We start from the raw sequence: 144,179 nt of genomic DNA, 5'->3' as shown, positions 1-144,179 counted from the left end.
AGGTAACTTCTGCATGCTTCCCTGCTTTCCACCTTGTGTCATCTTTTTTGATTATTTAAATCCCCTGAAATGCATGGCCAGTCTGAAGAAAATTATTTCTTTGTATTTTTCTGAAGATTTAAAACAAAACCCAAGAAGGCTAGAGAAAATGGGAGGGGGAAGGAAGTCCAAACAACTACTGCCTACTATTGCTAACACCAGCCATTTTAATTATTTCTTCCCAGCAGCTGTTAGATAAGCAATGATTTCAAGAGTTTGATGAAAAGAAAAACTCAGAAGAGGTAACAGGGAACAGGAGGGAAGAGGAGTGTTTTGGGGTTTAGATGCATCTATCATACTTGGAGCGTTTACACACCTTTGGTATAAAACCTGACTGGTAACATAAGCAGGAAGGAAGATTTATCAGGAACTGATTACAGTTTTCAGCCACTACTGTCCATCACTTTCCTCCCAGAAGCTTGGTCCGGAGTCCCAGTCCTAAGCCTAAAATGCTGGGGGAGGGAGGATAGATAGGTAGAGGGAGGGGAAAGATTTCATCCCACTCATAATGAAGCCAACTGGTGTCTTGAGTGCTGATGACAGGGTAAGTAACTTCATACATACTTAGGCATATAAGTATCATACATTAACATCACAAGGAACCGGATGCCGTGAATTCCATAGAGTCCATCCCTACTAAGCACTGAATTTATCTGTAAGCACGTAAGGGAAAATTCCAGGACCCATGCTCTTCTAAGTTACAAGAAAAAGCACCCAAAAGGTCGGAGAAAAACCGTAGGCCTATTGCACAAACAGTAAGCAGGCACAGACATATTAGACTGTCAAAAGCACCAGATAAAATAAAATGCGGCATCATTGTTTAGGAAGGTCATTTTCCCAGAAATACCATAATGACAGGAAATGAGTATCCTATCTCATATTAATTTCCACTGTAATCTACTGCAATAAAAAAAATTATAACTCAAGCTTAAGTGTAAAGGAGGCAAGGGAAGAACTTGGTAGTATTTTGGTTGCAAAATTATTCATCTTGGCTTTTCAATTACTCTGGAAATACTCAGCGGCTTAATAAGCAAACTACTGACATTATCCCTTAATAGCAGAAACAGAATTGGTAAGCCAGGCTGAAACCTGGCTGGGTGGATCGATTTTTTATTAATACATTCCACTTTGCAACATATGAACACTGTTGGCCTTGTAAACTTTCCTTCCACCCTCTTCTGACACTTCAGACAGATCCAGCTAAGATTCATGCACCTATCAAAGGATTCCTTGAAATTATAATCATAGCCTTCACCAACAGGGTTGTCTTTGAGCCTGTTTCTTTCCTCTGTCCGCATTTACTTCCCCTTAAGTTTTTGAACAAATTTTGACATTCTCAGACTGCACAGCATTATTATATTAGTCAGAAGATGAATAATTCCTAATTCTTGTATTCTTAGTCCTCTGCCTCAGTGAGGGGGAAGAGACCAAGGCTGAGGGACATCCTTAGCAACAAATGTTGCTTCCCATTTTCATTCTCACACCAATCTTACTACACATGCATTCCTAAGGCATGAAAAACACTTACGATCCTTTTCCCCAAATAACAAAGATACACTCTCCAATTGTGTTTTGATGAAGGTATACACAGTGCTAGCTACTTTACAAAAACATAACTAATTCAGCGCACTCAGTACTAAAATCTTCTAACTGTTAAGGCCAACTGGAAAAAGACAACAGGGCCTTTCAACTCTAGCCCAACAGCTCAAATTTAACTCAAGTATCTGGCAGGAGCTAAAGGATTAAAAACCACAATGATACATGGATTTAGACAACCCTTGTTTCATTCACAGGACTGCTGTTTAATCAGTATATGACAAAGATCAAGACACTCTGACTGAATGGTTTTATCCGAAAGTCTTAACTATCAGTGAACAAATGGACAGACACCTGCATTAAAAGGTATCTCTGATTTGAAGCGCAGGCATCGGTGGGTCATAGAAGGGTGTTAGCACTGCTAATCTGATTCTTCTTCTGGATCAAGTGACTCTCAATTCGGGTAAGGCTAACTCCCAGTGCAAGGCATGTACGCAGCACTAAGTGGCACGATAACGGAGCAAACGGGGCCGGACTCCTCGGAAGCGCTACTGCAGTTAAGGGACAGCCCGCGACAGGGTGTGCCGGTCGGCCAAAGCCACAGCCTGCCTACGGCACCAATCTCCTACAGCAATTCAAGTAGAGCACTGGTACGAAGCAGCAGCTGTCAAGCTCCTTACATCTGCACTGTGATTAGGACAGAGGATTTAGATATTTGGATTTAGACATTTTAGATATTTATGGATTTAGGTATTTGCAAGAAATGCTCCAACTCAAAAGGCTACTGGAGACATATTTAGTACTTGTTACTTTTTTTTTAAAGAAAATTACTAACTGCATTTAGGTTTTAATGAGTAAGAAAGAGTCCTACAGATAAACCAATCATGTAAGCACAGAATGTTAGTTAATGAAAACACCTACCTTGGACATTAAGCTAGGTGGTCGCTAATTAAAAAACTCCAGCAACTTCCTACAGAAAAAACATGTCAAAAACTGAGTAATTTTTTAAACATGTATCAAGTGGGGCAGGGGGAGGAAAGAATTAAGAACCAATGAAAAGTAAATAATACAACAGTTAAAGACATTTTGTTTGGAAGGGGCCTCTGGAGGGCCAACATCCTGCTCAAAGCAGGCCTAACTTCAGCATTAGGCAAGGTTCCCCACAGCCTTATTCAGCCAAATTTTGACCCTCTTCCAGGATCCCACAACTTCTCCAGGCAACGTGTTCCCCCGGTCCCTACGAACTCTCATCACGAAGAACTCATCGTCCCGCCTTCCTGCCCAGCGCTCCCCCGGGCGCCCTCCCGACCGCCGGCTCTCGCCCCGTCACCGCGCGGCCCCACGAGCAGCCTGGCTCCTGCCAGGGACACGCGAGAGGCCTGCGACCCGCCGCGGCTGCCGAGGGCTGAGCTCAGCCCTTCCGTCCGTCCGTCCGTCCGTCCTCGCAAGGTCGCCTCTTCCCCCGCCTCCGCTCAGCGGCACGCCAACCGCAGCACTCGGAGAGAAACGCCTCGTGCGGGAGAGCTTCAGAACCAGTTGGTATTGACTTCACGCTGCTCCCACTACTAAGCTCACACCAAATGCTTATAAAAATTCCAGCCTACCAGCCCGCTAGCTGAAAATACTATTAATAATTAAACAGATCAAAAAATATTCTTTTTTTTTTTCTAATTCCTATATTGCAGGCCCCATCTGTTGTCTTATTAACCCTTAGCTCTTCTTGTTCTGTGATTCCTGGCAGGCTGGCTATTTATAGTCCATCTGAATGATTTTTCTTTCATTTTTTAATGGGAGTGAAAGCAGGTCTGTAAAGTATTTTTATTTGTTCATAACACACTGTGTTGTTAAAATGTCTTTTCTGAGAAAAAGGTCACAATCCTGTGCGTGTCACAGAATTCTTGCACAGATTTTGCCTAATAATAATTACACGCAAGTGTGTACGTAAGTACAAAAAGTACAAATACAACTCATTTCACATGGTGAGATATCTGTTCTCTCCTCCCAGATGATACTTTCAGACTGTTAATCTTTTTCTCCAAAAACACAAAAGATGACAGAAGTAAAATGAATAATGTAAATCAAACTATGTAAAATGGAAACTTATACTTCAGAAGGGCTGACTAATCTGTAGTCAAATCCTGTTAAAATCTCTCAGCTTGTCTCCTGCGGAAGCAGAAGAAGCAGTACCGCAATTAGATCCTTTTTTTCAGCAGCCAGTAACACCGCGCTGATATTAGACACTTGTGTTGACAGAGCAGACTGGCTGGGGACCAGCTCTGTGAAGGGTCCTGCTGCACCCCAAGTGAATCCTCCAGGCCCATCCAATTGGAATTATTTCCTGACTCCACCGCTGAAGCCTAGAGCATATACTAAGAGCAGCTTTTCCTTAGTGACCGAGAGTTATTGTAACATTAAAAGTGTACTGGTCAAAATGTGATTATTTTTAATAAAATTATTAGCTAACATTTTTAAGGTTAAGAAAATACTGAAATAATACTTGAAAACAGCAAAAAAAAAAAGTTATATGTTAAAAACAGTACTTAGTAATAGTACAGTAACTGGGACGATCAGTAGAAGTCCTGAAAAACTTATTTCAGTGCGTCTACGACAAACTAGTGTATAGTAAAAGTGTACACTGCATACTAAGAGCTGTTGTATATGCACTGTATAACAAAGAATAGAATTTTTTTCTTTGCAGTAAAATGAACACACACCCAGCAGTAAGACCCAACTACCATTCCAAGTTGCACAAATAGAGCTCTTTACTTGCTGCCCCAATGAAAGGCGTGCAGTGCTATCCCTGCTCTGCCGCTCCCCTACGCTCCCTGAGGAGACGGGGGGACCTGTCCCAGGCACAGAGCCGTCACACCCAGCTTTTTTTTCTTTAGACTGCAGGATTTCCAACTGCAGGACTTGGTGACAGCGCTGCCACATCATCTCTGAATTTTTAAAAGGCTACTGAATTCCAGCATAAAGGAACATTAAGATAATAAACAATCCTAAAATTCTGATCCTAGCAGATTTGGAACTATACTGACACACGGCTAGAAATTATCATCAACCTCAATGAGAAAAATCACTATTGACTTGTAAAAATATTTTTTAAAAAATTCACTAGAGCAGAGTATGACAGAACATTTTGCATAATAAACAACTGACAGTGAATAAGAACACTAAATTCAAAACCTTCTACCTCATCTCCTCAAAGCACCTTCCTGTATTTTTTCCAAATAAAAAAACTCAGATGTTAGAAGAAAAAAAAAATTGTTTTCAAGAAGCTAATTATCATCATCTTTGTTGTTGTAAAGGCAACACCTTTTACGTGTTTTGTATTTCACATACTTTGGATGAGTGGATGTAGCCCTGTATGCAGGGACATGAGGATAACAGGGCCAGGAAAACTTTACAGGCACAAACACAGCACATGAAACATGAATTTAGCTAGCATTAACAGGGATGTCTTGTTCACAGCACTGGTGACTTTCACAAGGTCAACCAACTTCAAATCCCCAAAGTGACTGACTACCCTCAGTAGGAACCAATTAATAGTTGCACGTATGCAATTCACAAATAGAATAAATAATATCTGCACTAAAGAAAATGCAGTGTTTATGGGAAATGTAGCGCACTGTGCAGGCTTTTCACACACCAAATGCCTTACCAGCCAGCAAAGAGCTTTTTTTCCCCCCTCATATTTAGATGAGCATTTTGTTACCAGTGTAGTGAAGCTCTGGGACTTTCACGAGTTCTGGAGGAGGAAGGGGCTAAATACTCCCTTCTAATTAAATTAATTATTAAAACCTGGAGAAGGGGAGAGGGCAAAATGTTAGTCTCTGTAGAAACCTAAGCAAGGTTTAGGCATAAGAAAAACACCTGTATGCAAAACAACATCCTCTTCCAGGATAGCAAATCAGATAAAAACCTGAGCCCTGGCTATAAGGTTATGGGGCTATTAATTCATCTGCTGGGCAACGGCAGGAGAAAGAATCTTCTTCTTGGAGGAGGCACAGTTCTATTTCTGTCTACCCTTCCACAATGTCTGCAACTCTTATTTGCATTTGGACTTGGAAAATACTATCTTTACTTTGTATTTCTGTTAATACTTCTGTGTTTTTAGCAGATTTCAACATAATTGATCCAAAAAATGGTAATCCACTGCTACAAATGCAACAGTCCTTGAAAGCAGTATACTTAATAATCAACATTGATTAGAAGCTCTAAATGATCCTGCTGGGATTTAGACATGTAGCAGAACGCTTCTCTACAAAGTCACACTGGCTGATGAAGAAGTCGGAACAAGATGGTCTGTGCAAAGGGGATGCTTCTTTGACTTTCAGCAGAAGAGGAGTTCCCTTTCACATCTTATACCCCTTCTCTCCCAAACTGAAATGTATTCAAACAATTTCTTTGCTCCATTTCTCACCATCAATCTGGCAAGTTGAGTAGTAAACCCCACAGTACCATATGGTAGAAGACAGCTGAGATATAAATGTGTTGTGTAATGTCAATCCTAATGAGCGATAGAAATAAAACTCAAAGAGCTAAATATCTGGCTTAAGCACCAAAAAGCATCAAAAATTCACAGTTAAGGATAAAAGCCTATTGTGTAGCCAATGCCAAATATTTCCAAACTGTAATACTGTACCTTACAGACGTGTGGTACCACTTTTGTTCCCTGCAGCAGCCTGACTAAAAATACACATTCTCCAAAACTCTCAATGAAGAGCTTGGCAATGCTATCAGCTATGCCCAATTGCTCAGTGCTGCTGGAAGAGAAAAGGAATGTAAACACGTGCCTTTATCTTTCTCCATTTGAGTACAGAGATGAATGGGAGAGGAGAACTAGAAGTTATTTTCAGACTCTCTTCAGTACAGTTTATCACATATGTAAAAATTCAGCTTGAAAAAGCAGATAAGAAGAAACAGAGAAACACTCAGCATTTGAGGAAGTGTAGGTTTTAAGACCCATCTCAAACGTTTTAGTTATAGTTTAGTTCAACATCGAATATACTACTGACAATACCGGACAGAGTTTCAGTACTAGAAGCACAGCAAGTAAATTCCTGCTCCCTCCTACCCCCTCTGCCCCCTTTTAAAAATATTCCTATAAATTTGCCACTATTATTTGCCACTAACATCAAAAGACAATCAGATATGGTAATGCCTGCAAAGCTCTGGGTGTTTTGGTTTTTTTTTTTTAACCTCCATCTTCTTTTAGAATACACTTTAAAACTGGAGTAAATTCAGTCTCCACCAAGAGTGGCAGTTATCAAAACCCATCTGCATGGGCCTAGAGTTATAGAAGTATCACAAACTGACACAGTATTGGGCAGAAAAGATGTCCAGAATATTCTACAGAAAAGAATTCCTCTTACAATGTGTAAGACAGATGTATAAGACAGAAGTACCGAGGGAGGAGCCTAAGCCTCCTAAACAGTCCTCATGCTAGGCTGGTGTATTACACGCGTTCCCCAAAGAAAGCAGCCTTGGTCATTGTGTGCATCTCCGTTTAGCTGGCAACAGCAACGAAGCTGTTCGAAGCTTTCGAGCTCAGTTTCCTGGCATTGCCTCCTCCTGTACTCTGCCCTGCAATAGCCTTACAGCGTACCAACTGCACTGCTTTTACATGAAGCTAAGCCCACTCCAACCACTCACGGGCACTCAGTCCGCAGCACGAAGCCAGACCCAGCTGCAGCCCTGCAGAGCCAAAAGGCACACACTGCACGCTCCGCACCTCACGCTCTGACCCGCTGCCCCCGAGGACCCACCCTCCATGCTAACGTAGGCATGGCCATCAAGACCCCTATACCAACACCATCCACTTCTCTGTAAACCGAGTGTTTGGATCTGACTTCTTAAGAAACACTACTGTTTAAGACTGGATTAAATTAGACTTTACTCTCTCAATTATAGACTGATATTTTATGCAAGTTTTCACAACTAGTAACACTTTTAATCTGAAATGTGTTTCTTTTTAGAACAAAGTCATAAAGTTTATGTTCAGCGAACCCGTCTGCCCCGTCTGTGTATTTGTCCTCTTGACATACACATTACCTGTTACTACAGTCTGTTAATTTTTTTTCATTACTGTATATGCAAAATGAAGACTAAAGAATCCTTATCTGCCTTGCTTCCAATATTTGGTTCCACACCTGCAAGCATTTGAATTTCCAGAAAACTGTATAGTGCGATGTTTACCTTTTCAAGGTTTCCAACTTTACTGCAAGTCTGCTGGTCTATTTAGGCTTGTATCACCCAGCAAAGAAAGCAGCCAACAGCAGTGAGCTCACAAACACAGAAGAGTTTACTGGTCTAAGCTCATGCTTCATTTTCTGTCCGTCAAGTACCAAAAAGTTTCCTACACATTTTACTCCACAAAACTGTTAAAGGCAACTCTTACATTACTTCTTAATGGAAATTGAAACACGGCAAATTTCAATTACCATTTAATCTAGTAAAAGACATTAATGGAAAGGATTTACTATAAAATGTAACTGAGATGTAAAAGGCACATTTGCTAAGACACCAAATGCAGGCCTAGAGAGAGGGATGATGTTAGAAACAGGCCCTTGCACAGAAACCCTAATGCCATGTTCTGATACTCAGAAGCTAATTATTTAATTATAAATGTTACCCCAACACAAATATGCATGTTTTTAAATCACTTCAGTTTTGCTGCTAGGTAAAAAGTAGAAACAAGTTTTGAGGCTCCTGTACCACTCAGAGAAGAGTTTTATACTATCCCTGGAAGTGTTCAAAAAACGGGTAGACGTGGCACTTTGGGACATGGTTTAGTGGACATGGTGGTGTTGGGTTGATGATTAGAATGATGATCTTAGAGGTCCTTTCCAATCTTAATGATTCCTAGTTTTTACTTTCATTATAAATGATTCAGCCACCAAGCCAGGAGGCATAGGGTTGCTACACTACCCTTAACTGATTTAGTGGTGGACTTGGTAGTGTAGGTTAATGGTCGGACTGGATGATCTTAAAGGTCTTTTCCAACCTAAACGATTCTATGATTCTATGACTTGTCCCTAAGCTCCAAAGAATGTATCAAGCATAAATGCTGAGTGAAGAGGCAAAAAGAGAGGGTAAAGGGGTTAGAAGAAACAGCTTCTCCCCATGTTCACTTGACACACCCCTTATACATAGCTTAACAGTGCTCCAAACAGCATTAGCTTTTCCTTAGAGCCATTACTTGCTTCAAAAGATTTTGCAGACTTCTATTCTAGTAGGCACTGCACAGATACAAAACATAAGTGATCTGAGTCAAACAGTTTACAAATCAAGAATGAGACAGGAGAGAACAGATGAATACAGCAAACAGATGGGAAAAGAAAAAGGGAACAAATAATGAGACAATACTGGTTAGAAGGCAGTCTCAGAGCACAATCTGAAGTGACTGGTGTTAAACATTCCATAGATATCATGAATGCAGAGTTCTACACAGGCATTTGAGGAGGATGAACTAACTTGGCAGACATTTATGGGTAACCTCTTTGTTGAATAAAAGGGACAGAGGTGATTTTCTAAACACTTTACTAGATAGAGATGAAGCTTGGCATGGGCTGATTTGGGCATGCTCTTCTAGGCTACAACAAGAGAAGCTAGGCCACAGAGATCCAAAAAGAGAAAAGTTAATCAGTTTATATTTGATGAGGCAGAGAAAGCGAGTTGGAAGAGATGTTGAAATGACAAGCCAGAAATCCAGTTTTTACAGAACAGTTTTCAGTGGTTATAAAGGGAATGTGTTTAGGGAAGACTAGAGGCAATAGCCACAGTAGTCAAGAATGACAGAACAAGATTAAGAGATTTAACTTTTCTGTCAGAGGAGTGATTTTATCTTGGAATGTAACTACAACAAGCAGACTCCGCATGTTTGGGTCAACCACAAGTCATAGAAATGGGCCTGCTGCAGCGCTGAGCCTGAGCTATCAAACCCTGCCAGGTTCTTTCGGAAAGAATCCAGCAGCAGATAGGGGGAAAAAAAAAACCCAAACAAAAAAACCCCCAAAAACCAAACTGCTGAACTCTTACTGTCAAGACTGCCCAGAAAAAAAGTTGTACAAAGAGAAGTGGGCAAGACAGCAATGACAGAAATTTAGGGAAGACAGTGAAAAACTCAGCTGTAAAGGTAAGAAGAGGGACGAAGATAAAGAAAGGATTAGAGACAAGCAGATGATCCAGGAGAGGTCTGAGTCATGAAAGTCCAAGGAGGAAAGGATTTCAGGAACGGAATATGGCATGAAATGTTAAAAGCATGCAATGGCTTTCAGAGGATAAATGGCTTTTGTTCTGACCTTTTCTTTGGTATTATTCCCTAAGCAAAATAAAAGTCATTCAGCAAATCCCCCCCAAATACTGTCATAGGACGCCTACCAAACTACCAGAGTGCTCGGTCACCCAGAGTTATCTTTAACCACCCCTTAAGTCATGAAAAATCACTGAAGTCTTCACAATGAGGCTTCTGCCAATAATTCCCTACTTCTGAGAAAATGTTTTTAATTATTAGACTTCAGAAAAACAAGCTCAAGAACATTTTTTATTGATTATTTACTACAAGCCACAAATATCCTTCTGCTCATATGAGCAGTAAAATGAAAACTCGGCAGCTGACAGGATATAAAGGCTCTCATCCCATTCAGCTTCCAATGACCCCAACCACTACAGAATATGGACTCCACTGGCCCTCGGCAATGGAGGAATTCAGCAGAAATTTCACACAGCAATGACAACTATATCATTTAACCTTTATAGGTTATTTATACTCAAGGAGGAATAAAATAAGTGAAGGCCAATAATATTACTACATAAAATCTGAGGAGCAGTATCTTCCTGCACGTTAAGAGATCTGTCGCTTTTTTTTTTTTTATTTTTTTTCCTTTTCTCCTTTTTTTTTTTTCCTTCCCCATGTGTGTCCTGAACACCGGAAGACAGACTTTCAGACTTTTGATTAAGGCAGTGGAAAGCAAGTCACAAACTATGAGATTACTTTGTTGCTTGGACTGATTTTTCTCAGAGAATTACATGCAAGTAGATGAAGTTAAGTTTCTTTTCACTTTTTTTCTGAAAAGAAAAAAATATAGTTATTATTTAAAAAATAGGTATATTTTTCATCCAGTTACTCTTTTCTAGGGTAGGAGTGCAGTGAAAATAAAGAACGCCTAATGCAATACTGACTTAAAAAACCTAATTGTCCAACCAATTTGTCAGAAGCGACTTGACTTTTAAAGGCAAGAAGATGCTGAACCTTATCCAAGTTTGTTAATTAATAGCCTCCCTAGATAAATTCCTTCTTACTGTTGTACTTGATTACTAAATCTCTCTGCTTCAAGGCAACAGATGGCTTAAGTTCTTCCAAAATTAAAAAGTCCAGAACTCTCCATACTACAACAGTCTAAATTTAGTCAGATGCTTAAGTATTAGTATTATTTTTTAATTGAGTAATGGAACAGCCATGGATAGATGGAAAATTCACTCTTGCAATTTTCTGGACAGTTACAAGTTCAGAAAATTATTTATACATTCCCCTTGTTTAGTAAATTGTTGATCAGCTCTAGGAATATAAACAAAAGCACCAAATCCTTGACACCAAATCTGAAACAGTTATGACAAGAATGAGTCAATCATACCCTTCTGTCAAAATTGGTAGTCGAACATTCTCCATCATAAGAAATTAAAAGCACACTACACACTCTCAAGTTTTCAGTCCAGTATCTTCAATTGTTCCTTCCACTTTCAACTCCTTCCCAACAGAAGGGGACAGCCTTTCTGAACTGACCTAGATTAACTGTATAATTTAAACGAAGGCCAGAGCAACCATTTTCTTTTGGTGACTACACACTGGAAGGCTCTCAACACAAACACCACTTATTTTCTCCTATTTCTATGGCATCCTGACCTAAGGGCCACCAAAGGCGGCAGAAACCTTTTAATTGATTTGAAAATGCATCCTCTGACCCTGATGTTGCAAAGATCCACACAGACAGATCCTTGCTTCAATGCCTGCATGTTTCTTTTTTAGGGCTACTAAAATAGAGCCGCTGATTCCTTGTAGCTCTTTTGGATTTTACTGCATTCCAAGTTGTCCAAAATGCTGCAGGGTTTCTTTATCAAACTACACTAACCCATAAAAGGAAAAAAATCTAACTTTTGGCATCATATGAAAGTGTGTATCAGAATCCAAGTGCAAAACAAACAGGTCAGTTGTCAGAACTCCTGGCACAAAATGAACATCAAGCCTGCTCACATTAGCACTTCCGAATAGATCATGTCTATTCACTTATTAATGCTTTTATAATAATGTCTTCAAACTATATTCTTAAAATAGCTATTTTAAGTTTCACCTCAACAACGTTCTTTTTCCTCCTCTGGAGTTCACTCTATCTCATGTTTAGTATCTCACTCTTTGAAACGTTTTCAAAACATTTAGCTTGAGAACTTTAAGATAATTTAATTTTTCAGTACACTGTTGCTTCTGAGTGCACTCTGCTTTCTCCCAAATTAAGTCACAGAGAAGAATTCATCAACATTTCTATTACACTAACTTTTTTTTAAAAAAACTTAAAATTTCAATCCATTCATAAGTGGCTGTTCTGTTAGACTTTAAAAGAAAGAACGTCAAACCTCTGGGAGCTGAAATTCAATTATACGTATGTATCTGCTGGTGCTGGGGGACAAGCTGATCTATATGTGGAAACCACAACACAGAATTCTCCATTGGTTTATGTAAGAAAAACAGCTTTTGTCTGCTAAAATGGTCAGTATGAGACTATAACACTTCTAATCTGAATTTTAATTAGAAATAGGGCAAGAGAATGCACTTCCCTCCCTCAAATTTTCATAGCATGCATCTCATTATCCTGAAAAGCGTGGTATAAAACATACCTTAAAATGAAAGTATTAATGTATGTTTAGCACTGCTACCAAGAATAGTGACAGTTTTCTGTCAGTTTTACAAAATACATGCACACACACACAAGAAATTTGGGAAACGTTGATTAAACTGAACAGTTACTCAGGATTACCTGTTTGACTACTAAAAAAAAAATTTGCATAAAATATTACCAAATTCTTCATATGTAGTTATTTCCTTCCCAGAAGCTCTTAGAAGGTACAATGGTAGAGATGTCCTAGATACAAAGGCTATCCCATCAGCCACGCATAAATGCAAGACATACATACTACCGTCTCACAGGCACCCTGGATTTCACTGCATTGCTACAAGTACGGACAGCAATGATATACTTGACTTTCAAGAAAAGCCCAAGTACTGCAATAAGCGATCCTGGTGCAATAATATACTCCTGCCTGCCTTAAACTGAGCTGTCTACTGAAAGCGAGTCTAATATTAAAGGTACTCTGGCACACTGTAGAAGAGTTAAGAAGTTACATGTCTTGAAGGAAAAAAATCATCCCAATAGCAGGAAGGAAAAGTGCCCAGTCCTGCAGTTACTTATGAGCAGCTCCCCTGAAATCTGCGAAATCACAGGAGACAAAAATACAGGCTCCATCTCACAGTTATGATCAGAGACTAATCTGTCAATTCATGTGCATAGTTACTTACACAAGTGCATTTAATTTTGTACTTCATTTGGAGGACTATCGGAACCTTTTGGTACACAAGGTTTACTACCGACAACTGTATTTTGATTCAGAAGCCAGTAAAATAAGCCAAAAAAAATATTTGATAACAATTCAGCTGTATATTGGACTAATAGCAGCTCTAGATAGGTTGCTATAAAATAGATGCTCAAAAGCAACAACATGATTTATTTCAATATAAATTCTTAAGCACCTACATATAACAAAGTTTGTAATTCAGAGGAAAACTAGATATATTCAGTGACATTATTTCTCACTTCAGTTCACTTTCTTCTGTCCACATACGTAAAACATACTAAAACTTAAATTTTTAACTTTATGCCTGTATGCTTAGTTTTCAGAGGTAATTACTGCATACAAAACTAGTTTAAGTAAAGTAACAATAGAATATCATAGTTAACTTGCCATTTATTTGGAAATACATTATTCCAGGAAGACGACTCCTGTGTCACATTTAATTGCCTTTGAAGATCCTGCCGTGTGAATCTGTCTTCTGGAACATGCATTTCATCATTATTTTTTAGCCTTGTTACATCAATCACCACAACTGCTACAGAAGATTTCTGGGCTGTGAAGTGATAATTTGTTCCAGCGATATTAATGAGGCAAGCAGTGGTCTTGAGGGAGGCGACAGCCCATTGCTTTACAGACAGCAGCAGATTAAGGTGTTGTACTATACATAGTTTGAAACGTATCACTGGAGCCTTCAAAATATTATACGCTACGTCTTAAAGTATTTTTGCCACCCATACTACCAATTACCCATGGAGTAACGCTACGTCCCTTGCCATAGTGCGCCGTCATTCAAAGCAGCAACACCAATGGTAGGTGGTTCAGACCTTCTGGGAATGACACTATAGAAGCAGGGAGGAAAAAAAAAAAAAAAATTTGTTGATGCTGTGATGGTGTTCCCAGTATACTGCTGCAGGAAGCAGTACATCTGCAAACAACAGATGGTCTGCGTTTAAATGGGAGTGAATAGGGTATTTTAATACCCACACATCTCTAATTCAGTTCTACAAGTTTGGTTTCTATGTTTTCTCAGATTATGGGGTGTTACAGGATCTGTATGACAGGCTTTATCCATATTACTGATACTATCAACATTGCCAGCTAAAACCCTAATGTTGTACTATCTTTATCTGCGAACTCTGACTTAGCCATATGTGCACTTTCAGAAAAGCAGACTTGGTCTTTAAAACAAAGCTGAAACCAGGAATTTATATGAAATAAAATACTATTCATTACAGGCCAGATGCTCTACCACCCTGAATCATTCATGATCACCTATTTAGCCTTTTGCACTTACTTTATGATATATTTTGTACAGGTACACATGGTTCTACAGAATAATTTTAACTAAAAGGAAAAAAAAAGGAAAAGAAAGAAAAAAAAAAGACGACAGAGAACACACTCAGGAATCTTTTACATATATCCTTTCTGCATATATGCCTCAAGCTCTTAACTGATTTATACGTAAGAGCTACTTACAGGCATTCTAAAGAATAATCTTAACTATGCATGATTTACATTTACACATTTTAACTCAAAGGAGGAGAGGAAAGACAATATGGCCATCTGCGTAGTTTCAAAGCCTTCTGTGGATCACAGCTAGTGCTACCAGCTCTCCCAGTTATTAATGCCAGATTGAACCATTGGTAACTGGTGCATAGAAAATGGTTGGGTAAGAGCTGGAAGATAAGCTTCTAGAAAAAAGACCACATACACTTTTTAAGCAAAAAACTACAATTATCTTCCTGATGATTAATCTCCAGCAGAAATATAACATGGTAAAGACAAATGAGGTGCAAATCTTCTAAGAACATTTGGCTTTATCTTCTTTTCAATAGCATGCATTCAAGGTGTTGGAATTTTGAGCCTGACACATCCTAAGACAAATTTAAAAGGTATGTTATACTGATCTAACAAAATATATATACCCTTGGAAATGTAGAAAACAGTTTCTTATAGATGGCCAAAATTGGAAATTTGTTCAAGCATAATTAGCCCTTATGCCTTGGTAATATAGAGGTCAGCATCTGTTTAAAGTAGGATTTGACATCAGCTGAAGCATATGGATAGGAATCCAAACTCTTTTTCTCATTAAAAATACACCATTTAATTTGGCTCAGTTCAGGACGATTAGCAATATGTGCTCAAAGAGAAGCTTAGAAGTGGAACAAGGAGAGTTGGCTTGGGCAGAAGACCACGCACAGAAGAGAATCCAGAAGCTTGTAAAGATGGCCTGTACACACTATGCCAGACTCTTGTTAATGCTATTAGCTCTTCATTTTCATAAGCACTCAGATATATTAAGTAAAAACATTCAGCCAACAAGAAACATATAATAACAATTACATGTAAATAAATCAAACATATTACCTCCCTAAAACAATCAGAGATGTATCTTCCAAGCTATCTACAAATAACAGATTTCCAAAACCAAAACACACCCTGAGGTTATTTACACCTAAACATTACTAAAAACAATTAGACAAAATATACATTTAAAGAAGAAAAACATAATGCTCTGGTTCATGGTTTAGAAGAATATGCAGTCGAATACATTGCCAAAGCTAAGGCTTACACAGTTACTGAACTGTAAGGTTTGAAGAATGTTGCAATGCAAGAAGTATGTTAGAGAAGAGATTTTAAAGTAACTCCTAGCACTTTCCAGTATTTGTCCTAACAGAATTAAAAACAAAAAAACAAAAAAAACCCAGAAAAAAAACCCCAAAATAAAACCCCAAAACCCCACACTCTGTCATCTTAACATTCTCCTCTCTAGAACTTCTGTGTACGCACAGAAGTTACTGTGCAGAATGAAAACCCATCATTTTGTACTGACATACAGAAGGTGCTGGTTCCAACATTTTAAAAATAATTAGCTGTCTAATACAGTTGAAGCGTTTTCAAAGTTATTCCGAAACCTACTACTGAAACCTCATCTGGTAGCAAACGTAGCAAACTAGTACCAAGCAGTAAAGCTGATTTAGCATACATTCATCTAAATATCCTTCCCCCCCCAACCCCTAGAGTTACAGGAAAAATATGAAAGGAACCAAATACAGCATATTTTTTCCACGGAAATATACAATTTAAAAATAGCAGGAAACTCACTCATGTAACTTTAAATTTCACTTCCTATAATTTAACTGAAGTTATTTGGAACACCAGAATTCAGTGGCTTGAACTTTAAGACTTCAAGACTGGATTTAGCACAAACCTTTAAAAAGAAAGCAAAAAAATAATTTCACCTAACTTCCTTGCATTTCCTCATTTTCTGTAATTAATATTTTACATATAATCTTGCTATAAAATACACAAGCAAACCAACAAAGAGGGTAGATCTGGGCCTCCTCCTACCATACAAGTTATCTTCTGCTCATTCACTGCTTATGAATTGGATGATCTGATAACATGAGACAGCCAAACATTTTTGGAAGCAGTATTACTCTGTCCTGATATAATGATGGCATATTTGCTCACAGCTTTCCCTGCTTTTATAGAAAGTGACTGAGAAATCACTTTTCCATGCACCAGTATTTCTAGCAATGATGCTGGTACAATAGAGCCTACAGAATCTCTCCCCATGGTCACAGGAGTACAAGGTCACTTGTGCTTCATTTTTAGGTTTGATTTAGCAGGACCTCTATCAAAAACCTTGCCTTGGGGCTCTTGATAAAAACCTTTTCATGTTTCCAGGGCACAGTGTTACGACATAAAAATGCAAACACCGTCAATTCCACACAGCCTTCCTCTTTCTCTTGCTAAGAAACTGGTAGAAACAAGGGGGACTTCGGTGCATCTTCTCATTTACTATTAACACATTCATATAACCTCTCACATAAAATTTACCTTTATTATAAAATATGCTTTTTGTTAAGAGGCTTATTAGATTGTGTTTAATTACTGACTCTTCTTTGCCGATTGGAATAATGAATCAAATTTTGGAAAAAATGCTTTGCACTACCCACTTGTTTCTGGGTAATTTAAAACCCCATAATACTCTATTCTTTGACTGTCAGTCTGAAAAGTATAATAAGCTAACCAGATCTCTATTCCTTCTTAATAGGACTGACTGTTCTCATCAAATATATGGAAGAAGAAAGGAAAACAGGCACTTATTTTTCCCCCTTTGGATTTCTCAGCTGGGGATAATACACTTACCAAACAGTTTCAAGAGTATCAAAGTAAAACCTAAATCTTCAGCTGCATAATATAGTCATTTTCAAAGGGTATTCTTTCTTGGTGTGCTGAAAATAACAATATTAAAATGTACTTAGAGTGGCACTGCAATTTACCACTGGTTTGAAGGCACAGTAAAGCTACAGGCACGGCCATACAACATGGAACTTTAATCTGCCTAATTCTAAGAATTTGCCAGCTTCTAAGCAATTGTTGATTTTAAAAAAATAAAAGCCCAAAACAACAACCATCACCACAAACAGCCCCAAAACAAAACACTCCCCCCCACACATCAGGCCTATTATTCTACAAGACACCTTCATATCATAACGATTGCTTCCAAAATTCAATGTATGCAAACTTTTGATATATGGAAATTCATAAGGATTCAAGTGACTTAATATGACGTAAAAAGAAATACACATACTTTGTGAAGAACTGCTGTTATTACAGAGACACAAACAATAATCAGAATCTATTGCATTAGCAGGCATCCCACACGTATTCACTATGTAGTGTCCTGGGATAGACCCCCGTAAAACATGTAAGGGACATTTAAAGATTCCAGTAATGATAACTACAACTCTCCCATTGTTTTTCAATATGGCATATTTGTAAAACTGTCTAGAAGTAGTAGTATACTAGGTGGAGTAAGTGTTACAGTATCTAACTTTTCAATCTCTCATAAAGCCCAAGCAGAACACTAATTTAACCAGTACATGGTCACTGAAACCAGGATTGTGTCAACTGCTAGATCTGTACAAAAGAATTAAAAAAAAAAAATTGAAAATATTCAATATGGTCACAACAAAAAAAAATTTTGAAAAATCAGAAACACATTCCCAGAAGAAGAAAATCATGAATATTCAAACTGGAGTCTTCCAGTATTTTCTTTGTCCAGCCCGGAAAACAATTCTAATCACAAGTGAAGAAGGTTAGTAGTAACATTTGAATAGGCTAATTAAATCTTCTCAAAGCAGTGATTTTCTATGAATTATTTCACATTAGAGTTAAATACTCCAAGAAAAAAAGTTTTTATTTTTATTGCTGTGCTGTAATATGCTACTGTATCTTAGCACTAAAAGTGTGGTGTTACATATATGAGGACTTTTGAAACGTCCAGAGGAATACCGAAATGGTGAAAGTAAATGGTTTAAAGAAACTTGTTTTCAGAAGACTTACAATTTTCAAAACAGTCCTCAACGTATGTGCACAATTATGACCACTGTTCATGCTCAACAAAGACCAAATGCTAAAGCACAACTAACAAATCACAGCCCCATTCCTTAATTCATTCTAAAGAAGCTACTTACTGATTACTGTTAAGGTAAGTAGAGACTCACGTGTTCGTCTCCTCTTTGCTGTATTCAAGATTTCTTTAGTCTAAGAGAAAACTGATATGTTTTCACAATACACAACTTCCTAATGCGTATTCATGTTTTAACTCCCCTAAATACTCTGTAATATTAGCTTATAATGCATTGCACAAGCTCATACTTACCCAATACTTTTTAATTATATGCAATATTAATACACAAGTCATCCTTTTTATCTTTACTAACAAGACTGATAAACTGAAATAATGGTATCTTTTTTTATATCTGAATGCAGAAAGAAATTGAAATTTGCTGTGCATTTTATTGCAAGAGAGGAAAATTCATTCCCTCCTTCCCACGGGCAGGTAGGTGCTCAGCCATCCCCAGGAGAGCAGGGCTCCATCCCGCATCACGGTGCCTTGGGCAGCCAAACGCCATCGCTCCCAACGTCCCCCCCTTCCTCCTCCTTCCCCCAGCTCCGTGTGCTGAGCATGGCCCATAGGGTGTGGGCTCTGCCTTGGGCAGCTGGGCTCAGCTGTCCCGGCCGGGTCCCCTCCCAGCTCCTTGTGCCCCCCGGGCTGCTCGGGGCTGGGGTGGGGTGAGAGGCAGCCACGGCCTTGGCTGGGTGTCAGCGCTGCTCAGCAGGAACCAAACATCCCTGGGTTACCAGCACTGCTTCCAGCACACAGCCAAACCATGGCCCCATGCTAGCTACTGTGGGGAACATTAACTCTACCCCCACCAAAAAACAGTACAACAAATCACATTTTTAATAGGAAGAGTCAATGATAAAGTTAGTTTCAATTGAAGGGTTCAGGCATAATGCCATTTTAACTTTGATAGTTTGGATACTTTTTGATTAACTGAAAAGGTCAGAAAAACTTGGGTTTGTATCTCCAAATTTCCAACAAACAAAATGCCTGGTAGGGCACAGAACAAAGCATTGTCGGGGAACAACGTCTAGAAGCGCTGTCGCTGCTGGGATGCTGGCTCCTCTCCTCGCAGGGAGCGGCTACCAGGCGGCAGCAGCTGCCCGCAGAGCTCCCGCAGTCCTGACTCTTGGTACCTCTTGCAAGAACAAGGCCTGCTTTTCATGTCCTGACACCGCACAAAGATTTCTCCCTATGTTTCAGCCAATACTTGAAGAGTACAAGAATACAGAAAAATAATTTTGCTTTGAACAATTCCCTTTCTTTCTGTATAATCACTGCTATATAAAGACAATAAAGATTTCACACATCCTCTTAAGAGTCGCTACAAGAAGGTTAACATGAATGTTGTTGTCCTGAAGACAAATAATTCACCTACTGAAGCTTGTTTAGAACATGGTTTCAGGCAATATCGTTCATGAGAAACCATAGTTTGAAATATGTGAATGAAGAACACAGTGCTAATTATTTTATACCGGAGTAAATACATATGAAACCTTTACATACCATATTCTTTTAAAGCCAACACAGATTTAGATCATACCCTCTCATTACAGAGTAGGAGATTCTGGTAAAATATGACATCTACAAGACTGGAGAAAAATTACTGCTGTACATTGCCTTCAAAACCTAACCTGATAACACTTTTTGAAGACAAAAACACTAAAGCGCAGCACACACACATGAAGGAGTCAACCCCAACTCCTATCTTCATTTGCAGCCATTTCCTATATCACTAATAAAACTCGTGAGGTTCCTGTGGGAAGTTAAGATGAACAAATAAGACATGTAACAAACGACGAGTTGTTCTTCTGCATGCCATACTAATAGTCATCTGCTTGGCTATATAGTAAAGCTACATATAGACAGTAAAGCTTCACCTGTAAGAAAACTGCAACATTTTTCAGTCCTTGAAGATGAAACTAATAGAGATGCATTTCCACTTTTCATTTGCCACTTTAGACCAGAATTAAACCAGACAAATCCAGTAACAAATGAAACAGAGAGGTAAGTCAGAAGGAATTATGGATTCTTTTATTGGGCCTCTCCCAACTGGCATGTTAATTGAAAGCTGACAACTACGAGTCAATCAAAAAACTAACCTGAAAGAAATAAACACTTTTTTACTAGAAAATTTTTCAGTTCTTATGTTTACTGTATTAATAAAAAAATATTAAAATAAATAAATAATTCTACTTCCAGATATGACAGACCTACCACAAAAGAATGGAAGATTATTACGATGTCACTCTCAGCTTTTTCTTAGCTTAGTTTCTTAGCTAGCGTATGTGCAACAAGTATAAAGAGTTTTACGGGCAGATTCCTTCTCAAATCTCAATGAGATCACTATTTCTGAAAAACTACTTTAATTAATTTCATCCTCTGTATGAAATCTACAAGGTACTACTCTTTATTAATAAACATCTTAATCATGGACTAGTACAACGATAAGAAACAAGAAGAACATTGCCACCTAGCTGTTTCAGCAGTGCCCATAGAAGATGGCATATTCAGCTTAATTCTCTCAAATATGCCAGAGAAAAATTGATCGAAATCAAATACGTAGGAAGGGCTACCTAAAAACATGGAGCAAGAGTTTCTGTCATTTTTAACTTACCAACCCTGGAAGCAGCTGGTCACAAAATAGGTGCAATGAAAGCCTTTTCAAAAAAAATTATTCAGTACAATCATGAGTCTGTGTCTGACACCATCTTTCTTTCATCAGTTCTCAGCAGAAAGTCAAGCAGACTAATATACAGATATATACATTGACATTTGTAAATTAAACAGCACTGTGAAATTCCTGCAAAATCTAGAACATCCTTAGATAAGATATCCATGTATATGTAAATAAATGAATACCTCTGTGTAAATAAGCGAATACCTCTGATGGACATATGCGTTTCTTCAAAATATATTTCCTGGCTTTTTGTTTTAAATATATTTCATAAAGGTTACATTTGAAAAGTAGTCCCTGTACAATTTACAAATGGCAACTGGCTATACACAATGCAGTACAATGACTTCCCAGAAAATTCAGGACAAAGCAAACGAGCTGAAGCCTGACATTGCAGATGCTCAGACTGGTATTTTCTGAGCAAGTAATTGTAAGAAATGCCACAGTAAGGGCATCCTGCCCCATCCCACATTCCAGTGAGAACAAAGGCAAGCATAACAGAACCGGCACATCATCTGCTCAGCAGCTGTGTATTCCCGTTCTGCAGCTCTGCAGCCGGGAGCTCATGCATTTCAAAAGCATTTGGTAGTTTCTCTGAAGCTCTTCAACCTAATACACTAAATTTAGGGAGCTGTAGCACTAAGTAAACAATCAGAAAAGGGGATAAAGTTTCTGTATAGCTGCAAGGCTTCAGACAGTGATTTGATCCCCCTTCCTAGGGAAATTTTTATCATCTTTAATCTAGAATAATGCCATTCTCTGAGGAATGGAACTAAGCTATGTCTTGTTAGGAAATGAGGTGTAACAACACAAAATGTCAAATTTTATAAAGTCTTCCATTAAAACCTGAACCTTTACCAGTTAGCTGCTACTTACTCCCTAGCACTGCAGCTCTCTGGTTGTGTCAGTCTGTGAATCTCACGTGGCAGATGGATCCTCCACGCAACCCAGCCTTGAGAAAAGCAAGCTACGGAGTTCATGGTGCACTCCTCTCCAGGCTGGGCCTCCCCTCCTCACAGTGCAGGGAAGACGGGAGCACAGCGGGGTCCCAAGTGCCTCCAGCCTCCAAAGGAAACAGTCAACTTTGTGACACTGCTGGAGCATGTTCATTTATGAGGTCTTCCCTCCCCAACGCCACCATGGCACAGCCAAGTAGGACTGCAATATGCTCATGTTTAATACCAGTATTTTCATTATAATCTAGGAGTAAATAACAATTTGACAAGGGGCGGGGGGGGAAATATTTATTTTAGTATTTTACACTTCATTAGAAACACAATGAAATAGAAGATTGACTGGGACTACATAAGTTTATTACAGGCCCAGCTAATTGCCAACTCTTCCTAAATTAGAGCACTACAGACCTCTCACTTCAACTTCTTCACTGACCTGGAACTGCAGTAGAATTCCGAGTCAGTAAGAGCATCCATGTGTCTATACTACATTCAAACATACATAGAAACTTGGCAAAACCTGACTATTACATAAAAGCAGAAGGAATAATTATGCAAGATAAAGGTCACGTTTCCACAATGAGGATGAAAACAGTCAATTCACCTGGAATTAGTAAGAATTAACTCATCTGCTGTAGATATGCCAAATAACTAGTTACATACATTAACTGATAATTATCCAGAGACACTCACAGAGATAAAAAAACAGAAGTTATATAGAAATTCATTTAAGATTCTTAGTGTATATATATTTTTACCATGTTTTCAACAAGTGGAGCAATATTACACCAAATAAAGTGAAGTAAAAATAAATAAAAAAAACCCCAAACCACCAACCAACAGTGAACTGATTTTTTTTCCTAAACAGAAAAAGGAGGTACCCACAAAAAGGCCTAGGCAGACAAAGCCAAAAGCTTTGCTTTAAGCCGCCCAAAGGATAGCACTAGTTAGTAAAAAAAGCACACACCAGTGTGTCACTGGTGTCACACTAGTGTCTTTTGAAGATGGAACATGTACAAAGAACTTGAAAACCTAAACCAGTAAATGTTAAGACACTCAGAAAAACTGATTACTTTATCACACATGCACACTGCTTAGAAGGAAAGCCGTGCTTTTTTCTCCTCGTTACTTGACTAATTAGATTTTATACCTTCATCAATGGAAAGTAGACATATTGCTATTAGTACTTAGTAGAATTAACTGCAATTGTTATTTTTTGATGATGATTCAACCTCTGCAGAGCTTAGCCTGCAATAAAGAAAGAAAATGCCCGCAGCACCACCCCACCCCCCTGCCCACATGTTAGTTAATCTTTTCCCATGAGCATTCACATTTTGTATTTAGAGGTTTGTCATTCATATTAGCCATCAGATATTCCTCCTGTGCTTATCAGACATTAAACCAGGGTAATAATTTACCCAAATAAATGAGACTTGCACGAGTGCATTAGTCCATCACTCCCAGTCCTCTCTTGTCTCTGTCCCATGATTATCAAGATTATTGAGTTAAATTTGGTTAAAATTATTCAAAGGTTTGAATCTGAAATTATTCATTCAGATGCCCAAAACTGGATGTCAGACAAATCTAATCAGTGTTCTCACTGGGAGAAAGCAGTAGAGTATTTCACACCTACCTCTTCTCTTTGGCTCCCTTGTCAAGCCCATACATTCAGACTAGCCACAAAAACTGCTGTCACACCTGGCAAGTCAGGGCCAAGACAGGTAAAGGACAAAAGAGCAAGGATACCCTGGAGACTACAGGAAGAAACTCAGACTGCTCCAGGGTATTTTCATGATGAAAAAAAGATCATAGGGAGAAGATCTGACATATCAGCCATAACAGTGGATAAAACACAGTCTTCAAGAAATCATAGAATCACAGAATCACAGAATGCTTTGGGTTGGAAGGGACCTTTAGAGATCGTCCAGCCCAACCCCTGCAGTGAGCAGGGACAGCTTTAACCAGACCAGGCTGCTCAGAGCCCTGTCCAACCTGACCTGGAATGTTTCTAGGGATAGGGCCTCCACTACCTCTCTTGGCAACCTTCATTTCTTTTGTCTTTAGAGAAAATAAATTTTAAAACCTGGTTAACCTGTATTTAGCTCTTCTGCTTCTAGACCTGAACCTACAAAAAGCTAAGCAAGAGTTACCCTTAGCACAGTACACAGCCTTTACCCTCAAAAGGAGTACCTACCCATTTCAGAAGGATACTGGAAAAAAAAATATACATAGCAAAGTTCGCATGCGCAATATATTTTCAAACAAACACACATATGCATACATATGTACATACATATACACACACGTAAAAACCCAGGTTATCATCAGCTAAAACAATGTAATGAAGTCATGGTTTAAACTTATTTCCTTCATGTTGAAGGGAATCATAGGAAAAAGATGGTCCCTAAACAAAATTTGACAGTCTACCACATAATTGCCATTGAATTACCAATTGTTCACATCTTTAAGACCGTCCATGCAGTACAGGACCCTGATTCTTAGTTTCTCTTGGCCACATGCCCTTGTTTCTTACTCTAACAACCATGTTGAGTTGAATGAGTCTAAAGGAAAGGAAAAAATTTCAGAGCCTTTAATAAAAGCAACAAAACATACTTTTGTTCTTCAGTCAGTTGCCATCAGTATCTATGTGGTATCTACTCTTCCTGATTTGAACATCAAAAATAATAGTCTATGTTCGCAGGAGCATCATGTATCACAATACAGAAAAAAATACATAGATCAGTGGCATCGTTCAAGCCTTTTTAGGATAGCGTCCAAGAGAAATAAAATAGAAATTTTCTTGTCAACATTTTTTTTTTTTTGCTGGAAACAGTGAATCTATAATAAATCCTTTACTCCAGCAGATCTGATAGTTACATACTCACAAATTAGCTTATGTGGATACTAGTTCTATAAGGTTCCTCACACTCATCTGCTGTATAGTTACTTACACCTCAGTGTATTTTATACTTGCTGTGATGGTCTTGCTCAAACACCTATTCTTCCAGGTTGTTGACTCACATTTTCAAACATTGTGAAAAGTTTGTCTAGTTTGCATAGTCCAGCTGTAGCTGACAGGTAGAAGGAAAATTCTGCATTGGATAAGAAAACAGGACTCTCTTATACTCGAGAATGGGTTTCACAGATGCATTTCAGTGATTTCATATTAAACCCAGCAAGATTTCATTAAAATTACACTCTTTCAACAAAAGCAACTACTGCTTCTTCACCAGACTTTGGCCACCTGCAGATCTAAGAGATGTCAGAGCTTCAGGCCAGAAATCATGGCTTACTTTATCCTACAAGCCACATTATGATCCATTACATGAAATGATGGAGAAAGAAAGTCCATTTTCATTACAATATGTTCTGTTTTTCATAGACACTGTGTGCAACCCTAGTTTTCCACATGGCTGCAAGCAAGAAGTCATGCAGTTGCCGAAGAAACAACTTGGCAATGTCCCCATCTGTGATACAAATGTAATGATGGTCCTACAGAAGAACACAGGCAAAAAAAAAAAGGAAAACATCCCAAGACATACTCTGTCAGAACAGAGACAAATTATTTGATGTATGTCACAAATTCTCCGAAGGCATGTGGGTTTCAAACATGCTCTCTATTGTCCACACTGTGCTCCTGATAATCACCAGCGAAGAAAAGACACCTTCTTCACTCCTGACCCCGGGTCTTGCACTCAAACCAGATCATTCATGAATTGGGTGGGTAGTTTATGATTACACAGATTTAATTTTAATGATTGAATTACAAAAGAGAAGGCTAGAATATTGGCATTGTATGGAAACGTGAACACTTCATGATTACGTTTTTCACTGAAAGGGTGAAGAAAATTGTTTCTTCAAAATTTGAGACTTCTGGAATTCATTTTCCTTTCATTCCATCTTTCTGGATAGTGCTCAAGACTTACCACTTGTCTTTCCATACAAAGTCAAATTACAAACTTCAATGCAAAAAACCTCAACGAACAAAGCAGATTTCTCAGGCTCAATGGAAGAACGAACTCAAACTCTCTATGTGGGAAGATATCTACAAAATGAAGCAATTACCAGGTCTTCACACCAATTACCAAGGGGTAATACAGGTTTCATGAGTCTCTTCTCTGCATAAACATGGGCTGGGATACTGCTTTTCAAGACAGAGTTAGAAAAAAGAAACCAAGAGACAGACTAAAACAAAAGCTGAAAACTAACACAGAGGAACCAGAGACAGAGCTTTTAGCACACAGTCCTGAAATACTGAGCATTTTATGGCAAGTAAAGCACATTTTTTGCTTTTTCTGTTAATGAGATATTCCCCCCCAAAGACAGAAGAGGAATTCACCAGAGACAAATGATCATCAGTTGCTCTGTTTATCACTTTAAGGAAAGCTGCAAATATTGACAAAGGACAAGGTATTTAAATGGTGCATGTTTTGCCAGGTGGAAGTTGGGGGATGAGGGGTGGAAAGTGAATTGGAGTTCTCTTAAAATTGTAATTTTAATACAATTAATTTGATACACAAACACTTCAAAGGCTTGAAGGCACCACATGTATACATGTCTGCATACACAGAGCCTGTCTCCTCTTAGAAAAAGAAAACTATTAAATTTAGAATTCCCAAATAATTACAGGAAAACCTAAAGAGTCCTGAGCTTGGGCAATATTTGATTTACATCTTTACAGCTTCAAAGAGCTATCTCAGCTTCCTCTGAACTAATTTCCAACTGCTGTTTTAGGGCATCCCTTGGGTTTTTTTTCCTCTAACTCTGCCTTTAAAAAGTTTTAAGCATATAAAACATGTTTAAGCACAGCTGTCACAATATTTTCCTCTCAAAAAGCAAACAATTCTAAATCTCTCTCTAAAACTGCTAGAGTATTAGTGTCTTATGCAGCACCATATTTACAACTTTTAAATAAGCTCAGTGTTAAAGACAAAATGAAATACAATATAACTTAACTCAGCCATTCAAGAATGAATTTGCATATTAAGGTATTTCACTTAACCAGAGCTCTAAGACAGAGCTGAAAGTGTACCTAAGGGACAGTCACAATACTACTGCCAGATCTGCAGTCCTTCTCAAAAGTTCTACACAAATGGTAAGAAACAGCACTGGGATTTCATTTAGCCATTTATGGATATTTTCTTCGTACTGTGGGATTATGATAGTTATGGAATAGGGTTTGTTGGGTTTGGGTTTTTCAAAAAGTATTGTTCCACCATGTTTTTTCATCAGCTTTGACATAGAATAGTTAAATGCAGATAGCTGTTAAAAAAAAAAATCATAGAAACGTAGAACGGTTTGGGTTGGAAGGGACCTTTAAAGGACATCTAGTCCAACCCCCCTGCAAGAGGCAGGGACATCTTCAACCAGATTAGGTAGCTCAGAACCCTGTCCAACCTGACGCGTCCATACGGGCACACTACTGGTGTGCGTGTGCAGGTATGTTTGTGAATGAGCATGCATGTGTATTTATTCATGCATAAGAACTCTCTCCATATGGGTAATCAAAGCAAAAACTTCTGAAAATAGGTATAGAACAAAAGCATCTGCTTGCAATATCTAAGGAAGACACATTTTGGAGAATTTGCTTTTCATCAGACCCAAGTACCCAAATACTTTCCCTGTAATTCAAACTATAATTGTCATTGAAATCTACTACAGCTATAGTAGTAGTAGACTAAGTAGTAAGTAAAAATCTTAGCAGCCATACATCTAACATATGTGCATAAAGAAAATAGGGATCACTGTATGAATCCTAATACTTCCATCCATGAAACACTGCATAAAACTCCTCTTAATTTTTTACAGTGTAGGTGGGAAAAAAAAAAAACGTTGGGAGAAAAAGGGAGGCTCACTAGAAAGTTAATCTTGCCTTTAACTGAATTTATGAAACCAAAAAGGAAACAAACACCAAGTGTAAAAGAAGTACTAGTAATCTTCTTGTAGAAAAAGGGTATTATTGCTTACAGAAAATGGAAAGGAATATGAGCTGAGAGATGCTTATAAGCAAACAGCAGAAGGCTAATGAGAACATGGGCCACTGTCACTTGCATAATATAAAATTAAAAGTTGATAAAGGCTAAGAATACCTTCTACAGTTCTGTAGCACTTTTGCTAATTAGAAGTCAGCCAGTGTCTCCCCCCAAAGTCTGCCAGAAAACAGAACCAAATACTTACCTCTTTAGTAATGTTTTAACAAATTTAGGAATTTCAGCACAGAACATGACAAATGCTTTGCATTTGTGTTCATACATTTCAGTTCTAACATGCAAGTGGTAACACAAGTTTAATAAGTAAATTCCCTCTCCTCTTTTAAACCACATTCAGCCTCATGTAAATGAATCCTTTCTCCACTTTAGGAAAAAGTAATACTACATTTAAGCTGTACATAAAACTTTATTTTCTTTTCAGCTTAAAAGAAGTCTGTTATGTTACATTCTTTTTCCACTAAAATCAGGAAACAGGAATGAAAGCCCATATGAAGAACACTGTTTTGCTAAAATTTAAGCCTTTAGAGTTGTAAAGAGAGGTTCAGAATGAACTAAGGACTAGATTATCTCTACAGAAAGAATCAGAAAAATTAATTTTGGGTGAGGGAACAGGAAAAGTAAAAACTCTTTCCTTCCATGTCACCCAAGTATCTATTCCCTAATTGCTGTAATTTATGCAGCAAAGACAGTAGGGGAACAGAAAGTCATAGGACACAGATATACCTTGTGGGAAAATGATAATTTCTAAATCCTCAGTTATGTGGTATGGAGAAGCGTATGCACTCTCTTATGAAATACCTTGTCCAAGGCAGTTGTCTTCTGTCCTGCCAGGCTAGCCAGGACAACTGCAGCTCCCTTGTTCTCTGCCTCCTAGCCTTGACAAACCTTGACTTTGTTTCCTAAATATGAAGTTGCTCTCTGCTTACAAGCTCAAGTCCAAGAGCTGACTTTCAAAGCAATGAGTATACTAGCTTCTCTGGAGTCTGCAGAAAGAGTTAAAGATGTCACTAAAAAACTGTCACTGTAGATTGAATGAAGAAATTGATGTCAGACTTCTGATGATCTGTGTTAGTCCTAAGTATCTTTTCTGCTAGTTTGCCTATGTCTCAGTTTAGAAGGATACCTGGCAAATACCTTGTGTAACATTTCAGAGAGTTACAGAACCCAAAAGTAATCTCTAGATTTCTTTTAATGTTAACTGATTTACAGCTAATGGTTCTTAGTGATACTATAACTCAATAAACCATAAAATACACTATTAGAAATCAGGCATCCAATATACTTCGGCATTAGTTATTCTTACACACTGTACCTAGTAACCACCAAACCATGCCGTTCAACACTCAACACAAAAGTTTGCCCAAATTAAAAGGCAAAGCATAAAGCAAGTAAAAGTTCATTTTTATGGTGGAGCTTAGAGCACAAGCAATACATAAAAATAACACCAAGATGATTCAAAAAGAGAGTACACATTACATTTATCATTGTTGGGTGGTACATTTATTTTAAAGTGGAATATTATGACAACTGAAAATAAAGTCTCTATCCATTTCCAAATGATGCTGAAAAATCACTTCAGCTGTTATGTTGTTATAAAAGCAACATATCAATCATTTCACAGTAATACTGCACTCAATTCAGTACCAATGCCATCTATATTACTCCTGTTAAGTATATCAAAGCACACACAGTTTCACTTTATGATCACTAATTTACACTACTTAATAGCAGTATATTCAGTGCCTATGGATATGCTGGTTGAAAGAAGTTTTACAGAACTCCCTAGTCTTCCACTAGGAAACCTTTCTATTTAATAGGAAGGTTAGCACGTGACCAAAAAGATATCAGTTATATTTGAAGCCTTTCCTAGACTTCTCTGAAATTCTTAAACAAGGCATTTAAAACCTGTTTATTTTAAAGGCACATAGGTGCCTAACTCCCATTAACCTCTTGGTGCCTTAGCCCTTTCATAAGTAACTTGCACATAACAACGTGACTGGCATTCAAATTCTGAGCACTCCAACAACTCATTAGCATTTATAAAGAACATTGAGCTTATCAAAGAAAAGTTGCCCCGGATGGAAACGCAAAATATTAGTGTTAATAAAGCAATACAGCTCTCTAATAAGTATCAATGAAAAAGGAACCCCATCTACAAGATTTGCAAATACTAACAAAAGAGCGCCAGAAGAGACAAGTCACAGATAATGGAGTATTTCTTGCAAACGGTAGGCAGAGGTAGCTGGGCAAATATCAGAACTGCAAATCCCAGCAATGCATAAACTAAAGCAATTAACAATTCATCCTTTTAAGATTAACTACCTGAAAAAAAAATCATAAACAGTCAAAATAACATGTAAGGAAACAGCAGCAAATTCTGGTGATGGCACAGGTAGGCAACCAGCACATCCTGCTGGATACTTCCTCTGCTGAAGAAGTAGTAGTAACATAAGCTTATGTTTTGGCACAGAAAGTATTTTCTGCACAGCGTGCAAGATATCAAGTGCTGAAGGAAAATAATGGGAGTTGTGTCAGCAGCCCTCAAAACACAAAGCAGACGTTCTCTTGCATATTTCTAAAAATAGTTAATTCAATGCCTTTTTTTTTTTTTAACTTACACAGATATGAGAACTGTGAGTTGCACCATGTTGCACATTGCATAATAAACAAATGTGGTACTAAGGTCTGCAAAAATTAACGGCTATTTGCTTAGTATACCTGCCAGACGAGTTACTATTCTGTGGCTGAAGGCTACAAATACTTATTTTTTCTCTTATCCAAACCTGAAAAATATATCGACGTTCTTATACATAAGAATAAAAGGCTGAAAGTCCATTGCCTCAAGAACTATGCAGATAAGAGTTACCTTCAAAATCCATTCAGAAAAGGGGCTTTAAATCCCAGTCACCTTATCATTACAAATTATGGCTTCAGTTCCATTAGGCAACTTGAAGGAAAGGTGAAATTGTTGTGCAGCAACCAAACTCCAAGTCTTTCTTTTAATTATTTTTAATATTCAGAACCACTCGTTGCTAAGTTCCTTTCATTCATTCTACAAACAGCTTAGAACCCTTTACTATGGAAACAATTTTTATCTGACATCCTTTGAAATTCTTTTGTCTATATGACTACAAAGGAGGAATGAACTGATTTTAATTAATATTTCAGTGAGATAAAATTCCAGGCAAGTCTACAGTATCCAGAATTCAGACTGACGATTGTCAATACCATTCATTAAAAAGCACTCAGCTCTAGGAGAATTATATTCTTTAGCTAATGATATCGATCCTTAGATTTATCATTTAAATAAATGCTCACTTATTTAGAGGTACATTCTCCAAATACATGTATTTGTACTCTATAAATATATGTTTGTTCAGATCAGAGGTGTATCAACAACAGGACTTGTATACTAAACTGAGCCCTCCTGGGTCTGCTACCTTCTCTACCATCAGCTGAAAAGCATCTAAGTCAAAACAACATTTCTTGTTTATGAGTTTCTGTCACCGCTGTTAGATAACTGCAGTCCAGAAGCACTACACTGAACTAGATCACCTATTTTTTTTGATCCGCTATGGAAAGTCCTACATCTGACCCTGGTACTACCCCTTACTCACGTAAAACTGGAACTGCCTGTAGCAAAGAACTTCATCTAATAGTTCAACGCTGTTCAGGAAATGTCAGGAGAAAGAATTAAAAGTGCTATCTTTAGTCTTTTAGTCATAACTAAAAAAAATTCAGAACTGGATGCCTACTTGGCAATGCAGATCTCCGGCTCTAAAAACGATTCCCCCTCTACCCACAATCTCCTTGGAAATGTTGACAGTTTGCCCCAAGAGCTTAAAACTTCTACAGAGCATTTATGTTTCTTTTGCTCTGTTTATAAGCAAAGTTTCCATGTAATAGAAAAATTCAGGACTGAGAATAGCTTTAAATAAGCTTTACTGCTTTGAAAATCTAGGATAAAAACCGAAGCAGCGCACAGTTGCCTACATACGAACGTGCAACAGGCACTCGATGACGGTTTACAGCCCAGCAACCTCAGAATCTGTTCCTGTTCTGCTAGAAAAATCTGCCTGATGACTCTCTATTTAGACCTATTTTATGCTGCCAATGCTAGCTATCCACTTAAGAGGGCCTAAGGGATCTTCCCAAACAGCACTGATTGGTATGTGAGGGGCGGGAGGAACTGGAGAGGAGAGGAGAAACAGGCACCCAAGAAGGAAGAACAGCCCTGCATGCTGGAGAGAGGGCAACGCGCCTTCAGAGGCGTGTGGAACACCTCTCTCAGACTTCTGAGATGAAGTAGCAGAGGCAGATAAAACAGTGCTGTTTTATTTCCCCCATTAACTACGGTTACCAGAAGGGTAAAAGTGAATTGGGATGTACTCTGGGAACGCTTAGAAATTGGACACAATAAATTGCACTTCAGGGAGTATCATCTACATATTCCCCAAAACAGATGAGTTATTTCAGCAAGCAGGAAACAACAAATCTTTATTTCTACTAATTCTGTTATCATTGTCCCTCAGGCCTATACAGCTCATCTGCTGTGCAACTTTAGCTGTATGCTTCCCCAGAAACATAATCTTTCTGAAACAGTGTCCTTTTCTGCCCTTCTTTAATACACAAATCTCATCCAGTGTAAGAAAAAGCATAAAAACATTTAAAAGGGCTAAAATAGTAATTCCTTTAAATGGTCATAGACTTTTTAATAAGTACTATTTAACAGAGCTCTATTGGAATCACTATGGTAGAGCCAGTTCTGTTTTCCAATCAGCAATGAACCACGCACCTTTACTCAAGTGTAACAGGATGTTCAGCTCCCAGGATAATGATTTGGAGAAGAGCTCCTGTTTTATTCTGCAGACAAAGTAGACACCATACTTAAGTTTTTATCCCTAGGAGCTGAAACCATAACAGAAGACAAGTTTTGTTAACAGTTTAAGGAAATAACCTTTTAAAAGTTTCCATACTATACAATTATGTCCTAAAGCAATTCTGATACAAGTTTCCTGTGATCATAATCATCTTCACGGTACATACAGTCATCTTCTCATCTATTAGCAGTCTTGTAATCCCACAGCCCTTTTGTGCTGGAACACTAAATCAGCTTTGGAGGGGAATTTTGCACAAATGCAAACAAACAACTTCTGTTAATAGGCACAATGCTATTGAAGTCTGCTAGTGCCTGCAGACTGCAGGCATCAAGAACACATTTCTGACCCCCAGGCAAGGCATCAGAGAAGAATCGAGAGAACAACTTTGAGGTTTATTTCTTAATTACAACGAGCTGTCTGCACATTCAGGGCATGATAGCCTTGAATTGATCTCACTCATCCTCAGGAATCCCATAGGAAATGAGTATTTAAGTTGTTTCTGGGTATCCGTTTATAGTAGATAAACAGATTTACTGGAGTGTGGCTCCATTTGAAAAAATCCCTCATCTCCACTTCTAATTTATTTCAAACTTTGTCACTCATAAGATTCCCATTAATACATTTTTTTTCTGAGGACTACCATCATTTAGTTATGAACTCATGTTCCAAATAATAATGCAGAAAGTTGGTAACAGATTTGCTGTCCTCCTTCAGCTCTTTCATGCTCTTCACATGAAATCTGTGGAGCAGGTCACAGTTCATTCAAAACAAACAAAAACTCTGCACACACCAAAACACAGGTTCCCCCTAGAAATCAGAGCAATCTCAGTGGTCAAGGTTAGGATGGATAAGGTGTCCAACATACCTTTATAGTTTTCACTCTAACAGGACACAACAGACTCAGGAAGTCTCAAGCTTTGTTCCACAGAAGACAAGGTGAACCACAGAGCTCAGAGGTGAGCCATCAGTGCCCTTTCTTTTCAGCCCAAGGAGATTGCCTTCCTTTCTGGTGGAAAACTGGAAATACTTTCCTAACTCCCAGATCTGAAGTTATTAGGAGGTTTTTTTTTAACAAAATACCTGCACGCACATATGTACATGTATGCTAATGATGTTCCAGTGAACAAAAGCAAAAAACAAACCCCCTACTTTCCCTTTTGTCCTCAAGTTTCCCAGCATTTCTCAGAAGAAAAAGTTTTTAAAAATACAAGAATTAGTGACACCTAAATGCAAGTGGAAAATCCAAGACAAACTGAAACCATCTAAAGAGAACAAAAGACAAGCAACTTCAAGCTGAAGCAATTCACAGTTGATTTATCAATGGATATCACAATTCAATGTTAGTTCTAGAAAAGTTGTCAAGTTTAGATTTTTGCTGACCCTGTTGCCATGAATCTTCCTGTGAGATTTCACATAAACAGAAAAAATACAAAAAGTTAATTATAGAGGACCACGCTGTAATCTAACACAAGCTCAGAGCTAGTAGAAGAGCATGTACATGTCACTACAAATATTTAAACAAGAAGTTCAGTGTTTGATTACATCAGGCAAGGCAAATTTGGAATTGTTCAGATCTGCCAAAAGCACTTTTCCATCAAGTGACATCAGGAAACAGACAGCATCTATCTGCCTGCTGCAGCCTATCTGGACACGGCAGGAAAACCCCCCGCCTTTTCTACTGCTCCAGTCACGCAGCTACGCTCTCCTGCTCCACCTCACCTCTCCTCTTCCTTCTGCACCGTTTTCAAATCACCTTGAGCATATTCAGTTTTGCACACACCTACAAATGCAGATGGTTTCCTTCCTTTCCAATTTATTTCTCACCTTCCCTTTCTCTTCCCTAAATGATGCACAACCTGAAGTCTTGAACCCTCAGCTTTTCTCTGGTATCATACTATCACATTAAAAGAAATAGGTAGTGGTACTGCAGACAGACCCCAAACTAACACTCTTCTAAGAGCATTTTCTCTTTGATTGCATTCCATGATTTTCACTCCTTCAGTCTCATCTGTTATTACCCTTGTTTTTTAGAACTAGTTTACAAACTCTTAGGAGAGAGGGCCACAGTTCATTTTTCATACTGTATTATAACATGCAAGAGAGGAGTGCTACTTGGTTGAGGTTTTTCCTTTTGATGATGCAGCCAGTATTGGTTAATTTTTAGAGGTAGATAATGTGTCCTAAGCATTCAGCCTTGATTTTAAACTGCTCTAGAAAGGTATCGCCTTCATTTTCACATGTGGAAAAGTACAGACATAGAATACAATTTAAAAAAAAAAAAACTAGACAATTTAATATTCAGTTTTATTTGGAAAGAAAGACAACTACTAAGGGTACCCTGGTACCATAACCATGCCCTTTCGTACAAAAGATTGGGCTCCAATAGCTTTCTTTAGGAGTACAAGCCAGATCCTTAATATTCTTTTAATGCAATATTTTTAACTGATATTGTGCTTATGCTTGCAGAATGTTTTGATGCATTTACATTGCATTTGTGATTTAATCTACAGCTCTACATTTATCCCTTAGGTGTGCGGTAATCCCCACTGTTAAAAAGGCAAAGCAAAACAAAAAAGCTGAACACACACTATTTAAGCAATCTATTTCAAACAGACGTCAGAGACATATTTTATTATTTCTAAATCGGGCCATTGATCAGCAAGATGATGAGCAAAGAAAAAGATCTGCTAACCTAAAATGCGTGACTCTTATTTACACTGCATTTCCAATCAATAAGGTAAAAACATTACTAAAATATGAAGAGTCATAGTTTTGATTTACTGCTGCTTCTCATGTTCTGGTGTGAAGTCCACCATCATATTGTACTAGAATTGGCCTCAAGCTGCGTCAGGGGAGGTTTAGATTGGATATTAGGAAAAGTTTCTTCATGTAAAGAGTAGTCAAGCATTGGAACAGGCTGCCCAGAGAGGTGGTGGAGTCACCATCCCTGGAAGTGTTCAAAAAACAGGTAGACGTGGCACTTGGGGACATGGTTTAGTAGGCATGGTGGTGTTGGGTTGATGGTTGGACTGATGACCTTAGAGGTCCTTTCCAACCTTAATGATTCCTAGTTTTTACTTTCATTAAAAAACAATCCAGCCACCAAGCCAGGAAACACGAAATTGTGACTCTACCCTTAACTGGTTTAGTGGTGGACTTGGTAGCGTTAGGTTAATGGTTGGATTGGATGATCTTAAAGGTCTTTTCCAACCTAAGCGATTCTATGATTCTATACTTCATAACACTATCATTTTGTCACTGGAACATGTTAATGCCACATTAGTTATGCAGAAATGGTTCAAAATTTTTAAGCTCTAATAAAGGTGCTAGACATCTCTGGCTGACCGACACAGCTGTATTCTTGGTCATTATCCTCACATATTAGCTCATACTGTAACTACCTTGCACATTGACAGCAGTTGCTATGATAAAATAGAAGCTTGCAAACACTTGCTTACAGCTTTTGTTTGTTTGTTTTTTAAGAATAGGTCCAAGCTAGAAAGATTTAATGGCCTTTACTTATCTACAAACAAAAGCATGTGTGGAGGAGGAGCAGGCAATACACATTTCTCTTGTATCATTCCTGTATTTGACCTTGAGTAATTTCCTTTAAACATGAGAACTTAACTTGTCTCCATCTGATAACAGAGACAGTACATTTAGCATCCAACATGATGATGTTTACTGAAATGTCAACAGTTACTCATTAAGAATGGGACTGGAATGACTAACACTTCAAGGGCCCTATTTGTATTGGCTTGATGATTTATGGCACAGTAGTAATAAGGAATGATAGAACACAGTACAATCACATGTCTGTGAAAAGCTCTGGACACTGAAAACTTAAGACAATTTTTTAAATCACAAACATAGGCATCTACGTTCTAGTATTCATCTCCTGAGAATTATGACATAAAATCACTTTTATTTAATTTCTTGGACCTGGATTATTTTTATTAATTAAACCATATGGTCTTAAGTTTAGTGTAACAGCATGTGCATATATACACAAGACAACTACCAGTATCACTCAATTTCCATACATCTGGCTTTTCTAGACACAGTTGTTAAGTCTGAAAGCACAAAGGGTTACGTGGCTAATATGTAATGGGTCTCCAGAAGCTGCTCCATTCAATACCAAATCGGTCGAACTCAAGAAATCCAACAGGTAAATAAGTTCCACATTCAGAACAGAGAATACGTAAGTCTTCTACATCTCAGTTCTCCAAAATAAATCCCATCCTCATTCCCAGCTGATGAATCTAACTACCACATTCATTTCTGACTTTCCTTTGGTTCAAGGGAAAACAGAAACAAATTCAAGTTCAATATAGAAGCTTTAAGATCAAGCCACATAACAGACACAGCTTTAGTGCTATCGATAAGTGAACTCTTTCTGGCAGGATGGAGGAAAATAGTTTCCTCTTTGTCAGTCTAACTGGAACTTTAACAGAGAAACTTTGAAAATACCAGTTATGTACTGACACACAATCACAATCCAGCTAGACTGGAAAGAACAGCACTCAACCAACGTGCCCATTCTGTGGGAAAGGGCAGGCATATTCAAACATCCTTGGCTCAAGAAAATAAGGAAAAGGAGTATCAAAACTTACTCCATGTAAGTAAATAAAGACTACTCAGCAACAGGAAGATGAGAAATGTCTTGTCTCCTTGCATGCGAGAATGCTCTTCACAAAGTCATCTGTCTTTTTTTCCCTTAGGGACTTTTTATGGAGATTAATTTCTATGCTTCATTTCATTATTATTCAAGAAAGTGCTTTAGATTTTCTGTTCAATTCTAACAACAACAGTTAAGTTATAAACAGCATTTTTAGGATGCATTTTCCCCAACATTTTAGGACTCATTTCAGCTTTTAAAACACCTTGAAATTACTCTCAACGTAGAAGTTACAAATAAAGGAGTTAGCATTTTCATCCTCTGGATGGTATTTTTTCCTGACATTCAATTAACCCTGTATCACCGATACTAATATTTCAATTTCCACTAAAATTACATTTCTGGTGCTTTTTTTGTTGCTCAAACAGGTTTTTAAATTTATTAAAGGTACATTAAGGCAAAACCAATGGCATTTATTATAGTGAATTAACAGAACAGGTAACACCTACAAGCTATTCAAAAAAGCAGAGAAGCATCTAAATTACATCTCCTGTCAAGAATAAATACTAGTGACATTACTGTGTTACATAATGCTAACTACAGCTATAATTTATACACAAAGATTTCCACATTATATTATACCAAATTTTAAGATGGATGAGAGCTTTCAAGCAAATACCTTTAAGCAAACAGAAACCACTTAAACATCAACAAATAAAAAAGATACAGCTTTTCTAAAGTTAGGTGGCGATGGCAGACATTAGCTTCATCCACACGAACTGATTTTTAAGCCTACCAGTAAAGATTTTTTTTCAAGGAATTAATATTTATGTAGTTTCAATCATAGGCAAAGACGAATGAGGATTGAAATCTGTTAATTTAAGCATACTCTCCTCACCATGAAATGCAATAGGAGATTCTCAAGAACGGACTTATCCAAAGTGCCAGGATAAGAAAATAACCAGTATCTCCTTTTTATTTAAGCAACATCAAAATCTTTCTTTCCTTCCAGTGAAGTACCATTTAACCTAATTTCTCTCCTATTTCATTCATGGAGACCAACTTACACTTTACACGTTTATGTGTCTGTCTTAGCTAATTATTTGACTCACGGAAAGCAGGACAATAGTAAGATGCGACACGTTGGACATTCATTTTGAAGAAGGCAGACACCACTGACGAGTCCATCATAGTTACTAAAACACGCTACAACTGAACAAGGGAATAATTCCATGCATATGTAAAAGCTCAACCAAATATTACTAGGCTGTACCCTTGGCCAGGAAACAATAAAAAGTAAGTTAGTAAGTTAGTATGTTGGTAAGTTGGGGGGGAGCAAGTCTACCTCTAACTGATTTTAATCATCTTTGAATAAGCCACTTACCAGTGCTTCAGCAAGATGCTCAACTTTTCAGAATAAGTATCAGAATAAGTAAAAGGAAGATGGAGCTCTTGGTGAGCATCACTGAAAAACGGTGAAGATGTAAAAGCAGTCGACAACATAGTGCTGGTCTGGAAGAATTATCAGAAAGGTTGATACGCTGGTAGCTGGTTGATCAGCCTGTCACCACAGATTCAAAGATTTGTATACTACCTAGACTGAAGCTAGCATCAGAGCCTTTTGTTCTCTAGAGGGATCTCCATTTAGTCATGCCAATTACAAACTAACATCATATTCACATAAACGTAGCGCTGGTAATGAACGACAGACTGGATAACCTGCTACAACTTTTCCATATCAATATGCTGTAAGACTAAATCAACCTCTGTAACAGAACAACAGCATCCCTTTAATACGTGTCCACCTAGGTTTCCACACAACTTTACATAATAAAATCAAAAATTTTTTTAAACATGGCATTTTATTTCTGAACCAAAGCCTCACAAGTCTTAGCTCCAACATGATTTCCCCAAGCACAGTAAACATTCTAATTTGTCAAATTTTTTTAATTTACTCATTACAGAGGACCGCAGTCAAACACTGAAATCAACAACAATGGATTAAATTCCCCTTACTATTTTTACACTGTGATATTTACTGGTAACTTCTGCATGGGTTTTACATACGCAAGTTGTAATAAAAAGAGAACCTCCTTAGGAGAGGAACACAAAAATCTCGGAAAATTTGAAGTTTGTACACTGGGATTATAATTGAACTTCAAAGGCGAGCAAATCAAAGGTACCAAAGCAAACACTGCATCTCCTTTTCTTAACCTGCATAAAAGCTGCAAAAGTATTACAGTACTTCATGCATTTATCACTTTAAAACGGTAAAGAAGCTAAACAGAGCCGTGACTACTGTATGTAAAATTGCTTACACCAGTCTTTGCTAAACTACAGTCTGACTATCATATTTTCACTAATTTCAAAGGCAGAAAATCCTGTAACTCAAATCGGTGGGATCAGGACTAGGCCTTTAGAGAGAAAGCAAAACTATATTAAAGTCTGTTTGGTCTCATGAAGACAAGCTGGTTTCACTTGTTCATTATTTCAAGGACAATATTTCCAAATAAAAAAGTAGACTTAAAAAAATGAAACAAAACTCGCTCTCAATGATTCAGCTGCACAGCAAAAATAACTGGTATCACATACAGAAGAACTGTTTTGTTTTTGTTTTTTTTTTTTTTTTTTTTTTTTACTATAACGATCAACAATTTCACAGCAATAACTAAGTCATTTTAAAATATTCTTAGGATTATAATATATCCACTTCCTAAGTCTTCTATGATTGGCTTCAGTTAGTTTGGTCCCGAAAAGCTTAGAAACGTTTACTTGAAGATAATTGTTGCGATGCTGATTTACAAGCTATAGCTTGCTGCAGTTCCATTAGATTACCACACATGGGTTACCACACATTAGATGTGGTAACAGCTCGTGTACATACATATAAAGGCAGTAAATACATTTTGTACTAAGAATAAGATACATATATTAATACCTAGGAGATTAATTTTAAAGCTGTATTGTGTGCTATCACAAAATAGGGCTGGAGGTCTGAGCTGGGCAATCTTTTAGCTGAATAGTTTCACCACTAAATAATTCTGTTTGGCACTGATAAAAAACATCTGTACATTTTGACAGAATTTGGCAATTTGTTTCATTCTTTGTTCATGTCAAAACAATGTCTCTTCTTTAGAAACTGGCTAAGAGTAATTTAAAAAATGCTTTAGAATTTTTCATTTTACATCACCCAATGTAGTGTTTCTCAGTCCTGCCTTCTTCTTAATTTGCTCGTGAAATAAACTTCAAGTAATTCCTGGTTTTGGTTCTATTCCCAATTCTAAAATAAAGAGATGGCATTGGACACAGGATGTCGAATCCACCTGTCTCTCTCCATAATGTCTTTACGACATCAGTGACAAAACATACCAAACAAAAACAAAAAGGAAAAAACGGGACATCTTTCCCTAGTTTCACCATATGGACTAACCAGTTATTTCTCTTATCTGGAGTTAAGTGTGTAAGTCTTACTTCATTTCTACCACTTATTTTTATTAAAAAAAAAAAAAGTCCATAAAACAAAACAAAACAAAAAAAACCCTGAAGCTTCCATGCTTACCATAGAAACAAGCAAACTGCCAAGCAAAAAGCCCAGTGTAACTCAACTGCTAATAGCACTGACCTTGTTGATATATTATCTAAATGAAGTCTCAAAATAGCAGTACAGTAATTTATGGTAATCTCTCATGTACATTACAGGTTTGCATTTGGGAATGGTAACATCAACATATAAAAACATTCCTCATGGTCTGTAGTTGCTACTCTAGAAAGCTTAGTATGAATTGCTCAGCGCAGTTCAATACAGCTCATATATGCTTTGTGATTCCAAAATTCAATTTTGTAACTCGTAATCAACTACAAAAATATTATGAACAGAATATGAGCAACATTAAAATGCAATTTCTTCTTACCATTGACTACTTATCAACTGACAACTTAGTGTGTTGAAATTAAAACAATTGGTATGTTTTATGGTGATTGCTAAAGCTGCTGACCATAAGTAAAATTATTGTGCTTTATAGACTTAAAAGTCTCTTAATCTAAGCAGCCAATTTAACCTAACATTTCTAAAGACAACGTAACTTTAAATAAAGTGCGTTAATGAAACACTAAAAGGTTGCGCAATTAAATCATAGTTGAATATGTTCACGTTAACTCTTCCCCCTCCACTGTGTCTGCAGAGATAAGAATCTGCTTTAGTTACACAATAAAATTGCACAGCATGTCATAGAAATGATGGCTATCCATCTACATTTACAAGAGTTCAGATGAAAGACATCTTATCCCTTCCCTCTCATTCCCTGCTCAAACAGTTAATTAGGCAATCAAGTCAGGATCAAATCCTCTGCTGAACCACTTGATATGACTTCACTGATGAAGTTAGTGGCGTATTTCCATGTAGGTGGAAATACGGCATATAGTGGCGTACGCCGCATCGGTGGAAATACACCTACCTACACCTACGAGAAACGGCCCGTTTCCTCTCAATTAAAGCTTTATTTAATAAGCATCACCAAAACATTAATTCTCAAAACAGTACTGCAAGGTTCAAACAACAGACAGTGGTAAAGTTCCCACACGCATCTTTACATGCTGCATCTTCTGATTTTTTGATAACCAAAATAGTTGCTTACTACTAAGACTTACTGTTGTACTCTTTAAAGACATTTACTCCATGGCAACTCTGATTTATTGACACGTATGGAATTTATGGAAATCCACAGCACAGCTAAGGGGTTTATAAACCTCCAAACGTTACAATGCTATTATTACATTGTAACAGAGGTTGGCTCTCATGTTCTAGCAAACATGCATGAAAATGCACCGCACAGATAAGGAACACCACCGTTTGTGGGCACCAAATCATTTGCACAAATGCAAGAGGCATCTTTCACAACAATACACAGAATAAGTTTTCCAGGTACGCTGTATCCAAGACAGTTCCCGTGTATTAACCTAAAAACTTCAACGACCAAAATTCTATTTTGTACAAAAAAAAGTGGACATCTTTGCTGATAAAAGCAGCTAGCCTACATGCTGTAAAATCCATCTTGTCCTCGGCTAGGAAAGATCCAGGTGCAAACTCTGACTATAGGGTTTTTCTTTTGTAACTAACTGCCTACCTATATTACAAGGAGAAGAAGAAAGAAGTAATAACAATACCAGTCACTACGCCTACAACCAGATCTTTGTCACTTAAAAGCAGTTAATAATACAAACTTAAACAACAAAAATATATTAAGATATGCATTTAAATGCTCTTTTACTAGTTGAGGGCACAGTGTGGGCTCTACAACAAAGAGAATGATTTGTATTTCATAGGGGTGGCATAGAATTTGCTTGCAGAAGCCAAAGTGCTAATAAAAATCAGAGGAAAAGGGAAATAAAGACTAAAGCTCGCAAAGCCATAGAGATCTCAATTCAATGCTGACCTGATGTTAGAGAACCTGGTATGTGGCACTTCCACAGTAAAAGATGCAATAAGGGTGGTATTTCCTTCCCATATTCAGATCTGGATAAAAGCAAGAAGGAAAGAGATGGTGGAGAAAGGCTTACCTCTGGGACAGACTGTAAGGGGAGGCTGCTGATGGGTAAGATCAAAGTTGTGAAAAAGCAGCTGAAAGCAGAACTGCGTGGATTTCAATTCACTGGACTTCACGAAACAGAAGGGCTCAATATGATGATACAGAGCTCTTCAGAAAAGCAGACAAAATTTCAGATGAATTGGGAGCTCTGAGGAAAGAGCTGGGGAAGAAACTGAGGGAAACGAAAAGAAATTAAAGCAGGTGCATCCATAACCTGGATGTATAGAAGGTGAGGACTGTTTAGTTGTTATGGTTTATAAAGCACATCAGGTGGTTTTGAGACCTGTAAGCATAGTTCTCAGATGCTGTGAACAGGAAGGGCTAAGAGCTGTGCAAAAGTGGGAGTAAGAGGAATCTGAAAAGAAACAGGAAAAACTGGTGAATCGGGCAGAGAATGAAGTCAGAAGAACAAAGCAGGAGTTCGGAGCGAGAAATGATTTGGTGATATAGAGGCACCGTAAGTGCCTGCCTACAGGAAAGCAGTATGGTCTCCAGAGGTGGGAAAGGCTCTACGGTCAGTGCTACACGTGTGGAAGACACAATTTGAACAAGGAAACTTGTATACGAGGAGTAATAAATATTCCTGCTGAGGAACAGGCAGGAAGGCTTTTATCCAGACCATGAGGAAGCCACAAGAAGCAATGCTGCTTCTGCATTCATTTCTCTCCCAGTGACACCTCCCTGGTCCGGTCATTGGCTAGTGTCTTGTGTAAGAAATGAACTCAGAAACAAAACGGGATGCCCAGCTAAATCAGAAAAGTCCTATCACACATCAGAGTAGCTGAAAAAGAAAGCGTCTTCTGGAACAAAAATGTGTTATGAGAAAAGTAGTTTACTTGGTTGCTTTTAAAAAAAGGTATCCGTGTTGTTTCAGATAAGCAATAACAACCTCCATGAATCTTGCTTACTCCACAAATATGGAGCAAGAAAGTCTCACTCCCCCAACTAGTACGTGAAAGCCCCATCAATACTCCCCACTCCGCTGTTGGCTGCTACCACCTTTCGGAACCAGTTTCCATAGGATCAGAGCACTGGCAAGAGGAAACACTGGCAAGAGGAAACACAGGAAACATTCAGGAAAACAGTCAACCATCTCCCAGGTCTGGATTCTCTATCAAGCCCAACAGCCCACCACCCATTACCACGGAAATGAGTGGAACTTGCAAGTTCCACTTCTTGACGTTCTTCTATTAGATAAACAAAAGCTTCAGTTTACAATAATTAACACCCTGATTTATCAGAAGAAAAACTAAAGTAATGATATTATTTAATTGCAGTACCCTTAAAAGGAGCAGTCAAGTTATTGATACGCTACTCAAAGCAAAGTCAATGCAGTCACATTCATATATGCCATCTAAGGATCTTTACCCCTAAATTACTCTGTTCTCACTACGCTTCTGTAGTTAATATGATGTAACACAAAATTCTTTGGTAGATGAGGCAAATACACTACACGCACACACACTGCAGCCAGTATTTCATTAATGACCACTTAAGTCCCAAGAGACCTCTCTTTCAGTAGCTGTTTCTTTAGAAGTCGCATTGCTACAAAACACGCTCCTCTGCAACCCCAACATCATGTAGCAGTCTACAAACATTCATATGAACAAAATTATGCATAAACCAATTATCCCTTAGAGTAGAAAATGATGCAAGAGCAACTGCATGAAAATGTCATCCAAAACAGCGTTCCACATCTACATACAGACCTGAAACAGAGTTACAGAAGGGACTATTTGCTTACAACCCTTTTCAGACCTAAACCCCAATATTTCAATAATGGAAATTTTAATTCCTTAACGTATGTAAAAATGTTGTCAGTTATTTAAGATTGAAGTCCATATAGACAGAAAGAGACGTACAGGTAAGACACACACACATGCTGTATAAAAGCAGAACTTTATACCTAAAACCCTAAATGTCTTGTTTGTTTTTTTTTTTTTAAAAAAAAAAAAAAAGTTTATGGACTCCCCATAACCCTTAGCAAACATCTGTCTGCATTCAGGAAAACAAACAAACCAAAACACCAAAAATGCCAACAGCCTACAGGCAAACCAGAAAAAATACATCTATAATTTGGAACAAGCAGTACTGTCTACTTAAAAGAGGCTCTGAACTGGAAGAGTGCAGTAATTGCTCATTAAGGCTACAGAAAATAAGCACTGCTGACTGAAGGCTTCCAAAGCAACAAGCCTGTGCTAAGCCCAATTCAATACAGTCATTTTAATTTCAATATATTTATAGACAACACATTTAACTAGAAGCAATCTTTTCCATCCAATCTTACACTACTTGTTTTCTAAAATTCAGAAATTAGAATTCTGTACTAGAAAGTAGAAAACAAGACAACAGCCTCACACGGCAGCTTCAAATATATCCAATATATATGATTTTTGTTCTTTTAAATAGAGAAATTCAAATAAAACAGTTCAGAGCAACAGAGTAAAAACAAAGAAGGAATGCTTATTTTCAATAACATACTCAGTATAATGAAGTTCAAATCTGTAGTAGAGAAACAGTACTAAAACCCCCCAAAATTAGCTGAAGTATCTTTTAATCAGCTTTCACAAATATTCTGTTAAAACAGTAAATACAGCAGGAAAGAAACTGACTTGTTTTAGATTAGCTGGATATTTAGTAAGGTTTTTGTAGAATTGAGTTTTGGGGTATCCTCAATATCTCACCGAAAGACATTTTAGAAAAGACAGGTTCTCATTAGACAAACCTACTTATATTCATGTTTTTAACGTGTATGTATATATTTCTGTAAGTCATAAACAATAGTCATAACATATGCTGTTCTTAAGACCTCTGAGACTCTGAGAGAGAGAACATCACCAAGACCACTACGTATTATCAGGTTTATTTGGCCCTAAATATATTGTCAAAGCACTGACTACACAGTAATGTGTAGAAATAGAAAATAAGAATTTTCTATTTTTTGACTTAGATGTGTCATTTAAATATTTAAAATTTGGCAAATTCAGTAATGCCTAGGCAGAATGTTACCTATTAGCAAGACATAGCCAGTGCAGTTGAACTCTCTTTGACTTGATGCTTTTTTACAGTTACACAGTGTTGAACATTAACTCAGTTGTGCTGAAACTGTGAAACATAATCAACAGACAAATCTAGATGAACAAGTAGCAGGCAAGAAATCAGAAACTCCTGAACTTCAGGCATAGCACCATCACCAATGTAATATTTGGTCTCTACAACATTTTAAACTCTAGTCCCACTACAGTCATTGTGAGATACTGCCAGTCATTGTGACTGGAGCAAAGAAAGGGCACACCGTTCTCCCAGTCTGTAAAATGGAAACAAAAATATTCCTAACCAAATGGAGAGGACTGTTCTTCCATCATCAAAGCCTTGAGATAATGATAAATTAAGCAGCATTATTCTTCTTACATTTTTCAGATTAAGATCATTTAAAAATTAAATTTATACCATTTAGACCTCATAGATCACACTGAAATAATGTCCTGCCTTCTCCAATCAACATCTGTGCCAATCCTCAGAATCTTCTACCTCAATGAAAAGAAGAAAGTATACACTTACCTATTCCTAAGCCATGACTGCAGAGCAAAAATGTTGCGTATCTCCATACACACGTGACTACGGGCACGTGTGTCAGCAACCACGTCATTTATTCAGTGTTAAGAACTATCATTTTAAATTACAATGCCACATCAAGTGAGTAATAATAGATTTCCTCTGCTACATCTTTTCTCACATGACACTGCTTCTATAGAAGTCTGGATACATTTCAAGGGCTTTTTTATACATAAGCCATCAATACAATATGTTAATTTACTTCCACATCTGACTACTTGAGATGTCAAGAGTAGTAATTTGCATTCCCACATTCTTCAGAGTTGCTTTTAATAAGAATTTTCTATTTTTTGACTTAGATGTGTCATTTAAATATTTAAAATTTGGCAAATGGAAGGCACTTTTCTCTTTAAAAGAAAAGATTTTTACCTAACTATTTGAAATACAGTTTTCTTGGGTTTTGTCTTTTTTTTTTTTTTTTTTTTAAAGATCATACATCCATAGAACAAAATGTATTGGGAACGTGTTATTCAGAAAACTTCTAATCATTCCTTGAACCGAAACCGTGATATAACAAAAAAAAGAGTCAACACCCACAAAGGTTCCTAAATCCCCAAGCTCTTAAAAGATTTGAGTTCTTGAAACAAGCCAAAACCCCCAAAACACACAGTTGCATTAAAAATACATTAACAAGTTCTGACGATTTTCTAGTATCGATACATGCTATCTATAGGGAAAACAGCAATCAGTTTATTAAGAATCCTGTGTTTCATCTGAGGAGAAGTATTTTGAAATTAGCCCGTAGCCTTACGGGTCATGCATGAAATAAGCTTTGAAACAAAACTATGGATGGGAAAGAAGGAAAACTATCGGGCTGGGTCTCACCTTCCGATGGATAGCTCATTCCCTGCTACATTGCATCTTGCTATTTTACTTCATAAAGCATTCTCTACAGCACCAGGAATTCCATACTTCAAATATCAAATCGCTCTACGCTACGCTTCGCAATTAACAGCTAAAATACAGGCGCGAGGAGCGGTGGCGTTTTGTTACTGCAAAAACATTTGGAGATACAGTAGATGTTTGAGATGCTTGCCCCACCACACGGACAGCTGGTATTTATTTCCACGGCACAGTGTATCCGACTCGTTAATTATCAGAGAGGCATCAGCGCAATCGAGATGGGTATCTGCAACCTTTGGATGTTATGAACGCAATCAATGAAAGGCTGTCACCGAGATAGTTGTACAGTCTGGAAAGGCAGCATGTATTTAAGGCAAAGCGTGGAGGGGGAGCGGGAGAAGTTCTTGCCTTTGGTTTGGGGGTTAGAACAAGCAAACCCCGCACCTGCGAAGGTAAACGCGTGGCCGTTTCAGGCGGCAAGATCCCGGCGCTCGCGCTCACGGAGCAGGGACCGCCCTGCGCAGCGCGGCCACGCCAAGCGCCGCCAAGAGCCTGGCCAGAGCCTCAGGCGGCGGACGCGGGCCGCAGCGGCAGGGGCCGCGGGCGGCAGAGGCAGAGCGGCACCGCCGCGCTGCCCGCGCCTTGCCGAACACCAGAGCCCGCCAGCTCCCGCAGGCAGGAGAGCACCCCGAGCGCACGCTCCGCAGACCGTGTCCGAGAGTCAGCGGGCGACACGGCAGCTGCCGCCGCCGCCGCCGGCGGGGAGAGCGCGGTGCCGCTGCCCCGGCAGAGCCGCCCCCCGCCCCCGCGCCCCGGGGATGCGGCCGCTCCCGCGACGCCGGCGCGGAGCCGGAGCCCGGAGCCCAGCGCCCCCGGGCAGCGCGCCCCGCCTTTCCCCGCCACCGCACCCCGCCGAGAGCCGCCCGCACCCGCCGCCCCGCTCCGCCTCAGCGGCGGCAGCCGGGGACGGAGCGCGGCCGCCGCCCGGGGCGAGATCCAACACCCCCCCCCCCCCCGCCGGGCCGGGCCGGGCGGGCAGAGCCCCCGCCGCGCCGCGCCAACCCACCCCGTCCGCTCGCCGCCGGGCGCCGCGGCGCAGCCCCGGTGGGCGCGAGGGCAGCGGGCGCCTCAGCCCCGCGCGCAGCCGCCTCCGCCGGGCGACGGCGCGAGCTCCCGCGGCACCGGCCGCCCGCGAGCCTCCCGCCGCCTCGCGGCACGCACGGAGGCGCGCGAACCCGCCCCGCTGCCACCTGCGGAAGAAAAAAAAAAAAAAAAAATAAAAAAAAAAATCCCCCCTGAGAGCGCCCGGCGGGCCCCGCTCCGGCGGGGCAGGGCACCCCCGCCCTCCCGGCACGGCCGCCGCCCCCCGCCAAAGGTGAAGTTCGGGCGGCCGCGGCGCCGCTCCCGCCTCCCCGGCAAACTTACCGAGCGCGGCCACCGGCTGAACTTTCAGCAGCGCCCCGGCTCGGCCCCGCCGACGGCTTCTCCCATCGCCTCTAGGTGCGGTGCCCGCGCCCCGCTCCCCGGCGGCTGCGGCGCGGGCGAATGTAAATCCCCATTGCCGCTCCCCCGCAGCCCGCCCCGGCCCCTCCGCCCCGCCGAGCGGACGACGCCGGCTCCCGCTGCCGCGGCTGGACCGCGGCTCCCGGCGGCGGCGCCTCAGGCTGCGAGCAGCCGGGGAGCGGGGGGGAGCGGGGGCCGGGCTCGGCGTAGCCCCAGCGCCGCCGCTGCCGCCGCTGCTCTCCGGCGGGTGTAGTGTCAGCGGCGCCACTCGCTCTCAGGGTGGGTTTTTTCTTTTTTTTTTTTTTTTTTCCCTTCCCTTTTTTTTTTTTTTTTTTCCCCCCCTTTCGGCTCCTTGGCTGTTAATGAGCATGCCCGGGAGAGCCGCGCAGGCGCGTTCCCGACCGCCGCGCCTCAGCCGCCTCGCACCGGCCGCCGCCGCGGGCTGTGGGGAGCGGGGGAGCGGGGGTGCGGGGGAGCGGGCCGGGGCAGGGCGGGGCGGGGCGGGGCGGGGCGGGCAGCGCTGCCCCGCGGGCCGAGGCGGGCGGGAGGGCGGCGGAGGCCGAGCCGCCAGCCGGGAGGCTTTCGGCGGAGTTCGGAGAAGTAGCCGGGCAGGCGGGGGCGGCTGCGCCCGTCTGGGGGAGAGGAGCTGCCGCGGCCCCGCGGGGCCTGAGCGCCCGCTTGGCGTGTGCGCGGGAGCGGGGGGCAGGGCAAACCTACCGGCGGTGCTCTGCGTGCGGAGACAGCGCGGAATGCCTCCCTCCGGGTCACTCACCTTGCCGAGGAAGTAAGACCGATAGTGGAATCAAGGCTTGGGAGAGAGCTGTGGATTTGTAGATGGTGCTTCAGCAGCTGCCCTTGCACGGGCCGAGCGTACTAACGCGGGGATCTCCCCTGGCCGCCTCCATTAACAGCCCCGGGGCTCGGTGCGGGGGAGCTTCATCTTCTGGTGATGGTCTCTATCATTTCATCATTCGTACGCTGTGTATCCTCAGGAGGACGTACAAAGGCGTAAAGGCGATTACAACCTGGTTTTCCACGACAGCTAAATCTGCATCTGCAGTTATTTGTAAAGATTTTGTTGTGCTGAAGGACGCAAGGCACTGGCAAAGGTGTGTCTCTGAGGCCGGACCCGGCTCATCCGTCTGCCTCCATCCTACTTCCAGTTCACATACATGCCGCATATGCATATCTATCAATTCCCCCAAATCACTGTGGTTATTTCCATTATTTAGCCTGTGCATTCAGCAACAGGAACACACTGGAAAAAATGTGTCATTCGCAATTCCTGTTATTTCTTTGCAAGTTTCTGCAGAGACCACCATAGCCGAGTTTCTCTTTTTACTCTGTACCATGCCCCAGGACATACTTAGGCCGTTTATGCTGTTTCCATAAGTATTTGGGAAAAAGCACACCTTGAAGAAACAAAAACATCTTAAGAACTGGAGAAACTATACTTTTGCCTATATAATGTCTTGGAGTACATAAGTAAAAAAAAAAACAAAACAAAACCAAAAAACCCAACAAATTAGGTAAGGCCATCTGTGATTCTAATATACTGCTGCTAATACATAACTTTTCTGTCATTTTTAACATTTGCTCTTTGAGACAACTCTGCCCTGAGCTTGCTCTACCAGAAATAAAATCCAGATGCCCATGAGAGATCTTACAGAGTCATTTTTTTCTTGGTTCTTCAGGTAAAAACACAGGGGTTTGATACTCAAAATTACTTCCTGCCAATGTGATCAGTTTGTAGGGAGCAAAGGAAAAAAGAAAATTTCTCACTGAATGGCACTGCAAAGGTGATGAAGGAACTGGCCCAAAATACAACTCCTTTTCCAAAATGTGTATTAGTATCTGTATAGATAGGAAGCAATAGGGATGTGTCTCCCCAGTTTAAGTAGGCTGCAATGCAATTCTGAAAAAAAGTTGTGAGGTTTCAGTAATTCCAAAGGCAGCCTCTTCAAAAACCAAAGGATGGGAAGATGAAAACAAGGACGAGAGGAACCAGAGAAAGATGATAAAGTTTTCAAATCTAGCATCAAAATCACTGCTTACATGAATGACAAAGTACTTGATTTGTATCTTCCTTTCTAGACCTTAGGTATTTATTTCCTTCTATTCTACAGATTTCTATAGATGCAAATTTAAGATGAAGTTGTTGGTCTAGTTCTTCAGAATAATACCTCCTTTCAGCAATACTCTGGAAATCTAAATCTGCCCCTCGCTAAAGAAAGCACAGCTGTAAAAATCTTGAGGTAAATATAGAGTCCTTTAGGAAGTCCATTCTATCATCCCATGCAGCAGAAAGTCTTGAACTACGGGCTATACGTTACTTTCTTAGGGAGGCCAGAAGTAACAAACCAAACCCATTTCTCATGAATCTTGAAGCCATTAAACAAAATTCACCATGAACTGAATCTCAAAATCAATTATTTAAAGTCAGAACAGTCCTCTCTCAAAACTTTGTCACAAATGTCTGTGACAGTTCTGGTAGGTGGAATAATTCTTCAGCAGTATAGATCAGTCATGAACTATTCTGAGCCTAGAGTAAAGAGTAAATTTTCCTTCCCAGGAGACACCGTTGTTTTGGTTTCTTCTGTCTCTGGATAGACTTTAACATTTGCTTTTCATTAACACAAAAATTAGCATGGGTTGAACGCGGAAGTAGTTCAAAAACAAAAAAAAGAAAAAGGTCTAGAATGAAGTTGGTATGTTAGTCACAGAAACATAAAGCAAGATAGCCGACCAGTCTAGATTCCAGGTTTTAAGATACTACCATAGCCAAGTAAATATTGCCCTGCTATTAGCAGGCAAAGATCACACATTATTATTACTGCTTCTGCTTGGAATGCTATGGAATTGCCTAGTGTAGTCATTAACATATAGTAGTCATAAAAGGATGGTAGCCTCATCAAGGCAAGACATAAAAGATAACCAGTGGAGGTGGCCATTCAATCCTACCTTTGTCTCTTCGGCCACTGCTGAGATAAACGAACCAAAGTTGATAAACTCAGTAGTGGAAAATTGTTGCCAGATACCGAGTGGAGTAGCTGGTATATATGGCAATTTCAGATACCCGTGGGATGCTTCCTACTGAGTTAGGGTTAGGGAAACCAAAAAGCTCTGCCTGGAGTACCATGCAGGTACTACATACTAGTCCACGAGAAAGATACATAGGAAGGTGTGAAACTTCAGGTATATTATATGCATACTCCAACAGAACTAGGAGCAGATTCCAATGTGAGATGAGACCCATTGCATAATGAGAGCGTTTCTTTTAGAGGAACTACGCCAGTAGAAGGAACAGATACAGATACAGATTTTTCCAGGAATCGGAACAAAGATTTCTGTAACTGGCAACAAGAGCCCTTAAGCACATCAAACCTAAATGTACCAAATACCAGAAGTGCATCGAGCAAAAAAAATTCTGACCCTCAGGTTTCTCAACCAAATATGCTAAACTGGCTTCAAAGAAAGCAATTGGTAAAATACTGCTAGATACGCTGGTGCCAAATGGAATTTTCTTGAGTGCAAACACATGGAGGTTTATATAGTATTGCAGCTCCCTGCACTAAAGATTTTCTCTGTAAGTAGCAAAAGACAGTATCTCTAGTGCACAGTCACAATACCGGTCAATGCAGTACTGATGCTAAGGACTTGTTTGACACCTTTGGCTAGCTCAAGTTCAGAAGAGCCCTTGAGTGATTCATTGTCTTTTCTTTAACTGATAACTGAGTTATGCTGAAGCACTGGTTTAAAGTTATTCTTGTACCTCCTGTGGGAATAGAGATCGCTGCCTGCATTGCAAGAATCTCTGCTGAGACCCGAGACACAGCTGCTGGTGTCACTGCTGAATAGGATCTTTTCAACCCACCTGGGGTAGGATATACCAGAGTTCGGTCAGCCGGTGCTTCTGAGAATGATACTGAAACTTTCTCTTTTAGCCTCATATTCTTTGAATCAGATGAAGTCCTCAAAAACTTCTCTGAAATTTTGGGGAATTTTCTTTGTTTACCAGATTGCTTCCTGGACAACTGTAAGAGAGGATACTTCCCTAAGTAATTTAAGTGGTTGGTTGGTGTGCCATTTATGGAAATTACTCCTTCGTACAATTAACAGGCTTCAAAACACAGAGGCATGAAATCAGCCAGATCCCAGTGCTGACTATGCTTTCTAACACAGTTTGTTCGAAATAAAAGGGTTGACTTGTTTGTTTTGGTCTTTTCAACAGACTAAGAGAAAACTATTTCAAAAAGGAGATTAAATGTTTACAGCAAGTCCCTTAATACTGGTAGGAAACTACCCAAATATGAAGGGCATTGAGGTCCCAGCTGTCTGCCACAAAGTGACAGAAGGGACCGAGTAGCACTAACAACATTGCCCTGCCCTTTACGTAACAGGCAAAAAAAAATTATAAGGACATTCGAGACATTGTCAGACTCCAGAAGGACACTGTGGAGGAAGTTCTTGTTGTGTACATCAGCATGCAATCCCAACCCTATTCCAAAAGGTGAAATTATTTTTAAAATCCAGTTCTTTATACTTGATAAAACTACTGAGACGGATCCATCATTCAGAGTTGTGCACAGCGGTTTTGTAATGTTGCCATTTTTTAAAACGATACCTTACATCAGTCTGGTGTAGGTGCATATGAGGTGTGGATGTAAAACATGATCAAAATGTAACAACAGAGGTCTAGCTGTACCCGATGCGTATTCATTTTGACAAGGCACAGATCATTACACGAACTGAAATGTAAAGGAGAATCGGGATCATTTTTTTTATAGTTATGAGTATATTATGTCAGTATATATTTTTCTAGTTATGTTCCTACTGAACAGAAAATTGATACATTCCGCTAAAGTGGCACACAGGCACAGTCTTGCCCTTAGTCTGGGAGTATTCAAATTTGTAAAATATTAAGAAGGAGAAAGTGAGGTATGAAACACCAGTCAGACGTTTTTACTTGCTGGACCAAAAGAAGGGGCCAGAAAGCAGGGAAAGTTGCTCTTCTGTTTCCCTCTCGCTGAGGGCAGCTGAATTTTGTGAAGCTGGGCTAAATAGATGTAGATATAGAAAACCGTACACGAAATTGCACTCCCACATTATTACCAGCTCCCCGCAACAACAAGTTTTGCCCCAGGCCTTTACCAGAAACTGTACATCGTGTAGTAGAGCTAAGAGCAAAGTAAGTAACTGCAATTTCTGATGGGATATAATTTTTCAGAAGTTGTACCCCCAGAACCAGGAAAATGTCTAAAGAAATTGATATTTTTGAAAAAGAAATGAAAACCAATGTGTTTTGGTAGTCATCTTGGTGAAAAATGTACCAGAAATAGATTTGTTTACAAAACAGTTTCTACCATGCAAAAGCCTGAAGAAAGCAACTGCCTTGTGCCATGTTTTCAGGCTATGAAAAAATAATACAAACATATGATATTGACTCTCTCTCTGCAAGGCTTTCCATCATTGCATGATGCCTGTCTCCTTTGCTCACTTTTTAGATTTTCAAAGAAAAGACTTTCATAGTTTTTACATTGTCATCTCTCACATTCAGAAAGAACTCCTGTAAATAACTGCAAATCTTCCTTCAAAATTCACCTCTAAACTGTCTTGTTCCAAGATGCCTACCAAAAACCTGACAATAGTTAGGCTGTTCGTGTGCTATGACTGCTGCCTAGCATGTTGACCAAAACTGCAAACTCATTTCCTGACGATTTCCCATCCAGCTGGATTAATCGATTATTCTAAACTTACGGTGCCAAAAAAAAAAAAAAAAAAAAAAAAAAAAAAGCAGCACCTTTTCCACAAATATGGCTCCCTCGTTAACACGCAGTAGAGAAAACAGAAAAGCGTCGCAATTTTAATGGCTGGAGAGGGGTGTTACTTACTTATTTTCCTATCACATGAACACAAGGTGGTGCTAATGCTCCTGGCACCAGTACTGATTCTCCACTTCCCCAGTAAGCCTTGGGTGATGGTAGCTGATGCGTAGCTGGTGTACCAGATATTTCATTTTCCTTAAATTAATCATAAGAAATAATATCCATTAAGATAAACCATTTCGTTTAAAATTAAACTATTGGTTTTGTTTTGATAAACTGGGGGAAAAAAAAATCCATTTCCAGTTGACATAGAGAAATATTTTCTTCACTGTTTCGGTTTGGACCCCAGAACCCTCCAAACAGACCTGTTGTATTCCCAGCTTCCCTTGAAGACCCGAATAAAAAATGAATTCTAGGTCAAGAAAGAAAAGGAAAAAAGCCTTAAGAGCATCCATATTTTTTCAGTTCTTAAGAGAGAATTTAAAAAAACCCAAAACACATGAAATGAACATGTTAAATATATAAATAAATATACTTCCAGATAATTTAAAAGAGCTGGAGATGGGAAAAGATCAGTTTAAATGCTTTCCTGCTCTTAGGGGGAAGTCCTTTGGTACTGCAGAAAGGTGCACCTAGACGAGAAGATTTAAAAAACCCTTTTACTAAGAAAGATGACTATTAAAAATCATTGTTGAAAAATATTCAATGAAAATGTTTGTTCCTGAATATGAATACATGCTAAAAGAGATTTGAGTCTATCAGCTTGCCCATTAGAGTGGAACTAAGGTAAAGCACTTTTGAAGAGAGATGATACTTCCAAATATCAGGGATCCTTTTTTTCCTAAATAAAATAATAGTAAAACTTCTCATTGCACTAAAAGCTGACACTGAAGAAGACAAGGAACATAAAAAACAAAGGCATGTTTCATAGCATATTTTGGAACCATTGCTTCATCAACCTCATGGTTGGCCTACAGTGTAATTTATTGCATAGGAAGGAAATCATAATAAGGATCTTCTTTCAAATATAGTGCATAAAGACATAAAGTCCCTTCTGTATTTCTCTTCAGGTTCATCTGCTAATCACATAACTATTGTGTTAGAGAGAAATTCTGACTCACAGTGCAGTGCAGTATTTTTTGAGGCATTTGGAAGTAAACATACTTTATGAAGGATCATCTACCCAATCTGCTTCTCCCTTTTTCTGTTCCCTTTTATTACATAATACTCCCCTATGTTCCTGCTGCTTTTCTTCTTTCTTGTATTTTTGCTGATCTCTTTGTTCATGTACTTACTTTTCCCTTAGGAAAATACACAAAAGCAAGACCTAAATATCTTAATCTCTTCAGCTTAATTAGACATGAAAGTAACTCTGGCGTCATTAAGAAATGTCCTAAAGCAACAGGTAAAATGGAGTCGGACGAGTATGAAATCTCATCCAGAGATCAGCTTGTCAGACAGTCCTAGTTGTTAAAGAAGCCTGGGATATAGCTACAGTAAAGAAGAGAAAAACTAAATGCTTAGTATAAATCTCAGTGGAAGAGATGACTAATTAGAGATAATTATACACAGATTTCTTGCATTAAAAGTGCTTTAAAACATAAACATTCACATTTTACTTAGGCTCCCAAGTGCTTCCTAGGAGGCAAGCTTGCAAAAAAATGTCTTTTAAATGATGTCAAATGCTTTTAAACCAAATGATTTTTAAGAGGTATCTCACGGAAAACTGTGATGCCTTGAATTTTCTTGTTTGCCTTCAGTATAGTAAGAAACTGCAGTAAAATTTATGGTCTAAGTTAGTATCCTAATTGCCCTATAACAAAGGTAATCAAGAGCCATGCAGTACTGATTCGCCACCGTTCACTAGCAACTTCAAAACCTGTACCCAAAATTCACTTGACTGGAAGACACTGAAACTGTCTTCAGAACCGAGGTCGAAACTGTCAGAACATTGCTAAGGGACATAAAAAAGGATGCTGTGATGTAAAAATATATCATCTATGAGATTAAAAAAAAAAAAACCCAACCAAACCCAAACTCAGGACACAATCTATAAAAGGGCAAATTTCTGGAATAGTCATGAAAAATTCTGGAAGTCAGTGTAGAAAATTGTCTTAGGTATCTTCATCCCTTAGTACCGCTTACACTGGAGCAAACACAGAATTTCAAATTTTTGCAACGGAACTCCCGTTTTCTTTCAGTTTTATATTTGTTATCAAAATCTATCACGTGACTCCCACAAAATCTTCAGGTCAATAATACGTACTTTTTTTGAGATAGTAACTTAAGACACTGCAATTCAAAGCGCAAACGTTTTTGAGGTTTTGCATAGTTATCATGCGAGTGTTCAGGAAAATCTGTATGTACTTATTTATTCAAGATTGCTTGATAAGAAGTGCCAGTTCTTCATCTTTTAAAATATTGTCACTTCATACAGTTCATTTTGAAGATATAGGAACACACAGCATTCGTCCATTCATCCATGTAGTTACCTGTCAGATTCTTTATCTTATTATTGCACATTCATGTCAGAAGAACATCTAATGTCTTTATTAACAGCCTGAACAATTGGCAAGGGCGCACACTCAGCAAGTTTGTGGTAACACCAAGTTGCGGTGAGTGGTCCATGCGCAGACCAGGGCTCGCAGGAACCTTATGAAGCTCAGTAAAGGATAACACAAAGTCCTGTGTGCGAACGCAATAGTGTCGTGCGCCTGTACAGCACAGGGCCAAGGCAGAGACAGCAGCAAGCACCTGGGGATCCTGATGAACAAACTGAACGAGAGCTCGTGAAGTGTCCCTGCAGCAAAGGACAACAGCAGGCCAGACTGGATCCAGCGGGTAGAGGGAAGTCACCCCGTGCCTCTCGGCAGTACTTCCGAGACCGTATCTGACATACGGGTTTGAGCTCCCCGGTACAAGAAAGACATCGACTTTCTGCAGTGAGTTCAGCAAGATGGGGCAGGACAGAAGGCAACAGGCACACATTGGAACATGAGAAATTCCAACTAGATATTAGGAGAAATGTTTTCACCATGGGGTCATCAAATATTAGAACAGGTTGCCTGGTGAGGTTATGGGTTCTCCATCTTTGGGAATATTCAAACTTGAAAGGATCAGGCTCCAAGCGGGGGTTAGGCCAAAAGTTTCTTGAGATTCCTTCCAACTTATTTTATGATTCTATGATTGATCGCTTTTTTCATTACACCAGAAGAAAACAAGACGAAAATGCTTGCGTATAAAACCTTCACAATCACGATATTTATAACAAACTATTCTGGGCAACTTCAAAACAAAACAAAACCTTTCAATTGATTCAACCCATTCTTCCAATGAGATAACAGTCCTGAATAGCCACAGAAGATACAAACATTTTTTCAGCACTTCACTCGAACTTCAAAAAGTGGAGTTTAAATCATCATTACCCTTCCACTGAACTAGTGTCTTCTAGTTAGGGTCATTGCTATCAGCATATATTGAAAGAGATCAGCCATTCTGAGTAGGTAAAGAATGAAAATATGTAATTAGTCATAACAATAATGAACGTTTAATCACTGTGAAAAATTTTAAAAGGAGCAGTTTCTTAAGTATACAAATCTCAGTTTTTATAACTAGAATTGGTACTGTAGTACTAGCCGTGTCAATAGTTTGAAGCTAATAACAGCACATCTACAAGGTTAATATTCCCACTATTTATCTTAGCACTTGCTTGCCATCAGAACACATTGGCAGTGATGATGGGGACAGAGAGTCAACTAAAGCAAAGAGTGTGAACACCCACAATCACAGAAAACACACTGCAATGAAAATAAATACTGCAGGGGGATAGATGAATGTCAGGAAAAAGCAATGAATTTGCAAGATTTGTCATGCCAGTAAAAAGCAAAATAAGAAGAATATTGTGGCCACATTTGTTGTACAACTGTTTTTTATGCAGAAAAGAATTTTTTTAGAGGCAGTCTTCAAGACAAAATGGAATTGGACAGCTATTATTTATCAGACAGACAGTATTAATCTGTAATTGGAAGGTGTCTGAGTCTTACAGTGTTACAGCATATAGCCAATTACAGAAATATCCTGATAATTATTCATGCAGTTTGGGGGTGCCAGGTGCAGAAGACTGGCTCCCCCATTCCTTAGTACATTTTTAACTAAAAGTAATGTGATGAAAGCGTTAGTATTCAAGGCTGCTAGTTCTTCTCTGCTAATTTACATTTATATTCTTAATGTCTAGATTGAGCCTAGGGAAATTTAAAACTCTATTTCATTAATGCTAACTTCTACAGAAATCCCAATATGCACAGAAGTTCCTAGATTGCAAGGCTAGTTAGATGGGAATGCAGAAGCTATACATAATTGCTGGGTGGTTATGATAGTTAAATATGTACTGTCAGTTTTGACTTTTGGAATCCCTATAGACATAAACCCACTGTTCTAAAAGTTAAAAAAAAGAAGTAACAGAGTAATGGATTAAAATATCTTTAAAACAAGTGTTTTGAGTTTAAACTCTTGTTTGCAGACATGTTTTAAACTGTTACAGCTTAGCAACATTGTGTTTGCCTTTTTCAGGAGAAGTTTCTGTGAAGAGTTAGATAATTTAATCTCTCTTTTTTTGGCTTTTGAATGGGTGGCAAATTACAAATACATGTGCAGCCATTTTAACAGTCCAGACTGGGTCGTGTTCTGGCAGGCTTTTGTGAAGCGCTGCAGTTTTACAATGCTAATGCAGCGTTAATGTGCACCCATTTACTGGCTGTCATCAGCTCTGTGCAGAAGGTTCTGATGCAACTTCTTTAAAAATAACCCATTTAGAGATCTGGATGCAGAAATCTTGGTCACCTGCAGAAATGAGAGAGATATATATATATAACGTATATATAAAACCATGCCTGTCAGCGCCTGAGGTTTGTCTAAACTGGCTATGTAACTTTCTTCCTGCAAAGCTGAACACCACCTCTTTTCATACTAATCAAAATGAGGAGTAGAAAACAGAGTAAAGGCATACCAAATCTACACATCTGATTGGGCAATAATCGGCTCAGGATGATAAGACTTGCTAATTTTGTTATACAGTGATTTAGTGCCTTATGTCTGCCCCCAGTTTCTGCCAGGCACGTTACTGCAAAACTTCTGACCTGCCTCAACCCTGTGGAACCTACGTAATGCATACCCATTCAGAATAAAGCATGTTTGCTTTAAGCGATCAGAGAGTTCTGCTTTGGTCTAGTTCATATCCATCTTGCACAGGTAAGACTGCACCAGTATGAGACTGTAGAGAATCAGACCCAGAATAAATAAATTAAAAGTGACTATAAAATATGCATAGGGCATTTATGTAAAACCGTATTTTCTGCAAGGTAATCTCTTATGGAATTTATAGTACAGTATATCACCAAAGAGAGAAACTGGAGAAAAGGTTAATAGCTGGACTAATTATAAATCCAGATACATATAATTCAGCCTCCTAAACAGCATCATGCCCTTGCGGTTTAAGAAAGAAGTTATAAGGGAAATACTCTTTTGGAACCTACTGGTCTTTTCTGTAATATTTATGAGTATACTAGCATTTAATTCATTATTTATAGGTTTCTGACATGCATCTCATTTGTTTGATATATCATTTTTATCAGTAGTACTTTGTAGACAAGCAAGTACTTCAAGAGAGCAGAATATAATGTAAACCTGCAATAGCCTTTGGGAAAATGTATTAAGTATGTAAACCTGACTAAATAATGTGTGGCGATACGGGACAATATGTTAAACTTACAATTTTGCTATAGCTGAGGTAAATTTTAATGTTTGTGTTATTCATCCTAACTGCAAAATCTTTAATTTTAATTTTCGCTATACAGCAATGGGTAAGAAACACAATCGTTCTCATGCGAATGAGAACTCAGATACCATAAAGTTCCCTCATGCTCCTTTAACCTAAGGCTTCTTTATGGTCTTTGTATATTGGACGGGAAGAGGAGAACCAGTTTGAAACAATCCAGCGTAATATTTGGTATAAAAACTAATGACTGGCTGAAAGGTCTATTTATAAATGAGTGAATTATGTGCAATTTAGCTGTGTGCAAACTGATGAGCGCACATATATATATGCGACAGGAAGCTGTAATGTAGTGTAGAATTATTACTACACATCTTGTGGTCTACAAATGGAATGTACATACAGTAAAGCAGCTCCGATAGCTTTGAATAGTAGAATTTGGAATGATGGGACCTTAAGCCTATATACTATTTAAAAGAGACTAATATCTGTCTGTGGATATGAATAGGAAAGGTTTCTGATGTGAGAATAAATCAGATATGTCAATCTAAGTAGAAAAATATAGAAATACTATGAGTCCTGAACAGAAATAATAATGAGATATAGGCCCAGTTGAAAGATAAATGGAAAAGTGCAGTAATACTCCTTGAAACTGTGCTTTGCAATACAATGTAGCTAAACAGTATGTATCTGACCAAATTTTTACAGCTGAAGATTACATTTTTGGGGTTTAAATGCATTATTTTTTCCCTCTTTCACAGACCTTGCATTACTGTAACAGCCACAATTCTCAATTATTTGATAATTTTACGTAAGTTGTCACAAAAAGGTAATGAATTTTTTTTAAGACCTCATCAGAGATAATTATCCTTTTGCTAGATAACCTATGAAATGCACAAAGAGCTTCTGTTCCATAAAACTCTCAGTGGTCATGGAGAATAAAGAGTTACAGGTGTTTGTTTATTCTCAAAACTAGTAAAAGTGACAACTAGTCAAGTCTCTTAGTAACTGCAATTAAATGCAATAGCTTTCAGCCTTTTTGGAGCAAGATTCACTGCTGGCATTCTTCCTGAATCCTATTCCTTCAGTCCTTGCTGGAGATAAAAGGCAGGAGGACCAGAACTGTTTGGGATGCAAGCTGCAAGGATCAAAGGAGTTACTGCAGTGAGTTTTGCCGAAATCAATCTGGGAAAAGGGGAAATGGAAAAAAAGTGTGACCTGCCCCACAGGCACTGCTTTCTTCCTGACTGATGATGCGGGAATAATGCAAAAATAAGTAAAGCCATGTATGTCACTGTTTGGGAATCACTAATCTAGGAAACAAGCACCAAATTAGGTGTCTGCAAATTAGATTCTACTCCCTGTTTGGCAACTAGACCATATTCCAGACCTCATTTTTTCATCTGTTAGAACAACACTGACCTTTACAAAGACATTAGTATCTATTAATGAAAAGTACGTCATGAGAGTGAGAAAAGGCTCTGTTGTTATTGTATGGAAGAACAGAAGAGAAAAAGGTAATAATTACTGATTTTACTCATTTAGAAAATAACATTTTTGATATTTAGCTCTATGAAGATACATATATAACGTTTTCTGGGCAGATTCTTTTGAACCAATATACTATTCTTTTTAAAAGCAATTGACAGCAATCTGTTTTCAATAAATTTAAACTTTTACTTTCAAATGTGACTGGAAAAGACTTCAAAAAGCAATCAAACAAAACAAACTTTGCCCCAGTTGATAACCTTACACAGGCCTCCTATAAACACAAGCACTAAATCTTTAACTCATTACCTCTTTCCTTGTTAGAGGCTAAATGATACTTCTTTCCATTGTAAGAGGAATGAAGAGTATGCATTTTCTGAGCTGCTGAAGCTTGTTATTGAAATTAAGCTTTATGACACTGCTGTTTTCCATACTTGGACCCAGTCTATTGGATTTGTGTGGCTGCTTCCAGAAATAAGAAGGGCAAAAGTCAATGCATTTTCAAAAGCAAAGGCAAGGAACAGGTTGTTAAATGGGCTGAGTCAAGCAATCTCCTAGAAAGGACACCTACTAAAAGTGGTATGCGGAAGAGCTTGTCCTCATGTGCTCCTCCGTTTCTGCGACAGTACAGTCCAAACTCAACAATGTCCTTTCCTTTTACATTTACTACCTTTGCATCTCTGCGGTTTTCAGTAAGATTGATTCCTTTAAAAAGGCTGGATGGCAAGGAACATATCAACCCCTTCACTCATCTTTAAATAAAAGAATGTGTATTTCAGTGTTTATGAAGTAGTGAGGAAGTACTGCCTCTATTTTCCAAAGAATTCTTGTCAATTTTCCTTTCCACGTGTTATAAACCATATTGATGTGAATGCCTTCTGAAGTTACTCAGTCAAAAAAGTAATTCATTTCAGTAGAACGATTTCTGAGGCACATCACTGCCCTGTAGACTTTCATCAGATTCCTTTCTTCACATGAAAAATGAGTACATTTCTAAACTGCAATTTTAAATATTGAATAAGGCTACTGATATCAAGAAGTTTGATTATTCAAGACGTGAGCTTACAAAGTGTTGAGCACTATTATTATCAAGGTAGAAAGCAAGAGTGTGCAGCCTTTTCTATGTAGCATGCAGCACTTTGGAGGATTGGACCCTAAAGAAAGAGGATTAACAGTTTATAGGAATTAATGTAGAGACGGAAGCCAAGATATTATGTAAGCCCAATATCTAGCCTTTTAGATTATTTAGATATCTTAATTTAGAAAGATATATTTAATTTATATTAAAAATGCATTCAAGCGTAGATCAATAGACTTTTTTCAGTTTAGTCGTGTATCACATCTATTTCATAGTGTTCATATTCCCTTGGATCAAGGTGTTGGCAGCTCTGGATATTTAACACTTCATTAACACACAGTATTAGCGTATAATAACAACAGGTTATACTGACAACAATATGCACTTTGTAATTTGACAACATTCATTTAGAATTAGCAACAGAGGGTGAGCTAGGAAGTGATTACATTAAAAATGGCATGGCAATGAAAACCAGATTTTTTCGTACTTTATGAATAACTTGATGTATATTCTTTAAGGTCCTGAAGAGCTTATATGTTAGCTTCATATTTTCACATGACTGCAATGGAAGTAGAAGACAACTGAAATTAGATATATGATTAAAACCCTAGGTGTCTTTGCAGTTTGTCAGTATTTTACTGTGTGCTAATTCCAGAGAAAAAAAAATAGTTTAGTTCTGCATCCAGTCAGTTTTCCAGTCAAGTTCTTCTCTTCAGATGTCAAGTGAAATTCTGATGGGGAATGGGCACACATATTTATCTTTCTGCCGTATACGTATCGTCTTGGAGCATTAATGTTTCCACTAAAAAATATGCCATATTTGTTGAGCACTTTGATAAATGACAAATGAACTTGTTTGTGAATTAGGATCTCTGCGCTGTAAGTTGATTTTAACATACCTAATACGTGCTCTGATTCTTGATTTCAGTAGAGTTTTCTTCTTCAAGGAGTACATGCTTTCAGATGGACGTTTTGCTGTTTTGCCTAGGGTATTCTGATTCATCTTATTCTAGTGTGTTTTCCTATTCAGCTAGTTGTCATGAATCGAAAATTTATTTTCTTTTCATCAAGAGCTTTCTCTTTCCATGAGGTATAATTTTATTTACTTTTCCCCTTTTCTTTTGCCCTTTCTTTGTGGTTCTTTTTGATAATTCATTTAAAGAAAGCACCATTTTCTTTAATGCTGTTGTAAACCATCACTGAATGTATTATAACAGTGTGAATCACTCCTCTTTTATGAAACACTAGAAGAATTGTAATCATACAAATTCTGTAAAGCCAATGGAATAACTTGATTGAATGAGAGAAAACAATATCCTCTCATTTCACTAATCTAGATCCTACAAATTAGATAACAACATATCAGTGAGCACTGACAAGCCTAGTTTGCAGGTGAGTAATTAAGGGCCAATAGAGAGTAGGTAAATCTCTGAAAACCTCATCTTAAATTGTTTGCCTGGCCTGTTTATGCTGGACAATATTTGGAACCAGATGTTCCATGGAATACAGTAACACTGGTTTTAATAAACCTCCCTTCCTCTCTGCTGTCCTTCAGAATCTTTTGCATTACAATTTCCAGATACTTAACAGAAATCAGTAATCACTTTGCTCAGCTTCAAAGTCCGGCATTTATAGAATCATAGAATCGATTAGGTTGGAAAAGACCCTTAAGATCATCCAGTCCAACCATTAACCTAACACTACCAAGTGCACCACTACACCAATTAAGGGTAGAGTCATAATTTCTCATGTTTCCTGGCTTGGTGGCTGGATTATTTTTTAATGAAAGTAAAAACTAGGAATCATTAAGGTTGGAAAGGCCCTCTAAGATCATCAATCCAACCATCAACCCAACACCACCATGCCCACTAAACCATGTCCCCAAGTGCCACGTCTACCTGTTTTTTGAACACTTCCAGGGATGGTGACTCCACCACCTCTCTGGGCAGCCTGTTCCAATGCTTGACTACCCTTTCCGTGAAGAAATTTTTCCTAATATCCAACCTAAACCTCCCCTGATGCAGCTTGAGGCCATTTCCTCTTGTCCTGTCACTAGCTACTTGGGAGAAGAGCCCAACACCCACCTCACTACAACCTCCTTTCAGTATTTCAAGTATAAGATCAAAATGCATTTTAGGACACAGTGGAAGACCCAAAACTATTTTTCTTCTGAGTTGGTATTAGTATTGCAGCCTTTAATCAGCAGCATCTCAACCCATTATTCTGTAATTTGTAATATAAAATGTATATTACACACATATGCTTCATCTGTAAAGAATTATTTTCCACACTGAAAGGATAACAAAGAAGGAAATGTTCCACAAATAGGATAAAATTCCCAATTTACATCGGAAAATACACCAGTTCAAAATCTAGTGTGTTGGGGAGAGGTAAAAGATTAGAGTTATCTTTCTCCAGTCCCAGGCAGAAAGTATATTCTTTTCCCAGCATGCACCAATGAGCTTAAGGGAGTCATTCATAAGTCCTTTGTACAGAAAAAAATAATTGATGAAGTTGGGAAAAGGAGAAAAACTCTATGGTTAAATAAAGGATTAATGTGTTTGCATGATAACTATACTTAAAGATTTTAAAATGCAAAAAGAAAACCTTGGTTTGCATTTCAGATCAGTAACATGTCAGGCACAGCTTTAAAATCAGCTGATGATATGTATGTGTTTTAATGAAAGAATGTTACAAAAAGATACAGAAAAGCTTAGTGAGCAGAATAATAGAAAAGATGAAGTTCAAGCAAAATTTTCTTTGGCCCCTTTTACCTGTACACTACCACACGCACACAAACCGAGAGATGAAAATTCCAAGAAATTAAATATAAAAATGGGAGGACCATATCCTACAAAATGAGGATATTGTGAAACGATAACAGGAAATAAGGCCATTCACAGTGAATACTAGAACACACAAAGAATAAAATATAACTAACAGAAAACACAGTTTTAATAAGTGTTTTTAAAATAGGATCTGTAAAGGGATAGCAAGAGAACTATTCATGTAAGAATAGCTGTCTGTCTTAAAGGTCTGTGATGGAGGAGTAGTTACAGACACACTTTTCAATGAGCATCCAGTTTTCACCAGCCTTGTAAGCCAGGACCCTTACAAACGTGACAGCTACTACACTTTAGATCACATTAAGAATAAAGAATTAAAAGGAAAAATTAAAACCACTATTTTCTTATACATTGTTAGAAGAACAGCATTCTGAAGTTAAAAGGGTGTTAATATGCATGACAGGGACCCTAAATAAGAATTTTATTTCTTATGGAATATTATTCTGTTGCAAAGTATTGTTCATTTCATTTCATTCGTACTTTAGAAAGTCTGATCTTTAAACTTTCACCAATTTCCAAACCTTCATGTAAGGTAATAGTAGGAATTCTTTGGTACTCTTATGCTTTATGTGGAGTTGCTTTTATTTGTGTATCTGAGAAAGCAAGCCACTCTGAAAAATGGTTCCTTAAATAACACTGTAGCATTTTATATCTTGCCACAATGGTTCCAGATTACACTCCTTTACTGTAGAAAAAATGGTACCTATTTATCAGGGCCAAACTTAATTTTGAGGTCCAAGCTCTCAAAACATCATAATCTAATCAAAGATTGTCAAGTAAGAAAATGACATCATTTACTCTTTTATAATCCCACTGTTTTAAAATTATATCACCAATTTAATCTACCCTTAAGGAACACTATTAAGGAGGAAATATTTTATAATGATAAAGTTTAAGATAGGGTCTGGATTTCTCTGTTATGAATGTGAGAGGTACTAAGGCTTTTACTTCAGCAGGAGTCTGCAGAACTGCAAATTAAGGCCTAAGTTTTGAGAAGACATTACAGAAACATCTTTATAGCTTGGATTTTCATCCTCTGAGTTTCTGTATTTTGCCTAGAATTCTGGGCTTTGTATAACTATTCAGCTATGAATTAACTGTAATTGGAAAAAAATCATCAAGAATCAGCAATTATATTTCTGATCCAATACCCAGAATAAAATTCAGTTCAATCTCTTCAGTTTGTGTTGGCCTAACTGGGAGAAACACGGCAAGTAAATTATTTTTGTCGCTGAAATATGCACAGAAAGCAGTATCGCTGAGTAAGCAAACATCACATTCCTAATGACCTGGATATGCTCTTAGATTGATAACCGGTGCATAACAAACTGTATAGCTCACCAAAACAGTAGTTACTTTTTAAGTGACATTCTTGCATGTATCACAGTTTAGCTTTTGAGCAAAGGTTTGTCTTGTAGTTTGCATTCCTCTTGGAAACTAATGACGATTTGCAGCATCTCCAGAACTGCTACATTTAACCTATGTATTGTTCATGCTGTTTGCAATTCTGCTGCCACCGAAGATCTACAATAGCTCTGTCAAGTTCTCTGCTAGTCTGAGTAGTATTTACTCCATATTTTCAAAGGGTTTCTCTTATCTGATATGTATCAGATATAGGTGATATATAAGAAAAGGCATAACAGACAAGGAAAGGTTTATACTGGCAGATGTCCATCTGCAAATATATGCTGGTTTAGTCTTTAACTTTCTACAGAAGTTGATCTGCTTATTACAAGATCTCCTACTATTATTCTCTGATAGCTGTCTAAAGAAGATATCCACAAGCTATTATAATTCATTTCCATGTAGAATTATATTCTCAGTAATGTGGCTTTAGGTAGTTAGACTATGTCAGAATAGGAAATCAGTATGGAAAAGGAACCCCCTTCTTCCTAAGAACTGGTGAACATTGATTCTCGTCTCTGATCGTGAGAACATCTTTCAGTTTATGGTTGGGAGACAGGCTCATTTTCTTCTAGTACTGATAGCAGCTATTCATCTCTGCTCTGGGAGCCGCACATCTGCACCCTCAGACAGAACGTTCTGTCAATTGGTTAAGGCAGCTGTGATGGAAATTTTTATCCAGAGGACATTTCAAATACAGAGAAGCAGCACCATGCTGACATCAGACATAAGTGCGACTGAAGCCATGCAGCTGGCATAAACAATGTGCCTTCCTACTACCTCCAGCCGTGGCGTGCCACCAGCTCAGCTAACAACAGCCCTGTCCATAAAAGCTGCTTCTCAGGGTTGAAATGGACTCTATTTACATGCCTTTTATACTGCGTGGTAGAAGAATAACTCAGCAATAAATAAAATATTTTTCTATTGTACCGTGCAAAGAAAATTAGGAATTCTTGTCAATGGTCTTCAGCAATAGTCAAAAGACACGTAATTCTCACTGCAACTACCCCAGCTGACCGCAGCCAGTTGCATCACAGCAAGGCTTGGTGATGTAGATATCCACATCATTAACAGCATAGTAACTACTATTAAATCAAGGCTTCATTAGCAGCTTTGAGAAAGAGGCAAGGATATAAAAAGGGACAGTGTTGTTGTGGGTTAGCCCCAGCCAGCAGCTCAGCACCACGCAGCCGCTCGCTCACTCCCCCACCCCGGTGAGATGGGGGAGAGAATCGGAGGAGTAAGAGTGAGAAACACTCCTGGGTTGAGATACGAACAGTTTAATAATTGAAATAAAGTAAAATAGTAATGATAATAGTAACAATATAAGAATGATGATAATAATAATAATATACCAAGCAAGTGATGCACAATGCAATTGCTCACCACCCGCTGACCGACACCCAGCCAGTCCCCGAGCAGCGATCGCTGCCCCCCAGCCAACCCCCCCTCCCAGTTTCTATACTGCCCATGACACTGTATGGTATGGAATAGCCCTTTGGCCAGTTTGTATCAACTGTCCTGGCTGTGCCCCCTCCCAGTTTCTTGTGCACCTGGCAGAGCATGGGAAGCTGAAAAGTCCTTGACTGGCATAAGCAGTACTCAGCAACCACTAAAACATCAGCGTGTTATCAGCATTCTTCTCATCCTAAATCCAAAACACAGCACTATGCCTGCTACTAGGAAGAAAATTAACTCTATTCCAGCTGAAACCAGGACAAGTGTGAAACTTTGTTCTGTTCTTTAAATAATGACACTTGAAGGTCATGGCACAGTAGTGTTGAGAAAACTCCAATGCTGCAACCTATGCTATGTCTGCTCTTCAAGAAAACATGCCTTCCAGTGCTGTGAATATAGACTTCTCACAGTACTAAAATTTACTTTGAGAAGATTACTCTATCATCTGAAATATGCTTCAATCTATAAATATAAATAAGTCTTTTAGCTTGATATAGCACCAATGAATATTGAGAAGTGAGTATCTTTCCATTACTATACTCAATTTATTCCTTTTTGTTATCTAAGAATTCTGATCTGTATTCCTTTGCCCTTACTGAATGGATATTCCAGTATTCACAGCATTTTGATAACTCCTGTTTTAAAATCTGTTTTTTATATCTGTTGCTCCCCCCGCCTAAATTTGTCATCCGCATGGAAGATATAACACCGCAGCCTTGAGTTAAAAAGGATGAACATACTGAATAGTTGTTTTGCAGCAATGTATTTGCACAGCTTTCTCCCTGGGTGGCCTGGGTCACCCTGAATTAAGGCGCCATTTTGCTGTGCACTGAGCACGGCAGAAGAGTATCTTGGGGCTTAAGACAATCTCAAGCAAACCCTGCAGACAGGCGTGAGATGGACAACTACCATACTATTTGCTGTCTTGTTTCTTATTTATTGTTTTAGAGAAATGGATCTCCGTGGATAGACATGGAAATCACGTGACTGACAAGATTCAGCATAGGACTCGCACGGTGGAATCTCCTCCTCCTCCAGTTCTAGCGCTCCGCCTACACCTCCAGGCTCGCTCTCATGGTGCTTCCTCACCTCTCGCCTATCCCAGCATCCCACATGTAGCACGAAGCCGATGACAGATCACTAATATGGCAGCGAGATGAAGATGTCCTCGCACACCAAGAAACCCTGTCTGCAACACGTGTTTAACCGTGTCTGCAGCGCGTGCTTTAGTCTCTCTCCCCATCCCACGCAGCCATGTCTCATCCATCAGAACGTAAGGGGTTTCAGAGCCTGCTCCAATGTGTAACTCAATGGCTAATACGACTCCATTCGATTCAGCCATTTGGGGAGGTGCAGGGTTCAGTCACAGCTTCAGTCAGTAAGGTTCCAACATTACAATACTAAACATGTCAGCTGTATTAAAAAGGTTATAGAAGAACAATGAATGACTTCACTACTTTTGAGAAGTATTTGAAAAATTATGATTCAACTAACACTTCTTAATCTGCACGTTTTTTCTAGAAGCCTTCAGATTTTGATGATATCAGGAGATTATATCAGGATCATAAGATGAAGAGCATCCAATATCAGGAAAAGTGCTGCAAAACAGACTGGCCTAAAAGGATATGTCACAAAGGAAAAAAAATAGTTTCTTTTTTTATACACTGTTCCAATACAGAATGTTTTTTTTAAGAAACTTATTTCAAGTCCAACGCACTAACAATATCTCAGATAGGCTATAGTGACTTAACTTTTAGATTTTTTTTTTTATTCAACTACATCTCAACATTATTTTGTTTTATCCTTAGCTGACTGCAAGCTTTGTCTATCCCTTTTAACTCCATCTGTATACTAATGGTGTCACGTCTGTTTTCTGTTTTTCAAGCTTGCTGTTAATGGAGAATTTTTCTGACAGTTTTGTACAGCATTTTCCATTTTAGTGGTAATGCTACTGACCTAAGAGTTTCCATCATGCACTAAAACGTATTACTGGTATAGATCTCTGCTTCTTTATAAAGATCCGTAATACTCCGTGCCAAAAAATTCTCACAGCCATGGAAAAATTACACGACCACATTCCTATCACAAAAGAGAAAGTCATTCTAGAAGTGCTAAAGTAACATGAGTTATTTGAACTCTTATCAAAATATTACTGAAGTATTAGTACAAGCATTTAAATAGACTGTGAGTAGCTATTTTAGGGAATAACTAAGGGATATTTTTAGATACCCAGCCTTCTTAGCTGGAGTTTGAAGAACTCATAAAGTTAATATTCTTCTACTATAAAATCTCTTAATAATAGTGAGAAATAGGAAAGGGGGAAGGAGTGTACACTCTTTCCATTTAATCCAAAGAGTCCAAAAGGGAATTTTACATTAATTTTGACAGAACTTATCTGGCATTTAAACTAGATGCAAAATTACCAATGCAAACTTTTATGCCACTGCGGAATGAATACAAGATATATATATATGCTTTGTTTGAATCCGGCTGTAGCAGTAACACCTATTAAAATTTAGATTACATGAATATCAAAGATGTTTAAATGGGGACAAAACTAAAATATGAATTCTCCCTAGAGTTCCACCATAGAGATATATAGGGTCAAGACCACCAGTTGGAATAAGGTCAATAGTGTCGTGTCTATTCTTAACCTCTAAGGGTCCCACTAAGGTTTGGCCACTATCAGGAAACACAACAGCGTACCACATAGGAATCGGCAGATGTCGGAGGCTCTTTATTTCGTAGGAATAAACCTACTACCCTTTCCAAAATCCTGTTTCAAAAAGAATATGAAAGAAAAATCAATGAGTGGAAACACAGATTTTCCAACTTTTTATGCTGGAAAACCACACATAGAGATCTAATTCAGCTCTGAGTGTGAGGCTCAACTTTGAATGACCTGATTTTAGCCAAATGTGTCACGGCTTTAATGTTATTTAAATATAGGGGGTTTTGTCTGTGAATATTAGCAAAGTCCTTGCTGCTTTAGATAAGCAGATGACATTCCATTCCTCTTCGTTTCCCTCATTAAAGCAAAGAAGTTGAATATTAATGAGTGTGGAGAATTACGTTGTCATGCATGTTAGTCTAGAAAATATAAATTCATCTCATAAAAAAGTCAAAGGATCAAAGAAGGTTTTTACTGTTAATTGGAAACAAAGTGTCAACGGTGTCCTGATTTAAAGGGCACTCAAGGATGATAAGGGAGAGGTTTTTTTTTCCAAAAAGGAAATATAATTAAGGTAGAAGTGGAGTTATTATTAGTACTTCTTTACTAAAATCCTTTTCATTGCCTGTGGCATTCAGTGTGGCATTCCCAATGTTCAAAGTAATTTTAAAAATAAAAGAATATATTCTTGCAAACATACTTCAAAATTACTAAAACTAATATTTTTATAGCCGAAAGCACTTTAAACATTATGGTTGAAAAGTATTTTAAATATGGTAGTTTTACATGCTTATTTTAAATATACACATTTCATGCAACTAGTACTTTTCATTGTTCTTTTGGTAAGCAAACGTAAAAATAGCACATTTAGCTCATGGCTAATTAATAGGCAGAAAATAACAGAGGATGACACACACACACACACACACACACACACACCCCCCCCCATTTTGGTCTCCTGTGCTCAGCCCTAATTGCAGCAGTGAAAATTAAACCTGTGCTTGCTGAGCAAGCCTAGAAACACTAGATTTCTTGCACAGACACACGCACACACCAGAACAACAGACTGAGCTTATGGTAGCATGGAGTATACTGTTAGTATTTCCTTCAGTTATGACTAATATTCTACTCAACATATACTCAAAACAGCAATAGACAAGCATATCTTAACTGTTTATAGACTTGACCAAGCAACTTGCAAGAAAGAGCAAATGCCTTTTACAGGTCAGAATATGGAGAATCACAGGAGTTGCCTATACTTTATGTTAATGTTCTTTCTAATTAAACACACGAACTGTAAACTCTAAGGGACAGATCTCTCACTTTTCTGATGAGATAACCTCTGTGCCTTTATAAAAAGTAAGGTCATTTGTGTGGCTTTCTTTAACTTTGTTTAATTGCGGTAGTCTTCAGATGCATCTTGCAAAAGGCTCTTATTGTTTACTGTAGCAACTGTACGTGTTAATTCTTATTTCCATATGAACAGAAATTTGCTGAAAATCTATTATTTACATTAACCCTAAGAGACAATGTTAAAGTCAAGTGAATATTGACAATACTATCTGAAATTTCCTGGTCTTTTTATATGATCTCTAAGGTAATGCTTAAAAGGTTACAACGTCATATAGTTTGAAAAATCAATTCAGATGCTCTAAAATGTATTTATTAACAAGGCAAAGTCCAAACAAAAATATTCTGTATGCTCCTCCACATGCATCAGCTGAAATACTATGAGAATAATTAATACCATTTTATCACTATTACATTTTACTAGAATACTTATCAATAACACCAGAAACAATTAAAACATAAGCGTGAGATGATGTTACAAATCATTACTGCTTAGAACAGAGTTATGTGAACTTTTTTTCAGTAGTAATAGAAATTACATGATTATAAGTGCAGTGGGTGCCATAAAAAATTTTAACCTTTGCCACCTTTTGTCATTGTAATTCTGCATATATTCAGGGGCAGTGAATTTGGAGGTCTTAAAGCACCTGTTGCATCTATATAAATTGCAAATTATATTTCATTACAAAATAATTTTAATGTTCTGCTGATACGATTATTTGGCTGTCTGAACTTGCTGCCATAATTTTTCTTTGAACATAGACCCTCTGGGGCAATGTCAACCCAATGGACTGTTGCATTACTGTTGCTCAAAACACAGAAACTTGTTTTTAGTTTTAAAGTTTCAAGTCCACTCCTTTAAGCTTGCAAAATGGCAAATCAGGGAAGGAAGTCCCCTCTTAAAAACATGCATGCATGGGAGATATTTTAGGATATATGTGAGCAATCACCCCTTCATCTAATAGGTAAGCTGTAGACATGAATTAATTGCTCAGCTCTCAGAAACAGGAGGTTTGCGTGCATGCTTGGGTGGGGAATACCCCTGTGCCTATAAAGCCATTCAGCAGTAGTCATTAATTCCAGCGTGACATGAAGTAAAATCTAACGTGGTTTCAGACTGGTGAGAAATTAATCATTTTTTCTCCTCATCACTTGAGACATAGAATCACAAAATCATTTAGGTTGGAAAAGACCCTTTAAGATCCTCAGGTCCAACTGTAAAACATGAAGGGCAAATCCAAATTGGAGAGCTTAGGGAATCCATGCTGAGGAGCAGAAGCTTTTAGGCTTCACTTTCAGAGCAAGGAGAACTGCTGCACTGCCAGTCTGGGCCATGGAGGAAGCAGGGTGGCTCACTGGGCTCGGGCTGAGCAAGGGCAAAGCCAGCGAGGGCAAAGCCAGCGAGACATAGCTGCTCAAGCTCAATCATTCTGGCTGAGCAACCTGCATTGTCGTGTAAGAAAGGAGACAGAAACTCCAGCTTTCTGCATGAATTCCGCAGTTACATCTACATATGTTGGAATCCCTGTAGCTCTGCCTCTCTTAATTGGTAACAAATGCTTCAGCACTAATGTCTAATCCTGCTAGGACGTCCAAATGCTCTGACTTCTCCAGGAGGGCACTGTTACTTCCTTCCAAGAGGACCAGCCTAGCTACAGTCCTTTGCTGAAAAGACTTTAAAAGTTGAGACTTCAAAATGGCATAAATATGCTTTTCTGTTAAGCTCCAGTGAAAAGATTAACAAAATAAGATAGTTGTTAACTGAACAAGAATGTTACATTAACTTCAATTACTGCTTTCATATGTTTGTTTAGTTTTAAATATATAATTCATAGGATCAGTGTAGGTAGAAATGTAAGACCTATTCAAGTCATCTAGTCCATCTTTGCCAGCACAACATTATTTTCATCACTGTATCGTCCATTTTCTCTTTAAACCTTGATAATCTGTAAGTCACGTAGGGTTTATAAACTGGGTGCTTAGCAGAAATGTTATTTGCAGATGATAATCACAAGCCAAGGAAAAACAACGTTGCAATACACACTAAATTTATGGATTTGGTTTTGTCCATTGCAAAATGGCTATAGCTATTGGTACCAAGCTATCAGTGAAGTCAAGTATCACACAAATATACCATTCATGTTTTTTATGTGCTTTGACTACAATATGCTACAGAGAATTGTGTTTGCTAATTGAATTTAGCCTAGGAAAACTAGTTCATGCTGGTGCACTTACAGCAGAATCATGCTGTCAGGAAATTTGTTTAAAAAAAAAACAAAACCCAAACATATATATCTCCTAGAACTCCCCAGCACAGATACTTTACCATAGAAACACGATTCAGGATATATGTGCATGCATGTGCACAAGCATGCAAAGGAAGGCTATTTTTGGAGGTACTAATTAACAACAGAGGGAGCCTCTACAACCAAGTATGGCTACCTGTATGTTACATGTTAAAATCAGTTAAGGTGAATAGGTGAATTCACTTTTTTTTTTTTGTTTTTTTTGAATGACCATAAATATGGGAATACCCAAATCTGCTACTGAACCCCAAAGAGGCAACACTTGTGGTACAGGTGAGGAAGACAACAGCCCTGGAAATATGCTGAGAGCTGCTACTTAGAGTGAAGTGAAACAGAACAAATACCTATGACTTGCAAAAAATCAAAACCGCTTCCAAACAACTCTTAACAGATACCACAGGCTTCTTAAAGGGGTGAAACTCTAAATCCTCTAATTTTTTTTTTTTAATATTATTTGCTTGTGTGTATGTATATATAAGTAAATATATAAAAATAAAAAAATTACTTTTCTTATTATGAAAGAAACATTCAGTTTGGAACCCAATGCTAATAGACTGGTTTTTGTTAAGTTTGAAGAGTCTGAAACAAATGCCTCGGAGCTTTCCACACTTTCTTAATGCAGCAAAGACTTTGGAACTTAATGAGAGCAATTAAAACATCAATATTGTCAATAATTGTACTTCAGAGCATTTTCACAGATACCTCTGACTACTGACGTTGTCTGCAGTCTGAAAGAGTGACAAGCTCTAGAGTGAGGAAGAGCAGCAAATGCGCTATCTGAAAAAGACTGGTGGGACAACATAGGCTGTGTAGAATATAGATTTAAAATTCAGACAATTCAGTCACTAAAGCCTCTACTTAAAGAAAGTGAAGGAAGACAGACCTTTCCCAACATCTTCTGAATGCTCCAAAAATCTCCCTTGCCAGAGCCAGTTGTCTTTAGGCTCGAGCCAGCTGTCAAAGGCTCTAGCTACAGATTTCCAGCTTTTATCTTTTTGGAAACAACTCCCCAGTTCTCTGTGGAGTACTCTAATTAATGAAAGCTCATACATTTATTCTGCATAGTATATAACCCTACTTACAAAACAAAGCAGAACAAGGTTCATCACATCACTCTCAGTCTGAATTTTCCATCGCTGGGAAACAGAAAGGGTAAGATCAGTTGACAGATTCAGGGCATGGGATTGACAGTCAAGGAGTGGAACAAGGGCCCGAAGAGCTTGTGCAGTTTCTGTCCTTGGAGGTTTTCAAGACCCCACAATAAAGCCCTGAGCCGCCTGGCTGGACCTTAAAACTGACCCCGCTTCAGCAGGAAGTTGGACAGCGTGACCTCCTGGGCTCTCTTCGAACCTGATCTATCCTACGATCCTCTGACTTTTTGTCTCCATGTTCAAACTGGCTTTAAAACAAGAACCACCCATACAACAAAGAATAATTAAGATGAGTGATAAGTAGGCTCAGATATCAAGGTTTAACAGAACTCAGATATTACCTGAATACCCTCTTGAACAGCTTTGATCACCCTCCTATTTCTAGGAGTCTCTTCACTTTATGATTATAATGTCCTTCAAGATGAAAAGCACTCTATGAATGGCATGTATATTCATTTTTCCTGTATTTTTAACCTACTTGAGGGATCAACAAAGACACAGTTTACTTTCATGACAGTTACCTGTTAATTTTGTTCTGCCTTGTGGAAACATGCAGCTAATCTGAATGCATGGGGTGATTTATTTTCTTGTTTCGTCATGTCAGCGAACTCTCTCCTATTAATTCAGGACATTAAAAACCTATACTAGCATGGAAGGGATTCAGAAATACTCCACTATTTCTTTTATGTGTAAATCTACAATCTGAGATTACACTAAACAACCAGAGCACAAAGACTCCATGATACAGAATTAGTGTGCAGCAGTAATGAGGTTTGTAACCAGGATTATGAGCAGAGAAGATGAGGATTTTAAAAAGATATACAAAAATGTAGAATCTCCCCCAATGAATCACGTAAGTACTAGTACAATCTCATTTATTTTAAGTTTATGCTATCATTTTCCTTTTAGTTTATGAAGAAGAAAACATTTGGGAAGATGCATTTTCTTCTCCACCAGTCTTTAATTGATTTATTAGTGTATTACATTTATCAGCATCAGTTGTCCTAATACTTGGGGAACAATTTCAGGCATTACATAATGAACGCAACAGCGAGATTGCTTCCTAAACAGTGCAAAATTTCCCTTCTGAAAATATACCTCATTCCCACTGACAAACTGTTTCTACCCTTGGGTATCCTGTCAAAAAGGCTGAATCAGTAAATGCAGTGAAATTATTTCCCCCCAATTTCCTTCAGTACTACCATATGCAAAATGAAATGCATCCAACAGTTTAAGGGTCCATGACAGCACAATACTGTATTTGATGGAAACAGCAAGGAAAACTATGTTGTGCACACTGGAATTTGATCAACATATCTAGCTTAACGTAGCTTTAGTAGTGAAAAGTTTCAGTGGATCTGAAACTTGCTGACTGCATTTGTTGAGAATCTCAGCTCTTACACTGCCCAAGCCCTCTGCCCTGGAGGGAAGACACACATCTTACAGAAACTTTCTTTTCTCCTTAGTCTGCTTGTGTAAAATTACATTTTGCAGCCTGTCTATCTGAAGTGGGAAAAGGGGAACTGTAACAGAGTGAAGGAAAGGAGAAGATTGCCTACATGTAAACCAATTTTTCTCCCAAGATCCTTGCAGTAACAGAAATAATTGCTTGGTTTTATGAAATCCAGGAAATCCTCCAAGTAACAGTTTATCCCTGGCCTCACTGGCAATACTTCAGAAGCATAGGTGGAGGCTGAGCCAACTCCCTTGTAAGTTCATCTCCTGATGTTACAGCCCTGAATCTTGTACATGACTTCAGATGAGTTTCTCTTCAATCAAATACTAAACTGACTCACACTTACACTGTGAAATTGCATGAGACTTTCAGGTCAGGATAGCAAGTCTGCAAGACTTAGATATACTCTTCTACATTTCTTGTTTCAGAAGGAGACCTTCAGACACCCAATCCAAAACTGAAAAGAGTGAAGATCTAGATACATGCAAATACTTCATTTCTATTTAAAATGGCCTCACCCCTTAGGTTTTAGATGAGATGCCAGAAGCAGTTACAGTTTTTAACTAATTAGATTAATTAACAATTTTTCAGTTTGTGTGGTATGGTCAGACTATGACTTACTACCTCTGGGTAGCTAACTAGGCTTGAACTAGACAACACATTTGAAAAAAAAGCTTTAGCAAATATATTTGTTTGATTATTTTGTACTTCGTGAAAATACATAGGTTAATATGCGCAGATTGTTTTAAGTAGAAACAATGCAAAGTTCAATGTATCGTATATAACATAGGGGTGACGTATTTCACTTCCATCTCACAAGCATTACTGAGACTTAGTTCCTTTAAATCATGCTGCCCTTGTATAGAGATTAATCCAAGTTAAACTGGGATACTGATGTGACCTGTTCCTGTGGCAGACAACATCAAAATACCTTTCTTGGAAGGACTTCCTCCAGACCTTCCATTTTGACCACTCATATGACATTAGCTCAAGGGCAGAAGAGCTACCCGAAGACAGCAGAGCCAGGTATGAGACTATCAGCCTGTGAGTATGGACTTGAATGTTTTCTGAAACAGAGGTTGTACCCAACTTTTCTCCAGGAGTCTAGTAGGAGAACTGTCATGTAGACTAGAGGACATCAATGACAGGTAAAGAATGCGAACAGTGGGATGAATGTGGCCTTGAGCACAGGCTCAAACTACGTCCTGTATCACTCTGAAAGAGGTAGCTCCTGAATTCATTCCTGTAGAAATATTTTGCACGTCATCCATGTGCAGACTTATTACTGATGTGCTTGGGACTCATAAGCAGAACAAACATAGACTGTGTCCCTTAGATTTGACAATCTGTATAAGAAAAATAAGGTTTAACTAGGAATGTATCTGTTTCTGACAAGAGAATGATGGATAGAGCCACTTTATTTACCCTGACACAGATATCTTTGTTGATGAGCTTTGTGTTTTGCAAAAGAAAAGGAACAGTGAGTATCTAGATTTATATATGTGAGGTGAAATATTGCATTTTAGACTGGAATGTATAATTTCATAGATTATGAGTTTTGTTTAATGACTGACTGCAAAACTGATATTTCAGTGTTTAGCATTTCAATGATTTATGGTCTTGTCAGCAAATTTTTAATATGTTTTATGTGCACAGATGTTTCTGCAGTTGTGACATGCTATAAAAATACACCAGTGGTCAACTGTCCTCCAGTGCTTTTTAAGTCAGGTCTATGGCAGAAAAGTCAGAGGATTGCACAGTGGAGCTGCAATGAATAGCAGGTAGGGATAGTTCAGTCATTAACTTGTGAAGTTTCTTGTTAACCACTGCTTGCAGTCAACCTGTGCTTCCGAAGGTGTTGAGAATAGAAAGATTACTTGAAATAAAAGAAAAAAGAAAATTCAACTGAAAACACTGCAACAATAACTCCTTTTCAAATAAATAGATAAATAAATAAATATGTACAGATCTGCCTTCCTCATACCTAACTTTGGGCTAAATTGCTCCAGCTAAATAGAAACAGCCTTAGTTAGAAACAAATTCTCCCAACGTCTCCTCAAAATTATTTTCTCAGTAGAAAAATCTGACTCCTCAAAACAAGCAAGCAGGACTGGTTGGCATAAGTGGATTTTATGAGATTCATGAAGATTTCATAGTACGGTACTGACAGTAAGGTGTTGCTCTCCAACTGGATGCGGAGGAACCAGCATCCACAGCAGTGCTGCTTGATACAGAAATATCTGTACAATCTCTTGACGCACATTTCTATAAGACCTGAATAAATTTAAACTTCAAAGCACCCTCTGTTCTCAAAAGCAGCATTCACTAGATCCCGAGACTCCTATTCTGAAAGAAAAAGAGCTGGTCCTTAGTTTCTTGTTTGTTTTCAGGTTTGTTTTTATCCTTCTATTCCATTCATATAATTTTCAAAGTTGTGTTCACTACCTATAACTCTGGTTTGGTTGGAATACTGTTGTCTCATCCTAGGCCTATGAAAGCAGCAGAGAATTGTGATATTACATTGTTAAGTGGTAGGCCAGGAATAATAGCTTGGTAGCTCATTGGGATGTTATATCATTTTTTCTGCCTTCCTTCAAACTGCTTCTCAGTCCATCATCGGTTTCATGTTTTGTTTGACAGACTTATTTTCAGTCTAACTGAGCTCATTGAATTGCAAAGGAAACTAATGAGTATGAGCATTACAACACCCCCATATAGATAGGCTCTTCCAACTGGATGCCTAACTGCCACACAAAACCCTCACACAACTCTACCAGATTTGCTGAGCAACAGTGATGTATCAGAACAACAATAAATTGCTTTAAAAAAGCTCTTCTTTCATATATATATAGGTGAGAATACAAGTAAACAAAGCTACATTCCAGAAGTTGAAAAATATTCTTACAGAATGTTTGGGAAATGAAGTCAACGTACATCTAAAATTGGTATGTCTGCTATAATCTGTTTTTAGCGTAGCTGCTAGGAAACAAACAAAACAAGAATTGCGCCATTTTTTCCCCCTACTGAATTGACTGATTTTTCCAATACAGCAATATTAAAAGGACATACACATCCACCCCCCCAAAAAAACCAAAAGATGAGTTTCATCATGATCCTAGTATATACCTCTTCCATAGCATGAAACCATCAGCAGGCCTGACTGTTGCATTGTTGCACCTTGAAGACTTCCACATTTCTCCATGGATCCCTGCATGCCTCTATGAAGTTCAGCGAGGTCAAAGGACATGTGAGAAATCAGCTGTTTATCTCAAGTATGAAAGTCAATGGCCCTGGGACATCTCAAGTATGGCCACATCTGGCCATAACTGCTTTATAATTAGCTGCATGCATTAACAATGGATTTCAGTAAGAATAATCATTCCTGCTTCAAAAGTAGTTTTTGGAGCTTGTTATTTAAGAACGTTATTAGAGAGAAGCAAGTAACTAACTTCTCTGTTCTTTACTGTCCTATCATTACATCTGACTTCATAATTTATCTTTTATAAAAAGAAAACCAATAAATTTAGCTTAAATTTAGCTGTGAAAAACAGACACGCCTTACAAAAAAATACTGTGAGTAGTCAAACACATGGCAACATATTTCAGCTCAACTAGAATATGAGCAAACTCCCATATGGTAGCATGAGCAATCATGACCAAAACAAGACTATATATCTTGTACAAGGAATAACAAACAACTATGTTTTAACAAAAAAAACCCCACTTCACTGGTTTATTTGCACTGAAAAAATAACTGTGTTTTTCTGGAAGTTTAACTACAGAAATTGCTGGATTACTAAACATAAAATGTTCTTTACCAGGCTGATTCCAGAAGTAGCAGATTATCGTAAACAGATTATATTCTTATTTTCTGTAGCAAATTGTTCATTAAAACTGCATAACAGAAAATATATTTATGTATTTCACTCAGTGCAGATACAAAAATATTCCTAAGTCAGGATTCGGAGAAAATAAGCTGGACTGTAGGTAAAAAAGGGTATAAATCAATACGTATCTGGACACTCTCCCTGAATGAGTATATTAAATATTCCTGTAGAAGCCCAGACAGTGAATGATATATGCTACTTCTACTCACAAGTTTAGCTCTCTGTGTCCTCTGCAATCGGTATCCAACCACTGCAGGGCTGTGAAGTAGAGAGCTACAGTGCAATAAACTCAGAGCAGAATACCTGCTTGCTTGCCAAAGCTTTAAGTTGCTGGACAGCCCTAGATAAGATATCTTTGTTTCTTGTATGCAAAAGAGGGATAGGATGGCTATCTCACCATTACAGAAAAGCTCTTTTACCTAGGAGGTGTCTTTACAGATTTCAGTACCGACGCATTTATGCTCTAACATTAAGCTTATTGCACTGAAAATGAGATGGCAACGATTCTTTTTTTCTTTTTTTTAATGAATGTTAACCATTCTGATTTAAATATTACAGCAAATAAACGCTACTGTAATGTAAAATTAAGGTAAACAAAGCAGGGGTGCTTGTGTGATATCCTGTCCTCATTAGAAGAATTCTCTGCAATTTTGGTATATTTTCCCAACAAATTTCTACATCACTTGCCAGGTGGCACGTCTGACCTCAAAATCTCTTTCCAAACAGTCTGCTGTTGCTAATGCAGTAGAAATTAAAATAATTTGTTCTAGAGAAACAGGGTGAATCAACGTTCAGACAAGGTGCAACACCTATATTTGTTCACTATTAATTATACTTCTGCCTAGTTCAGTACTGTAAATCTGGCTCAAAGCCATCAGGAAGGAAGTGAACTGTGAGGAGTATCACCATGCTATCTGAAGATGTATGTAGACCAACAGTCTGATCCACTGTGTCAGTCTCTTACCTCTCAGAAGCATCACACATAATGCATCTTCCTTTACAGCATAAGAATTATCTAGCCAAAAATGTTACGTTGCTTAAAAACTATTTCACAATATATTCATACATTCATCAAGATGTTAAAAATAGCCAATTCCATACTTTTTCTATGTTCTGCATTATTCTTATGCTGCATGAGACATCACAGAGAATTTCTAAAGCGCACACAATAAATAGAAAACCATATCCTTTACTTGCACTGGAATTTGCTACATACTCGTGAATTCAGTAACAGAACTGCATCCCCTCACCGAATAATGGCAACGCCATCTGCTAGCTAATATTCGGAGGTTTTCATTTCCATATCTCAAAGAACTTTGCAAGAGATGAGTATCAGTATCCCCCCCTTTCCAGCCAAGGCACAGAGAGGTCCCTTGAGTCCTGGTACAGTGTTCTGTCCAATACCTTCCATGGACACGACTGAAAAATAACTGGATAGCAGACAACAGAACTTGCCTTCCAAGGAACTAGATACTGTGCATTGTACGTACGAGAAACAACAGCTTTGATAAAGCCAGAGATCTCACAGCGCGCATGATGATCCCATCGTAGAGCTTTGGGTAAGAGCTGCACGAGATCAAGCAGCCCCTGCGCAGGCAGCTAACGTTTGTAGCCTCACAAGGTATCAGTGCTTTTCCAATGGAGCTCTTATTCTGATCCTACGCAGTCAGAAGATGGTTATGGTAATGATAATTATGCCAGGAAAGGAATCAAAATACTATCAGACTGCTGGCCAAACTCACTCTTCATCCTACAAACTCCATTTAAACTGTTTGCAATGATTATTAAGATCGAGAAATGACCCATGCTGAGAATTCGTGCCAGCCGTAAAGGGTATGTTGAAAAAGTGGATTCATAATAACGACAGAATCTCCTCCTTTGATTTATATGACCAGTATCTTTTGGAGTTGAAAATAGGAAGCTTGCATGCAATAGTTTTTGAATTTGTAAATAACTGCCCACTATAAAGTAATTTTTTTTGTCTTCTGCCCTCTTTTAATACTATAAAGGTAGTTCAAAGTAACAATTGTAATTATGTAGAGACTCCTATGGGAGATTTACAAAATATATATTTTTCCCTTACACCTGCCACAAACTGCTGTATATTAAATGTGATTTAGACAAATTGGGCTGTTTGCCAGTAATGAACTGAAAAGAACATCTGGACATGTGCAACACATGCAAATTCAACTCTAGCAAATCAGTCCGGTAGTGGTGAATCTGAGTTTGCTTCTAGCTATTTTTTGATTTGTGGCCAACCGCTTTTGACCTCTAAAAAGGACTAAAACATTCCTATACTTGTAACTTTTCAGACATACATTTCTTGTTTACTCTGTAATATCAGATTTTAATACAGTCTTTCACTATAGATAAGATACATAGTTCCACTAGTTTCATATAGTTCCTCTATAGAGACAGATATTCATGACTCACAATATATTAACATCTACTGGATGTTCACAAATGAGTAGAGATATTTAATTTTAGAAACTTTGCTAATAAAATACTTCAGTCTCTGGAGCTCATTGTTCCTTTCAGAAATCACACAGTATTTCTGACAAAATGGCCAGATTCATCCCCACTATCACTGTCCCGAAGTCAGTGGTGTCAAAACTGCACTGAAGTGTGAAGTTGCACTGGGGAGGCATTGAACTCCATCAGGATTTCACATGAGTGACTTCATCTTAAAAGTGTTTTTGAGGAGTCCCATGTGATGAGTCCTAATGAAAGTGCTCAGCATCCAGCAGAAGGATTCAGCCTATTACAGGACTGAACCTTATGGGCAGAAAAATGCCTGGTTTTATGAGAAGCGGACACCTTAGCTATAGGATACTTTTGTCTGATATTACTTCTACGTATGTTTAGAGCCTTTCCTAAATCTTGAAACTAAACTCAAAAGAACCAAGTCAACACATACGAGTCTGGGGTTTTGTCTGTGTATCTTCCACATGATTTAGTAGTCACAGGTCAACAGGCAAAGTAGTGTCATGCTATCCTGTGAAGCTTAAAATATACTGTAATCCATATGAAGTATTTCTCAGGCAGAAGTATAAAATACAAGGAATTAAATATAGCTAAAAGAATAACCCCATGGACATGGGCTCACTCAGCGTTATTTTTCTTAAGGAATGTTTTGTTAGAATAACAGCAATAAAATTATGAACCAGAAAAATACAATATCCTAATCTATAAAATTAGCACCACTAAGATTACATATTTTTTAAAATCTGCAATATTACGCAAACCTGAGAATTCTGTAAAATATATTAGGAAATAACGGAGACTTTGATTGAGGTTAACACTTCTTATTTTTGCCTTTGAGAGATAGCATTTATGGTATTCCCCATACAGAGCACTATGTTTAAAAGTATTGGGCAACTGTTCTCCAGGCTGTTTCCATTTCTAAAACAAAAAAGAAAAAAGAAGTTCCTAGTTGTCAGAGGCCTGACACACCTGGAATCTTTTCTAACATGGGTATGCATTTTGCTGCACTTACACAATCCGTCAGGTTAAAGAGTGAAAGTGGGATTTTATTTCTTGAAATGGGCTATGCATTTATAAATTTGGGAAATTCTACAGCCTAGTAGGGTAAGAACACGTAAAGCAATGTGAAATATCTTAAATGTGTCCATGGTTCTCCCCTATAGATTTAATTCTGCGGGAAACACACAAGAGTTTTATACTGTCCCAGATGTGCCTAATATTACCTTGAAATTCCAACAACTCACCAGAGACAGTGGTATCTATCAGTGTTCACTAACCCCATTTCTTTTAAAACACTTTCTAATTAATAAGAAAGTAATGCAGGCATGTGCCTTTGATGTGTCAACACAGCTAACACTGAGACCAGGAAGAGCTGAGATTATTTCCTAGGGAGACCAGGAAGAGCTGAGATTATTTCCTAGGGAGACCAGGAAGAGCTGAGATTATTTCCTAGGGAGACCAGGAAGAGCTGAGATTATTTCCTAGGTGACCTTTTCCTGGTATGATTTTTCAGCATGACTGCAAATTTTCCATGTTAAAACTGGAAAAGCCGCTTCTCTGTTGCACCAGAGCAAAAATAAGTTTGCCCTTCTGGTTCTTGTAGTATGTAAGCAGCGGGGCAAATCGCCAAATTTGTAACATGTTAAAAATCAAAAGCAATTGTTATACCAGCAGTATTTGCCTCATGATAGAGAATGGTGACGCTGCTAGTGGAAAATTTATACTGGAAGTCACAGTAACAATTACTGTCTGATGCTGGAGAGGTTCGGATCTGTTCTTATGCTCTTTGTGTTAGGTCTAAACACTCAGCTAAAACTGGAATTTTTTTAAAGCATGACAATTGAGGAAATGCAAAAATACTTTGTCTATGTAAGTGACTTTGAAAATGCACGTTTTTTTCTGCCTTCCACAGTATAACTAACTAAGTAGATAAGAGGTTAGCAAAAAACCAAGCTTTGAAGAGCTTCTCGCAGTATGCAATAGGCTGCAAAATTGTATTCTTGATATCAGTAAAGTGTATCAGTTTGAGCTCTTTTTTTTCCCTGTTCATTATCTATCTACTTCCCAAGAGAATATTTCAGAGATTAGTATATAATTATAATCAACAGTTATTTTACGAGGCCTACAAGACCTCCCTGAACTAAATGACTTTTCCCTTTTAGTCACAAGTCTTTCTATAGCACTAGTAATTTCTTTAAGTGGTCAATCACACAAATTCAAATAATGAATAGCAATCTTTATTAATACTGAGTTCAGCTGCTTTATCCATTGATGAACATATCTTATGTAATACATTTTTTCATGTGCAGTTACTTCTATTTTTGTTACAATTTTTTTATCCAAAGTGAGTAGAAGTTTGTCTCTGATAGTAACAGAAATTTTGACCAGTACTGTAGCTGTAATTTAAAAAAAAAAAAAAAAAAAGCATTGATATCTTTTGTTACTGCTATGATCATTGTATCTTCCTTTTCATTATTTTCCTTGTAATTTGAAGGCTGCCATGCAATTCACTACTATAATGGCCAAGAGGAAGGAATATTTTCAAAGGAATTTTCAAAGTCATTTATACTTACCGCAAAGCGGAGTACTGTTAAAAGAAGTACTAACAAGGGAGGACGCCACTCGCAGCCTGAATTTCCTTTTATAATAGCTCACATTTTTCTGCCTTAAACCTCTGATAGACTATAATAAAGAATACTAAAATAAAATGAAGAAATGGTACTTCAAGTGTTGCAAGGAAAGACGTAATTTATGATGGTAATCACAAGTGTATGTTATATCCTATTGTACGTACCTGCTTTTCATTGTGAAAACGTGATTTACAAGTTCCATTGATAGTGATTACACTTCATAAACCAGACAAGACGTTAGTAATTCCCAGTGGGAAACACGTAACAGCTATTATTTTTTTATTTCCACTTGGGGGAAGACTCTAAGAGCCAGCATTCTGAATATTAGACAAAATACAGCAGATGGTCATAGGAAAAATAAGGCCAGAATAGTGGGCGATGGGTTTAGAATAGCAGGAGCTGAAGCACTGACAAGTTTTTTGGGACCGGACAAAAGACAGCACTGTGGATCTGAGGCAGAATAGCAATGTGGCTAGACAGATGTTTACCAAAAAAGCTCCTCCCCAAGTTCAATACTGAGCATGAAAGAAAGCACACGGCTGAGCATCCCTTGCCAATCGGGCAGAAGGTGACGTCCTAGTAGCTGATGAAAGATTATGAACAGAGGGGATAAACAGAGGATCACAGAAAATGAAGACAGAAGTCTGACGAGGAAGAGCCAAGACAAGGACACAGAGGAGCGGCAGTCAGAACCCGGGGCTGGGAGGACAAGCTCTGCAGCGGCGGCGGCCGGACAAGCCATGACCGTCACGGCTAACTAAGAGGACGGTGCAGCTGCAAGAAGGGAAATGAGATGCCCCTCCTGAAGGTGGTATTTGGAACAGAAGGGGCTGTTAAGTAGAAGGTGAATGGAGGAACAAAAAGTTCTCCGAGCGTTTCTAGAGCCAAGTTACAACAGAGCAAATAAAGACAGCTAAAGCTGTACCCCAGGGTCTCACAGCAACCCAGGAACAGACCCAGCGCTTCCACATTGCAGTCCCTGTCTTCGCAGTAACCCTGAGGCAACACTAACTTCCCAGCAGCATAGCACTTGCTTCCTTTTTTTCTTTTCTTTAAATAAGTACCTACAGGTATACTGTACAATTGCAGTCCCCTCAGGAGAGGGCTGTTTCTTTAATTTGGTGTATCTAAACTTAACATACTTAGAGTACCACCATATCACAGACACAACTATTAATGAATTTGTGTGAGCATAGATATTAAAAAAAAAATCAGATTGTTTGGAAAAGGTAGTTAGAAGAAGTCCCTAGAGAAAGTCAATGAGCTCAGTAAAAGCAGTGTGTTACATAGAGTACCTTCCCTATGCAAGCACAACGCAGCTGGTGAGATCTGCTCATCCAGTCAGCGTTCCTGCCAAGCGTCTACGATTACCTCTAATTAAGAAACATTTCTTTTTAAATTAAAAGATTCCCATGGTCACATTATTCACCTTCTTTAGTTTGCTCTGTACACAAAAAAGCTGTTGGATTGGAAACATCCATCATTTACTTAAATAAAAAAACCCACAAGGTGTGTGTTAAAATGAGATAAGACATGCCCCACTGGCCTCAAATGATCCAATAAAAGGACTATCTTACAATACCACACTCTTAGAAATGTCTTATTGTGATAATGAAATGGCACCAAAGTTCATTTTATTCTAGAAAATGTGTGTTTATCCACATACTGAGTATTTTCATGCGATTTCAAGCAAAAATATCCCACCTTGCTGTTATTCTGAGGCACAGCAGAGAAACACCGACCGAATTATTTCATATATTAACTATGTAATGTAAGAATACGCGATAGTTATAAAATGCATTTTTTATTTATGTGTTGATCAACATCACAACATTTTAGTGGCCTAGAAAGAGGTTCATTGCTCTCTGACTTTCCAGTAAAATTCTGGAGACTGCCACTCTTTCTGTATTAATAATACCGGTAATACTGTGGAAGGGAGAAAATAAATCAGTATTGATTTATAGGTCCATATTTTTTTTTTTTTTCCCCTCTAGACCTTATCTTTCTACTGTTATTACTGAATTCTTTCTACTGGACAATTACCAATGTTAGCGATACTAAATTTTCTTACCACGTGTAGTGCTCTGTAAGTAATACTTATGGACAACCAAAATACAATTGTCCAGACAGCAACTATAACTAAGAAACTTGGAAAGCAATTAATTGCTGCAAGACAGGAAGAAGTGGTGACATTTATGATCCTGCATATTTCCAGCCAAACATCAGAGTACATATCAAGGGCACTTGTCTGTACAGCGGTGGTGGAACCAGCTATTAAAGGCTCGGCTCCTTCTTCCATTTCTCCTAGCAGAAGGGGACTATTTAAAAGCAGCAGCAGAAAGCCTACCGCATTATTCTCTCCTTTTCCTTTCTTCTCTGCTAGGTGGCTAAAACTGAGAGACTAATGTTCTAGTCCAATTCTGTCACCACTGCCATAGATTACATCTGAAATCTTTGTTTCACCTTCACAAAGAAGGGGGAAAAATAATTTTTCAGGTTTGTAAAACGCGTTTCTCCCAATGAAATCCTAGAAATGCAAGTGCTTAAATTGCCTACACATGTACCTAGGGAGTAAAATTTTTTTTTAAGTACTTTGGAGACTCAACAAAGGCCATCTTCAGCTTCTGCCCTTCAAAAAAGAAAAAGGCTGAGGAAAAAAACCCAGAAAAATAGGTCAGAATTAAAAAAGATATTTCTGAACACATTCCAGTGTTATATTTGAAACTGAAGTAAGAAACAGTGAATGATGGCCAGGAATTTTCTTTAGCAATTTTTTTTTTCCCTTCACTGTCTTCATATTTGACATAGATAGCCATTAGGGATAATGTTAGTTCTTTATTTTAACTGTGAATATTAAGATAATGGAAGAAATTGGCTAGTCAGTTGTGAAATATTATAGCAATAAAAGTCTTTGGTGGAAGATGAATCTTCTTCAAAATAGTACGAGGGTGTCAATAAATGAAGAGTAATGTGAAGATCACTTATATTTATTGAGACTGCAGCATTTATCAAAGTCATCAACATTTAATTGGAGTTAATATACTTGCTAGCTTTTTATTTCTACTGTACAAGTTTGTTCATATATTTAGGGATAAAATGCTAGACTTACTAGTTTTTATTTTAACTCTTTTTGGCTTTTATCCTCCATCTTTAAATAAATGTGTAATTGGAGTACACCTGTGGCATTCCTTTTGTGGGACAGCTGGGCTACTTTGTAAATGCATTAGCACTTCCCATAGCGCACCTGCACGTTAACAAAACATGTCTTAGAAGCAATACAAGTAAAAAACGAGGAATTTTGGAATTCGAAGTCAGTAAAAATACTTTATCTACATACGCTTATGGACCATTGCTTTATGTTTATGACAGAATGGTATGATTACTATATTAGCTTGAGATATGATTCCATTCATGGAGTTTTTCATCCAGGCATGAATCTCAGGGTTGTTTGAATTTGGGAATAAATCTAAATAGCTCAGCTATCCCAAGCACTGCACTCACTGATGTGTCAGGAAGGGGGACAGCGGGCTAGACGCCAGAGGCGACACAGTTGCACGTGCCCAGCAAGGCCAGGGCTGTCGGGAGGAAGAAGACTTCACAGCAGCACGGCAGGGTTGCCCTCCGCGTGCACAGCAAGCCAAGCGCTTTCTGGAGCGGCTCTGCAGGAGGTCCAGCTGTGCTAAGCCTAGCACGGCAAGTCTGGCCCACAGCTCGCAGGGCACAGCTGCCAGCCTACACCAAATATATGAACAAATTATTTGTGGAAAGAAATTACAGAAAGATGACTCGGTGATTGTATTTTACTGGAATCCGCAGACCTATTGGGACACTTACATTATTGATTTTTTTCCATTGGTAGATTCCTTTTCAGAAGGTGAAGAGAGCAATCGGGCATTAATGTATGCATGCAGATTTCATGAGGCTCCCTAACCAGCTGCTCATGAAATAGTAATGTCAGTTTTGAATAAGGGAAATGGTGAATCTAGTGGTCATTTTAACTGCTGTCAAATTGCTTGACAAAAGGTACCTACATGATACAACATAAGATGACTTTTTACTGCAGTTCATATTTCAAGCCTGAATTTGTATTAGTTGGAGCATGATTCCTAAAAAATCCTCAGATGCACTGTAAGCTGTAAATTCCTACCACACTGTAAACAGGATGTGTTGTTTACAGCTGTTTAGATCCACTAAATATTTGTGGATTTGCTTCCTCAGCTATAGCAGGAACTTACTGGTCATAACTCCCTGCCTTGTTCAATAACTTCCAGTAATTATCATGAAGAAAATGCAATAAATTTATGTAATAGACTGCCCCTTTGCTATAATATACAATGAGAAGCAATCAATGCTCCTCACAATAAGGAGAAGAAATACAACTGTGTTGTATTTTATAGCTTTGGTACTGCAGCCGGGGAAGCCAGCAGAGGGAGCAGAGGGAAACTCCAGTGGTCAAACTCCGGCCCCGTAAAACGTAGCCCAGGGCTGACATTTCACAAAGGAGCAACACAACGCCGGGTTGCGTACTTCTTAGTAGACGATTTTATTTGCTCACCCATCCAGCAAATACAACGTCCCCATGAATTGCTGCTCTTATTTCGTATGCTTAGAAACAGGGAAGCTATATGAATCTCATAAATAACCCTCTAACTTAACCTTTGGCAAAATAATTACAAAAAAGATGATGTAGGAAGATGATAGCAAAATATCTACTTTTGCAGTTACCAGCAGTAATCTTGGAAAACAAGATAGCTATATTCAATCATGGTTTTAATATATAGTTTTACCGTAACTTAAATCAAAGGGCATTTCTGAGGCCGTCCTAGTTACGCTTAAAGTATAATTACACGCTACATATCTTGGAAAGTAAATGAAAGCCTTTTCTTGGTGATTTGTTATACATTTTTTTGCCTCTGGCTAAGTGAAGGCCAGGCCTCTGAAGAGTTTCAAGTATAATGCACAGTGAATATAAAACAGTCCATTAATTGGGATAATAGGTCCTGGCATGTAATTGCATTGCTAAGGTACTGTGGATAGCTGCTGAATGAGATGGTATTTATTCAAGGTTGTTAGTCACCCGTGGATAACTTTATTTGTCCACTGATGCTTAAATAAATGCATCATCCATCAGTAAGAACACTTACGAAAAAAATTTATAGCAAAAATCATTATCATGTCTCAAATTATAAAAGGAAACAGTATATAAAAATTGCTGAACAGTGGTACAATAAAGCCGTGCCATGCTGCGGTTTGCTTGTTTTTCTGCCAGTGGACAGTAAAATATGGTTGAAAAAAATCAAGGCTGAATGGCAAGTTTACATGCTTGCAATATTTACCCTAGTCACTGAATATACTAGCTATCTTCAAAAAAATATTTTTTTCTACTGATTCATTCTGGAAGTGTTGTAGAAATTAACGTCTCAATAGGACAAATACATTCAATAATATATGCAGCAACAACTGCAAAAAGAAAATTAACAGCGTGTTTAAGCCACATATACGAGTAAGGCAGCCTATTTTGTTCATGTCATCGTTTTGTTGTTATTTTGCAATGATCGCTAATCCCTGAGAAAATGCTGAAAAACAAATCATACATACACAATAGTAAGACACAAGTATTGCTTGATTACGGACAATCTTAAATAAAGCTTAAATAAGACAGAAAAGACCTACAAAGAATTCCCATTGATACTGCCAACAGCTCAGCTCAAGACACCTTCGTATCTCACATAGATAAAGAAATTATTATTCAGGATCTGATTTTCAGATAGAGTGCAGCCACATCCTCTTTTATCTTCAGCTACATATGCAAATGCTCATTATTTTGACAATCCTACCCTGAAGATCTTATCTCATCGATGTTCCTTCTGAATAGAACTGAATAATGTCTAATATACAAGGGATACGGGTTTCCAAACAAGGTTTAAAAGGAAATACATACACTAATTGAAATAATGCTGCCTATAGCTGCGGCAAATGTCTTATTATTCGTATTTATCATTTCTAAGTAATTGTCAGCATAGTCTGACTGCTATCATGACGCTTTGTCTGTTGGGTCCACAAGTATATCCTTTTTGAAAGGGTCACTTCCAGCTTGTTAGATAGATACAAAGACAAAACAACCTCTTTTGAGTTCAAAAGGGTGGCATAAGCCGCCTTTGCCGTTCACAGCACTAAATCACGGGTCAGCTTTAGCCACGTTTGGTCTCCACACCTCCCACCGACTGAAGGGCCACCAGCTGCCTCCCCACCTGCACGGGAGGCTGGACCGGCACCTCAAAGCCATCCTGCTTGTCAAATGGCTGAGGCCGCCAGAATCATCCATCTCATGGGGTATAAAGGCCAGCAAATGAAATAGTTTGATGAGAAAGCAGCCTATTTTATTTTAATAACAGTTCACATTTTTAACAGTGCAAAAAAGAGTCGCTGCAGAACAGTCACTCCTGCCCTCCTAATAGACACAGCAAATTTCACAGGAGGCAGGGAAAATTCTGCCCAACTCAGAGAAGGGGTTATTAGTTACATCTAAATATAAAGCTGATCAGCGAAGCCTGATCCTGCAAACATGCATGCATGCTATTAACTTAGATATACAAGGTGTTGCAGGAATCTTAGTGAGGAAACTCATGTGTTAAATTAACCACATATATGTTATGGGGATTAGAACATAGCAGCAATGTCTTTTCCTTGAGATTCACTTTTGAGGACTTCTGGAAGGTGTCAAGTTTTGCAATATCAAATAACATAGTATGATTGAACGGCAAGTAGAAAAAACCTCTCCAGTCCTCTCTCAAAGACCCTCTGTCCTCAAAGCAGGATTTACAGCTTTTCTTCCAAGTTCTACACTCCGGACAGGGGCTCTCAACCTCTCTGCATATTACTTTACTTCCACCTCTCTAGACCACGTATTGCCAGATTTATCAGCTTCACTGAATGTGCTTCTGTGACGTATTTTATTCCCTGATATTTCTATGTTTACAAATTATATGACCAAAACAGGGAAATTTGGCCTAATGGTTATCCTGTATGAACAGGTTTATAAAATACGTTCAGTTTCATATTAAAAGTCCATTTGGACATGTTAACCTTTATTGCTGCTACACAAAGAAGTAAGCATTTAACACTGAATCTGTCAATAAGCATGCATTGAACGTTTCTTCCTGACTATTACCTAATTCAGTATCTAGTTCAGCTACACTTAACTTGTGTAATACTCCAACCCAAGAGCATCACTTAACACTTAGATCTGTTGCATTTAATTTTCCACCCCCGGTCTGTTCATTCCGTTTATCAAAAAATTATATTGTAAAGCAACTACAACCATCTGCCGTTTAAACAATCTCTTTCCTTTACTAGAACCTGAAATATTTATTGCCTTATGTGTTTTAAACTTAAATCAATAATTCAAATATTAAAGAGAACGATCCCGACAAAGAAAGCAAAAGGATTCTACCCTTCAACAATCCCCAAAATGCACTTTCCATGCCCTGCTATTCTGGTTACTTATCAGTATTAAAAATCGTAAGCATCCACTCCATATTCAGACAGGTTATACAAGAAACTGTTGCATGAAGCTTTGGTAAAAAGAAAAAAAGCTTTATTGAAAAGGAGAAATACTAAATCTTGCATTTTGTCTTCTTCCATTCACTTGTAAAGAAGTAATCTTATTTGCTTAACATAATTCACCTTTCAGAAATCCTTGCTTACCCATGCCCTTTAAGTTATAATTTTCTAAGTGTATCCTTTTGGCAACCGTGAATGAGTATTCTCTGCTAACATACTGAAAACATTACACCTAACAGGACTCTAATTTTCAACCTTTCATGTATGCTCTCATTTTAAGAACAGTAACTAATTCACAGTTTTCAGTCTCCTTGAGACTCCTGCATCAAATATGCTTTAAAAAATAATAGCATCAACAGTTTATTTTCACTGTCACAGATGAAGCATATGCATAATCTGTTTCTATACTTCACCTAATTTTCATTTGCCTTGACATTTGCTTACTAGCACTCCTTCAAATATTTGACTTAATACTTTTCTATATTAGCAATGTTTCACAAAACATAAAAAAAACCCTAAAAAACCTCCCAGCAACTCCCCCATGACCTGAGAGAACACGATAAAGAGAACATTTATTAACACAACTATCATGATTAAAAGTTGCGATAGTCTCTTCAGTGTGACACATTCCTCTGGCTTACACAGGCTGCACCAGGCTGGATGGAGCCCTGACCTGGGCTCCTGCCTGGAAATAAGGGGAAGAACCAAGACCACCTGTAGCAGTTTTTAGCAGGCTCTCGGGGTACTCTTCCAGCACCTCAAAAAGGCTGCTGAAGGACTTCTGACACTTCCCTTTCGCATTCGTTCATGCCGGTTTTTAAACACTTATCCCAGTGTCAGCAATAGCCTCCTCTCCTTCCTAGTATTTAACCCTTGATTTTATTTATAAAGATGGATCATGTGCTTCTGTCTTCATTTCACGAGGCTAAACAAGTAGGTCCCATTATATAAGACACTTCAATTTCTTCTCATATGATAGATTCACTGTTCGCTTAATCATCGTAATTGGACTTCTTTCCATCTGTTCTCATTTAAAGTCATTTTTCTTGAACAAGGATGACCAGATTGTACCTACTATTCTAAATAAGATTAATGCCTTCAGTGGCTCTCATTCTTCACTATTCTTTTGGAAATACTTCGCATGATCTTAATGGACTGCATTTGCCTTTTTTTTTTTTCCCCTTGTGTATCACACAGCTACAGAAGACCTGAATTACCAGAGTAATTCAGTACCATTTACAACTGAAAAGATCCCAACATTTTACTATCAAGTTCTACTCATGAAAGCTGTTACTTATGGATTTTGAACTTAATATGAGAGGTCCTCCTTTCAGAATTTATTTTACTTTTAAAGTGATAAAGTTTGAAATCCACCATGAAAGTACAGGAAAAAATGGCCTACATAGCAGAATTTGGGATCATTCTTCCCTCCCCCCAACTTCCATTAATTTTCTTCACTTTCGCCCCAATATCCTGCAGCAATACTGTCAGAAAACGAAAGACAAAGCAGTAAGGCTCTGTTACTGCTTACCTGCACTCAGAGAGAAATTTTATTAAGTTGGAGACCAAGTCAAACGTAATTAAGTATTCTACTTTTTTCTCTCCTTTATTGCTATTTTTTTCAAACTAATTAGTAACACAACCAGTACCATCAACTTTGTAGCGAGAAGAACAAGTGAAGAGCTGTCATCAAAAAACTGTTGGTATTTAACACAGGATATATACATAGGAGAAAGGAAAACTAGAGGTTAAAAGTGTCTTTGATTTGCCTCATTCAATAAGCAACTTATTTATTAGAAATTTTGGGCAAAAATATTTATTGAAAACCCAGGCTCTGATGTAAGGCCTTAAAATGATGACATTCTAAAAGAAAAATATACATACATTATGAGAGCCAACTACATTTTAGCAATAAAGTAAAACATTTGTTCTAAGCGCCGCTGAATAAATTAGGTTTTTAAAGGAATCTTCAGAAGCGAATCCACATCATAAAAAAGAATCATTCTCTGTATAGGATTATTATACCCATATCTTAACATCTCAGAACTTCTAATTATTTGCCATTTACGTTTCTACTACGAAAATACTGGAAGATCACAAACGCATTTCAGGTCCTATTGTATGAAACTGTAGTCCATTATGGTCCACTCCCTCTGAAGAATTTCCTATTTAGCCTAAGATACAGCAAGAAAAAATGAAAATGGTAGCGTTGTAAAAGAACACAAGTGTACTGTTGTGTAATACCATTAAGTTACTCAACTTGGCTATTTCTGTAATGGAATAAACATAAAGCAATTAGTATTATTTTTTTCCTCTCTATTTTTACCACAATAAAGAACATACTGAATACACACCACTGAAAGCTGCTAGCTTGTTTCATGCTGTAAGAAAGCTTTATCACAAAATAATTAAGAGTGCCTAATCAAAAAATATCACTCAGAAATCACGCACAGCTTCTATCCTAGCAAAGCCTGGCTCACAACTCCAGGACTGCAGTATCTCCCGGCTCTTCTGTAACTTACATAAACGCAAAACACATAAAACTGTTCCAACTACTTTTCCAAATACACGTCTGAACAATTGACATCAGTCATCACAAAAGTAGAAAAGCTAAAGTAAAAGCCAGTGATATGTTCAATCAGGAAGAGAATTTTCATTCATTTGCATATAATTTTCACATTTAAAGTTCTACAACAGAGTTCACCTTTTGATCATGTAAAATCACTTCATATTTTTTTGAAACCTGACAAGGAAATAACTCAAAGGAAGCCTTTTTCTATAGCATTTCATTAAGGAATGCTGTTCTAGAATTCAAATACACAACATTGCCCCCAGCCCCCCGTCTTCACATTTGCTAATTTTGGCAGAATTTTCCATATCCACATGGGAAAAACAAGTAGCCTGGAATTTCTAGGTTCCCTATGAGACATTAAAATTCAGGTAAAGACTGTAATAAAAACTAGTCTTACACCTTAGACCAACAACTTAAAGATATTGCCTTTCCTACTTCTATCTCGCTCCAACTCTCATATCACAGTTCTTTAAGTATAAAGAGAATAATTCAACTTAGAATTCCCTGGCATCAAGTTTAAGTCCAGCTATTAGCAAAGGAAAGCACTTGCATAACACACTTACCAAGATTAAAAAGTACCTATTTCTGAATGTAGAAACCACAACTTTATGAGGCTTCTCAAGCTAAAATTTGTTTCACTTGGGGAACCACGACCAGCTTCCACATCCTCCGCTGCTAACTGGAGGCAGCAAGATAGTTCTGGCATACAAAACATGGACTTTCTTCTCCTAGAACACATAGATAAATGTAAAGGAACCTCACTTGACTTTGCTCAGGCACTTCTCATCACATAATGATGATTTGCAGCCATTCAGCACAGCTGATCTCTTCAGGAAGTCAGCAGCGTCTCCTCCACAGAACACTGCTCCAAATACACAATAGTATTTGTGAGCTTGGGATTTACTTGTATCTTTTTTTCTATGAAGGGTTTGTTGGATGCACAAGCAATATTATCTGGGTAGATGTGAAATACTAAGAGGCAGGATCTCTCATTTCAAACAACATTTCCTCTATTTGACAAGACAGCAAAACAATTTCACTGAAAAAAACCTCTTAGTATATGGAACCATTTTAGTTTAATAAATCCATCACACAACAATAGAATTAGCATAAATACATCATCCTGTACAAAAATCACTATAAAGTGACATGCTACAGAGTTCTGAACACATTTTTTGAGTTTAACATCAGTGCAGCTAAACACCAGTTCACAGTTTTAGATGCATGAGGTACAAACCCAGAACTCCACACACAACGCGCCCCCCTCCTTATTGTAACGTATATGCAGTGGGTATAAACTGCCTGTGGGGACTGATGTTATCTCTGACTTCTTGCCTGATGAGTAGAATACAAGAGGGCAGAACTAAAGTGCCTCTGGCCAAGCCTGTGCCCACTGGTAGCCAAGAGATCGAAAAGGAGCGTTTCAGCCAGAAAGCAAAATCTGCACCCCACCTGCCCCAAGGTTGTCTGAAAACCCAAGGAATAAAAACTCGCCTTATATTTCCCTCTACATACAATAACATGACAAAGCAGAGAGACTTGATCCAATAACATGACCTAAGCAGAAATTTCTCAGAATCACAGAATCATAGATACCAGGTTGGATGGGACTTCAAGGATCATCTGGTCCAACCCTTCTTGGCAAAAGCACCGTCTAGACAAGATGGCCCAGCACCCTGTCCGGCCAAATCTTACAAGTGTCCAATGTTGGGGAAAAGGCAGGAAAGGAACTGAAATGGAAAGAAAACTAATGTATCAAATAACGGAGATAACGTGTCCCTTAGATTTATTATTAGACTTTGGAGGGGGCATTATTATTACTGATTTCTAGTCTTTGATGGTGCAAGGATACCTGTTTTCTCAGGGTACATAATTATAATAGCATCAAAAAAATAGTAAAGAGTGCACTATATTCCCCTATCCTGCCTTGAACATAATGAGAAAGCCTATTTTGAACAGCACAGGAGCCCGTAAACAAATTAGCAGTTAACTTATTTTTAGTAGCAATATTAGCCGTCACTGGAATGCATAATCTGTTTTCCTCTGGTTTTAACAGTTAACCAAAATTCACAAGCATTCTAAAAATCAAAACCACAGTTTATTCAATTAAGCTCTATGCATAAAAAATACCCATCAGCTGTTGACAGCATGAATTTAGATTGTAAGCAGAATAAATGCAGTATTTCACATGCTGCCAGGCAGTTCTTAGCACACACGAGGGCAAGCAGCACGCTCAGAAGTATTTCAATTTTAGCTTTTTAGATTTGAGTGAAACCCCAGTAGCTGAGGGATTCGGTTACACATGAACAGGCCCATTGCAGTTCAGAAGTCAGTGACACACGTACTCCCAAGTCATTAGGAGGCTAACTTTGATGAGGACAGATAACAGGAAGGTTGGTTTCCGTACAGGAAACTGAAATAACATACTGCCCTGTCCTTTGATACAAGGAGGCAGAAGCACACAACAGGTTTTTGGTTTAAAAGAAGGGAAAAAAAAAAAAAAAAAAAAAGACTTTTCTTGTTTCTTTGAATTTTTGTATCATATTCGAAAAAGGACATGAGAGCATGGCAAGTAAGAGGCTTAAAGCCAAACTCTGGAATGCAAACTAGGAACTCTCCCAAACTCCAAGTATATGGGATGTTTTTATAAGATCTCATAATTAGGCCCATGAACCACACATGCGAGGTCCTTCCATCAAGTTACCGTCTCCCTACCCCCAGGCTCTGACACTTCCCATGGCACTCGGAAACTGCTCAGCAAACTCTCTTTGCTTGACAGGTGTAATAGCGGAGCCGAGCAAACTTAAAATACGCACTGGAAAGATCTAGTATCGGACAACTGTTAGAAAATTATATATTTCTGCTCTGCTACATATAATGAACGATCACTAAAAGTTGTCGTGGTTTAACCCGGCAGGCAGCTAAACACCACGCAGCGTTCGCTCGCTCTCCCCCTCCCCAGCGCGCTGGGGGAGAGAATCTGGACAAAAAAAGTTAAATTCCTGGGTTGAGATAGAGACAGCTTAATAGGACAGAAAAAGAAGGGAAAATAATAATAATAACAATGTACAAAGCAAGTGATGCACAATGCAACTGCTCACCACCTGCTGACCGACACCCAGCAACTCCCCGAGCAGCGATCGCTGCCCCCCGGCCAGCTCCCCCCAGTTTCTATACTGAGCATGACACCGTATGGTATGGAATAGCCCTTGGGCCAGTTTGGATCAACTATTCCGGCTGTGCCCCCTCCCAGCTTCTTGTGCACCTGGCAGAGCATGGGAAGCTGAAAAGCCCTTGACTAGCATAAGCAGTACTCAGCAACAACTAAAACATCAGCGTGTTATCAGCGTTATTCTCATCCTAAATCCAAAACACAGCACTATGCCTGCTACTAGGAAGAAAATTAACTCTTCCCCAGCTGAAACCAGGACAAAGTGAGTGCAGGGCTTGTTGTGTTTTATTCTTTTAATGACAGAGAAACAGAGACATGAACCTGATGTAAAAGCGCGTTGTGTATTTTCCAGTTGTCACAGCAAGCAGCCTGGCCAGCTCTCTCGAGTGTGTTAGTTAGCTACTGGTTAGCTAATAAAGTCACCTGCTGATTAAATTTGGATTTAGATAAAGTTGTTAAGTATGTTTTAGACGATTAAGGAGCTGCCTAGATGACACAAATGGATTTTGAATAGCACAGTACTAGTAGCTGGCCACTTTTTAGAAGTAGTGTAAGGAGTATAAAGCATTGGCTATTATAAGTATATAAGAACTATTCCTTTTGCTTTTTTCTTTCAAATTGGCTGGAACAGGAATCAGAGAGGAGGTTGGTGGCACATCACACGCTTTTGATGCAAGTATTGGAGGATTTATATTCACAGAAAGCTGGTGATATATTAGAAATTAAGTAAATTTATATTTCCAAACTTAGTTTTTTAGTTTGTGGGTAATTAAACAAGATTTTTAATTTTTAAAAAATATTATTATTTTTAATGGAAGGAAAGGTAATTTATTTCTCCGTGGCTAGCCCTTTCCTGTGCTGTAGTAGTGGGGGGAGCTGTATCTACTTCCCTAAAACACTTGCTATGTTTACACCGACATCAGTGATAATTCACCAGCAACTTTGTTCTTTCCTTCCATGTCTGCAGCAACTCCTTGAAAAGTCTGAGTAGCAATCTCAGCCCAGTAGTACAATTACAGTATTGTTCCTTGCCATGATATATTCTATGTTCTTTTAACAGCAGAACTAGAATATGCACTTAAATAAGTTGAGTGTAAAAATGATGTCAGTTTTATTACAGAACGTCTTTCACATGATTATAAAAGGGTCGATTATTTCTGTTTTTTATCCAAAGACCTGTCTGGTGCCTTTTATGTGAGAATATAAATATATTTAATGTATTTAATCTCATAGTAGTCCTCAAGGTAAGAAAGAATTATCTCTGTTTCATGGGTGGCAAGCCAAAGTACAGAAGGAATAACACCAATTTGGTCCAGGTTCCACAGAAAACCAGTGGCATGGTAGGGACCTGACCTCAGTCTCGCCAAGTCCTACCCTAATGCGCTGACCACATTTTTGCCTTTTGGACACCAGAATAACAAAAAGGCATTAGAAAGAAAACAACATAAAATGTTTTATAAAGTTCTTTCAGGAAAAGTACATTGTATTTTGAAGGAGGATGTGTTTTACTGCTTTTCTTATAAAGTTGACACTTCAAATTTTCTTCAGCTGTGGGTATTATTTTCAAAAATGTGTTATTATCAGTTGAAGAGCACGACACTTTTGGTCACACCGACTTTGCCACAGAAAAATCACTGGAAAGCTCTAAGAAAGCGTCAAGATGATCTTTAATTTTCCTGGCTAAAAGGAGTTCAGCCCCTCTGGCAACACAGGCTAGCGACGCACGCGTGCCGCGAGTCAGACGAAGAACCACCTTCCCGCCCTGCCCCTGCCGCGCCAGCGCGCACTCTCGGCGCGTCAGTCTCTCAGCACCACGGGCCTGAGAAGAGGAGGATCACCAAACCAACGTTACGAAACGCGCGTAAGAGCTGTCTTTCTCTTACTTTTTGAGCAGCTCTTCGGAAGGCGCGACCGGTTCGAGAGCACGCCGCGGTTGGGAGCGACAGCTCCGAGGCGAGGCGCAGCAACCGCTCAACGGCAGCAGGAGCTGGGCAGCGCGAGGCAGCAGCAGTCGCCCACGCCAGTGAAGAGGGAAGCTCCCGAGCCCTATGTGTCCTTTTCACATCCAGCACATCTCTTCTGAGCACGTACAGAAACTTTTAAAAAGCTCGGTATTTCACCAAGTACAGATGGATTTTTATAGAAATGGCAAAACACGCATTTCTGACACAAAGATTTCCCTCCTGCCAAATTTTAAGCCTCTGCTTTGTAAAATGTAAATCAAAGTGGAGTCGGACCTTCCATTTTCAGAATCTCTTCGAATTTGCCTTGACAGTTTCCTACTCCTTAATGAAACGGAAATGAATCATCTGAGAACTCCTGACCTACACTGTGAGTTTGTTTTGGTTATTAGCTGTTTTTAAGATAACTGGGTTTTGTTTTCTTCATGCAGCCAGTCTGTCAAAATTAAGACACCATTTTTCCAGCTGTATTAATGAAAATATTTCTTGGAGAAAAACATTTAGAAACAGGAAAAAAGAAACCTTCCTACAGCTTTTGTGACAGGCTGCTTTCACAATACATTTTTGAGCAAATTAAAAATCAAATCTTTAAGAAAAAAACCTTCTTTTACAAAAAGGCACATTTATGAAAGCACAGACACTCTAAGAAGATTAAATCAAGTGTGCATTCATTATGGATAAAGAAAATCTGCCCGTACATACATTGAGAAATTAATTCAGAAGGCAAGAGAAAGGGACGGGATGCAAAGTTTCTTTGCCTTTGAAATCAAACATTTGGCATAAATGGGATTGCAACGGAAAGGGGATATAGAGGAAAAAACACTCAAGGAATATTAACAAGTGAAAATATACAAATAGATATAACTGAATACATATAGATACCGAAACATTTACTGAGATGTTCACTCAAGAGACAAAAATTTTTATTTGGGATAGAAAACAGCATAGTTTTCTGTGTTTTTATTTTGTTCGGTATTAATTCACATGAATTAAAAATGCTACTCAAAGGGAACAGTTAATTGAATAAAACAATGCTGTTTATTTCCACTTCACGTTATAGCAGCATGCTCTCTTTGGCTGTAGGAAAAATATTGAAGGGTCCAACTTTCTTCTAGGTTTGGGAGTGTGATTACACAATAAATAAGTATTCTTCTAGCAGTCTATGCTTTTCAAACCACTAAACAACATTCATATTTAATGTATGAAATGAATAAATATTGGTAGGGGTCCAAGACAGGTAGAGGTTATGTTATTTGCTGAAGACCACACAGTAATTCAGAAGCAAATCTAAGGTGCACATTTGCACGTTTTTGTGTCCTTGGGTTTTTCTTTTTTTGTGTTTTGTTTTTCTTAAACTATTATTTGTGTATTTTAAAGTAAGTTTTATATTTTAGTTCTTGGGGTAGGTCCACTAATTTTCCCTTGGCCTTTAATGTAAATCTACTATAGAGGTATTTGTAGAGAAATTTTCTGCTACGCATCAACCCAAGACTGCCGAATCCTACTCCTTCTGTCACGTATCGTCCTTCAGCATCAACCTCAACCTCCCTGCTCTTCCCCTTTCTTTTATTCCCTTCTCTCTTACATTTGAAAACCAGGAATATTTGAAAATACTTTATATTCCTTTCCCCCTTCTCTTCCTACCAGCGTATTTACACTGTCAATATCCTGTATTTTCTTCCATAATAATCTTTTATCCTGCTATAGTTAAGTACTTTTGAGGCTAATCTAGCTCCTATTAAAGTTAATGGATGCCTTGCCATTAATTTCAATGGACAAAAGATTAGCCTCTAACCTCTCTATCCTGTTTAGTTCTTTCAGGAGAGAATTCAACTCTTAACTCTTTATTCCTTATTTATATAGCTATTACATACATATGGTATATTCTCTCCATTTCCTTTCCAAGTGCTCTCCTAGTTTCTTCCTCCATGTTATAAATCTTTCTATTTTAAAAAATTTTTTTTGTATTTCAAAACGCATATGTGAAAACACGTAAACCTGTTCTTGCCACAGTTGTTCATTTCTCTGCGGTTACATGTGGACATAGAGAAACTTCTCTGGTAATGCAAGGCAGCTCTATAACTGCTAGGGAATTGCACAGATACAACCAAGGGCAAAATTTTAGGCTTTAACAAGCTGGAAGCCACAGTAGAGTAGTTTATGGCAAATATAGCGTAGTAACAGATAACGTTACAGTACAGCTTCCCTATCGCTTACCGTATGTATCCACAGCAATTAATATCACAGCTGTCATAAAATTGGCCTAGATAAATCATTTTTCCCAATCAATAATCACAGTGGCACATTCAGGCTGCTTCACCCTGTCAGTATATCTTACACGCATAAACTTCTTCTACCAGGTACTTTAGGGACAGTCTTAGGAATGCGCCAACGGCATCAGGGCTAATTTTGATGATGTGTAGGCACTGACTACAGTGGGCTGAACTCACATAAGTAGTCACCTGAGTGTGTGTTTGGAAGACTTGGCACTCAAGGTGCTGTCAACATACTAGGGGAGTAAAACAAAACTAAAACAATTAAAACAAAATAATAGATTACAATAAAATCAGTCATGTATGTAAATACATTTTTGCAGCTGTAGGGTTTATTATTTCCAGGTGTAGAGGAGCAATGTTGACCACTGAGCAGAATGGACACAATTAAATAATATTATTTTAGAAATGCACCAGAGTAAGATGTGATGTTTAAGAATTTTTTTTTTAATGCACTACTGGGATTTCAGAGAATTTATGCAATAGTTATTTACGATACGGAGCATGTCATGTGTGATGCAATATCTATGCTAGCGGTAAGCATAGGATTTCTAATTGAACATTCAGGTTTCTTATCGCTTTTATCCTTATCTAGCATTTAAGTATCCATAGTTACTCAACAAATTAAAATTAATTTTTCTTCACTTTAAGAAAACTAACAATCAGTTATAATTTTTGTATAACTACAAGTATTATATTTTGTTTATGCGAGCAGGAGTGAAGTTACAGTATTTACAACTTACTATTGCTTCTACTCCCATTTCTCTTTTATCTGTTGGCGTGTCTACATCATAGAACCCATCACGAAGATGCATGAGTTAGCTTGGCCTAAACCTGTCCATGTTTCCAGGTCACTGTGCAGCAGTGCAATAACATATAGATACATTTTTGGGGTCTAAAAAGGCATAGCCACTTAGTTCAGGAGCCCCGCCACATTAATTCCAATTCCAGAGCTGCCCAAGATGTTGACATTTTTGCATGATGATGATACATATGATGCTTTTGTGTCATTCATAACACAGGAAAATTCTGAAAGTTAACATCTAAGTTCCTATTCCTGACACTTTTCATCTGGACTCCTCTATTCTTGAATATGGAAGTCCATATGGAGATCACAACTAAATAGTTAAAACAGAGTAAGCTACTCTGGTGAATGAAATAAGGGTTGAGGAAGGAGCAAGGCAGGCCTAGCATTACCTCCTTGATGAGCCAGGACTTTTGCAAATACACAGCTGAAGAACCCAAGACAGCAAAATTTGAGCACCAAAACCAGCCCCAAGTGATCTACTATGAAAAGTAGCTAGACCTCTATAATACTGTTCAAAGTGATCTGCAGATGTTCCTCTGCAGTTGGACGTCTTTGCCTTCAGTCTTCAACTAGCTATCATTTCCTTGGAAAATTAGTAGCTGTAGAATCATCCATCTCTTTCTGTTGAACAGGTCTATTTATAATTACAAACTCATGGCCTTTTCTGGATGAAATATTCATGTAAACTCAACTGCCAAGCTGCACTTATGGCATAGTAAACTGCAAAACATTATCATATTAAAAGCAATTCAGCAACATGCTTCATGCCAACTTAATAAAAATGTCGTTTTAAATACTGTTTAGGAGCACTAGTCTATTTTGCAATGCAGGATCCCAAAATGTATTCAGGAGACAGTATATCTTGAGAAAACAAAATCAAAGTAAGAGGCAAAGAGTTGAATCCAGGTAAATAATTTCCAGGTACTGGCAAGGTGTTTTATTTAGTGAAAAGTGTCTATTTTTTCCAATGGTTTCCTAAGATCTACTATAGATATTCTACACTTCTGTATGTTAGGCAAACTTATAACTAGTCATTAGACATAAGAAGTAAAGAAAGATCCTGAAGATTATTTAGATGGCACTTGAAGTGAAACACTTACAATATTTGCAGATTTATATGTAAGTATACTGACTTCTTATAAAGATTGTAGAAATCCTTTAGATCTGGTGATTACTCAAACTGAAAAGCATTGAGTATTTTTAGTTAAAGAAGTAGTATGTGAAATTAAAGAAGTATGTATGTAACAATAAAGATCATCTGCATGGTGCAAAGGGCTTCAGAGATTTATATGGTCACATATCAAGCTTCGCTAATGCAATGTTCAGAAGTAGCATCTTATTTTTATTCCTATTCTGAACAGAATTGTTAATTGTTAATGGCTGGAACCTGAAATCAGAAATTATGAAAATGAGGATTAAACTGTCAGACTGGATAGTGAAAAAAAAGGCTCTAACTCAGAAATTACTTTTCAAGTAATAGAGTGTTATCCTGTTGTTACAAAAAATAGGGCAGATTTGAACCGATCAGAATGATTTTTCCTCCTATCAAAATAACAATATTTAAAAAGTCCAGATTAAATGAAATATTTCTGACTTAAAAAGAGCAAAAGCAGTTCAAATGAATGTAAATCACAGCTTACAACATCAAAGTATAAATGGTGGCCCTGGGACTTACTTTACTGAGTAGCTAGTGGACATGGTCCCAGTCTCTGCTTTATTAAAGTATTTTGTACAACACAGAACAGTACAAACAGTAGAGACTGAAAGCAACTTAATGTGAATCATTCTGCGTATTCTCAAGGAATGGTCTCTATCCAGATTCTCCTAAGCGGTTGCTGCTGAAAACTTGAATACTCTTTGGCAGCAAAGGGAACTGAATCTGCCTTTCACCTCCACGTCAAGTAAACCCTGCGTGGTTCTGCAGACTACCTGTGGATATCTCCAATATTTCATTCCTGCTGCTTTTGTCAATACTCACCCTGTTCACACCACAACAGCCCACCGAAAAAATCTTTTCAACCACAGCTACTGTGCTATTTATTTTGCCTTTCTCTGTCATCCTCACTCAATGTGTGTCCCCAAGACTAACGTTTGCTTTCCTTTTATCACTGTAACACAAGTGACATCCTTAGAGCTTGCCCAGATTTATGCAGATATTACCAAAATTGAAGATATCTTCGTGTATCTTGATAAATTGTTCTCTCCCATAAAAAGAAAAATCTACAGGATAGTTGAAGAAGGAGGAAAAGAAGAAAAAAAAATCCTCTTCTCTCAATTATCCCGTATTTTTCCAAGGGGAATGTGAACGAAGTGGTGTCTAGGGGGAAATAAAGCCAAGAAATTAAAGGAAACAAAGAAATTACCGACTAGGTCCAAGAAGCTTATCAGAAGGTGTTCTGCTCAGAGACTCCAGCAGTTCTGTGCTTATTTTTTAAATAATTTTCTTTCAAAGCCAGTGAGAGCTCTACACATATAATCCCTGCTTATTTGTTAGCAGGGCAATTATTTGTCCGCAGGGAAGCCTTTCCTGCTCAGGGTGGTGCGGATGGCATGCAATGTGTGCTGACATATATTTGCCAATATTCTAATATTATTTTCATAATTGCTATGTTCCAACAGGTTTTATCTGTAGGAATTTTATTTTAAAATGTTTAAGTTATTCAGCTCTATGGATAATTTCTGGACTGGAAGAACTTCAGATGGATGACAAAAACTCTTAATTTTTAATAGTTAGTACACCTTCCTAATTTATGACAAACTAATAACTCCATCTTTTCTTTTCTTTCTTCCTAAAAAAAAAAGATACCAGTTGCTGAAGTGAGGCTTTACTACTGAAATTTTACTGTAAAACAAAATATTTTCTACACTAAAATTTTGTAAATAAAACACTTTCTAGTTTAATTACTTTAAATTATTTACTACCACTGCAGCATTCAGTAATGCACAACAGCTTTCTCTGCATCAATCACCAAAATTGCTGTATAGAGATTCCTTGACAACAGAAAGGGTTTACTACGATTATAAAGTAACTCCAAGGATCTCAGCATATTGTAGAGTGCTGTAGAATTTCTTTGAGACAAACGCAATGCAAAATGTATACAGTTCTGTGGTACTGACTGAATGCCTTTTCAGATACTCCAACAACATTACAGTACTTAATCAATAGAGAGAGATTATATTTGCCATAAAATCCAAAGAGCATGGTCTTCTAACTAGAGCCACATGATATGTTTACTACCAAAAAGGAAAAATATATTTATTCTTGGCGCTCCACATTATGGAGACGAAGAATGATTCGCAATTACTGTTACATGTTTGAACAATTTCATTTTAACTCTGGACTATACTAACTAGGTAGCAGTATGAGTGTATATAGGAAGGAGCGGGGGCATCATCAAGCTAGGTTAATATATACTGTAAAGTATTTATTATATATGTGTGTGTGTGCAGGTGTCTGTCAGTATTAATCTACAAAATTTGTTTACAATTATGATTCCACCTAGATTCAAATTTTTCAAAATAATTTTCACACTAAACTCACAACAGCATTCTGCTAAATGCCTATAAAAGTCTCAGTCCAGATAACAGTGATTAAACTATGAATTTGATTACAAGCAAGGTAACAAAAAAATTATATCTAATTGAAATTTACAAATAATTTTTTTTTTACAGGTTGTCCAACATATTCGCTGCATACATTTGAAGGCAGAAATACAATAACAATAGCATTTATTTAGGCCAAGATCATAGTGTCCAATACTGGACTCGGAAGTAGATTACTGCCCATCCTCATTATAATATATGTAATGTATACCACTCTCATGCTATACCATTCTCTTCTTTGCATCCTTCACTCTGGCTGCTCAGCAGAGGAGCTGGTTCTGCTGTGAATGACTGCTTATGATCCTAGTAGTCAGCATCAGCAGGTGTTGCATCAAGCTGCTCTGACAATGCAGAGTTTCATAAAAAATCATGTGATTTTCACAGTCATCAAAAGATCAGCTTAAATCCTCATTAGCTTGTTAAGGAGACAAATAAGCATCGGCTTTACTTGGGCTATAATGATTGAGGCTGTTCATACTCTGAACTCTGGAAAGATAACTTTGGAGATGACGCACCTTCTCTTGGAAGGGTTCAAAAGGATTTAAGAGGATGCTTTTTTGAGTTTCACATAATTTTCAAGAATACTCAAAGACGAAAGCCTAATCAGGTCAGCATAAAAATTGGTGTTCACTTCATTGGGTTTTGAACCAGGCCTCAGTAACTTATTTTTATAAAATGTCCTATCACACTGAATGAGTAAGTCAGTAACAAGACAATAGGGAAAATTCCATTATTAAAAGTACAATCTTCCAAATAAAGTGATGACAGAATCATCAAATTGCTAATTAGAATCATAGAATTGCTAATAGAATCATAGAATCGTTTAGGTTGGAAAAGACCTTTAAGACCATCCAGTCCAACCATTAACCTACACTACCAAGCCCACCTAAACCAATCAAGGGCAGACTAGACTAACCCATGTCCCAGAGTGCCACGTCTGCCCGTTTTTTGAACACTTCCAGGGATGGTGACTCCACCACCTCTCTGGGCAGCCTGTTCCAATGCTTGACTACCCTTTCCGTGAAGAAAATTTTCCTAATATCCAACCTAAACCTCCCCTGGCGCAGCTTGAGCCCATTTCCTCTCATCCTATTGCTAACTATGTGGGAGAAGAGACCAACACCCACCTCACTGCACCCTCCTGTCAGGTAGTTGTAGAGAGCGATAAGGTCTCCCCTCAGCCTCCTCTTTTCCAGGCTGAACAACCCCAGTTCCCTCAGCCGCTCCTCATAAGGCCTGTGCTCCAGACCCTTCACCAGCTTTGTTGCCCTTCTCTGGACACGCTCCAGCACCTCAATGTCTTTACTGTAGTGAGGGGCCCAAAACTGGACACAGTATTCCAGGTGCGGCCTCACCAGCGCCGAGTACAGGGGCACAATCACCTCCCTGCTCCTGCTGGCCACACCATTCCTGATACAAGCCAGGATGCTGTTGGCCCTCTTGGCCACCTGGGCACACTGCTGGCTCATGTTCAGCCGGCTGTCGACCAACACCCCCAGGTCCTTTTTGGCCAGGCAGCTTTCCAGCCACTCTTCCCCAAGCCTGTAGCGCTGCATGGGGTTGTTGTGACCCAAGTGCAGGACCTGTCACTTGGCCTTGTTGAACCTCATACGGTTGGCCTTGACCCATCGATCCAGCCTGTCCAGGTCCCTCTGCAGGGCCATCCTACCCTCCAGCAGATCAACACTCCCACCCAGCTTGGTGTCAATTGCAAACTTACTGAGGGCGCACTCAATCCCCTCATCCAGATCATTGATAAAGATATTAAACAAGGCTGGCCCCAAAATGGAGCCCTGGGGAACACCGCTCGTGACCGGCCGCCAACTGGACTTAACTCCACTCACCACAACTCTCTGGGCTCGGCCACCCAACCAGTTTTTTACCCAGCGAAGAGTACACCTGTCCAAGCCATGAGCTGCCAGCTTCCCAAGGAGAATATTATGGGAGACTGTGTCAAAGTAATCTTTACTGTCAATTTTAGAAGGACTGGTAGTAGGTTCTTTGAGTTTATCAACATTATTATGGCTCCAAGCAGCTGAGTATGCTTTTGAACACAAATTTTCCTGTGTGTACTCACTACAGGTTCTTGATTATTGTGTTAGTAAAAAATGTTAGCTAACACAGTTTGAAAATAAACTTATGTGCTTGCTGTAGATATGACCCAAATGAACTGTCTGCAACTTTATAGAAACTTCTAGCTGGTGAATACATAATTTCTATACTGTTTTCTAAACATATCTGTGTTACTGTGAAAAACCCCCACATCTCTTCTCACTGAATGTGGCTTCAAAATGGTAGAAAGGCGTACTGTCCTGGTTTAACCCCAGCCAGCAACTCAGCACCGGAGTAAGAGTGAGTAAAAACTCCTGAGTTGAGATAAGAACAGTTTAATAATTGAAATAAAGTAAAATAGTAGTAGTAATAATAACAATATAATAATAATAGTAATAATAATATACAAAGCAAGTGATGCACAATGCAATTGCTCACCACCCGCCGACCAATACCCAGTCAGTTCCTGAGCAGCGATCGCTGCTCCCCAGCCAACCCCCCCCAGTTTCTATACTGAGCGTGACGCCGTATGGTATGGAATAGCCCTTTGGGCAGTTTGGATCAACTATTCCAGCTGTGCCCCCTCCCAGCTTCTTGTGCACCTGGCAGAGCATGGGAAGCTGAAAAGTCTTTGACTGGCATAAGCAGTACTTAGCAACAACTAAAACATCAGCGTGTTATCAACATTCTTCTCATCCTAAATCCAGAACACAGCACTAAGCCTGCCACTAGGAAGAAAATTAACTCTACCCCAGCCGAAACCAGGACACGTACAAACCCCAGGTGTGCAAACCCTGGAGGGTTCCACTCCGCAGTGCAAATGGAGGTAAAGCCAGTGGCTGGTACCTTCTAGGGACTTCAACATAAATTTTATTTCTTCTCTTATTTTCTTGGGTCTTTGGTTGTGGGGTGGTTTTTTTTTTTTTGACATTACAAGAATAAATACTGCAGCTCTACATACCTATTCACCAGAGTACAATATTTTGGCAAATAAGCTCCTGAAACTCATCAGCCTCCTGACTTTCTCACAGAAAGCCCAAATTTACCTGGGGCCTGACTGCTTGATGCAGAGTAAGTCTAACATAATGATAAGAATAAATCTAAATAGCACCTTCCAAATCACTAGGCCTTTGGGAAATTCACACTTCTTCTTGTGCGAGAAAGCCAACAGACCCACTCAATAAAATGCTGCTTTACTGACAGTCCCAGTAAGTTGTTAAGTTCTCTTTCCAGGCATGACTCACGAGAGAAAGTCACTTGTCTACACACAAATAGAGTATCATACTCTCCTCTGTTGTTACTGCTTGACTGTAATTGAGTCATAACAGAGAATAATTTGCATCTTCCTGCTCAAATTTGATCTGTTTCTAATTTTAGTGTGGGTTTTTTTCCATGACTGTGAAGAAAATCCAGTGCTGGTGATGATGTCAAAGTTGCTGTATTGCCTAGTAAGGTCTTACAGGACTTGCATGTCCGTATCATCATTCAATAAAATTGCTCTCTAAAGTCTTAAAAGATTTGCTTCTATAGGTGATAAAAGTAACAGCTCAAATAATAAGCAAGAGACATATTTCAAAGCATATAAAATGATTACGTGCTCCACAAGGTCAGATGAACAAAAGGTATTCTTCTTCTAGAAACAAACTGCACAAATTACTGAAGTTTTAGAACTAGACACCTAAAATTAGGAAACATCATGATTCAGATGGGCTGCTTTGATATACCCAATTCAATTCATAGTCTCCTTGTGATAAAACCCCAAATTAATATTTCTGCAGAAATAAATGCCCTCAATCAGTGCACAAGATGGGAATAAATCACTTGGTGACACTTATTCAATATTATGTTTTTATCCCCACTGTTTACTTTATGGTGTCATGCCTTGTTTATTGTACGCTAGTCAAACTCCATGGACTAAATGATTAATTTCTTCAGAGCCTTTCTGTGACACTCATCAATGCAGCATTTAGGTCCTTCACAACACATTCATAACAACTATCTGAGATAAGTGCATATTGTTATTCCTATTCTAAAGATAGCAGATGCAATGCCAGGAATCTAAAATCTGATTTAGTGTTATATTGTGCTTTATATATCCAAGGCAGAGCAATTTACTTCAGTTGCAGCCATGAGGTCTCAGCACTGGTATATATTACAATCCCAAGTCAGATGTCCAGAATATACACAGCTAAGGTAAACCCCTTATCAAGTGTGGGTTTAGTAACCAGCATAGCATTACTGTGTGTCAGGAGCGTGAAGAAAACCAATTCTCCAGGTCACTAACCATGAGGACATCTTTTTTCTTCCTGCAACACCCTGCCTCATTCACTGAATCCTATTCAGCTGCTAAAATAAATGAGACAGGGGGTCTAAACAGTTTTCTTTCTACAGAAGTCGCTGGGCCACGAACTGGTGGAGAATTGGAGCGTTTTCTAGATGAGCATCACTACATTCTCCTGATCTGCTCTTGCCTAAGCATCCCCTGTAGATAGTTACCTGTCACAGGATACTGGGATAGATCAGCCTTCTGCTTTGACCCAGAATGTATTTTCTTTTTTTTTTTTTCTTCAACAAAACCCCCTTAAATTGTCTTATTACACACCATCGTCTTCAAAACCATACACTTCCCTACAAGCGTTGGGACCCATCACATGGGTCCAAGTGTTGTAAACGTCTTTGTGGACCAGTTCTGGAAAAGGATCCAAAACTTCCACACTGGGTTTCAGATATTTACTGACAGCTGAAGAATAGGAAAATTCATCTACTTCATCCACTCTGCTTAAGGGCTACAGAGAACCCAGGAGGGAGAGTTTTCCTGCTCATGTGCTCTAACTCTCTCCTGGCAAAACCTACACAATCAAAAGTTGCACTTGCAGGAAAAGTCTTGTTTGGCTCCAGGGCTGGATCATACCCACTGCCAATAAAACTTCTACAAAGTTTGCTGCAAAAATGAAATCTGAGAAAACTGAATTTAGCAGAAGGTTTTAAAGTGGATTTAATTTTTAGAGTTTCATATCAAATATTCAAGAATAATACCTTGGCTATAACAGCTACTCTTCCTCCTACCTACTTCTAGGAATATTTGAGGATGGCATTATGAGGTGTCAGATTATCTTTCAGTTGAGCAAACCAATATATTTTCTCCTTGTCTCATTCTGGATGTGCAGTATTTTTGCTGACATTTTTTAAAGTACAGTCAGACTGAGGCAGACGGTTTTCACATACAAATTCAGTGCGAGCGATATGGACGTGTGAAAACTAGGTCTTATGATGGAGCTATTTAATGTTGATTTTTGGTGGTGCTTCCTGCTCCACTTATAGAATAAGGATGCCCACGCATTTGGCATCTCAGATTGTCACTAAATTATATTGAAGTGCAGGTTTAAATTCATGTTTATCAATATCTAAATGGCTTCATGGAGATTTGAAGAAAAAATAATATATAGCAAGTCCCAGTTGAAAATTCAGCTTAAGAAAAAACCTGCAATTCCAAGAAATCTGAAAAGTAATAAAATTTTACTTAAAACAAAATGCTGAATATTTCAGAATAATTGGTTTAATGAAGCACAGTTGGATGGACAATATCAGAACATCACAGGAGAATATATATACAAAGGCACAATATGTGAAATTTTACTTCCAAAACTGCAAGGGGAAAGAAGAGAGGAAAAAAAGAGGAAAGAACAGTTTCCAGGTTAGTTTGTTATTAAAAAACCCCATGTCAGGTAATTTTTCTTGTCCCCTCATTATATATTTAATGATTATTACTTTTTTAATAATTAAGTTAATAGAATCTGATCTTTTATTTTTTGTGTGAGTTTGTTTTCTTTTTTCTTTTAAACTGAGCTTCAAGTTAGGCAAATAATATTCAGGAACAATTTTGGTGTAGTTGATCTTGGGATATGAGAATGAACTGGAGGATCTCTTGAGACCACTTCCAGGTCTAATCGTCTCTGATGAGTACCCAGAGACATCTGTAACTTGATGCATCTTATCAATCGTAAAATAAAAAAAATGTGCAGACTGCATAGCGACCATTACAGCACTATTTCTCGGCACACAGTCATTCTAGTACTGGAATGTTATTTAATTGTAATGCGATCCTCACTATAAAAGAAAAATGACACTCAGATGCAGGAACTTTTAAAATTAAAGTGCAGGGGGACAGTCTAGGAATCTCTTACTCCTCAAGCCTATTACTTACTACTGCCAGTATTCCCACTGCAGACATTGTTATCATGATACAAAGCACTAAATGTTTGGAGAACTGAGATTTCAATAAGTCACCATATGCCCAAATAAAGCATATTGAAAAGCGTAAGAAAGACAATATATCCAAAGTCTTACGACAAGCAGTAAACAACAGAATTTATGCAAAGACTAGCGTGCTGAAGAGAAAACTCATTCATTCTTTTTAATAATTCCCTGCATTTGCTCACCATTTCACGTTTCTTGTTGACACAAAGCATGGAATTGTTTTATCTCCTCGTCTACCCGTTCTTTTATGATATAAAGCTTTCCCTACCTCAGTAGTATCAGCTCAATCTATCACTCTCATCCAAACCAGGCAGTCTCACCCCATTTCTCGTTTACCGCATGTCACCGATTCATGCATCTCCACCTTCCTTCAGAGCTCAGGGAGTGTTCCTAGACCCGAGTAGGATTTTAGTCCCTTCAGCCATTACACGGCAGAACAAGGCACGCTGTGCAGATGCCACAAGAGATACCAAACGGCGTGCCACTCATCTCACGCTGACCTCACGTGCTTACTTTCCTCCTGTGTTTCTTTACTGACTTTCTGTAATTGTCTGTGCCTGTAACATATTCCATACTCTGCTTTCATAACCCTATTAAGGCAAGCTGAACTTTAAGTACCCACTATATATCCAGAACCAACAAAAGGTATGTGTGAAGTCTGAAAAGAAAATATTCAGGAATATGTTTCCATAAACCCCAGAAATCCACATCGATGGCAAACACTCATCCATCCCCACTTTTGGGAAACAGAAATGAATTTTCACGCACACATAGTTTACAGAGCAAGAAAAACATAGCACTTAAGAAACGTGCGTCTAATTAACATCAATGAACAGCTAATTACGAACAATAAACATTAGATGAAGAGAATCGGACTGCAAAAAGAAGTGAAGGATGCCAATTTGATCACAGAAATCCTTGATCAAATACTTCAGGGCGGCTAACACTAACAGGAGCAAATTAACTATTTGCTGCACAGTTTGCTCGCGTCTATACAGATTTCTTTCCTACAGCAGCACCTCACCCTAGTCCTGCATCTTACAAAGTCAGGTAGCTCACACAGCAAAAAAAGGTTGATCATTTAGGAGGAAAGGTTCTGTTTGTATCAAAATATCTGTACCACAAACAAAAAGATAAAATAACCGGAAAAAATTGAACACACCTAAAACTTAAAAAACTAATATTGTCATAGCTCTTACTGTGGTGTGCTGAAGTCTCTGCAAGTATTGTCTCATATCCCAGCTCAAACCCTCTGAAAAGGCTTGATTTTTTTTTTTTGTCCCCAGTGTTTCTCAGTATTTCCCAGAATACTCTAGAGGTGTTCTCCAGACTACCTTTCTTTCAGGGTATCTGAAAACTGCTTCTTTTCCCTTAAGGCAGCTGTGAAGTAGCACACTTTAAACCTTATCCAAAAGTTTTGGAAGACAGAGCAGATCACAAAGCAATGTCTCATTTTCGTTTTGTCTTAGTCCATTAAGGGATTGCTAAGGCAGTAAGCTACCTGTAGCCAAATTGCTGGGGGGCGGTTCCCATTACCTTCAAACTTTTACCTCTCTCTATTACTTGTTGTTAATGTCCTGTCTAACATTTAACAGTTAATAAGAATCTCAGACAAAGCAAATGAAGAAACAAAGAAATGGTCAACACTTTGCTTGACTCAAGAATAGCAAAATCCTTGAGCCAAAACGCTCTTTAATACAACATTTGCGAATCACGACTATGCGCTATTCCATTATTCCTGTATTTTTCCCATGAGAAAAATGCTTCATATCTGTAGGCTTATTAGCTTAATGTGCTTACCTGAAACATTAAAATACCGTGATCACTTGAAAGAGAGAGAAAGCTGCTTTTTCACGTGTTAATATGCGATAAAAAATTAATAATGAAATACTGATTATTTATAATGCAATCAAAGCGTAGACATTTACGGTGTGTCAATGCTGGTGCTAGTTACAGAGTATACTAAATACGTAACAATAGGGGTGATGCCCACAGCAATTCAGATATTTATAGAAAAAACGCAAGCCAGCTTGGCACATATAAATGGACATGCTTTCGGCAGCTGAAAGCCATAAACATTGCTGGAAATAGCATCCCATGAGATTTGAAATAGCTGCCAAGCCATTACTACAGGTCAAACACAAAGGCAATCAATTTGGAAGCTTTTCTAGTAGGACTGTTCTGCTCAAGGTCTGGGATCTCAAACAAGGATCCGCACGTTCCCCTCTGCCACTCGGCCAGGCTGGCATCGCCTGCCGGCGCATCTCCCTCCGGGGAGCTGGAGCTTTGCAGCCCTCCCAAGTCAAGGCTCACTGCTGGTGTAGGGGCAAAATGCGGGCACTGGCGCGTAGGCACGTACACCCCCCGCAACCAGGCGCAACCGAGTGGGACACAGCACTCGGCAGTCGCGCTTTTAGTGCTCTGTGGCCCACAACTTCATCTCTTCTCCTCGTAAATATTTATGTCACGTATTCTACAGATAGCTCATATTAAAAAACGCTTTACAATGTGTTTATAAATTATTAATGCAATTCTTATTTCCTTTACCTGTCCCGTGCCTATGTATGCACACCTCCACAGAAGAAAAAAAAAAAACATTTTAAAATTAAAAGCATCTATGTTTTATCTTAAATAGTTTTCAACCTTGTTAAGAGTTTTGGTTTTTTAACATCATGCTTTTTTTCCAATCAATATATATCGTTTACCAGGAACACACAGGAAACTGTTGTGATGCTGACATTTATTGCTCAAATAAATATTTTCATTGTTCTTTACTGAACAGCAGTATCTGAAACACCCCAAACCATCCAGGCAACAGGCAATATCAATAGTAATACAGACTATAACATGAGGTAAATGTGAACTTTTAATTAGTTTCAACAATGTAAAAAAAACCAAAAAAACCCACTCACCCTCAAAATCCCAGTTACAAGGTGTAAGAAATACTCATCTCTATCCCTGGCCATTTGCAGGTTACTCTAATATTAATCTTTCTCACATGACCATATTGCCTTATTGCCTGTATGATGTATGCACACTTTTTCATTTTTTTATGCGATTTTTTTTTTATTTGAAAATTTTGTGTTAGATACTTTTTAGTTGTACATAGCAATTTTTTAAACATGCAGCATCTATTTAAAGGTGAGTATAATTGTTTAGAGTTGCTCGGGAGGAGATGAATTATTTGGCAGATTGAATTGAAGACTCTCAAAACTGCACAGTAAGTGTAGTTTATCAGATGGATATCAATACCAGATGCATTGTGAAAACAGGAAAATTGTGGATGTGCAAAATTCTGTTCTATATACACCGTTGGCTTTTGAAGGCGCAACTATCCCAATGCACTCCTGTCCCCCGGATCTCATAGAATCATAGAATTGTTTAGGTTGGAAAAGACCTTTAAGATCATCCAGTCCAACCATTAACCTACACTACCAAGTCCACTCTAAACCAGTCAAGGGCAGACTAGACTAAACCATGTCCCAAAGTGCCACGCCTGCCAGTCTTTTGAACGCTTCCAGGGATGGCGACTCCACCACCTCTCCGGGCAGCCTGTTCCAATCTCCTTACATCCCGCTTGATTTCAGCAACAAACGGAAAGTTAACTGCAAACAGAAACCAGACTGAAGTTACATGCTAAATGTAACTATCTAGCATTTGGCTAAAATACCAAAAGATAACTCAGAAGATAACCAAACTGTACAATATTAAGAATAATTTTCTCTCTAGCTTTTGTCTCTTTATGTGAATGCTTAAGTATGTATGTAAATACACAAAGGGTGCACAGAAAGTTCATGTATGAGTATCAGACTGCTCATGCATTAATAATATATATATATGCTCAATCCCTTCTTGTTAAACAAGAAACTTGACAAGAAGCCTCAGAAAAATTCGTAGTGTCCCAGATGTGCTAGACTGCTGCTTGGTTGCCGTGTATTGCAGAAAGCCACCGTACGCGCACCACAGAGATTGCAGATGCTATGTGCAGTGCTGCCGGCAGCCACCAATCAGTTCCAGGGACTTGTAAAAATCTTGCCCTTCTTATGCTACTGATAGATCCTGACCTTATTGCTGATTCTTAAGCTGTTTTAAAAAGCTTGCAGTAAAGAATTGGCACGCAGTCTGGAGGGTGGGTAGATGACGAGCTACTCAAGCAAACCGATAGCATGGGAGCAAAAATACAGAGGTCAAAATCATAAACTATTTCTTGAAAAATATCTACTCATTTGGTCGTGTTAAATACAAGCTGAAAGGTCTGTTTAGCAAAGTGCAGCAAAGAATATTCTAGCTCGGAACACAGAAATGTTGACACTCTCCTGTGTTCGTGTTTTTACTTCATCTAAGGTTAGGCTTATACTGCTGTTACTGGTAGCATTACTGCTCTTCACATGCTGTATTTAGTGAAAAAGCAAAAAATCTCCACAACAACCAGAAGCCACTAACAATATACGTTAAGTATTACTGAACTGCATAGCGCTCTGACTAGGTTTCAGATGGAGACCTACTTAAATAACTTGCTGCTCGTCCTAGAAAGCATTGCACAGTAATTCTTGAGCAAGCACAGTGAAGGCAAGCTAAAGCAATACATCGAGCTGAGCTTTTTCCTCCCGGAGCAGCAAATGGGTATGCAGCCTGTGCGGCACACAGCACCGTCTTTCCAAGGAATTCTCATCGGCAATTTAATACTCTAAACATCATGGGAACCTGTATGTTATTAGACAGTAGTTACTATAATGTTTGAATTAATTCATAAACCAGTACAAGTTTCTGTGAGTGTAATTGCATGCGTGTGGGCAGTACTTAGATGAATGAGTCCCATATCTGTCCACAACACCCCTGTAAATATCGAAGAGGTTACAGGGAGTCAGACATTAAAAGGCAAATGGCTTACCCGCTCCCACCACCGCACCAGTGCAGCCTTTTACCTTCCTACTCCTCCACGCCAGCTAATGCTCTCAGAGATGTTTCCTGGCAGTCAGCAGCCACAAACAAGCTGTGAAGCCTGTGCTGTGGCCTTACCAACAAGCTCTAATCCTGCCTGGCAACTTCTGATCATTAAGTTGTTAGAAGCCATTGCAAGTTGGATCGATGCAAAGAAACATCACCCCAAAGAAACAGGCACGGAAATTTTGCAAAGCAGGGAAGCGCTGAGAGAAATGGCGTTGCTGGTGTGCACAGCATCCAAGCAGCTGCGCCCGGGCCTTGGCAAGAGCAGTGAAACGTCAGTAGAGTTACTCCAAATATTTCAAAGACTCTTAATATTGCAAAAATAACTATGAATGCTACCATCTAAAATTACAGAAGTAATTCATGCTCGTTCCCTCTTCCTCCTCCTGCCCTGAGCTCCTTAAGTTGCATTTACCCTTCTACCATTCAGGGTGCCAGTTGAGCCTTTGCTATGAAACGTTAACAACCCTGTGTTCACAGGACACTGACCTGTCCTTGTATAATTAATTGTACAGCTCAATTAACTTGAAAAAATGAAAATTAGCAGGCCCCTATTTGGACTGTACAGCACACAATAGGTACAAATCCTACAGATTTGTCTGCCATTGTGCAATCCCTGGATCGTACAACAAAGCACATGTGTCATCTTGAATTTGCTGGTTTTGTGCTGGGTGGTGATGGAATAAAAAAATATAAAAGTTAAGGTAAATATTCACTTAGAAAAACTGTGAACTGAAGTGAAGGGCTCTGAGTCTGTTTAAAATAAGAAAAAGTAATTGTCAAGTGATTGCATAAATGAACCAAAGGCTGAAGGATGTGAAAATCACTCAGATCTTATTTCACTCCAGGCTTCCAAGCTTTGCTTAGAAATAAAATAATGGAAGGAAAAAAACCAAATAAAAAGTGAGATCAAAGTTTTTGTATCAAAACATGGAATATTTTTTAAGATGTCATGCATTCCTTTATCAAGGTAGATTTCAAAATCCATCTAGTTTCAGGTCTTTGCTTGATAACTGGAACATTTTAAAGAATTCTGAATTACACTGAAAATATTCTGCACAGCTCTAACCAGAGTACTCCTGAGTTCTGATTCTGTCTCTTCTATGACAGTTACTCCCTCTACAGCTTTTGGCATCTGACTAAGGATGAAACTTTGTCTAGTGAAGTCAAAGGGTATTTCAGTGCTGCTTTAAATGAGGCCAACATTTCCTAATCTGATCATTCCGATCAAAAGTAAGGCAATCGGAAAAGTCTGAAGTGCAAGATCTTGTAACATCATTTATAATTGACGTGTAAAATCATATTCTAAAATGCAGCATTTTCAGTCCTAAATTCTAGTTGCTCTAGTAAATAGGTACTCCATGATCATCAGAGATCATTAGTATTGTTTTTCTTAATTACATTTGCAAGTAATTAATACCATTGCTGCATTCCCGGATCTGTAGCATTCCCTCGATGTTCCTATACTGAGTAAAAGGGGAATACTGCGATAACGTAATCTAATTGCAAAGTCAGATTGTAAAGATTTTTAATAGCAACCACTCTATAGCACTTTTAATTTTCTGTCTGCTTCATGAGCATTAAATAATTATTTCTTATATTACCCATGTGAGTAGATTACACCACTTCTGTCTCTAAGCTTGGTAGCGTATATTCTCACTCCAGTGTAATGCTGAACACGTTACGCTTGAGAGGCAGGTATTTCAGAGGCAGAGGCTGACTACCAGTGTTTCAAATGAGTCCTGTTATTGAGCTGTATAGCACCTTTCTGGCATCATCCATGGAAATACGTTACATGATCTAGCTGCAGTACCGAATCCAATTTCTGTATGCAGAGAAGTTTTGAATGAAGATCTTGTCAAATTAGCAGATGAAAACTTAGGAAATAATCTGATGCCATCTGCTTTACTCTCTTTAAATTGTAGCAGTTCATATTCTAAATACCTGCTATCAAATGCATGTTTTGTAATGTTATCGCTAGGAGCCAAATTAAGGTCAAATTTGATGCCACAAGAAGAAAGGAATGTTGTAAGGACATACATGAAATAATGGTCACTGTATGAAGTGCAAGCCTTCTTGCACTCCACATAAAACACACTCCTTATAAGAAAATACAATGTTCTTTTGCAGACCGACTGAGGGAGGATAGGTCTTTAATCTTTCACAAGCCAATGACAATTTTATTAGCAAAGGGAGCTATGCAAGGCTACCCACTTTCTCTTGGAGCAAAACCTTTTTGAACCATATACTCCTCTGTGAACTTCATAATAATTTGCTACGACAAGGGCAGATTAACAGACTACCACTAGCTGCCCTGAATCCTAATGGAAATAGGGCTGTAGCAGTTCAATTTATGTGTGGGAAGTTAGGGGACTCACAGAACGGATTATCTCCAGGAAGTCTGAAAATTTTTCTTCGGTGCAGCGCAAATTTTCCTGAGAAATGTCTCACAAATAAGTAAACAAGTAAACTTTTCCTTAGGATGTCTATCTGTTTTGGTTCCTATATAATTATCATTTACATAACTCTTTTGATTTAAAAATCTTTGGTACATTTTCTAAAATGACAGATTTTAAAGAGAGGGAGCAAAAATTTCTGGTCTCCATTTAAAATGACCATGAAAAAAGTTCTTGCAGTGCTTAATTCTTTTACTGGTTGCACCTGGGTTGTTTGTTTGTTTGTTTTTTAACTTTTAATGTCCAGCCAAATTCAGTTCCTAAAAGTTCTTATTTTTGCTCTTCTGTGAATGCTGACGGGGACACAACTGGACCCATTTGGGGACAGGCACACATATAGATGAAGTAATAGATTTGACAAACGTTCTGGAATTAATATATTCATCTTTCACATAGCTTAAACAACATAAAAAGGATGGAAGATGTACCCCACACATGCTAGTTAGAGTTACAAACGATTTCATAAATTGCTTATAACTCACACTGGTAAAGTCCAAATCAAGAGAGGGGAGATGGTTAATGGAACAAGAGCAAGTTTCTGATTGAGGTTAGTAGGTTTTTCTTTGATAACTTACAATATTTAAGTCAAGTATATTTTAGAGATTGATAATTCGCCTTTTTAGCATTCTACAAGCATTCAGTCTTAAAAGTTGGCTTGGGAGTCCTTTGTTTCTGTTCATCAAAGGAAATTTTCTTTCTGACTATCACCTGGACAGAAGCCTAGTGAGCCTAGTCAAGTGAAACTTGAAATTTTTTTCTGTCTTTTTAGATAACCACTCCAGTCATCTTTCAACAGAGTCTGCCCTATTAGGTTCAGACAAAAATAAATGAATCGAGTTTAGAGGGTGAGTTAAGAATAATCAAAATGAAACAAGATTTACTATGTGTTCGAGTCCTATCAAAGAGAGAGGCTTGAAAAAGGAATTTGAGGAAACTGTTATTAAGAGGTTAATGTGCTTGTCAGACTCTTAAATCATATTGCCAGTAGACTCAATGAAATGACAAATTGAACTATAAAGAAACATACTAGAAATTATTCTTTAAGCTAAGTATTGAATAACCAGTTCTCATCGGTTCTGCAGCATTGTTGTATATTTGAAAGGTTCCAATACATCCTCTAGATCACCTGTATCCTATGGGAGTTAATAAAAGAAAGGATTGCCTTCTCAACTTTTTAATGCTTGTCTGAGACAACTGCCTGAGCTCTGACACTCACCAGCCATTTTAATTTTATCTATCCATCACATTTATTTTTCCAACAATGATCAATATTAAAGACGTAGGAGACCTTTTCTATGAAATTAAATCAGAGGAGGAGGAATGCAGGAGGAACAAGGGAATAAAATACCAAACTAAATCATTTTTGGTTTAAACAAATACAGACATAATTTCTTATATACATGAGATACGTAGGGCCTACCTCTACCAAACATTATACAATGAGAAACTTCTAAGTCTAATTGTACTTTTAGGTCTGCTTTCTATTCCATTTTTTTGCAATTATTTTAGAACAAGCAGAATACTCAAACACGGCAATACAGCAAAATTAGGCAAAGTAACCTTATTGTAGAGAACTGTTTGGCAAATAATAATAATAAACTATTCAACCCCTAATGTACTTGAAATCTTTCAAGCTCATTCAGGCCACCTGTATAACGCCATCTCTTCCCTCATTTCTGCCCAATGAGATAAGTCTTTACTTGAAAAATAAATCTCTTCTGGTCTCTCATTCAACTTCTATCAGAATTACACTGCCCTCTGCACTCCGCTTGTCCTTTCACCTCGGGCCCTCTCATATGTTCAATTTCTGTCCCTCTTCTTTTGTCCTCTTTTTTTCTGCTCCCAGTTGTTCCTTTTTCTGTATGTTTTCGTTCTCACTGTTGTTGAGTTCTTTCTGATTCCGCAATGTTTTGCTAATTAACAGTCACAAAATTCCCATGAGACTCATGCTGAATGACAATGTCTGATAGGTAAAATTAAAGAAAGTCTAATTAGTTTGATCAGGCCCCTGCAGGATTCAAAATCAGAGGTGCTATTAGGGCATAGATATCTCTTAGTGATGTTTCTTATTGCATAAGTAGAACAGGCAGGTAAGTATCTATCAGCTGCAGCTCTGTTAGCATTGGTGGCAGCTTGACAAGCATCTTCTCCAAACCTACCATCGCTCTGTGCTTTTCTCAAGTCTGTACAAAGCTGTAGTGTGGGCAATTTATGATTTCTACAAAGAAATCAATATGAAAACTATTTTATAGTACCTAATCACATTCCATATTTATGGCTTTTCAATCGAAGGAGTCATACATTACTTTTAAAAATGGAGTTTCAACATCAGGCTCAAAGTACTAGAAATCACAGCAGCAGCAGGGACACTGAGCTAAGAGAGACATAGACTTACAGTGTGAAGGCCAGCTTCACTTATACATCTGCTATCAGAATAAACTTACAACGAACCTCTATTTGCATGGGAATGTCCCGAGTTTGATATAGAAGAGCAACAGAGAAGCCAATCAAGAATCATTTCATCGAGGGAAGGGAAGACCCAAAGCAGATCATTCCCATACCCGCCAAACACGTTCACCCACGTACACACTTCTGTTCCCTTGCCACTGTTCCCTGACTGCAGGGAAGTCTGCTATTAAACTGGACTGACTTCAGTCAGCAAATCCAGAAGATTCTGGGATGGAGTGAAACACTCCTTAGAGCACATACCATCTTGTCTGGAAAGGTTAATTTTTAATGACTGTATAGGATATACAGATAAAAACCCTGTCACTAATTTTTACCTGCAGTGCAATGTTGGTCAAGTTATGATCCTTATTACTTATTTTCCTCATATTTTGGGGACATCGGGAAACAACACACACTGAACCTATAATTCTCTCAAGAGCATGAGAAACAGATAGCCATCGCTTGCACCTTCATTTCAAATACCCCATCAAATGGCTGATTAGGGAGCAAAACTCATAATTTCATAAGGGTAATTGGGTACATTTTCTTCTATTGCAAGCAAATTGCCCCCTGGCAGAAGAATTTTAAGATCCTTGGCAGCGGACCTCCTGAAACCCATCTGTGTTGGAAATTAATTTTTTGCTTTTGGGTATACTATATTTACATATTTTGTTTTATTTTTCAATATTTAATCTAGTGAGAAAAGAGACTCTTAGGGCAAGCATTGAAACTTCTCAGCAGATTTTAAAAAATGTGGGTCTCCAGAAGAAACTGGCCATACTAATACAGCCAATATGCCAAACTAGAACTGGCTTGACTTTTATTAGGCAGTCAAAAGTTAATTTTAAGCACACCTATTTTTAAACATCTGTTATTTATGATATTATACCGAGAGAGTATCTTGACAGCATTTGCTACAAATGCAAACTGATGAGTATTCTCTCATATGCTTGTAATTTCCCCAAACTTTCCTTTGGTGAAATCTGCCACACAGGGTCTCCTAGCAACATTAAATTCCTGCTGTTTTCACACATTTTGTTTATTTCATATAAAGAAATCATAAAATAATTTCAACGACCAAAGCACTGGACACTTGAGCACAGGCTTATCCCTCCTAATTTAGGACTACGGTCCCCCTGACTCCCTCCCTAGCAATGGCAAGAGGTGGACACTCCAGATGGTAAACTCAAAGGTAAAACTCAGCTGGGCTGATTCAACTTTCTTGGTTTGCTTCTGGTTGACATTCCTCTTGCAACTGTGGGGTTGCAATGAAATGTAAAAAGCAAGTTATTATTTCACCAGTGCAAAAGTAACTTTTAAAACTATTTAGTGTAAAATATTCATGTGGGTTTTTGGAAAAAAGCAAGAAGTGCAAATTCTCTGAAAGTAAAAGCATAGTTGTCTAAATAAATAGCATAAATGCTTAAGGGATTTGCTACCATGAAATGTCTTAGGCCTTCCATACTTCTTAACACAGAAACATGTCAGCATACAGAAAAGCTTCTTCATATTAAGTGCTATGTGCACAAAAGAGAAACACTCACTGTAAAAGCTTGACCTCTGTTGTAGGAAACTATCACTGCTAAGACACCAACCACTTGAAAAACTAACAAAAAGTATTCAAGGATATCAAGGGTGCCAGCCAAGGCTATTAAAAAAAAACCCCTGAAACTCAGATGAGCAAAGATGATTTACGGAGCTGACACGACTCTAAAACCGTAAGTGGAAAAAGCAAATGCGACATTTCAAAGGACACATGTTGTGAAAACGATGAACTTCAGGGCATAAGTTTGTTCCCAGATGAGGTTTGGAACAAATTATTTTCTTGTGCAGCATCTGGCACGGCCTACTGCCAAAGAAAAGGATACCCAAGTAGCTGAGCTACTGTTCTGCTGTGCAATTTCTGTATTCTGAATTATTTGAAGAGGTAATACCTACATACCCTCTATGAAGTATCCCTGGCCAAGAACAAAAGGAAATTCCTCTGAAGGACAGATATCAGAAATTACCCATTATTACAGACATAAAAGGACAGAATAATCCAAAGTGTTATAAATAAAAAATACCCGAAAAAGAAATTCCTGCTGTGAAATACATGAGCACTGTGAAGTTGCCTATCCATATGTGCATTGGCTGGCTATGGTACTGCTGTCTAAGTGATATTTATCAGCCAAATCTTGCATTAGTCTCCCCGAGCAGACACAGATAGGTGTAACTGCTAGGACTCACGTGGACAGGAGAGCACATTAGTATTTTTGAAGTACATTTTCTACAGTATGACATGACTGAAGTATGATAAGATTCCACTCTGAATGATCAAAGAATGCGAAAGGCACTAAACCAATTGACCCCAGGGGAGGCAGAAGACAGCGTCCACAGATGATAAAACAGTCCTGACAAGCTCGACAGCAGGGACGAGAGGGTAGGTACCAATGTCTCCCCGTGATGGCCAGACTTAGTAAGATGATATGTCTGCTCCTCTTGTTATCTTTCAACCTTTCTCCATCTCCTCATTATTTCCCAATGGGTAACTGAAGCACTCTTGTTTCAGCTCAGGCATTTTCTTCCATAGTCCACGGGGTGGGAGGTAAAGAGGGTGCTGCTGCTTTGGAGGCGTCGGAGACGAGAGGAACGGTGGGTGCTGCCTGCAAGGACAGGCAGATCTGGGCTTGGCACTGCCACCCTCACCCTCAGCAAAGTGTCGCAGGTGCAGATTACCCCGGAGGCATAGCTCCAGGGTGTGAAAATCATCAGATGGCAAAATGAGTATTCTCCACCAATTTCTCTTGCTATTTTCATTTGTATTGGGTATATTTTAATTTCCCTCATTTTCCAAATTCTGGATAGGGTGCCAATATTTCAGTCTTCATATGTCAAGTTTCTGGCAGTCCTCCTCCAGACGTTAACCCCTGTTAGGCCAACGGTGAGCCTTTAAAACTGGACCAACGCCATTTGTATGGGACAGTGATACTAAGCAGTCTTTTCCAGCCTTCTCCCACAATATACTAAGCATGTAGGGGCATAAGATAAATTACCATTACACATCGTATGTGTGAAATCTAAGGGTGTATCAGTGACTCTTTGTCAGAGTCGCACAGTGGCTACTGTAGCCATTCAAGGTGGAGCAAACTTCAAAACCATGGAATAAGAAAATGGAAGTAAACTTCAGGGCTATTTGGACTGGATATCTCGCTAGCACCTAAGGACACAAGATAAGCAAACACAGAAGGAGAATCCTTCCCCCCTGTGAAAACATAGCACTGAAGGAGTAGAAAAGGAAAACCAGCTTCAGCGTCTGCATCTGGAAAAACGCTGGAACCTGATTCAGAGCAGGAAGTACTCTGTTAAACTCCACGATGGAATTAAATTATCTGCTACAAAATAGGGCATCCACTTCACTGAGAACAGATGTGCTCATTTTTGGATGGAGAAGAGAAGAACAGTTCCTCATTCAGGGTGGCCAGAGCAAAACATTCCAAAGGTTTTCTGGCCAGAGGCATTATTATGATTATCTGCTAGTTTTGCATAAAACAGGCCATAGGATTTTGTTGAATAATTTCTACATCAGCCCCTGAAACATGAAAGCTAAACATAACAGAAATAATGCTGATCTAAAAAGAACTTTTTAATTATAAAACTGAAAAAAAAAATCTAAAAAATAAATTCAGAACATATTAATACATTTAGAAAAGAATTGATTAAATAACTAAAAGCCATAATTTACATAAAGTTGACAAATATAAGCAGTAAAATATATCACAGAAAACTGAGCCACATTTTATGACATATAAAGTAGCATTACTGGACTATATTAATATTTTTAACAAAGTATGTTGGAATTCCTGCTTCTCATAAGGAAAGCAGGAAGAAATACAAAAGTAAATATACAACCATTTGGAGCCAAACCAATGAAATATTATTTGTAATGTGTTGCCATGCTGGTGTTATAGTATGAATATTAAAAGAGCCTAGGAAAATTCCTATTTTCCAAAACATGAACTTCAACAAATTCAGAATTGCAGACACTTTTGGTTTATGAATGTGATGTTCAAAAACTAAAGGGTGTTTTGTATAAATCTTAAACAAAACTATGTACAACAAAACAAACCAGATGTGTGATGAGAACGGAAAGCAAATTTTCCTCTGAAAGAATAGTTGCATGTTATGCATATCTTAAGTACTCTAGAAATTAATTTGCATTTTCATAGCATTTATACTCATAGCATAAGCCCCAAAAATAATACAGAAGGAAATTACTGTACCTGCAGCTTTTTGCAACATTTGCTCATGAAAAAGATTAGGCTTTTACTAATTCTTCAGTAATTTAACAGTCCCAGCATCCCACTTCTTTCAAGTAGGAGAAAACCATTTGTTTGGTTTTGCTGAATTGAATATTTTTAAAGAGGAGCAGTATACAGTCTGTCAGTAATATAATTATTAGACAATATTCCTGAATTTTGAAGTTATGAAAAAGAAACATTGATTTTTTGGCCAATCGTCGGTGAAAAAGAGATAGAACAGCTTCTCTGAAATAAACCACATAATCAGATTAGCGTTAGAGCACTGATTACTGTACTCCACGTTCAAATAAAAGCTAAAGAATAATTTATTTGATGTACTAGTTAAGCTAAAAACGCAGAACTGGCAGAATATGGAAGTTCTTTGATCTTTTGTAGGTGTTCAATATACTCTCAATGCTGCTTGGTGAGTGACAACAATTCATAATGTTTTAAAAATAAACCTCTATGCACAGGGGTTTTTTTTTTAGCTTTAAGCTTATGCTTTCATTATATAACTGCTGCTTTGACTTTGAAGATTTTTTTTTTTTTCTTATTTAAACAACATATTTCATTCTCATCTTGGAATGCAGAACTAGGAGCTGAAATAGGTCTGTAAAAGGGGAACAAAGTTGACTCAGATCCTTTTTAAAGAAGATATTAAAAATACGGTTAGCAGGGTAAGGTTTTCATTTACTTTCCTTTTCAAAGCTGATAAAAAGTGACAAGAGTCAATTTGGGTTCATTCTTGTAGTATCTAGGCACATTTTTCTGAATGTCAGGTTCAGTCAGGCCTGCCTTCAAATTTGTCTCCCATTTCCTATTCTCTCTTTCACCACAGAAAAAAATTGTGTGAAATATGAAGGGAAATTACAATTTGGGAATAAGCACCCCCCTCATTTCCCAACACATACCCTGCTAGTTCTTGACGTCTTCTAGAAACAAGTCAACATTTTCTAAATGTACAGGTAGTCCGGTATTAAGATTGACAGAAGGATTTACTCTCAGAAAATTTTAACAAAGCAGCAAATTATTTTTTCCAACTGGAAGAATTTTTAACTTTTCGACAAGCTTCTCCTGTCACTTTCTGTATACGACTAGAACTGAATCAAGCTGCCCAAGTTAGCAGTCTTTCTTTAAATTGCAAACCCGTGATTCATTCCATTGGTGACTTCTGGTCTGCGGTGGACAACAGGGTGGTTTATTTCAGGTTTCCCACCATACAACATTTCAGAGGTAGGAAGCAGGAATCTCCAGTCAGCATGCAAGCTGTACTCATCTCACCAAAGTCTGCATCAGGGCAAGTCATGTAGAGCAACCAGGCTAGCAAGATAATGGGGGCAAGACATTCAGCCCAGCTGAAAATCCATTTTCAGGCAGCTATTGAGCGTGGTAAGATAATGGAGAGAGATTGTATTTCTCAAACTGTTCGTTATTTATTTAACTACGCTGTGAGTTTGCCCCCATAGGAATCTTTGATATGAAACAATTCTGTTGGTGCTGCACTGTTGAAATATGGTCATCAATTCAAATAGAGCAGAATGGACTGTGCCATTCACATTCAACAAGGTTAAAGTGAAAAAGATTTTAATGAAAAGACCTGAATGTATTTCAGGGAAAGGGAGAGAGATTTACATTTTCAGAAGATGTGATTTTCTTGCTTTATTTATATAATTCGTAATGTTGTTTCCCAGAATAAAAGAAAGCAACATTATTTAACAACTATTAAAAAACTGAGCTTTTACTTATATTCTAGAGAGAAAACAGTAAAAACAAACCATCTGCCTGCACTAAGCATGTGATTCCAAGTGTATTTCACACGTAATCATAATTCTCTCAATATCTAAGATCACAATACAATACTGGTATTTAAAAATAGCTCTGTGTATTTTTTCTGATTTCTTGAATGCCAGAACTAAGACCTTTAATATATTTTCATTACAGGGTTTTTTGTTTCTTTTTTTTTCAACCAACACTGAAAGTGACTTTAACAAGTCACATTTCTGCTTGGTAATGTAATCACTTAAGCATCAGGAGATCAGGATTGCAGTAAATCAGCTAGCTAATTTGGGGGGGGGGGGGGGGGGGGGAAGGGAAGTGATTCCAAAATTTTTACTGCTTCTGAGTTCGCATGATTTTATTCTACTATTCCACATCCCATGAAAGATGTAGAGAGATAACTAGAATGGGATTTACTCCAAAGAACGTGTCTCAAGAAGCAGATAATTCTGTAAGCAGTTGTACTAATTAGACCCCCTTCCCTCTGCCTAGCACATACCCAGCCGCTGAGCAGCAGTTCTCTCAGCTCCTCTTTTTTTACCTGCCCCTACTGCATTACCTTCCAGGCATTTCCGCTCCTCCCTGCTTTCCTCCAACAGGTCGCCACCCTCCAGAGCCACAGTCCCTGCAAGCCAGAGGTTTCACTCCAAAACTTCATCACCGCGTCTTCAATCAATGCCTCAAACCTGTACTTCCCAGTAACGTGCCCTAGAGCTCATTTCTGACATAGGCATGAACATGCCCCAGGACAACTCTGGAGCTGGGGGACAGGAGGACTGTCCTAGTGAGCCCATTAAACACTGTACTTTGGTCGTCTCTTTAGGATGAGAGGATCTCAGGAGTGTTTCTCTCAGAAATCACAATCCAAATGATGAGCTCTTAGTAGCGGAACGTGGTGCCTGGCCCCTCGCACCTGTATGTTCTGAAATTCCGTTCATCCTGACTTCTGTTGAATCACAGTTTTCACAGGCTCCCTCAACTGCTCTATGAAGGGACCTATTAGTTAAGATTCCTAATGTAGTCTTATGCCATTTTATGTCAGCCTGACTGTGTTTTCTATTAATATAATCTTTATATTTGTTATGTTTTTTCGCTCTTTGGCCTCCTTGGCATTTGTGCCAGAGCACCAAAATAAATGTCGGTTTTGAGTTCATGCTAGGAAAAAAACCCCAGTCGTTAAGTAAACGGTAAAAGGGGCGTTGGTGGCTACAGAGACTCAGCTGTACGTTTCTGCTCAAATGTTAGCATCAGAAACAATCTCTTTCCGTGATTAACTGCTCTCGCATGACCTTGTAAGTTGAGCTCATGAGGGATTTTGTGAAAAACTGTGGTCCTGAGCATGCAACAGTGACTAAATTCCTCACAAATCACATATGATTTACATAAATGAGTGTCTCGGCTCTCACACAGTCAGCACTAGACCTAGTTACTAACACATGAAAAATGCGCTCTCAGACTTGGCGCACAGCTTTTGCAGCTGCCAAATATACCCCCTGTGAGATGAGAGCAGGTTGATGAGGAGGGCAACAAAAACATTTTCAACACTGCTAGCGACAGGAAGAAGAATGAGAATTCTGTTTATCTTGTTAGAGATTTTCTGATCATATTAGTGATTTCATTATGCTGTTCCTAGGGACCAAGTCTTTTAAAATGGCATGGAGCTCAAAAGTGCCCTATGAAAATTGCTGCTATAAATCAGACTCACACCATATTAACAGCGCAGGAATTATGCAATGTCATGAAAATAGAGACACTCCTCGTCGCTGGTGTTTGAACACCCTTTTGCGCTGATATTCACACAGGTGAACCCGTCTCCATCCCATAAATTTATTCTAGCGTCTGGGTTGTGGCGTGGCCTGACTTCACCATAGGCTACGGGCACATTTGCTCTTGTGCTTTCAGGCAAGCCCTGAAAAATGAGGCGACTGAGCAGCTATTGAAGAGAAGGACTTCAGAGTAATAAGCACAGTTCAGTCATGATCGGAAAAGGCCCAAATTCTTTTAAATGCTCAGAAAGTTTCCAGATGGGTAGAAGAATTTAAAAAAGGGAATCTCAAAAATCCTGGTGGAATATGAAAAATCTACACTGGAAGTTATTTGACTGTGAAGACACAAGAAATGACACACAGTCCATCTTTCATCATCAGGTTGATAGGGGCCTGTAACAAGGTTAGAGGAACGCTAACAACCTGCATATGTTTCTAAGACTTGCTCTTTTTTTGTGCGTGTGCCCATAATCAGTTTCATTTCTTTATTCAGATTGCTTGACTTTCTCCTCTTCCCCCCTCTTTAAAATAATAAAAAAAATGCTGCTACACCTGTACATAATCTCTCTGCCTAGCTTCAGGTGCCAGATGGTCTCATGTCCTGTTTATCGAAGACTTCAGAAATAAAAACAATAATAAAAAAATCACTTTTCTGAGCCATCCCAAACCACTTGTTAGTAAAACACTTTCTCTTACAACATAGAGTTATTACAATTTACCTAAACCTTTGGGCAATGATAAATCCAATCTATGTAATATAAGTGACTGCAGAAAAGTGTGTACCATTAGTAAACCTAAATATATTTTAAAGAGATGCTTATACATTCAGAAAAGGATATGCTTATATTCTTTCAAAAGGACATCTCTTGTGAAGAACTGAGCTGAGAGCAGCAAAATCATTAATGAAAAAAACCCCTTACCAGCATCTGTTGCAGAGTAATCCAATAACTGGGGTAACACTATGATAATAAAAAGTTTGATGACATAAACATATTCATATCATGTGCTGTTATTTTTGGTATTACATAGGAATATTCAATTTTACATGAAAAGCAAAACAAAAAAAGCAGTTAGGTTTGGAATCCAGGCAGAAGACTGGGGTGGGGGGAAGTCTGAGTATTTTCCTTTTGTTTTAAAAAGAAATTGTAAATGAAGTCTCCAGACAAAACTCCAGGGAGTTCAGTCTATGTCCCAAAGGCAATTACTAGATCAAGGAACTGCATCCAGTGTCTTTAACAGAAATTGGAGCAGACCCTCTGAGAAGTGAAATACAAACTGACGATCTGTCTTTTAAACTAGTGTTTTTACCCAGTCATATTTTTAAAAGGGAAGAAAAAGTGAGCTTATACTATATATAGCTAAGCTATGCCATCTCCTCAAAAATTTGAGAGGAGATGCTAGAATGTCCTGTATGAGAAAAGGAAATCTCATTCATCAATACTAACTTACAAAATTTACGAAGATCCCACTCTTGACTTTATATTAGCTGTCCAAAGAAAAAGCATCTAATCCTCATAAAGGGAGAATAAATTGATTTCTTTTTTGAGATATCCGGAATTCTTTTGTAGCACAAGAGGGCTAAAGATAGAAACAGTCATTTGGCTTAATTTTTCCCGTATTTTGACAATCTGCAGAAAAAAGTGGCAGACAGGATTTACCCAGAATACAAAATCCTCTCATCCTGGACAGATCAGAAGTACCACTCTACTGGGGTTTTCTAACAAACACTTGGTTTCTGGATGCTATTAAAAGGGAATATCTACAGCAGGAGCGTAGGGAATGGCAGCAGCACTAAATACAGGAAGGGAAAAATCAAGACTATCTAATATTACTGAATAGTAGTGCACAGAGAACATTAATTAGACGCGTTATGATACACAGGGCCTGCTCAGTAGTCTTCTCTCTTTGAATTGATGACCGCATTAGTGGGACAGCATTACTCAACTGCAAAACAGTCCTCAGCCCCTTTGATAGAAATTACTTGTAGCACATCCCACAGGCTGAACATTTTAGCATTGTACATAAGCAAAATGCATTTGAATGTGTCTCAGTTGGCATGCCTAGATGACTCCAGGTAAATTTCCCACTAAATACACAGGAGTCTTTAAAAGATTACGGTAATTTCATAGATGAAGCAAACAAAGAATTTACAGTCTCAGTAGTCTTACATACAGCCTTCCTATTAAAACTTTTTATTTATTAATTTTGTCTATACTAATTCCTAATTATTAGGTGTCTGAGAAGTCACATGGCCAAGGACCGTAAATGTACTGTACGTGTAGTTCAAATTGCTTTAGAAGTAGCTGAGCAAACACCTCCTTTGTCATACTTCATTTCACCCACAGTAAATACAATAAGGATGCATCCAATGCCCATTCTCCATTATCTTTTTTTACTGTATCAATGCCACAGTTTCCACTGCTTCTCTGAAACCTCTCTCTCTGATAAGCATCGATGTAATTTTTCATGTTGTTGCCTCATTTTACATTCTGTTTTTCTTTAAAATTATGAATATTAAAGACCTTACCAGGATATTGGTACCTTATTCTCAGTCACTCTCCCATGAGCATGGCACACTGTCTCTTCGCCGTGCTGTGCCTTAACCTCCTGACAGCAACAGATCTCTCACTACAATGTTGTGTCACAACCAGCAAATCCTTGATTCTGGTATGATGCACATCACTCTTCTCTGCACTTGCAACACAAAAGGTGCCCTTAAAGCTTTCCTTGTCTGAGCAATTAATGTCCCATGATGCTGCCAAATTACCTAGAAACTCAAGTTTGCACCTAACGCTGCAAACAGAACAACAAATAGATTGTCTGACGTGCTCTTGGTTCAATTCCTTATAATAATCTCCCTCTCTCAAGAACAAATTCTAAGATAAATTACACACCATAGCAATAGAAGTGAAAGAAAAATAAAGAAGTGATATCACAGATGTTCTGATGTCATGGACAATTGTGGTATTTTGAAACTATTATTCATCCTAATATATAAACAAAATATGTGGTGACTGAAATGACTGAATGGTGGTGATGATGATAATACTTACCTGTTGCATGGTTTATGCTTGCCCCTGAAGGATTCTACAACTCTGCAAATATCCTAGCTACATATAAACAAATATACACAGAACTATTTAACACAACATTTAATGGATAAAAACCAGCTTACTGAAGTGAAACTTTACGAAGACAACAGAAAAACTCCCGACCTGGATTTTCAACTCAACAGGCTAAGCTATTAAAAATAAACCGCACAATAGTCATCTCAAAAAACTCAGCCATAGGATTGTCAGCTTGTGTGAATTATATATACCCCATAAGCAATGTAACACTGGTGATGTAATCCATTAAAATAAATATCTTTCATGGTGCAGATCAGGTAAATAACTATTCCTTAGGCAATGAACGTAGGACCAGATCTTGGCAGTTTATATTGTATAATTTACAGAACAGATTTTTTTTTTTCCTTGTTACATTTCAGTCCTCAGTTGCTCAATGTGAAAGTTGTCGCCTTCCAGCCCATAAAAATTCAACAGGACTTCTCAGAGAAATCCATCGTTGGCACTCCTCAAAAAAAAGAGGAGTTGTTTTTCAGGCAGAATTACATATTACCTTTTTGCAGTTACTACAGGAGATGTCACTATGACTTGTCCCTTATGATACAGGTGACTTTAGTTGTCAGGCAGTCATACGCCTCTTATGTTCATAATCGTGTATATACCCCATTTTATAGAGAGGCTACACAGTAGCCAAGTAGCTATTTAGGACTATGCAAATATATTCTTTATCATAATCTCATAAAAATTTCAAAGATACATATGATCATGGAAGCAACAACAGTTACTTGACATGCAAGATGAAGTAAAAATAGGGACACCATATGTCAATGTGATATTGGAAAAGTATTCAAATACACGAGAAAGTACTGAACTACCTAAATATCAGAATACAATAACATCTGAGAGCGCAAAATGGGAAATACGAATGGCAACTGCTAAGCTAGAGAATGGGTTTAAAATCTGGATTTGTAAATTTGTTTGGCCATCCAGTACCCTTCACAGAAAGTACACTAGATCTGTCAGGATTCACAAATTCTCTACCTCTGCACTGTGCAAAACTGGATGCCATTCTTTTGATCACTTAGGGTTCAAAAACATGTGGAAAGCTTCATTACTGCCCTTCAATGACACTTTAGCAATAGGAAGCAGTGGAGAGAGAGTAGAATGCTTCAGCTTGAAGAGAAAAGATAAATGGATTTATGTCACGCTTTGTTTTCGCAACTTGGCAAAAACACAAATAGAGTTATATAGCCAATCATTAAAAAACCCTTAATTTTATTACAGAGACCTTGATCAAGATAATTCCTTTCTAACACAACGATGATGTTGCAGGGTCCTGTAGTGCCTCCTTTTTCTCCATTAGATTTTTTTTTAAAAAAAACTTCTTTCTTTCATCGTGACTATTTTTCCTTTATTTCATGTATAGCAAGCAAATATAATAAGCCTCTTTCAGAAAATCAGGCTGGTATAAAATTGTGCATTCTTTATATAATTTTAGGAGGAAAATGGTTAACATTTTAGCCTCATGACTTGCAAATGAAAGAAAATAATAACGCTTAGCAAAAGACATTAGAAGAACACATTCACCATGAATCATACTGCCCTTGAAGGTGCAGCTTAAAAAAGCAGAGAAATAGATTTGACACCACTTGGACTTGCAGCTCGGACATGCTGCATTAAACTGTTCAAAATTAATTTAATCTGAGCATGGAGAATAATAGCCTCTCAGTTCAAGGCTTCTGATAGCAGTAATTTGCACTCGAAAGTACTTCCAAAGGGAAAGAATAAATGAAGGGCGACTCTCCAAAACTGAGTGAGCAAATGTATTCACTAAATGAAAGCCTCTTGATCACTCTGTAAAAGAGCATTCAGGAAAACGACACATTCTATATCATTTTGTGGGTTAGGAATTTTTTCTTCAAACTGCTCACTGCTACAAGGAGAGATACTGTTCTTCCTGGACTGATGATGGGATAAGAAGCTATTTACTTAAAGCTCTTGCATTTTAACTCAAAAGTCGTGAGATGCATTTGCCTTAGAAACAAGCAAGTAAGACTGGCGTAGTAAAAAATCCTCTTGTCACATTTGTAATAAGGCACTTTGTAGACTAATTGCATATATGGTGTTGGCAGTTCCCTTCGCTTTTTCAGCAGAAGACTAAGAGCTCACCGTAACAAAGTGTTATCACTCCAGCCCTTAAAAAGTACCTTATCAACCCAAAACATTTTTATATTTCATATTCTCTTCATTTACACATTCATAACTTTCAATTCCATTCACCATGCCTGCAACTACAATCTTCTGATACCTGTTTCATTTCTCACTCAGCTCCTAGGAGGCACTGTGATCTCATTGAAAGGGCACTGGAACAGGAGGCAAGAAACACCGTCTCTCTGCTTTAGCACAAAAGACGTAATCAGTGTTTCAGAGCAGCATCAACCCAACGAAAATGCTCATGTCACATGCGGCAACACACTGGACAACTGAATGGGGAGACCTCGTTACCTTCAAAAATCATACGCAGGCAGAGATACCCAATGCGAGAGAGTGCAAGGCTATACTCCACTGTTAAGTTTCTGTCCTTCCTTATGACTTCTCGAGCCCAAAATGACTGTCCCAAAGTATTCTTTAAGTATAAGAGCAAAGTCTGACCTCTATCAAATCCAGGATTGCTGGGGGAGACTGGGGGGAGAATCACAGGGGTCGGAAGTTAACAACTTTGCAGAGGTTAGTGCTGTAGTAAGAACAGGGCTGCAGGAAGGGGAAGGGGACTGATGCTGAAAAATGCGGATTTGGTCCAAGCAAAAGATTTTACAACTTCCAAAAGACTTGGTTTAGTTTTAACTGGGGGGTGAGGCAGGCAGGCAAGAACCAGAAAATGGAGGAATCTTCAACTTTTCATTCAATCTTCTGACTCTTTCTGAATTATGTTCCTACCCCATTTAATAATTTAAAAAAAAATTAAGAAGAATGTATTCAACAGTGCACATTATCTCTATTTATTAGTAAAGCAGACAAGCCAAATATCCCAGCCATAGTAGTTAATTAAGCGGTTCGAGCAAGGAAGCAATGAAATGCATGAAAGCCTAGGCAGGCCTGGGAGCAGGTAGCAATAAGGAGATGACTCAAAGCCCTAAGGCGTGTATTAGGGTCTTGGGCTATCTCTTTTAGGGTATCTCTTAGGATCTTGGGCAGTCTTTTGGGCTGTACCTTTTTAGCTATACCTGTGAAGGAAAAAGCCAAAAGTATGCTTGGGGGGTACGTGTACGTGCACCAACGTGTACACACGTGCCCACACACAGACATGCAGCGTCTTTCTTTTAGTAAATCTAGCATTGTTAAGAGCTGTATCATGTGGATGTATAGCACAAGGCAAACTGTGTGCTTAAGTAAAAGTAAGTAATAATAACAACCTTTCTAGGTAGAGAAGTAAGGACAATGGTTTGTGCTATAGCACGCTGACAGAATGAAAGAGCAATATAGTCGATGAAAATAAAATTACCAAACAAAATGTGTTCATGACTACTTCTTTACATTCATTTAAATATTTAATCTCCTTTTACTCTTTCTCTTTTTTTTTTTTTTTTTTTTTCCGAAAGGAATTATAAGAATCCACTTTTTTGAATGAGCTTAGTGGCTGCAAGAAAGTCTTAGGAAGAGATACACAGAAAAAGTTTCATCAAACAGCAGGAGAGTAAATAATGTATTAGTATTCAAGTTTCATTTCCAATCCCACAGTTGCATTACTTTTGCAAATTTACAACAAAGAAAGCCAACAGGTCTTTTTAAATTCTCTGGTACCACTTAATTTCTTTTGAATAATTTACCTGCCACTAGCTGTTTGTTCTATAATAATTCAAAGAAAACTGGTTATGCCAAAAGTCTAAAAAAATGAAAAGTGCTTCTAGAATGTATTAAAAAGTTAAAATAAATTGAAAGCCTTCAGGATATTGTAACTCATACACAGCTGGTATGAACAACATTGCTGATTATTGGCACTTAGAAGACCAAAACTAGTCTAGACATGATGCTTCTGGTACCTCTTACCAGATCAAAATTGGAGGATAAACTGTGAACTTTCATTATCTTTACGAAAATTATTCTTTGAAGAAAATGTGGGATGCAAATACAAGTAATTCAGGTCTTTGAGGGCTCATCCTCTTATATCCAACAGCTTTGTTAAAATACCTAGTTTTCTAATGCTCTATGATTCAAAAAGGGAAGCATATCTCAGGTTTTAAAGTTTGCTCTTTCCAGCACACAGCCCATTTAGTTGGCTAAGTTAATTTATCAAATTCCATTTGAACTACACTAGTATTTAACCCTTGACTTTCAGATGAATTAGCATGCCAATATTGAGTGACTTATGGGAAAACTACCCTGCAGGCTAACAAGTAATTGACATTAGAAAACATAATACAGTATATTATCCCACAGTTTAATTCCTTAAGAATATTAGCAACAGAGAATAACATTGAGAGAATAATGCTCAGTCAACATTTCAACTCATTTCTGTCTTTCAAAACCCAAGTTCAGTTCTACATCCACCGCTTTTTGCAAGGGGAGCACTTAATCACTTTTGCTTCAAATCATAGAATCAATCATCGAATCATAGAATCGTTTAGGTTGGAAAAGACCCTTAAGATCATCCAGTCCAACCATTAACCTAACACTACCAAGTCCACCACTAAACCAGTTAAGGGTAGAGTCACAATTTCATGTTTCCTGGCTTGGTGGCTGAATTATTTTTTAATGAAAGTAAAAACTAGGAATCATTAAGGTTGGAAAGGACCTCTAAGATCATCAGTCCAACCATCAACCCAACACCACCATGTACACTAAACTATGTCCCCAAGTGCCACGTCTACCCATTTTTTGAACACTTCCAGAGATGGTGACTCCACCACCTCTCTGGGCAGCCTGTTCCAATGCTTGACTACCCTTTCCATGAAGAAATTTTTCCTAATATCCAACCTAAACCTCCCCTGATGCAGCTTGAGGCCATTTCCTCTTGTCCTATCACTAGCTACTTGGGAGAAGAGCCCAACACCCACCTCACTAGAACCTCCTTTCAGTTTTCACTTTTCAAGAACAAAAAGGGATGCCTACTATAAGAATTAGCTCATGACTGAACTGGATTTAGGTCAGGAATATACCTTTCAAGAAAAGAAGAATGGAATAATAGCAACCAACAATCGTAAATCAAATTTGACAACATATCAGGAATAACAAACGGAATGGCAATTGATACCAACCCCACTTTTATTTTGACACAGTGGAAGAGTCTGTAGAGTTTGGAATATCTCTAGAAGAAAAAAAATAAAGCATTTGGTCTTATAATATTTTATAATTTACATAGAGTTTGTGTATTTACAGTTCTCAGAGGTAAAAATAAACAGACAATTAGTAGGCATGACACTTTAATTTTGTTAGGCCATAAAGTTTCATGGCCCTAGGACATTTGGAAACTAAAAGCTCTAGCACCTTTGTGAAGAATTAAATGGTATAAAAAGGTTTTGTCTAAACATTATATCTTTGCTTTAAAAGATAAGTGCAGGCAATTAACCCGTTCAATGACCTCTGACTGCACATCCAGCTAAGGAGCTCCCTCATGGCCCTATACTGCTATATCACATTTTTTTAGAGATGAACAAAGCAACTTGGACCCAGGGTTCATGCAAGATTTATGCAATAAGGAGATTAACAATGTTTGTTACTGTAAGAAATGAAAGTCTTTCCCCGGGAAAGTGAGATTACATATAAAACTGCTGTATATTCAGTTTGAAATCATCAGCTTTCTGCAAAACCATGGTGCAAGAGGCTGCGTAGCTTATCCTAGCCACAGTGGAAGGCGGTGAGCTGCGGCCCTTTCTCTGTCCCACGTCCCTCCCATTGCACAGGCACAGTCGAGGGGACTGGAGTATGAATTCACAGCCCCATGCTCCTGACAGGCTTTTTTTTGCATGACAAAGAAGGGCCAAAAATATGGAGCCTGTTAAGAAGTAGTTGTCATAAAATAAAATCAGAAGACTCAGTTTGGCAAATCCTTAACAAAATCATTTTCCTAAAATGAAGAAATATTGATTGATTTTCACCATCAGAAGTGGAACTATCAACCACAGAAAATTTGAGGAAGCCAAGTTATCATCCCTAAAAATGTTGGGGTTCTTTGTGTTTCTTTCTTTGTTTGTACAGGGGAAAAACATTCTGATGGCTGAAAATGCTTATAGTCATTTACCTTCTAAGGATAAGATAGAGAAAATGAAGATGCCTACAATGATAAAAATTCAGAATGGGATAAACAGCTTTGTGAACTATCTCTGGTACTGCATATCAAGCCTTCTGTGCTCATGAGCTCACTAGCAAGTGAGTTCATTGAAATTTAGAAAGTTTATGATCCGTTACAAGGAAGCATCTGTGCAAAATGAATCCTGAGTGTGGGTACTTGCACACAGAGTTATATCCCTCTGTTGGGAGAAAGCATTAGATCACAAAATAACTACTCAACCAAGACCAGGCAGAACTACATTAATTTCTGGTGATTCCACCCAATCTACAGACCACTAAGTATTTCCATGTGTGAGCAGTGATAACCAGTTACATCGACGTGGTAACCAAGCCATAGAGATAGATGTGTGCAAGACAGAACAGAGAAGCTGAGGTGAGAATGGAAAATTACTTCTGGCATAGCCTTATACAGAGAACTAAACAATCCACAAACCTCTAAAGCCTGGTCAGGCTTGTAGGCTTGTACACGTATATCTGACTATGCCACAGTTTTCATAGCTGAGAGAGGATAGCTTTTTTTACAGCACCTGCAAGCATTTATCTTATCCGAACTGCTAGTGAGCACAGAGACAGAAATAACTTAAAATAATACAAAGTTCTGCTATCAAGCAACAAGCTATTATTCTTCAACTTGGCAAAATTAGGATCTCTGTTATACTGAAAGCCAATCGCCAACTTCCCAACACCACCCCAATGCCACTGGAGGCCCTGTTATTTAAAACAACACGTGGGGGTTACAGGAGCTTTCTGGCACCTCCAGGCTCGTTTCTGACCATGTCTGGATGCACTCTGTGGCAAAAATATCATCAGTACAAGTGCTATGGGCCACCCTGCTGTTCCTCCTCACAAACCTTCCGTGGGTGCTGAGAGAATGAGGTGAAGGCAGGATGTAGGTGGATTCATAGACAAAATTACTTCAAACAGACAGAGAAACTAGGAGGTCATTTTTCCACCTCAGGAATAACAGGAACAAACAATACAAGAAACAGAGTAAGGTAAATGAATCTACTGATATCTCCACATCACCTACAGGTAGGGTTACAGTTGGGTTAAAATCTGCAGGTTAAATAAACAGCAGAAAAAGCCAGATAGTACATTTTTAGGCCTGCAGATAGCATTTGGCCCTTCTACAAAAAACAAGTGAATTTTGTCTTCTGAAATGACACAGCAGATACAGTCTGCCTTGCCAGACTAAGCATTACAGAGTGTCAGTGCTGTGGACTACTTCAGAAACTAAAGTAACAGGTAGCGAAAAAAAGCAACTCTCTGATAATACCACAGCAAAAGAGTAACATTACTTGTGCAGAACGTCTCAGTTTAAAGAATAACCGAACAAAACCAAAAACATGAACTATGAAAAATATTCAACAAGCAGATGGTGTGAGAATAATTTGGGAAGCTGATACCCAGTTAAAAACACTGCCTAATGACTGGCAACGCAAGGGATTGGTGGCATTTGTTATGTAAGTGGATACACTGTGTGTTAAGCTAGCTGAAGACCAGCTGCAATGTAAAATTACAGAAAGGAAGCAAAAGGAAAAGAAGCAGAAGCAATTATTGCAAAGACGAAACAGAGCAGAAAAGTGGAAACATGGAATTGAAATGAAAGCGTGGCAATCAAGCAAAAGTAGCGGGAAAGTAAAATGAAAATATTTTGTTTCCAAACAATTAATTAGAAAACTAATTTAGGATCTTTATCAACCATATCTGAAGTCTACTGGATATGGATCACAAACTCGTATCGCTATTATTATTGTGTTAGTCGCCACCCTTTTATTAACTCTATTACTTTATATCACACTTTGTTC

Source organism: Pelecanus crispus, chromosome 13, assembly GCF_030463565.1.
Source record: "Pelecanus crispus isolate bPelCri1 chromosome 13, bPelCri1.pri, whole genome shotgun sequence".
Taxonomy (NCBI): Eukaryota; Metazoa; Chordata; class Aves; order Pelecaniformes; family Pelecanidae; genus Pelecanus; species Pelecanus crispus.
The sequence above is the reverse complement of the archived record's forward strand: the minus strand, read 5'-3'. Positions refer to the sequence as shown.